General features: G+C 39.1%; 1 protein-coding gene and 1 long non-coding RNA gene across 3 annotated transcripts; both read right to left on the minus strand.

The window, feature by feature from the left end:
- Window positions 1–20,025: 20,025 nt before the first annotated feature.
- Window positions 20,026–104,550, minus strand: LOC114233064 (uncharacterized). Of its 2 annotated transcripts, none has more exons than XR_003619189.2 (3): window positions 104,474–104,550; window positions 73,354–73,418; window positions 20,026–20,156 (listed from the first exon to the last, which is right to left on the minus strand). It is a non-coding gene; the product is annotated as an uncharacterized LOC114233064 (long non-coding RNA). The 2 variants fall into 2 exon arrangements; XR_008555163.1 differs by lacking the exon at window positions 20,026–20,156 and adding an exon at window positions 60,300–60,383.
- LOC103289950 (tubulin alpha-1C chain) lies at window positions 84,176–85,725 on the minus strand. Its single transcript, XM_008145829.3, has one exon. The coding sequence runs from the start codon at window positions 85,632–85,634 to the stop codon at window positions 84,285–84,287; it is 1,350 nt and encodes a 449-aa protein (XP_008144051.2). The 5' UTR covers window positions 85,635–85,725; the 3' UTR covers window positions 84,176–84,284.
- Window positions 104,551–144,179: the final 39,629 nt, after the last annotated feature.

Below are 144,179 nucleotides of genomic sequence, written 5' to 3' on the forward strand. Positions count from 1 at the left end.
GGGCCACAGTCAGCCTGCAAAACTCAGCTCAAATTCTGCTGTTTCTATCCGTTTCATGGCCTGGATTTCAGGAGTGTGCATATCCTCCTCCATCTGTGGGGAACCACACAAGTGCTAATCTTTCCTTTTTCTGTCTATCACGGTGACTCAGGAGACGTGGACAGAGATGAGCACCACTGACCTTGATTTTACAGATGGAACAGAAGTTTCTGAAAGGAGCAGGACAGAGTCTGTGCCGCCATAAGGCTGACAATGAGGTGGGGAAAAAAGGGATAAGAGAAAAGCAAAACTCAGAAGTAGTTAATGGAAGAAAGCAGAGAATATGAGAACAAAACATGCAAGAGAAGAGTGAAAGTCAGGGCGTGAGGGCCTGAGGGTGGAATGAGTATGTGAAGAGTGTTGGAGAAGAAAAAGTCTGCTTCCCCCAGTCTCACTTTTGAAATACAGTTTTTTGTTTTTTTAATTTTTTAAAAATTGATTTCAGAGAGGAAGGGAGATGGAGAGAGAGATGGAAACATCAATGATGAGAGAGAATCATTGATTGGCTGCCTCCTGCATACCTGCCACTGAGGATGGAGCCCGCAACCCAGGCATGTACCCTTGACTGGAATTGAACCTAGGACCTTTCAGTCCACAGGTCGACGCTCTATCCACTGATCCAAACCAGCTAGGGCTCAAAATACAGTTTTAAGGATGCTGCCCAGAACTGTCTTTCTGCTTGGATGCTCCTTAGGCATCAAGGAAATAAACAATTAAGCCTGGCCTTGGCCACATCTTTTTTCTCCTAGCATTTGTATCCTCTTGCCATTCTCCAAACCTTTGATATTTTTCCTTAAGTGCATCACTCATTTTCTCTTTGCAGTGTCCTGTCCTTCCTCTAAATGCTGCTGAGTGCACCCCATCAAGCAGCGGTCCTGGATCAGCTAAGGCCAGGCAGCCACCGCTTTTCCAGTTGTGGGGAAACCATAAGGAAGTTCCTACAATGGCATTCCCAGCCTGCTACCCACAGCAATGATCTTTTCCTCTCCCTCTCACTTCCAAGCTTTCCTTTTAGTTTTGTATATGGAACTTACCTAACAGAAAGAATAGACTAGAGCTAACTTTGGGGCAAACTTACAGTGGCTAAACACTGTAATAACCACTTTACATATACCATTATATTTAATCCTCACTGGAATACTGTGAAATTTCTATAGCCCCAAGACATAGACTGACGTTGCCACTTCTTCATCTTCCTTTTACTCATTAGTGTCCTGCAAATTAGCTCTTGCCTCACTACTCCACAAAGTCTGGTCCCACAAAAATTTCTAATAACCTGCTATTTCATGACTCAAATAGAGATTGTTTAGTCCTTTTGTTAAATGACCAGTCTTTGAACACATCTTTCTTCCACCCCCAAATCCTTGTTACCTTTTTTCATTTGCTCTAATAAAACCTTGACATGCCTCCCTCATTCTATTAGATCATTGCTTTCTAGCTTTCATTCCCATTAATCTGAAAAACCTTTAGCACTAGGACTATGTGTTAGATTCTATGTTAGATATTGGTAATTCTAAAAACGACAGGTGTTATGTACTTATGCCATTCATTCAGTCACTCATCTACTCGCTCATTCATTTATTCCTTCATTAAATATTACTTACCAATGCCACTCCATTCCTGAGGAAACAGTGAGCATGTAATTTGGCTTACAGAGTCTGAAAACTAAAGCTATTGTCTTTTTCCCGGAGAGCTTACAGGATATTTTGGGAATAACTTCAACAGCAAAAATTGAACACATGTTTAGGAGGCTAAACACTGTAACAGCCACTTTACATATACCATTATATTTAATCCTCACTGGAATACTGAAATGCAGATTTTGTTTGGAGTCAACTGATACTCTGAGGTTAAACAGCATGCTCAAGTTCATGGCTAGTAAATGGCATTGCTAGATTTGGATCTCGCTCTGCTTGGTTCTAAAGTTCACTTTCTTTCCACATTAGGTCATATTTTCTTCTCCATTTAGTACCAGTGGTCATCTCCTTTGTAATGACTGCACTGTCCACCATTTGCAGATCACCCAGCTGTCTGTCTACTGAGCTATCTGAGGGAATAGCTGGGACACCACTGGGCCTGAGAGCCTGTCCACCTAGCTTTCAAATTTCAGTTTTCTCAGGTGTCTAGTGAGCTGCTGTTTATTTTTCTTCCCTTCTCAGTCATTTTGAGCCATTCAGCAGTTGCCTTTTCCATGAGGCTGCACAGAGAGAAGTTTGATTAGTTAAGCAAAGATGGACCTGGGAAATCCTAATTAGAGACAGTCCTGTGTTCACACAGGGCATGTAGGAGGAAAGGCACAGCTGAGAAAGTAAGGGCTGTGGGTGTGGCTGTGGCATCTGGGTGTGGGTCTTTGTGTCTGTGTGGGTGTCAGAATGCCAGCACATGTGCTGTCTGCAGCAGAAGGCATGTGTGGCTGGACTGGTTCTGGCTACCACTGGGCGTTTTCATTGTTTGCCTGTCCATGTGTTCGTAGGTGCACATGTGGCTTCTCTGTGGGTGTGCCAGTCGTGTCTGTGTACGGGTTTCTCTGTATGCATGTGGGAGGGCTGAAGGAAGGGCTAACTTATAAATCGCTTTTCCAGATATCCATCTAGGGCCCACGACTCAAAGTGAAAATGCCATCAGATGTGTAAATGAAATTGTTACTGATATCTTCACTAGGAGGCATGGAAGAGATGGACAATGGGAAAAATAACACCCCAATCCGTTGTATCCCTTTTTTCTTCTCTTTTCAGTCTTTAAAAGAGTTTCCTCCCCATCTCCACCTCATCCCTTACCAGTGCAGGTAAAGTATTTTTCACTGTGCTTGTGTATCATCAAATGGAATGATTGTTTCTGTCTCTAAACAGGAGGAGAGCTGTGTGATCTAGAGAAGACTGGCAGGAGAAATGTCCAGACAGAGAGCACAGGGAACCAATGCCTTCCCTGCCATGTTGAATCACCAGGTCAACTACATGCCAGGCACTGAGCTATACTACAGTCACACCCCTTCCCCAATGCCCCCAAGTGATAGGCTAACACCCTAGAGGAGATAAAATAACAGAATTATGGTAGAACATGAAACAAATCAATCAATGAAAGCAGCTATGTGAAGTGTGGAACATAAGTTCTATTTGTACTCTATCAAAGTAAAATTTGCAAAAGTTTTAGTCAAGATGAAAAATTTATGGGGAAAAAATACAGAGAAAAAAATCTATGCAAACTATCTAATGCAGAATTCCCTGTTAATACTCGAATCAGATTTTAACCCCTCTCTAAACAGTTTAGTCTCTGAATCGGCTGGTGACTCATAGCTGAAAACCAACAATTCTTTACTTTTACATTTCCATGGCTTTCAAATAACTAGAGGAGGTGTGTGTGTGTGTGTGTGTGTGTGTGTGTGTGTGTGTGTGTGTGTGTGAGAGAGAGAGAGAGAGAGGGGGGGGGGATTAAAAAGAGAAAAGGAGAGATAGAGGGAGGAACTGAACATGCTTGAGAGATACTGATAGACTTTTATTCTGTTCTAGAGTGACAGCAATACAATCGGGACAACAGTGAGATGCTTCCTCCCAAGTAGAAAGAGGGGAAATAAGGTTTGCCAACAGTGGGTGTAAGCCTGGAGACTGTAAATAAGTGTCTGAAGTGTTTGGGAACACACAAAACTCCAGTCAAGGTCACCTGGGTGTAATTTCAAGAAGGACATTCAAGAATATGATTTTAATTTAGTAACTGGAACTCAACTGTATTGCACTTTATGTGGAGAAAGAGTTGAGTGCACAGAAAATAGTCCAGTTTGGATAAACAGAAAAGGGAAGTGCAATTGGACAGACTAGAGACAGGGAGTCAGGAAACACAGACGCTCAGTCCCTATGGGGTGTTGTGGGCAATGATTCTTCACTCATGGCCCTGCCTCTAACATGAATAGGGAATTCTGCTGAAGATCACACAGTATTCCCATTTGTTTTCATTCTCTGTTCACTAAGTGGCATTTTCATTATGAACTGGTCTAATACTGAAAAGATGATGGTACCCTAGATGGGGAAATATCATTATTCTAGACCCTGGGAGGAATATCTCCCAAAATAAGTGGAGAAGGGGAAGTCTATTGCATTGATAAACCCACTCTCCTGTGAGATTATTCTGAGATAGGGTTCCCAGGACTGATGACAACAGAGGTACACTGACAAGGTGAGGGCCAGATTCAGAACTGTTTCCAGATTCCAGGACTCCTTCTAGTAACTACAATGAATACTTGATCTTTCTGAGTCATTATTTGGAAAACAATACGTTTAGAATGGGATAAAACATAATACATATTTCCAACCTTTCTCCTTCCCTGACATTAAAAACTTCCCTGACTCTAACTTGGCCAACTTCAAGCTGTTTCTTCCCCCGACTCTGCTACATTGTCCTGATTTGTTTGAATAGTTTTTGAGATTTTGTGATGAAGAATTAACAAGAATTGGGGGAGCTAGAGGAAAAAATAGTTATTTTGTAGAGATTTGAAAAGAGATTAGCTGTGGTCTGTGAGAGAAGTGAATTGAGATGAGAAATAAGAAGACTTGTATCATTTTCTTGAAGGATTGTGTATCACCTTTATGGAGTTTGAAGAAACACAAGTAAACTACTTGTTATTCTGAAATTGTTTTGTAATGCATTCTTTTAAATTCAACACCAGTAAAGATCAAAACAACTGGAAGTTTTAGGAATGTTACATATTAATTTTTTTGCTTATCATTCTAAATTATTTTTGCTAGAAGTTTGTTAATTGATATTTTGATTTTCAAGTCCAAGGGAACGCTCAATCATGAACTATTAACCCACTGTGTCCCATTGCTTAAGAAAGCACATGTTAAACCAGACTCTTCTCTAGAGCTCCATTCGTCATTTTCACATAGATATCCCTTCAGCATCTCAGACTCAAATGATCTCACCATTATCCTTTCTAAACCTTCTTCTCTTTTAGTGTTTCCTCTCTCAGGGAATGGTATAATTTGTTGCCCAGATTTCTAAACCAAACTCATGGAGTCTATATCTTGACCCTTTTCTCTCTGACATCAATCTCCTAATTCGCCTATTCTAATTCCTAAATATTTCTAAACTTTGCCTATTCATTTCCACCCCAGTGCCATGGCCTTGGATCAGACCACCATTATCTTTCACCTGGATAACTGAAATAGATTCCTCACTGGTTTCCCAGTCTCCAGGCCTTGCCTGACCATATCTCTACGTGAAAAACATGTCACATTTAGCTGTGTTCCTATTTGGATTATGCCTGTTCTCTATAGTTCTCCTTAAATATTAACCTTGATGTTTGCTATTTGCTTTGTATATATGTGTTTTACACTGATCATATTTTTAGGTTTTCTGAGTACTGCACTATAATATCTAATCTATTTTCCCCATCTTAAAAAACAGCAATAAATCAATGCTATTTACTGTTTGTTCATTTGTTTTTTCTCTCACACACAGACTTCCCTCAGGGAACTTTTGTCTGTCTGGACTGGTTTGACTATCATGTAGAGCATTCTTTTATGTCTTTGTACATTGGATACATAATTTGCTGTATCCCATGTCATAGTTTTTTTGTGGTTTATTCCTGCAAGTGACAGCCTATGAAAGAGTGAATGTGAGAGAGAATTTTGGAGACTTTTTTTCTGCCTTAAAATATATATATTCTGCCCTTATATTGATTGATAGTTTGACTGGTTATAAAGTTCTAGGCTGAATTCTTTACAGTAGCCAAGACATGTAAACAACCTAAGTGTGCATTGGTGGATGAGTGAATAATATACAATGGAATATAATTCAGCCTTAAAGGAAGAAAATCATGTCTTTTGTGACAACATGGATGGACACTGAGGTCGTTATGCTATGTGAAATAAATCAGACAAAAAAAGACAAATAGTGTAAGTTCTCACTTATATGTGGAGTCTCAAAAAGCTGAATTCATAGAAATAGAGAGTAGAATAGTGGTTACCAGGGACAGAGGGGTGGGGGAAATGAGAAGTTGTTGGTCAAAAAGTACAAATTCTCAGCTATAAGATGAATAAGTCCTGGGGATCTAATGTACAGCATGGAGACGATAATTAACAATACTGTATTACCTACTTGAAAGTTAAGAAAGTAGATCTTACATGTTATCAACACACACACACACACACACACGTGCACTCAAAAGGTAATTGAGTGAGGGGGTGGAGGTGTTAACTAACCTTATTGTGGTAATCATTTTGCAATGTATCAAACATGAAAAATAAATTAAATTCTAGGCTGAAAAACATTGGTCCTTGAACTTGAAGATGTTCTCTAGCATATGGTTTTATTGATAAAGAGTCTGCTTTTCTCCCTGGAGGCTCTTTTCCTGATCTTTATTAATATAAATTACATAATATTGTGTGAGTTTAAGGTGTACAAAGTGTTAACTTCATACACTTATATTCTGCAAAATGATCACCACCACAGCATTAGCTAACAAAGCCTCCAGGGTATAAACTCCCTGGAGGCTTTTATGACCTGTTATTTTTTATGTTTTAATTTTTCACAATGATTTTCCTAAATGTTGTGCTTTTCTCACTTTCATCACTTGACATTTGGTAGAATCATCCATTTTGAATGTGCCCTTCAGTTTGGAAAAAATTCTTGCCTTATTTTTCTAATTATTTCTCCTCTTTATCTAGTCTGTCTTCTCACAACTCCTATTAGTTGGATATTGGATCTTCTGGATTTATCTCATATGTCTCTTATCTTTCCCATGTTTTCCATTTCTTTCTTTTTTTTTTTAAATTCTGAGTTCCAGAAAACAAACTAGATGATAACTTCCTATCATTCTATTGAAGTTTTGTTATTTGATTTTTAACTCAATCCAAAACTCTGGAACATCCCATGTCAATGAAACTAAAGGCCCTGTTACAACCCCGGGCTTTTTACAAACTGCATTTTCTACTTGGCTCCTTCTCTCTTGGCTTTCTCTCTGATTTGCAGTCCAATGTTTCACCTTTGCTTTTGGCACAGGAAATTACTGAACGATATTTTGTAAGTTACAGTGTGGCATCTCTTTAGACCCCATAGGGACTTGGCACCCTGTGGACTTCTACAGCATTGCTACTATCAGGTACATTAGCTGTCAGCTGGTCAAAGCATGGAAAAATCCCCCATATTATTATTGCTACAGATTTTTCTGTTAGAGTGACTCCTTTTATAGATTGAAGAACCTTTTTGTAAATTAAATCACCTCTCCAAACTTTTCTTGTGCCATAGATATGAAATTTCATGAATCAGGTTTGGTGAAATGAGTGGGTACTTCTATTAAATGAAGTTGAACAGGCTGAAAGAGATTATGGTTTAAATACGGGTATGAGTTTCCATTGCAAATACAACAGTCCAATGCAAAAATATAAAATAAAAATGAGTGTCTACTGTGGGCAGCTAACAGCTTAGTGGGTGAGTTAATATATTCTTCATCCATGGATATAAGAACAGAAAATTTATTTAAAAACAGAATAAATCAAAGCCTGCTTAGAACCGAAAAGTTCTGGGAGGAGTTAATAAGACAAACTATCTGACCTTGGCTTTCCTAATCTTTAATTGTATGATTGATCTTGATGGAAAGAAAAAGCAGCAGAGAAACTGCCAGGAGCAGGCTCAAAGCTGCCAGTACCTAACACCATGAAGCATTGTCTTCATCCAAATCCAGAGCATTGCTTTGTACAAGGAAGAGCTTAAAAACATCTCAGGAAAAGATGTAAGAAAGTACTCTTATTTTTTAGCAAAAATGTGGTTACCATAGGCCACTACCGTCAGAAGCAGAGGACACCATGCTGGCTAACGGAAACCAGATGCTCTGGGAAAGGAAGCCATGGATAAATATGAATTATTCTCAACTGAATGACCTTCAATTATCTCCCTTATTGTTGAGCCCTGGTTCTCTGCCATAATCTTCCTTTGGGTACCTTGAGAATAACAAAGGGACTACATTATAGAGTGATTTATGGAGGACATGTACAAGGGTCATCTATGGTACATGAGAGAGAAAGGGAGGGAGACAGAGCTAGAGAGTGAGAGCGAGAGAGGGAAAGAGAGACTGGGAATTCACTCAAGATCAAAAATAAAAACACAGGAAATATAGTTATGTGAACAGAGACCTGGCTAAGAGCCAGGAGTCCTGGGTTCCAGTCTTTATTTTGGTACTGACTCATTGTGACATGTTGGGCCTATTCAAAATACATTTTTATGATCTAATCTCTTACGCTCATTATGACAAGATTCTCGCACCATTGCAAAATGGTGCTAGTCTTTGCAGATTTCCAGGAATACTGGAGACTTGGTAGTACGATAATGCCTTTTACTTCACACAAGCTCTATAATCTCAGGTTTCTTTCTTTCTTTCTTTTTTTTTAATCCTCACCCAAGGATATCTTTCCATTGATTGTCAGACAGAATGGAAGGAAGGGAGAGAGGGTGAGGAGAGAGAGAAAGAGAGAGAGAGAGAGAGAGAGAGAGAGAGAGAGAGAGAGAGAGAGAGAGAGAGAAGAAAGAGAAAATAGGGAGAGGGAGAGAAGAGGAAGAGGGGGAGGGGAAGGGGGAAGGAACATCAATGTGAGAGAGGCACATCAATTGGTTGCCTCCTGCATGTGCCCTGACCTGGTTGTGAACCCACAACCAAGGTACATGCCCTTGACCTGGAATTGAACCTGAGACCCTTAGGTCCATGTGCTGACACTCTAATTACATACAAAACTGGCCAGGGCTCCTTTTTATCATATGATATCCTTGCCCGTAGTTAAACATCTTGTAGATGCCAAACATCTTGTAGATGTCAAGTCTGAATAGTCATTTTCTTGTCCCCAAATGGAACTTGTTCTTAACCAACTTCCTTTACCAAACCAACTTATTCATCTCAATGATTTTATTTTGATAGATACTGCATGACTCTTTCAACCAGGGGGAGGTGATGATGTGGTGGAAGGATCTCTTCATAGTAAACAAACTATTTATGGAAAATATAATCTTTAAGAGAAGGTTCACTTGCAGACTCACTCAATCTCTTTCATTGGATTTTGATATTTTTTTTCTCAACAGTTTCACCACCCACAAGAACATCTCTACCTGTATATCTTACCAAACTCAGACTTCTCATTGACAAAGTTAAATTCATCTTGTTTCTTTTTCTTCAACCTCCCCGATTCTGTCTCCCTTTCTCTTTTCTTCTACTTTAAAACAATTTCTTTTTTCTTGATCTATTTCTCTTAATGATTCACTATTTTTCCAGAAACTCAGGTTTGGTAGGGTCTCCTCTTCTTATTAAGTTTACTGATTCTTATACAATAACTCTCAAGAAATCAAAGATTTACTTTAGGGACCTTGACTGAGGCCTAAGGCTAAGAGGTTCTCTGGGAAATGAATAACAAAGACCAGACCCCATCCACTTTCACCTTCTCAACAAATGTCTCTCCATAAATTTTCTCCTCTGTCTCCTAGATAGAAAAATTTCCCTTTGGATATTTTCTAAAAACAGGTAACATGCTATTATTTCATCCATCTTAAAAATTCCTGCCCTGGCTGGTTTGGCTCAGTGGATTGAGCATCAGCCTGTGGACTGAAGGGTCCTGGGTTCGATTCTGGTCAAGGGCACATGCCTGGGTTGCGGGCTTGATCCCCATTGGGGGACATGCAAGAAGCAGCTAATCAATGATTCTCTCTTATCATTGATGTTTCTATCTCTCTTTCCCTCTCCCTTCCTCTCTGAAATCAATAAAGATATATTTTTTAAAAAATTTCCCCCCTCCACCACCAGAAACAAAACAAAACGAAACAAATACAACTCAGTTTCCTAGGAATGCAATAACAAAATGCCACAGACTGGGTGGTTTAAACAACATAAATGTATTTTCTCACAATCCTGAAGTCTAGAAGTTCAAGAGTTAACAACTTTAAGAAGTTACTGGTTTGGTTTCCCCTGTGTCTCCTTGGCTTGCAGACCACTGTGTTCTCACATGTCTGCCCTCTGTGTTTGAGCACATCCTTGGTGTCTGTATGGTGTCTAGTCTCCTCTTCTATAAGGAAAACAGCCTCATTTTAATTTAATAACCTTTTTAAGGGACCTATATCCAAATATAGTCACATTGTTAGATGCTGAGGGTTAGGGCTTCAACATATGAATTTTGGGGAAACACAATTCAGTCCACACCATAAACCAACAATAAAATAACCCTGACAGTCTTTTTATCCTATTCCTCTCTCATGCTACCATCTCATTTTCTGCTACAGAAAAAACTTTAGAAAAACTTCTCAAAAGAGTTGTATATATTTGCTTTCTCTCTCCAGATTTTACCTCCCATTATCTCTTAACCCCACTCCATTCAGCTGTTTGCTTTCATCAGCCCACCAAAATTACTCTGGTCAGGGTCACTAACAATCTTGATGATAAATCCAGTGTTCATTCTCGGTGTTAGTGGGGACTTAGATTGTGTTTGCTCAACAGAAGAATGACTATGAAAATTTAACCACAGTGCAACCCAAACATAGTAAAATGGCCAATAGAGGCATAGCTCCATGTGATTCATTAGTGTCATATTGGCATTTAGATCTGTGTGACTAAAATAAAATATTTCTTATACAACAGCTTTGGCCAAAAGGCCAAGTTATTTCAGTTAAGCAAATGTATGAGAAGAAACCTCAACAAAAATAAGTTTTCCAAATATTCCTTGACATTAAATTCAAAACGTCACTTCAAACATGAGCTACAAATTCTACAAATAGAATATCTGAGGAGGCCCAAATGTTGTATCTGAATGATCTTTGAGACACGAAGCAACTTGAATGTTAGGTCCATTCTTTTCTGTTTGAAAAAGCACTTCCCATCTTTCCTCTCTCCTTCCTTCCCCTCCTCCTTTCCTTCTTTCCATCAATAAACATTTAATGAGGACCTCCTCTCTGTTAGATACTATGCCAGATACTTTCATATTAGTTTCTGTAAGTCCAGAAGTTTTTATTTGTTTGTTTTTCCTATGAAATATTCACTGTCAATGATGATGGACAAGAGCCCTGAGTCAAGTGCCATCCAATTGCTTTATGAAGCTCTTATATAAAAGCTCATTCTTGCCCCAGCCAGGGCACATACAAGAATCAACTAATGAATGCATAAATAAGTGGAACAACAAATCGATGTTTCTCTCTCATGCTTTCCTTTCTTCTCTTTCTCTAAAATCAATCAATCAATAATTTTAAAAAAGCCCACTCTTGAACCAGAGAGGTACTATTGTAAAGCTTTTCTAGGCCCGAGTACAGTGAGAATTCAAAAGAACATGATGATTTGAAGGACTGGAATAATTTGGCAATACTTGAGTTAAGGTATCCTGCAAAAACAATAAACATTATTCTACAGATGGTGGCACTAGAGGTTTTAAAAGCAAGAAAGTAATGTAGTTAGTTATATAAACTAGAAAGACCATTACTGAAGTATTGCTTCCCATTTAGAGAATGGAAAGGAGATAATGAAAGCCCACTGCCAGCCTACCAAGGAAATAGAAATGGGAAGGAAGCGTGAACCCTTGATAATACTGAAAAGTGGAGCTCACAACTTGAGAGGCAAACCAGAGGCCTCTGCTTCTCTCAATTACTCCTGACAACCGATGGAAAAAAGGCAAACCCTCACCTCCTGTGGTCACCACTGATACTCAACTGGGAATCTCACTCTCAGTAGCTACACATTTTCCTAATCATTCATCTTAACTTGACACTAGGTTCTATTGCCTTTCATGGGAAAGGTCTTGGGAGGCTGTAAACCTATGTGGTCGAGAAAAGAATGTGTTGCACTAAATGGGGAAGGAGAGGAGCCACAGAGCTCCAACTTTCATAGCTTGTCTGTCTGTTCAAACTGTGCTGCAATGTGCTCTTGAAATCATTGGGTGGGCCTTGTTTCCAAGGAAATAAAGAGGCCACAGAACCTCCCAAGTGAGTGAATGATTTCCAGATAGTCAAGTGTAGCAGCCTTCTGGCTTCATGAGCTGGATGTGCTTGGCGGTCTTTCCATGCGGCTGGCAAATATCCTGATGTTAGCAAAGCAAAAGGCAAATCTTTGGGGAGCTAAAGGACGTGTGCATATGCCAGTATTTTTGACAAATGCTCAGTTAATTGTATGGTATGATTCCTCTCCTGAGACACCAACTTTGAATCAAGAACTACCTCCTCCCACCATCCAGGACCCCAGGGGAAACCTCAGGATTACACACATTTGGGCCAAGCTTCCACCCCGCAGGAAATGGAAGATCAGCCCCTGGGGTTGAAAGAATGATGGAGGGCCTGGGAAAGCAGAGAAGTCTCCCGAGTGACAAAGAAGACAAACTGATACAAATAAAGCCAGTGAATTTATATGCCAATATGACAAACTCAGAATTTCTCATAAGGATAACAGCAAATGGTCATCAAAAGAGGATTGGGTAAATTGATGAAAAATTCGGATCATCCATAACTGGTAAATAATTTAGTATTTGGAAACCTTACCATTCCAGGATGGAATTCAATTTGGGATTCACTTACTGGAAATCGTGATGTATACCATGGGTTCCAAAACAAATCATGTGTGTGCTGAGGTGAAACAGAGATTTCAGCTGTGAAACCCATGACCTTTGTGACTGTTTTCTTCCAGCCCTTTTACAGTTTTCCCTATGTTTTTGCCTACATCTTTCTCTAGTTATGTTCTGCTTCTGCCATTTGTTCACCAAATATTTATTGTGCACTGTGCACAGTTTCAACTCATTCTGCTCTTGTTGAATTGAAAAGGTTTATAAGATGTATCCTCCCGAATGAATACTACTTGGATCAGAATCTAGCCTGTAACACAGCAGATGTTGGTTATTTGAATAATACACTAGAACGGTAAAGAGTTCCAGTTCAACTTTGACACTGCTCTAGAGATTGGCTTCAGTGGAAGATAATTGTGATTTATTTTTGTCAAAGGTTTGAATCAAGAGATTTATGCATTAGATATAAAACTTAACCACTCTATAAGATACTTACTTGTTATTTCCACTAAAGGTTGATTTTATGAACAATGACAACTATGACTTGCTAAACCAATTTTATAAAAAGAACTGCAATCTGAATAAGTTCCAATAAAAAACTAAAATGCTGAGTTGCTGATTTAAGGATTAGGTATCATTCTCTTGAAATCCAAAACTCCCAAAAGAAGAAAAACTTTCTTGAAAAATAATTGCATTTAAAAGGCACTGAAATCATAAAGGTGAGGAAGATATAAAGTTGGGTAATGAATTGTAAACATCTAGGAAAATCTGTAAATAAACTTCAAAAACTGTTAATGGAGTAAATGAAAATAAAAGAGAAGAAAGTAACAATAATAAGCAAAAAAAATGTGTCATCAACAAATAAATGAGTCATACAGGAATTAAAATTGGTGAATTCAGATTTTTAAAGTTGACCTAGACATTCAATGTAAGAGATGGAATAAAATGAAATAAAGGCAAGGAAAAGAGCCTCAGGGGAAGGAGAGAAAAGAGACTGATTTTTCTTTAATAAATGAATTTAAAAAGATAAAGAACTTATTTTGAACAATTATGTTGACTTCTGGGGGGGGGGGATGTGTTTTTTGTTTATTTTAATCAGGAGACAACTGGGTCTTTCAGAGATATTGACCAGAAAGGTTTGTTAAATAAAAGATATCACTGAAGCTCTGAATTTAGTACAAGGCTATATGCATATGGAGTATACTTTAAGAAGCAGTAGTAAAACATTCTGGAATGCTTTCTTTGAAAAAAAAAAAAAGTAAAAAGCCCTCAATGAAGCCTTTTTCAGACATGTGTCTTGGGCTTTTGTTGCTGAACTCTTCCATATTAACAAACCAAGTTGCTCTTCCTTTCATTCCTTTGGCCACAGGACAGATGCAATTCACCAAAGTCTCTACCACAGACATTCTCAGATGGTGCTAATAAAAAGAAGAAACCCAAACCAGAATTGGTGGTCCACATTGTGAGAGTTGCTAAATATCATCACAAAGCAATAATTATCTTGCTGCATTCTTAGTGGCTCAACATTCTGAAATGCAAATGTCAAGAGCATATATTCTGGAAGATGTTGCTAATGGGAGCTCATGTTTTGTGTTGGGTGGTCTCCTGTTGTGCCTGGTGGTCTTGTTTCTGCCTGCTCTGACAGCACTAATGGTTTCATGTAGTCCCCATCCTACACAGTATTCACTCGTCCCTCTTTAGTAATGCATGACAAGTCATAAAAAACAGACTACCCAGAAATGACACTGCAAGTATTCCAGACGTTTTGTCTCTTGGTGGTGACAGTTCCAAATCAAGTTGGCTCAGTGTTTAAGTAAAAGCATTTTTCTAAGAGGCAGCTCAAAATACAGCCTTGGATCTAGAAAATCAAACAGGGCTCTTCTTTCCTCTTCCATCATGGCTTGAAATAAATATTCAACTGTTGAACCTCAGCTAGAAACTTATAATTGATGATGCAGAATGAATCCAACTCTCTTTCCCAGATGCAAAGAACTCATCTGTTGGTTAGAGAGACTTCACTACTTTTTAATAAGCATAGGCAGACTCTTAGAGACTTTTGTCACACTCATTTAAGATTTATTTCTCAAGGTTCTACAAAGAGTAGCAAAGAAAGGTCATAGCTGCTCAGGATGTCAATATAACATCTGTTCAGAGTATCAAAGTCTTATATACCCCCAAATTAATCCAGGCAGCTATCCCAGTTTTAACTAGGATAAGAGGGTATTGGAACATTCTTCAGCATAAGCTGACCTGCAACTCTGTCCTTATTAGACCAAGAACGTAGTATCAATGAAATTTTGGGGTTGTCAATTGGATTGCGTTTGGAAAACCCAGTCCAGGTCCCCAAAAGCCACCCCTGCCAGAGTGATCTGCTAACTCCTTCAGCAGTTACTATCTTTACTTAAAAGAGAAATCTCAGCTGGCAAATTCCATTTATGAAAATTATTGAGCTTAATTATAGTGTGCTCTATAAAATCTTTGGTAAAAGTACTCTATAATTGTAAAGCCCATAACACACAATTTTTGAGGAACTAGTATTTTGTTAAGCTATTTTGTTAAATTAGACTTTTAATTTTTTTAGTACTTCTATATGGTGGTAAGTGATGGAAATAACTCTCTGTGTTGTATGGGAAAGGGCTAGTGACATGGCAGGACATTGTTTCAGAGTCAGTTTCTGGAACACACTTCTAATCCAAAATTCACAGCACTAGTAATTTATTCCTAAAGACACCCAAATTCTTAATGAAACAAAGATCTGAACTCCCTTGGCCAAGTCTATTCAAAGCCCTCCATTGAACCCTTCCTGCCTTTGTGGACTTCTCTCCACCAAGAACCCCTAGTTTCAGCCCTGGATTTGCATATCACCCTCCTGTCTCTCAAGTGCTTTTTCAGCATCTTCCTTCTGCCTTTCATCTACCTTGATTCCTCCCTGTCCCCTCTCCTCTACCTGCTACCACCCACACCTGCACTAGTCTCCCCCCAAAAAATTCCACTAGTTATTCATGTTCGGCCAAGTGTTACATCCTCTATAAAGAGTGCCCCAACCCACTTACAGTGTGATTCACCTCTTTTTTTGAAATCCCAAATTACTTTATAATCGGTGCCACTCCAGAGAAAAAAGTACTCTCTCATGTAGTGTAGTCCTTTGTGCACATTTTTCTTATTTCTTCCACCAGAATAGACATTCTCGGTGGCAAAGAACTGGACTTGTTTGTTCTTGAATTATCTACAGTACTTAGCACAATGCCTAGCACATTTTAAGTCCTCAGTAAATATTTGAAGAATGAACAGTCAGCTAATAGGGCATCACAAAACCTAATGACTTTCTTTCCTGAATAATAATGCTTAAAAAATGAAAATAATACAGCAGCTGACATTACTGAGGACTTACCATGTGCCAGGCAGGGCTATAAGTACATCTATTTATTGTCAGGGCAATCCTGTAACTTGGATGCTATTATCATTTTTATTGGGGACACTGAGGCAGAAAGCTTAGAAAATTTGCTCAAGTTACACAGAATGGTACATGAAAGGGTCAGGATTAAAACCCAGGCAATCTGTCTCCAGAGCCTTCGCTCTTAATTTCTTCACCAACTTCTTGCTCCTTTCAGCTCTGCCCTAAGTATTCCAAATAAATAAAGTCTCATGCGGGTACCTTGTTTCCCAGTTAATGAAAATATTCATGTCCTCTTTTGAAAAGACCACATGTGTTGCAGTTACCAGCAGTGAGTGAGACTTTGGCCATCCTCAAAGAGAGGCACGGTGTCTGCTTGATAAAAGCCATAATTTTCCTGACCTGTTCCGGGCCTGGCCCCCTCAGAGAAAATGCAGGCAGACACTTGGCAACTGGGCTCTCCCAGACTCTCAAGCACAGGGCTGTGTTAGTGTTGGCAGTGGGGGACGGTTTGCTTCCTCCCCGTTTCATGAACTGTCACATCAGCCTCTTTGATCCTCCCAGGGTCCTGAGTGTGCCAAAATCATTACTCCACGTTCTTGCTGTTTCAGATAATTGCCAGAGAAAACGCTACGGTCAGTAATGACCAAGGTAGGGAAATATTGCTCCCTACACGGTATACCGTTTATATATTGCATACTCAGAAAGGCTCCAGGGTGGAGGCACTGCTTATTTTTATTGTCCCAAAGCCATGAAAGGGAAAAAGGGAATGAGCAGAAATTGATACATCTGGAACAAGAGCCAGGCATGATTTACTCACATTTTTACCTGACCTGAAATTGCTTACTTAGAAAAAAGAAACATTATAAAGACTCAGGAAAATGTCATGAATCAGAGCCAGCATGATTTCACATTGGGGTTCCATAAAGAAACTGTCCAGGAAAATCAAATGAGCCAAAGGTAGTCCTGTCACCATGACCATCACCATAGCAACAGTTTCATAGTGCGCTTCGGTGTGATGGCCCTGCCTAGGAGACTCAAATATTCAGGCTTGCAAATGGATGACAACCTGCTGGCTTACTTGAGACTGTCCTTACTAGGGCAGAAGTGAGCATTGATTTGGGAAAGTTACAGGCAAGAGACTTTCACCTAAACACTTCTTTATTGCCTCAAAAATTGCTTTGAGCTAACCACATACTACGTCACTGAAACACACAACTACAGGAAGTTACAAGAGAAAAAAAATGTTGATTAAAGCCTTCCATTCTGCTTTCATGGTTCCCTTACCTCGTGTGTTCTTGGCACTTTATAAGCAATATGAGCACAGTTATGAAGCAATTAGATAATAAATGCTATTCTTATAGCTACCAGCTGGAAGAGACTTTAGAGACCATCAACTTTTTTTCTTCTTCAATTAACTAAACTCCAGGCTTTATTTGAATTTCATCCTTTTTCCCATTAAGGTCCTTTCTCTGTTCCAGGATTCAATCCAGGACAGCACATTACATTTAATTGTCATGTCTCCTCTGATTTGTGACTGTTTCTCAGACTTTCTTCTTTGTTTAGTGACCCTGTCAGTCCTTAGGAGTACTGGCAAGGGATCCTGTGGAATGTCCTTCAGTCTGACTTTGTCTGATGTCTTTCACATGAGTAGATTGGGGTTCTGGGTTTTGGGGAAGATAACCACAGGGGTGAAGTGCCCTTTTGATCACATTATATTGAGAGTTGATGACATTACTGTGATATTAACCTCCACCCCTTGGTTAATGTCCTGCTGCCAGGTTTCTCAGTATAAAGTTACTGTTTTCTTTTCCCCTGTTCTATTCTTTGGAAACAAGTCACTAAGCCTAGATCATTTTACAGGCGTGTCTTCAGGAAGGGCAGAGACAAGCTTCACATCTTGGAGGGGGGAGTATCTGCATGTATTATTTGGAATTCTTCTGGAAGAGAGACTTGACTTTTCTCCCCCATTTCAATTCAATTATTTATTTATACCAACATGTACTCATGTATACTTATTTTATATTTTGACTTGCAATCCAATACTATGTTATTTATTTTGTTGATGAACTTGCTCCAACTTCAGCCAGTGGGAGTTCCTTCAGGTAAGGGCTGCTGCATCCTTCTGACATGTTCCCCTCTGTTTGTTTGGTGAGCATGGCCTTTTGTGTACTGCAAGATTCTCCAGGCTCATCTTCTATTTCACCTGCCCTAGCTCTCGCATCAGGTATTTCTCCAAGGAACCCTGGTTCCTTTTGTTCAAGAATGGTGTTTAGAGGAGATCGAAGATGGCTGCCGACAGGAAGGCAGGCTGCAAGATAGTGTGTGAGTGAGAGAACAAAAGAAGAGTGTGTGGATGTACGGGGAGTGTCTATTTGTGAGTGAGGGACAGCTATATTCCAAGGGACTGTTGGGGACTGCTGGACCGGGCTCCCCTGACCGGGCAGCCTCCACTGCTGCTGAAATCTCTCCCGAAGTGACCGGCTCTGCCGCAGAGACTGCGCCATCTTGAAGGGGAGAGTGGCTGTGATCGGAAGCCTAGCCTTACCTTCGACCAGGAAGAATCGGATACCTGCTGGGACCTTACAACCACAATATCCAGGGACCAGCTGTGAATCCACGAACACCAGGGGAAAAAAAGGAGACATATGTACTACTATTTGTAATACTTTAAACAATAAAAAAAAGAATGGTGTTTAGAAACCAAGGAGACCATCAGTTTTTAACTCCTTCATTGGTCAAACAAGGATGCTGAGAGGCGAATGGGGAAATAAATTACTCAGGATGTGATGCTGAGGAAGTGGCAGGCAGGGATAAGAACCTGGCTCTGACTCCTTGTTCAGCACTACTAGTCTTTACTTTATTCCATTCAGTCTTTGTCATGTGCTTTCCCAGCTAACTGTGTGCTCCTGGAAGGTAGGAAGTATATTTCTTGTGCTTTGTGAAATCTCTATTGTGCCTTCTATAGTGTTGAACATAGATCACCAATAAATACAGCATCCTCATTCAGTCTCACTTTTCTCTGCTCAGGTCAGAACATCATTAACTCTCCCCTGGACTATTGAAATTTCCACGAATATCGTGGTTTTCTTCTTCTCTAATCCATCCTACTCACTGTTGCAAAATCAAAAATACAAAAGCAGCCCGGCAAGTGTGGCTCAGGGGTTAAGCATCAACCCATGAACCAGGAGGTCACAGTTTGATTCCCAGTCAGGGCACATGCCTGGGTTGTGGGCTCGATTCCCAGTAGAGGGTGTGCGGAAGGCAGATGATTGATGATTCTCTCTCATCATTGACGTTTCTATCTCCCTCTCCCTCTCTCTTCCTCTCTCTGAAATCAATAAAAACGTATTAAAAAAATAAAAAAGAATGCAAAAGCAGAGTTTTCATCATCTGTCACCCAATACCATTTTGTAGAATAAAACTAAACTCCACATTCTAAACTATTCTTTTTTTTCCATTTCTCTCAAATTTTGAAGTCTCCTAAGATCATCTAAGTGAATATTACTACATGATATGTTATACAGAAAAGAGGGACCTCTCAGATATAGTCTTTCTCAGCCTTCATCTTTTCATCACCAATTCCATCTCTATTCTCCACCAACTTTATATTTTTCTTTCCTGTTCCAGAATAAGGAACTACTTTTTCATAGGTTTTATCCAGTGCTCTTGAATCTGATTTTTCTGGAATAGTGCTCCACTCGTTATCATCTTTGAAACTTACATTTCTATTCTGTCATTTTTTGACTGGCTCATTGCATTCAACATTTTTATAGGCTGATTTCTTTTCCATCCTACAAAAACAAAACAAAACAAAACAAAACAAAAAAAACAAAACAAAACAAAAACCCTCAAAAATCTTCCCTTGCCCGTTCTTCTTCACGTCACAGGATTTCTCCTTTCATTCACTCTCATATTACTCAAAAGAAAAGATCTCCAATCACAGTTTCAACTTTCATATTACTATCGACTGGTTAGATTTATTCCACCTGGATTCAGATCCGCCACCGTGATCTGATCATCAACAGTATTCCTATATCTTGAATGATCTTTGTAAGATTTTTATTTACTTCACCAGGCATGGTCACAATAGAAAACAGCACAATAAAGGGTGTAATCCTAACAAAGGGAATTTTAGTGAAGTGAAATAACCCTGCGGGGAGGTTAAAGGAGCCAAAGGAGTGGTGAGGTGTCCAGGGATTAGCCACAGCAGAAAAGACCTGAAACAATAAGTGGAAAGAGGAGTGTTATCAGAAACAAACAAAACCTGGAGCAATCTGATACGAGCTGTGGCCTTAGTAGAGGAACACCAGCCTCTGCCAAAGCCACTGGCCAGCAGAAAGAAGAGGAGAAATTCCTTATTTGCCTCTATTCTTACCCTTTCATGTCCTGCTGATGTTTCCCATTAGTTAACGCAAATTTAACAAAGGGCAAGAAAGCCCAGAAAATGCAGTTTGTAGAGGTCAGTTTTCTAGGGAGTAGAGAGCAGGGCAGAGAAGGGTGGATAATGGATTTGGGGGTTGGAGAAGCAAACAGAATAAACAGCACAGTCACTTATTTGATTTAACATTTGGGAAGAATGTTAAATTTATTCTCACTTAAAGTGTTCCCACTCTCTGATCTGGTTTCTTTCAATAATGCATTCATTTAAAAGAATAATGTATACCTACTATCATGAGAGCACTGTGCTAGATACTGGAGATCCAGTGGTAGAGAGACAAGTACCATCCCTTCCTTCAGGAACCTTATGTTTATTTATTTATTTATTTATTTATTTATTTTTTTAAATTTCTTTATTGATTAAGGTGTCACATATTTGTCCTCATCCCCCCATTCCCATCCCACCCCTCTCCCCACGCATGCCCCAATCCCCTGTTGAACTTAACCGTTGGATAGGCTTATATGCATGCATACAGGTCCTTTGGTTGAACTCTCCCCCTCCCCCACCCTCCCCCTACCCTCTTCTATCCTCCCTCTGAGGCCCGATAGTCCGATCGATGCCTCCTTGCTTCTGGTTCTGTTCTTGTTCCTCAGTCTATGTTGTTCATCATTTCCTCTAGATGAACGAGATCAAATGTCACTAGATATATACTAATAAGAACTGAATGTGAGACGAGCAATAATATTTATGCTGACAGGCAAATGAATCAATCTGTAGCGAGCTTCCCCCTGGACCAACAGTTCTTTTGAGACCCAATTTCGATGTCCAGTAGTTCCTTATGTGTACATGTCAGCACTGACCCCTCAGCTCTGGATGGTGGACAAATGGTGGTAATGGAGGTCCGACTCCCTCTGGTTTGGTCTCGGCCGAACCCAGGGGCACGGCGTCACCTGGACTAAGGGGCTCGTGGCCTCACCCATACCCAAGGGGCGCGTGGTCTCACCCGGGCCTGGGACCCAGCCTCACCCGGATGGATCCAGGGGCGCACGGCCTCACCCGGACCCAGGATCTGGCTTCACCCGTACCCAGGGACGCTTGGCCTCTCCCCGACCCAGGGCCACTTGGGCTCACCCGGGCCTAGGTGCCGAGGCCTCATCCGGATCCAGGGACGCATGGTCTCACCCGGACCCAGGGACGCTTGGCCTCTCCCAGACCCAGGGGCACGTGGCCTCACCCGGGCCTAGAGGAACCTTATGTTTAGTCTACTGCACCAGCTGGTCTCTTAGCCTCCTCATTTGATGTTGGTGTTCCTCAAAATTCTCTCCTGGGGTTTCCCCTCTGTGGAACCCTTCTCATTCAGGGCTTTCGTTCTCACCTCTATTGCAAGGACTTCCCTATCTCTGTTCTAAACTCAGCCTCTGTGGCTTATTATTAAAGGACTCAAGGCCCTCAATATACTGACCTCAACCCTTTTACTCATCTTCTTTCTTTCTCTATGCTCCTCCCACCTAAAGGATCCAAGTCAAGGTTTTTATTTCATTGTGTTTTAATATAATCTGTTTTATTCCCTGATGCAGCTCAAGTGCCTATAATAGTATCTGACACATAATGGGCACCGAGGAAATATTAATTAAATAATGACTGCATTGCTTCCATGGAATCAGATTACTCTCTACTTCCCAAACATATGACCTTGCTTATTTCTCTGCCTCTTTGCCCACATAAATTTTCTTGCATCATCTCCACCATCTGTAATCAAATCTTCCTTCAAGACCCACCCAACTCAAATATTTCCTCTATGAGCCCTCTTAGATACTGCCTAATTAGAATGAATCCATTTTACCACTATTTTCTAAGCTTAGGTACTACAAGAAGGTAATACAAGTACGGCCATTATACCTTATTTATATTTCTGCTTCATCACTACTATATCATGCCATATATTCTAGTTAGATATATATGCTTTTTATCCAGCTTTATTGAGGTATAATTAACAAATAAAATTGTACATTTTAAAGGTGTACAGTATAATTTTTTATATACATTGTGAAATAATTACCATAATCAAGCTAATTAACATATCTATCACCTCACACGGTTATGATTTTTTAAAATGGTGAGAACACTTAGATCAACTCTTATAAGAAAATTTCATGTATACAATACGGTATTATTAACTATTGTCACCATGTTGTACACTAGATTTTCAGAACTTACTCATCCCACTGAACTTTTGTATCCTTTGACCAATATTTCTTATCTCCTCCCACAACAATGCTAGAGTTACCTAGGCTACTTATTCATTGCTATCCATCCCCCACCTCTCCACAGAGCCTGTCAAAGTGCTTTGTTAAATTTAAGAAGATAAGCATGAAGTCATAGCCCAAATATACAAATTAGCCTCTCCCAGTCATTTAAAATATTTAACATCTGTCCATATGCATTAGTAACGTGTGTAAAAATTCCAGGTGCTTCCTTGGCAGGAAAGTGAGGTGGTATTGCATCTTTCATTTGGTAGCCCCTGAGTCCCAGGAGGTATAGCTGAGAGGCCAACATCAGGTGGCACCAATGAAATGCACTTCAAGGCTCTGCTATTGACCAGCCCTCAATTAGAATGGCCTTCTGAATCTTTAACACTGATGTCATACAAGCCTATCTGTGTTCTGAAATTTACATGACCCAGCTTTAGTGAACTCAATTATGTTAATAGGGAGCCACATTGATCCAGTTCCATATCATTATGAAAACTGATTTTTGCAGAAAAAAATTATATGAAAATAGAGTAGATATATATAGAGATCCAGAATAAGTTTCTAATTTATAAGTATTGAGAATAATCATCTCAGTCTACATGGAGATAATGGAGGTTTGTTTGTAATGATTCAGCTATTCCCATTTTTCTTTTAAATCCTCACCCAAGGATATGTTTTTTTAAAATTCTTTATTGTTGAAAGTATTACATATGTCTCCTTTCCCCTCCACTGACCTCTCCCAGCCCGCTCCCTACCCTCAGCACAGGCCTTCGCCCCCCTACTGATTTTAGAGAGAAACGTTGATTGGTTGTGAACTATACCCACCCTGATGTGGGATCAAACTCACAACCTATGTATGTGCCCTGACTGGGATTGAACTCACAACCTTTTTGGTGTATGGGATGATGCTCCAACCAACTGAGCCACCTGGCTGGGGCTAGCTGGCCCTATTTTTAAATCTACTAATATTCATTATGCCCTATGAGTTAGGGATCAAGAGCCAAATCCAGATTGGACTCGAGCGAACCCAGTCTGGCTCCTTTCTTTATACCTCCACTAACATGTAGTGAGGATCGTGCTTCTTCTCTCTCTCTGGTTTTGATCTTGCCTCCTGATCTAGAGTGACTGTAAAGACTAGAGGCACACACAGAGCATGAGGAACATATATAAGCAGTTAACTCCTCTGAATTCTAGAATACAAAAATCCCCCACTTCTATCAGCTTGCAAAAAGTTAGAAATGAGAACTGTAGCCTCCCAAAGACAACTGAGAACTTCCCATTTAAAACTGAATGATGAGGAAACAAAGATAGTGTGATTTAACACTGGCCAGCTCTTTGCCAAACCCATTCACTTTTCTTCCTAGGCAGGCAGTTGGAGTAAGTTTTCCAGACTCCATTAAATCTATGTCTTATAACTGGCTCTCATCCAGTGGAATCTGAGTAGTAATGACATATACTACTTCACTATCTGGCCATAAAATTTCCTGTGCTTCAACCTCCATGATTTTTCCCTTGCACAGTGTGATGCAGATGGACATAGTAACTTGGAAGCCACATGCTGAAGATGGCAGACATGAGACTGGGAATTGGGGTACTTAACTTGAATCACAATTTGGATAAGAATTGGCTAGTGCTTAAGGATACCTCTTTTAGACTTTATGGGGTAATTCTATCACTTTTGGGGTTGTAGAAGGTAATGTTATCTAAAAAGAGGAAGAATCAAGGGATATGATAAGAAATAGAAGGGTTGAATAGGTGAAAAGTTTATAATACAGGGTGATATATATTGGATTTTATTCCACATTAGTTCACATAGTTGGAGTAGCTGCTTAGCTAAGTTCCTCCAGAAATAAAGACACCTTATTGGTAAAAAAGTATTAAGTTGATTTTTTTATTAATTTGCCTTAGGCTTGGTCACTCATGGTCAGGATGTGAGAAGGACAATTCAACAACATAAACACACATTCATGAGTCTCAGACTAAGCAGTGCAATTTGCATACATATGTAGGAAAGAAATATCTCTCTAAAGCAGTGGTTCTCAACCTTTCTAATGCCGCGACCCTTTAATACAGTTCCTCATGTTGTGGTGACCCCCAACCATAAAATTATTTTTGTTGCTACTTCATAACTGTAATTTTGCTACTGTTGTGAATCGTAATGTAAATATCTGTGTTTTCTGATGGTCTTAGGTTCTACAGCAGCAGTTCTCAACCTGTGGGTCGCGACAGCAGGTTGAGAACCACTAGCAGGGTCACCTAAGACCATCGGAAAACACAGATATTTACATTTCGATTCATTAACAGTAGCAAAATTACAGTTATGAAGTAGCAACGAAAATAATTTTATGGTTGGGGGTCACCACAACATGAGGAACTGTATTAAAGGGTCGCGGCATTAGAAAGGTTGAGAACCACTGCTCTACAGGGGTATTTCCAGAAATACATTGTTGTCTCCTTTTTCATTATTGTGAAAAGCAGTTTAACTGCTTTAGAGTCTCACTGATCCAAGTGTCTCTTTTCCAGGAAAGGTATTCACTCTTTGTTTGCTAAGTAAATTTTTTGAGGGAAAGCTATCCAGGGTCCAAGGGATGCACTACCTAAAACTTTATGTCAAGTCTCCACTTTCCAGGAGGCAAAACAATACTTAAAACTTCTAGATTTTCCCAGACTTTATACAAGAAGGAAATCAAAACATTTATGGTTGGATCTGAGATACATATTGTATTCTTTCAAGCTAACTTTTTTTTTGAGTGGTGAGATTGAACTTTGGACATGACACTCATATCATTATTCCCTTCACAAAGATATCCCAGAATTCACTATTGCAAAAAAACAACAACAACAACACAAAAAAAAAAACACACCAAAAAACTGGCAGAGAGATATTCTAATTGTACCAGAATATGTGAGATAAAAGTGGGACTTTATGAAGTATTTTGAGATGAATTCTACTGAAATCAATATCATCCATGAGATAAAATATAGAAATCAATATGAATTATTGGCCAAGAGTTTTGGTCTCACCTTCTGGAATAGTAGGTGCATATGCTGAGTTATGCTGAGTAGCCTGCCATGTACAATACTACTTTATAATTTTTCCAATATCAGAATCAGTTCCAGGCCACTGGACAAAGCTACAAGCCAAGGCTTTTATGTGAGCAATTCCTAAGAAGTGTGTTGTATGAAGCATAGCCAAGAAAATGTGGTGACCACTCTCTGCAGGATCAGCATACTGGGTGTACCAGTTAATAATGCGGATTTTTTCCAATAGATGGAGTTACACATATGTTGATATATAAGCGATTCGATATGTATGCTATTTTGTTGTATTGCTCCTTCAGATTACCACTTGTTCCGATTGATGGCACACGCACTTTCTGAGCAGCCCTTCAAAACATATGAAGAAGTGGAAAATTGGGTCTCTGAATGGTCTGCCTCAAAACAAGAAAAGTTCTATTGGGACAGTATCCACAAAATACCTGAAAGATGGGGGGAATGTGTAGCTAGCGATGGACATTACTTTGAATAAAGCACTTTTGATGTTTCTCTTGAAATTATCGTGTTTTCTTTGATTACAAAATCCGTATTAACCGGTTAATAATGCAGATTAACTATTAACCAGTTAATGATGTGGATTAACTATTAACCAGTTAATAATTTGGATTAACTGTTAACTGGTTAATAATGCGGATTAACTATTAACCGGTTAATAATAGAGAATTGACAAGAAGACTCTTTCACAAAGTGCAGTACCTCCCACAGGTCTCCCACCCTACTCCCAATCTGCATACAATGTTAACTGAGAAAAAATCAGGGGATATAAAGAGGGAAAGACCTGAGTCAATGAGTAAGGGAAAATATGAAGCAAGAAGAAAAAAGAGAAGACATAAAATGGAAAAGCAGTGAGGAAAATGAAGGACAATAAAAGAATAAAGACAAAGTTAAATTACTTGGTAGTGATACAGACTAGTAGGCAAAGGACCACCAACTGACTTTATTAATTTAAGAAACAAGCAAATCTTAGTCTTGTTAGCTTTGACCTTTAAGTTTTGGGGGTTTTGGTTTTTTTTTGTAGGTTTATGAGTAGGCTGAATCATGACAAATACCTAATTTAAAAGTGTTTTAGCTGCCAATCGCCTCTCTTGTGAGAATCGACTGCCAACTCAGCTCTAAAACAAATAAAAATACTTGGATGAATCCATTCAGCAACAGAAACACATATCTCTTTCTTTCTGGTACATTGGAGGCAAAATAAATTAGCTCTGTTAAGCAGAGAGAGCCATATAAACAGAGAAGCCTTATAAGAAAATGATTGGTTGGGGTCTCCACAGTCAAAGGCACAGAGGGGACTTGAGGTAGCAACTCTTGATTGAAAACATGGTTCAAGCATTGGGCCAAATGGGCTTTTTAGGGGTCACATGTCTTGGACACTATTCCACATCAAACATTTTATTTCTAGGACACGGTGACCAGAACCGTTTTTCATTTCAACCGTTATTAAAAACAAAACAAAACAAAACAAAACAAAACAAAACATGGCATACCCCTCTCCTGATCCCACGCTAGTGGCCCTCCTGGGAACAACTTACAAGATAAGACATCTTTGCAACAAAACATTGTTAACTCCCTCCTTTTGGTCACTTTATTCTTCCAACTTGGTAAGGCTCTTTCCAGGAGTGCAAAAGCCTTATTTATAAGGAAAGGCCTTGCCCCCATGCATAGCAAATACAAAGAGCAAAGTTATTCTAACTTGGAAGTCATTGCTCTCCTCTTCAATCTGCTTTCTTTCTGCCTGATTGTTGGCAGGCCAGTAAGGCTTAGAGTCTGTGCCATCGGAAGAAGGCGGTGTAGGGAGCCTGTGAGCTTTGACTATCTGAGAGAGATTTCTGGACAGGGAAACATGGATCCCTGGCTCCAAAGGATACGAATTTCCTGGCTGCCTTGGGAAAATGTCCCTATTTGTGTTGGGGGTGGCCCAGGGTAGGCTTTTATTGCAGACATCGAGATGTTGCCTTAGGCTTCAGTGCCTTCCCAGGCTTGTTACATGCCATTTACTCATTCCTTCATTCAGGAGGTATTTATGAAGCACTTCCTGACACAGAGCTAGGGGAAATGTGGGTTAAAGGCAGGCAGCATCCCAGGAGTTATCTTAGGAGATCAAAAGGTCAATGACTCTGACTTGAATTGTGCTACTGAGGCTAGTAACGTGGATATTAATTAGAATCAGGACGTTTGGGGTCTGTGTTCCAGATCTATTCTTTAATACGACCTTGTACACATTAACTTCTCTGAGTTTCAGATGTAGATAATAATTCTTACCTCTTAGGATTATTATGAGCCATAAATAAGATAAGGCTTTACTTTCCTAGCACATTGCCTGGCATATTGTACTGTTAATAGTATTTAATAGTCTCATACTAAGGCAGGTCTCTTCCTTTCTTTAGATCCATAAATTAAAATGAAGAAGCATGGTTATCATTTCAGGGGATAATTTCATATATAATAAATATCTCCAGAGACCCTTCTAGGTGATGGAGTAGGGCCCACAGTACCTTTGCCAAAAGGTCTCAATATTGGAGTGCCTGAAATGACTTATGTCCACTAAAAATCATTTTGTTCCCACTGCATTGCCAAGTGCTTTGTGAATACAAACTGATCCCAAGAGACACCGACGCCCATTATATCTGAGAGGAGCCCTCTGACTCCACCCAACCCATCTTGCCAAGTCCAAGACCTTCCCAGGCTAGCTAAGAGCTGAGCATTGCTGAACCTCTGAGTTGAAAAAGCTTTGCAAGTCATCAATCTCAGCCCTACTCTGTTGCATGAGCCAAACCACATAGCTAAGTAAGACACTTAGGTCAGCTGATAATATTTCCTCTGAAGTCTCATATGTATTTTTTTTCTTCAGGATTTCAAGTCTCCAGACTTTTTTGGAAGAGGCTAAGAGACTTTTTCAGGGCCACCTGTGAATTATCAACCAGTAAAATGAAAACACCAATGACTCTATCAAGGGCACCTTGCTGATGGGGGAGGCAGGGCATCCCTGAATTGGCTAGGGGTTCCTATGAGTGTCAACGATCATGGCTTTGACCATCTGGGCAGTTTATCACGTATGCCTCTGCTCTGCACGTACTCTTTGGAAATACATTTCTACATGCAGAGTGGTAAGTTCATGCAGAGTGGTAGCAAAAACAGACACAAAATAGTGCCAATAAGGGGTGAACAGAAGGCACTCGAAAACTGAAATGGAGGAGGAAGTGCCTTTTCAAATGGTAATAATAAGACTTATAACGATAAGCAGCTACACTGAGAAGTAAAGGGTTAAGCGGTGTTGTTCATTGTCACATGATGCTGGGAAAGACTGAGCAGGAACCTCTGGGATCGGGAGGAGGCACATCTTGCCTGCACATGTGGCCTCTACCACAAACACTTCAAAGTGCCTCCTCAGACCGACATAACATTCTGACGCCGACTGTAAATGCCCTTGACACGCAGAGTGGAAAATATCAAACACTCCACCAGTCCCCAAAATGCTGTGTCTCTGCACTGGGAAAGGCCTTAATGAGCCTGCAGGAGAGGAGGGAGGCTGGGGGGAGGACTCAGAGCCAGGGAGAGGGGAGAGGGTGTAACGGGTGGTTCTGATTTAAGGCTTGTACTGATACCCGCTGGCGTGTGCAACTGGGCTCAGACCGCTGTGAATCTAAATGCCCCAAGACCTTGCAGAACAGCCCTGAACATCAATTCCAGGCCTTGCTGAGTCAAGAGCCTACTGAGACTATTTCCCCTCACACATTCCAGAGCAGATGACTCCTAAGTGGAAGAATTTCCCGGCCCACACAGCTGTGATTTTTTTCTGCAAAGGAATCTCTGTGCCATTTTCTCCCACACAGTTCCTCTCCATTCTCTTGGAGGATAACTTGGGATTCTGGTTTCTCTTTAATAAACTTTCATGATGTCAAAAATTAGCAACCTGGAAGGTCTCTTTCATCCTATCAAGGGGCACCTACATTTCTTTGCACAGAGGGTCTTTCCCTGGGGATCTGTTGTTATCTATTCCCAATAAACCCTCTACATAATAGCTCAGTCAGTAGAATAGTCCAGACACTGTGGAAAAAAAGGTTCATCCCTCCTTAATATCCCATCTTCTCTAGGAACTATTATTGGACTCTTGTGCTGGGTTGCTTTGTTTGTTCATTTCAAAAAATTCATTCACTATTTTTGAGACACTGGAGTAAAGAAAATGTATAAAATGTTTCCTACCTTTTGAGGATATTACTGTACAATAGGAGTGTCAAGTAAAGGTTGCTGTTACCAATCCAATGTCAATAAGAATCCCCAATCTGAGGTTCATTAAAAGGAGAGACTATTCCGGTAAACAAACAGAAACTGGAACAGGCAGCCTTCTGAGGAAACTGAAAGTACACTCCCCCAAGACAAAGGGTTGACTGACTTATATAGGAAGAGTACTTGCCTTGGTCCCCAATTGGTTTATTTATATGCAAATGGGGACTCCAAATTCACACAGTTTGATTGGTCCAAATTGTACTCTCCTGATTAGTTGGCTTTTAGCATTCCGATTGGTCCTTAAGGATTCGGATTGGTCAGTATATAGGCAAATAAGGATATAGCTGTGCAGTTCCGATTGAACAGGGCAGTGATTCCAGGAACTCCTTTATAAGGGTGGGGTCAGCCAACAGGATCTCAGTGCACAGGCTGACAGCTCAGCCTGTGACTTTCCCTGAAATGCAGCCTGCATGAGAGGACTCTCTAAGCAATGGCTTCTAGACTCTGGTTATGATTTTGGGGCCCAATTAATAACCCAGAGGTCTCAGCAGATATATTCCTTCTAGGGATCAACAGAGGAAAGGGACACACCAAAAAATAATTACATATGAATGCATACAGTGGTATATAGAGACCTGTTACAAAGTGTGCAGAAACACAGAAGAACATGACTATGTCAGCTTTAAGCATTCAGAAGCCTTACATTTGGAGACTGTATTTAAGCCAGGCTTTGACAAAATGGGTGGGATTTCACCAGGCAAAGGAAACAGCCAGTACAGAGACATGGGAGAGAGCACATTGCAGTGAACTGGGGGGAAAGTTCAGTGTGGTTGGAACATGAGGGGCAACCATGGTAGAGAAGACTGGAAAGGCTCAGCATTAAGGGCTTGTGTGCCAAGCTAATGCCTACATTACAAAAACTAAAGGGTTTTATGTAGAGCTCTGATCCCACCATGTCTATATTTTAGAAGGGCATATGTAATGGGGGAGTGAAAGATAAACTGGACAGGGAAGAGACTGGAGTCTTTCCTGTGTGTGACATGCTCTGTCCATCTTAAGAACATCATCTGCTCATCAGATGAGGTATTTAATTTCTATTTCTTTCCAGGTTTGCTAAACTCTCTGGGTACTGCTGCCCCCAACTCCTCACAGGCTTAGCACTGAAAACACCAGTGCTCTCAAGGCATTCTTCTCCTGTCTTTGTCCTTGCTTTAGTCTCTCCAGATCATGTGTTCCAGGACAGGGCTTTGGGAAATCATCAAAATCACTGGGCCATTACAGATCTATAACCCAGAGGAAACATGGGGGGGGGGGGGGGTGAAGTCCGGGCCCTGGGAGAGAGCAAACACATTCCATAAAACACAGAGCAAATGCAAAATTTTAACCAGAAATATAGACTCACTTAAAATGCCTTCTGTTACTAAACCTGTATCAAACAGGCCCAAAGGGACCTGTCAGGAGTTTTCTTGCAAATTACATTACATGGTTATAGATGGTGTTTTGGGTGGTTAAAATTCTTCTAGCATTATAACATGAGAATATAAGATAAGCGAATAATAATAAAAAAAGGTAACTAAAATCTCCTGTGTTAAGTCCTAAAATTTTTACAGGTAAAATCTTCAGAGAATAAAGAGGAATTAACCCATGAGCAGGAGGGTTTTAGAAAGATAGAGGCAGTGGTCAGTGTTTTTGTGGGTTTTTTTTTGTTGTTGTTTCAAATTTTGTCACTGCTGAAGACAAAACCCCAAAATGAATGGATATGCCTAATGAAAACATTAGATTTTAATTATTTTAAAAATAATTAGTGGGAACTATTATAAAAATAATTATGTTTTGTTTCTCCCCTCACAGAAAGACTATAGATGGTTAAAGTCGTTGCTTTGTTTAGAATATTGGCTCCAGTTAAAAGTCTTTGGTTAAGACAGTTATTTAATACTAGAGGCCCGGTGCACGAAATTCGTGCATGGAGGGGGGTTGTCCCTCAGCCCAGCCTGTACCCTCTCCAATATGGGACCCCTCCGAGGCCGAGGCCGGCAGCCATTTGTGTTGGGGTTATAATTGAAACTTTGTTGCCTTAAGCGGGTGGGCCCGGCCAGGGTGTACGGAAAGCTTTGCTTCCCCTGAGCGGCAACCCTGGCCTGCTCTCTCAAGCTCCATTCTGCCGCCATTTGTTTGAATTTGTTTACCTTCTATAATTGAAACTTTGTAGCTTGAGTGGAGGCTTAGGCCTGGCAAGGGCAGGCGGAAAGCTTGGCTTCCTCTGTTACCTAGGAAACCTTGCTCTCTGGGCTGTAGCCATCTTGGTTTGGGTTAATTTGCATACTCGCTCTGATTGGATGGTGGGCGTGACTTGTGGGTGTGGCTTGTGGGTGTGTCAGAGGTATGGTCAATTTGCATATTTGTCTATTATTAGATAGGATTGGAAACTTGTATAGCCTGACTTGGATGCACTCTGATCTGTGCAGCTATCTTGCCATCTGCACCATTTACAGCCTGCTCTACCAATTACAAATACCAGGCAGTGCACTAAGACTTCTCTATGCATCATGTTGTATTATTCAATCTTACAGCAACCTGATGAGATAGATCTTACTATTAGGCCCAATTTACACATGAGGATAGTGAAGGCTCAGAGGGTTCAAGTTAACTGGAGTTCCCAATGAGAGCAGAAATGAGATTCCAATCCAGACCGGACTCACTAGACTATACAGCACACTGATATTTCTAAAGGACACTAAAAGCTGTTAGCTGAGCATGGAGTAGGGAAACGGGATTGGATTTGTTTTAATATAATCAAGTGTCCTGGGTGAATGAAGGACAGAGTCAGAGAGGTACCAAAACATTCGTCTCCCTTCTCCTTGGTATGGGCTCCCCTTTCCACCCTCTCGGGTACTACAGGAAGTAAGGCACTGCTACCCCTGAGCCTGAGGTTGAGTCTCAAAGAACAGGTCATGTTGCAGAACCAAACAAAATCACCAGCTCAGCAAGCTCTAGGTCTGAAAGCAATTATGCTGGGCCTAAAAATAAAGGGGCTGCAAGTAAAACAGAATTTAATAATGTGCATTTAACTTTTAACACCCCCCGCCCCCCACTGCTTTTACAAAATGCCTAGCTTACGTCTGTATAAATCCTGTTTCAGCGAGGGAGGTAGAGGATCCAGATTTTATTCCTCAAAGAAGCTGTTCCTGTCAGACAACTTCTCTGAGTTAATCACACAGACAGGCTGTCCTTGAGCACTTGGCTCCTTCCTCATCTCTTACTCTAAGTCTAAAGGTTCAGGTGGGCACAGAAACTCCTTCAGGCCAGCTTGCTTTCCACCACTGAGATGCAGAAGAGCCCGCACTGCTCTTCCATGCTCTCACCTGCCATTCCTGACAGTAGCAGAGGAGACATGAACTCACAAACTTCACATGACAACCATCCTTTAAAGGAACCCAAGCAAATGTCCTGCTTCCTCTAGTCCATTTGCTGAGAGGTTTCAACGACAGTAAGAAATAATGCTTAGTCTGCAAGAAAAGACTGAGGCAACCAGTGACCTGGTTCCCTATATTGTTGCAATAGAGATACGGAGAGCCCAGCAGGCCCATTGGAACGGCATGACATTGGTGTTTTAGGTTGGGACATATGAGGACATGATGACCTGGATGTCCTCAAGGCACCTCATCTTCCCTACAAATGGATTCCTTTGCCCACATGTTTATCAGCGAATGGTCCCACACCCAGGCACCCATGTTGGAATCCAGACTCTTCTTTCTACCTTATCTCTCAGTAAGCCTTGTGGTTCTCTGCCTGAATATCTCTTTTCTCTACCTTCTTTTTTTCACAACCATTGCCAACTGTCCACATCCTCTACAGTAATCTTGTCCTCCTCTGTCCATCCTCCACACTGCTGCCAGAGTGATGCTTGTAATCAAGGAATAATAATAATTATCATTATAGTTGACATTTTAATATGTGCTTACTGGGTGCCAGACACATGCTAATTGTTTTGTCTCTATTCTTTTACTTGCTTTAATAACACTGTGTCCCTGCTCCACAGTTTTTAACGATCCCCATTACCAACATGATAAAATTGCAACTCATTTCTACAGCGTCATGATTGAGCTCCTCCTCACTATGTTTCATCTCCTGCCACTGCTACCCTCTCACTCGCCCTACATCATAATGCATCCCTCACAGCTCCCTCAAAGCACTCCTATTTTTTTGCTTTCAGACACCCTGGCCCCTTCCTCTACATGCACCCCCCAATCACACACTTTTAACTTCTTGTACCTCATTAACTAGATTACTTGCTTACATGGGGTAGTTTCACGGTGACTCTTTCTTTTCCTAGCCCTAAACACATGCCCACCTTGAAGAACAGTAAGATAAGTATTCTACTAGATGCTAACATATACTAACAACATAATTTTATTGTCACAAATTATCAGTGCCCTTTGCAGAGTACAGACTCAACATTCAAACAGTTTATGTCAAAAGGAATACTTCAGATCAACCATTCCAAAACCCAAATCATGATTTTTGGTCAACAATCACCCATATTGAATGGGCCAACCTCAGAAAAGATAAAAGATAAAACATATAAAAGATAACACAGTCCCTCCTGTGACACATTTTGCAACCAGGTCATCTTGGGAACAAGGACTTCTGCATATTTTGTTCAATGCTTTCTTCCTAGTTTCTAGAACAGAGGCTGGCATATTTTAGGCACTCAAATCATAGTTAAAAATTTTATTGATACAAAGAGATAATTTTATGGCTACAGCTAAGCAATTGGACACGTACATTTAATTTTACCCCATGTTATATTTCTCATTTTCTATAATGATGAGAGTGTAAACATTTCTGAAAAGCCATTTAACTATATGTATCAGGAACTGATACATTCTCTTTGTGGCAGGGACTGCAAGCTGACTACCCAATATCCATTCTCCTCTTCTTTACTAACACAAATCCTTCATTATTGAGATGGAAATGTGTCCTGCTAAATTTCCCAGCTTTCTTTGAAACTGAGCGTGGCCATGATGGGGGCCTTATGTGAACTAATGATATAAATAACTTGTGTGTGTGTGTGTGTGTGTGTGTGTGTGTGTGTGTGTGTGTGTGTGAGGGATTTCCAGAATTGGGGTAGAACTGATGAAAAAATTTTTTTCAATTCTTCCTCCTTACTGAAGCCTAAAACTAAGACTAGATGGCTGGATCTTTTGCAACCACCTTGGCTCATTCCATCACAGAGTATTCATTACAGGATATTTGATGCTTACAGACTTTCTGGAAGGGCCAAGGAACCAAGCCTGAGGTTATTAGCTAAGTACAGTGCATCCAAGAGAAATAGTATTTGGGGATAGGCCTCTCTGCCACTGCCTTACTGCTTAGCACTTGACACATGTGACATACAGCTCATCCCAAAGAGCCCATGGCCTCCCTGCTCTTTAGAAGAGTCCATTTTTCTCTACTTGCCCACCACTTCCCCTTGCTCACTTCTGCCTCCAAACCTTGGAACTCAAATCCCCTTGGAAAACAGAACTATAAGGAGGTCTGGAAAATATCATTCTAGTTTCCATTTTTCAGCCTCTGAAGTATAGGAAGACACGTGAGGAGGGGACTGAGGGGTGTTGAGAGAACCAGTATGAAGTATTTGCAAGTCTGTCAACTCAGTTTTACCTGAGGTTCTTCATGTCAGAGCTGTCACTATTCAGAAATAGCAAGGACACTCAGTAGCGGAAATATATAGGAGGGTGTGTTTCATGCATGTGATACAATCATGAATATCGAGAAGTCCTCAAAAATACCAGTAAATACCATTCCATAACTCTGGGTAATCACAATTCCCTGACTGGCCTCCTGCTGTTACCCCTGTCCCCTTCATTCTCATCTCCACACAGTGATCAAAGTGAACCTATGAAAACTCAAAGCACATCACGTGTTCTGCCCCAAACTCCCCAGTGACAGATTTTCTCACCCAGAGAAAAGCCATAAACCCCCTCTCGGCCACTCTGCCCCTTTGTTCCTCCAGTGTACCCAGCACACTCCATCTCAGGCCTCACTCTGCTGCTGCCTTTGCCTGGGACACTCTTCCCCAGATACCTTTGTGGCCTCTTCCCAAATGTCTTCTTCCCAGTGAGATCTTCACTGGCTCCCCTACCCAAAACTGCATGTCTCCCCTGCACCCCCATTAACTTCCTCTCTTCCTCTTTATTTTCTCCTGAACACTTATTTACAATGTACCATACTTTCAACAAATTTATCTTGTTGATAGACTGTCTCTACTCCCTAAAAGGTAAGCCCAACGTAGGTGGAGGTTGTCACCTCCTCTCTTCACTGCTGTCTCCACAGAAACCAGAGCAGCACTTGGTGTGTGATAGGTGCTTTGTAAAGATCGAATGAATACATGAAAACAAAACAAAACAAAACAAAAAAAATACTGGTTGAATTAAAGAGCTATGAGATGGATGTAAGATTAAAAGAGAGATATAGGATATAATGAGATTTCTAATGAGACAGAAAAGGGAACTTTCTTTTTTTTCATTTTTTTATTAAGGTATTATATGTGTATATATCTTACCATTGCCCCCCCCCGCCCCCACTCCCATACATACCCTCACCCCCCAGAGTTTTGCATCCATTGGTTATGCTTATATGCATGCATACAAGTCCTTCGGTTGATCTCTTATCTCCCTCAACTCTCCCTAATCTTCCCGCTTTAATTTGACAGTCTGTTTGATGCTTTACTGTCTCTGTATCTATCTTTTTGTTCATCAGTTTATAATGTTCTTTATTATCCATAAATAAGTGAGATCATGTGGAATTTTTCTTTCATTGACTGGCTTATTTCACTTAGCATAATGTTCTCCAATTCCATCCAGGTTGCTGCAAATGATGAGAATTCCTTCTTTTTATGGCAGCATAGTATTCCATTGTGTAGATGTACCACAGTTTTCTGATCCAGTCATCTGCTGACGGGCACCTAGGCTGTTTCCAAATCTTAGCTATTGTAAATTGTGCTGCTATGAACATAGGGGTGCATGTATCTTTTCTGATTGGTGTTTCTAGTTTCTTCGGATATATTCCCAGGAGTGGGATTACTGGGTCAAATGGGAGTTCCGTTTTCAGTTTTTTGAGGAAACTCCATACTGTTCTCCACAGTGGCTGCACCAGTCTGCATTCCCACCAGGAGTGCACGAGTGTTCCTTTTTCTCCGCATCCTCGCCAACACTTGTCGTTTGTTGATGATAGCCATTCTGACAGGTGTGAGATGGTACCACATTGTCGTTTTGATTTGCATAAGGGAACTTTCTAAAGCCCCTTTTCTTCTGGGGCCCCCTTGAGGGCAGGACTGTTGAGGTGCCTTCTGCCTGCCACACCTCTGCAGAGTTGTGGCTGGGAAGGACACTGGCCCAGGAGCCATGACAGCAGCCTCCAGTCACATGAGTTTGCGGAAGCCCTTTCCACTCCTTTGGCCTCTGGTTTTACTGATGGAGAAATTTAGGCTTCCGTGGGCTCTGACTTTCTGAAGAGAAATGGACTGGCACTGAAGGAACAATTCTTTGATAAGAGATTTGAACTCTGTGGGGGAAACTCCAAAAGTACAGAATTTACATTTTTAGGGTATGAATTTTCCCCAGAAAGGCTTGTGGCAGCAGAAATACATCCACTTCCCCTACCCCACCCCCATGATGCAGGGCCACATCCACTAGGCTGTGGCCTTTGCAGGCTTATGTTAACACCCAAGCTTGTGAGGATGTCTGTGGTCTGCCTCTTTAGGACACCGTGCTCCATCTGCTGCAGCAATCTTGTGGTCCAGTCTTCATTTCTAGTCTAAATACACACATTTTCTCTGCCTATTTCTCATCAGGATCTTGAAGGAATCCAGGGACATTTTTCTTAAACCTGCCTAGAATTTGTTTTGGCAGGAGTTCTGAAGGTTGAAGTCTTGAAAGATTTGAGTTTTGTTAAATTATAGATATAATTTCAGCGAAGTTAAATAACTCAGGCAAAAATTGGACTGTCCTCCCATCACTTCTGCCCTTAAACTCTCCCTATCGTGCAAGGCTGACCTAGTGCTGTCTCACCCAGGAAGCTTTCTCTAGTTATCAGAGCTCAAAGGGTGTTCTCCTCTCCCTGAGGCTATGGGAACGGCTGAATCACAAATCTTGCAAAGTTCCCTAACTTTCCTGAGCCTCAGATATCTCAACTATAAAATGTGATAGTGAAAATAACAGAAGCGGACATTTATTAAGTGCTTACTGCCAAGTTAGATACTTAATATCCCTGTGGGCAAGGCCTTTTTTAAATGCCTTCTTTATATGTGAAGAAACTGAAGGTAAGATGAAATGATACTTTATCTGCACAGGGCGGTGGAGATTACATTTAAGAAACATATAGATTGTGGCATCCAGTGAGCACTTAATAAATGTAAGTTCCTTCTCCATCATTCCTATGAAACCAGCTTGGGAGTGCCATTCTCACGCCACTTACCATGTATTGTCTTATATTGTGATTGATGTAGAGGTTGTGAGATAGTACGTATAGGAAACAAGGGCTGGGCTATGGAGTGAGCCAGCCTGGGCTCCTGCCCTTAGACATGTTACTTAATGTTTAGGAACCTTGGTCTCTACAACTGCAAAATGGGAGTGATAATATTGTGAGGATTCATAGAACTGATATATAAACATAATCTAGCCTGATGTCTGGCATATAATAGCTATTATTGTTGTTTATCATTAATGATAAAATCTATATTCCTTTTTAATTTGATATTTCCTGAGGAATAAAACAGGCCTTTTCCATCTGTACTTGTTGTGGCTTCATCCCATGCCTTGTATGTTATAAACGTGCTTCTCAAAGTGCACTCAAAGGGCCACCGGCATTAGAATGTCCCAAAAGCTTGTTTAAAGAAAGATTCCTGGGCACCTCCCTAAACTAAGTGGTTCATGATCACTGGCTTGTGGCTCAGGATTTTTGTGTTTGAACAATCTGCTCAGGTAAGTCCCATTAACACTGATGTTCAAAGAGCACTCGATTAGGGGTAGCAAATATCTATGAATGACACAAACAAATGGATGAATGATTAAATCAATTTGCTGAATTATGCATTTTTTTTAAGTAATGAAAAGAACTGATAAGCATCATGCATAGCCCATGGACACAGACAATAGACAGGTGAAAAGCCTGGGATGGGGTGGGAGATGGGTGGAGGGGGACAAAGGGAGAAAAATGGGGGATAGCTGTAATACTCTGAACAATAAAATAAATTTTTAAAAAAGTAATGAAAAGAAAAACGTACCAATGGTGCTAAGGTTAAAAAGACTCTGGTCTTGGTTTTCAGCATAGAATTTTGGACAACTGCTCACTTGGCTTATTCCTGTGCCAAGCTCCTTCAGTCCATGTCCTTGAGTAGATAGGGTAGTTAATGATCAACAACAATAATAGCTATTATAGGCTCAGGTCTTCATTAGTCTCTGGAAATTTCCCGAGAACTCTTAGTCTTTGCCTGATTCATCAGTAAATAAACTTATGCACATTCTGGGTGCCTTCCCATTAAGAATCATCCCAAAACTCTATTGAAATGAGTGTGTTTTTTTCAAATATATTTTTATTGATTTCAGAGAGGAAGGGAGAGGGAGAGAGATGAAACATCAATGACGAGAGAGAATCACTGATCAGCTGCCTCCCACATGCTCCACACTGGGGATCGAGCCCGCAACCCAGCCATGTGCCCTGCCTGTGAATCAAACCTTGACCTCCTGGTTCATAGGTTGATGCTCAACCACTGAGCCATGCCAGCTGGGCGAAATGAGTTATTTTGATGCATCTGTAATAAAACAAATAACCTTCAAACTTCTAAAATACTTGAATAATTTTAATTGGGATATAAATCTTTTTGGCTTTAACATCTTAGCAAAGGAAAAAAAAATCCCGAGTCACATGAATCAAATCCATAGATATTTTGGATTTATTTTCATACCAACTAGTTTCTTTTCTAAGGACATTTCTTAAAGCCCCATTAAACCACAGATTATTTTTCTATAAAGATTCATCACACAAAGATTTCAGTAGAAATGCTACCCCTTTAAAAATAAAGGAGAGGGAAGATATAGTGTTGTGGTCAGCAGAATCACAAATTAAATTCACCCGATAGAGTTGGTTCTTCAGGTCTGAGGAATGTAAAATAACTCGTTTCTGGTGAATAATAATAATGATAATAAAAAATCCACAGAAAGAGAGACCAGTTCTACAACATGAAAAGAGAGGTTAGAGTTCCAAAGCTCCAGCTCCAGCATGAACGGCATGTCCAGGTTAAGAGTCGTACTCCCTGGGTAATTTCCTTACCAAATGTATAACACTGTACAAGGCAAAATGCAAGCTGTCAAGCCCAACAAAACCTAGTTTAATTTCTCCCACTGAAAAGGAAAACAATAACAACCTAAAACTGAATACCTTTTTCATTAGAAGTTTACTAGATTTTTAAATTTTTAGGCGAGGTGGGTAGCAAAAACTACACATTAAAATGGCTTTTTCCACGAGGTAGAAGTTGCAAATATGCTAAAAAACACACCAAAGTCTAAGGTTCTATAGGGTAAGTATAGTCTTAGCTCTAGCCTATTTCTTACCCTTTTCAGCCTCAATTTCTTCATCCCTAAAACTAGAAGCAGAATTGTGCCTTTTTCAACGGGGTGGATGTGAAAATTATAGCTCTTAGCACATTTTGCTGCATGCTGAAAGACGGTAATGGATGCTAGTAATTATAACTACACAAGCTTCAGCTTGGAGACAAAGATTTCTACCTTTATTGGAATGAATAACTGATCTTCGTGACCTCGATAAGAAGGAGATATTACGCTGTGTAGCCCTGGCAGGGGAACTAAAGCAAAAGTAGAAACTGCAGAACGTGGAAGCAAAGCCAATTTTTTGAGCAGCAGAGAGTTTGATGCACACTAGCTGGACACAACTTAAAGGAGATGGTACTTCTAGACATGCCTCATGTCATCAAGAAGCTTCTATGCCAACACATGATTGTCATGTATTTAGGCAACAGTGCCAAATATAACACCAGATTTCTCCAAGTTCTAGTTTTAGGAATATTGGCTATTTGTTAACTCCTTTTTCTCTGAGGAATACAGAACACTGAGTATTAAGTTTTATGTTTCCACAGATTACACTGCGATAATGAGGGAGTGGAAAATATTAATTTCTGGTTTCTGTTGGGTAGAAGGAGGCACAGGAGATAAAACTGCTTTAATAAACTCAGACCTTTGGAAGAGAACCTCTGTCTCTTAACACGGAACTTCAAATCAGTTCAGTAAAACTCCCTCTGCTTCATCTAGCCTTTGAGTGCACAGAGTTTTGCTTCCTTTGGTTTCATTTTCAAGAGTGATCGTTCATAAATTTGAACCAATCCCATGGTTTTTCCCATCACTGCCCTCTGGATATGGTTCAAGATATTTTTTCTTTCCACTGGATGTGAATGTGATGTAGGTGAGTCTCACGCTGGGTGAGAATAGAAAGCAGTGTGGTGAGTCATGAAGGCTCTAGGGAACCACACCTCTGGTTTTCCATTACAAGCAGATGAACCAAGGTGGGATCATATCTGAGATCTGAGGGACAAAAGCCCTGCATTCCAGGAAGCGGCCTCAACATCCAAGCGGGATGCATTGGGGTAGTCGGGAAAAACGTGAGGATCAGAGATGTCTGCATTGAAAGAAGCCCGTCCATGGAGAACATTTTAGGTGTGGCGAATGGGGGTGGGGAATTGACGTAAAGACCAGTCAGGATGAGAGAACTGAGCTAAAAGAATCTTCTAGAAGTTGGGAGTTCACTGACAACACATCCATTATTTTAAAACAACAACAAATAAAATCCATAACTAAATGATGACCCTATAACACTCAGGCTGAAAGTAAAGGAAGTAAGAGAAAAATATGCTTTTGGCTTCAGCTTTAGTCATCATGTTTCCTTTTCTCAGAAATAACAGATTTCTAGAAAAATATACCTTAGAGAAATGGTCAGAAATGCAGCAATGACTTGTATGCATGCATAACCAATGGACACAGACACCAGGGAGTGCAGTCAGGAGTGGGGGGGGAGAGGAGCGAGGCAATGTGGGGATAAGGACACATATGTAATACCTTAATCAATAAAAAATAAAAAAATAAAACAAAAGAAATGCAGCAAAGATTTCTGTTAGAAATGTTCATCAATGTTACTCATATCAGTAAAATAATGAAAGCAAATTGAATGTTAAACAATGGGAGAAATTTTAATAATTTAGAACCTTGATACAATGAAATATTAGATACAAGTTTCTAAAGAATGTTTTATAATGTAAAAATGTTCACAATATTGTATTTAAGTGAAAAAGTCATTAAACTATATATATGATATGGATATAATTATGTAAAATACAAAAGGACATTTAAAATTGCAAATACTAAATACAGCATAAAGGAAACAATGATACCCTATTTGTAGGTGATAAGCTTATGGGAAATTTTGTATTCTTCTTTGTTTAAATGTTTTATAAAAACACAACTAATATGTATCTTTTCAACACTTTGAAGAAATACTATTTGAAGAAAGATGATGTGACAGCCCACATAGAAAGATGGCCATTGTGCCTGGAAACTAATTTCCTTCTAAAAACTACTTGTGCTCACTATATCTTGGAGAACAATTCCAAATTAACCTTACGCAGCACCACCCCCATGGCTACCTTAGTTCAGGCTTACAGGAATTCAGCACAACTGCACCACTCAGCTGGCCTCAGGAATGCACATGTCTGAGCCATTTCCCTTCGGCCATGTGGGGAACATCACTGCCATATATCCACAGTTGTAAGCTGTCCAAGTCCTGTCATTTTCTGTGGGCAAAGGGCGGGAAGAGGCTACGTGACGGCATGCATAGAATCACATATTATGTCCTGTGCCATTACATTTTGCCAGCTTTCTTAAGGCACAAACCCTTCAACACATTGTTTATTTTTTTCCTCTCAAGAATTTGTCCAAAATTTGATGTGTGCAGAAAATGTCTTTTTAACCTCCCTTCCTTCAGCATTCTCCTCGGATATTCAAATATGTGGTAGGAAAAGAAAACTGATTTACATTACAGCTTTTTATACTCTGGATTGAATGCTCTCTAATTTTTGTTTATTTGACTTTGCAATGTTCTCCTCTTGGGAAATGAGCATGTGCACAAGCTGCAGGTAGGAATATGAACTGGTACAACATGTTGGGAGTCTTAACCACAAATAAGCACATATACACATATGTACATATAACTTTACCTACATATATTATATTCTTGAAAGTATATATACCCTTTAACTCCAACATGCCGCTTCTAAAAATTTATTCTAACTAATCAGCAATGCTTTATGAATAATAGTTTGTAATCAGATTACTATTTATAGTTGTGAAAAACTGGGAATAACCTAAATATTTAAAATTGGAGATTAGGTAAGTGAATAATATAGTCAAAAAATGGTAGGCTATTCAACTGTTAAAAATAAGAATATTTAAATACTTGAACATACTTAAGAAATTTTGGTAAGAATAAAGGCCAGGATATAGAACATTATAACATTAATTTATAAAAAAAGAAAAAAAGAAAAAGAAAAGGAGATTTTAAAAAAAGAACAAAAAAAGCCTATACAACATGTCAGCTACAGGGTCTCTGATGATATCTGTGTACCTTTTCACACCTTCCTGTATTCTCCAAACATTATATACTTAACATGCTATTTCTTTTATAACCAGACCAAAAAATATTTTAAAATTGTTTTACATTTAAATGCTAGTGTTGTCACCTGCAATTTGGTTTAAATAATAACACTGAACATCACGTGTCATTGGCACCTCTTGGCTAAGATTCCAAACCTCTGAGGGAAGGGAAGGAACCAGCATCTGCTGAGAAGTTACCATGTGCTGGGCATTTTCCCGAGCTTATCTTTTTTAATTCTTAAATGAACCACTGAGGTGGAGGAGGAACAGCCCCTCTTCAATCCCTCTCTGTACTGCAGTCTCTTTAAACCAGAGCCTCCACTTACTGCACTTTGCTGGACTGTAAGACCAGAGTGTGATATTTGTTTCTTAGGAATGCATCATTAATTCATCCAGAACATTTTCTCACATGGCTTTCCTCCAAAGTGACTGAAAACACCCCATATTCTTCAAAGTGATGATGATCAGTGGATAGCTGAGTCTGGGACTGAGAACTGTTCTGATGGTGGGATGTGGTTCTTTGAGGGCTTCTCAAGCAGCACCATGTGAGAAGGCCAAAGTCTGCTGGGAAGGGGCTAGTTCATGGGACAGAGAATAAGAGTCTAAGACAGCCATAACTTTCACCCAACCCAGCCTCGGGACATTTATCAATCAATCTATCTATCTATCAATCATCCATCTATCCATCCATCCATCATCTATCTATCTATCTATCTATCTATCTATCTATCTATCTATCTATCTATCTATCTATCTAGGCAGTGACCATGACGACCGAAAGGACTGATGGACCAATCAGACGCTCAAAGCAGGAGCTGCCCCCTGGTGGTCAGTGCGTGGCCCTCCCACAGCGGTAGCAGCGGCTCAGAGGGCGGGTCCACAGCCGCCCCCACCAGTGCACGAATCACAGCACTAAAAGCTGGTGGTTACTAAGCACCTTCCTTGTGGCGGGAGGAGGTCGTGTACTCTCCACAGAATCTCAGATAATCCCAGAACCCGCCTCACAGGGTTGATCTAAGGGTTTCTATTCATAGCTTTCAGAATGGAATGGGATGATCAGCTTTTAAGTAGTTGAGGGAAAACACACACTGCTCCTTTTTCATTCTCTTCCTCCCGCCTTCTTGCAAGAAAAGACCAACTGGCTCCCAAGACCCTGCCCTGAGCACTGTGCGGAGAGCTCGCCTGCCCTCAGCTCCAAGTGTCTGCCTTCCAAGGGCCTTTACACCTAACACCGCTGCCTGCGCATCTTAACCCATATCCCTGACTGAGCCCGCCCAGGCCGATGCCCAGGTGCTCGCAGAGCAGCAGGGAGCCAGCTGCCCTGTCCTACAGGACGTGCGTTAAGCCAGGAGAGGACAGGGATGCGGAGAGGAAACAGCCTCAGACAGAGAGGAGGTGCAGCTGTCAGAGGGCACGGGCACCATGAAAACATGGGAATGAAGCCACATAGGGGCTCCTCGAGGGAGGGGCAAAGGGAGGCCACTGAGGGAAACTGGACTGATGGAGGAGCGCCAGCCGGACGCCTGGAGAAGGGCATCAGGCAGAAGGCACAGCCTATGGAGGGGCAGCAGGAAGAGCAAGAGACTGAATGGAAGGGGCTCAAGGCTGGGTGAGGGGGCAGATCCTGCAGGGATCGAGGGCCCGTGAGAACCTGGCGTCCCCTGAGTGCAGGCGGAGGCACCGGGGCTGTAGGTGAGGACCCGCTGGCTTCTGTGTCAGGAGCAGACTGAGGGGGAAGAGGAAGCAGGGAGACAGCAGGAGGCAACAGCACCCTCCCCGAGGGTGATGCGGAGACAGTGGAAACTGTGGCAGTCGAGGTGGCGGCTTTGGGGTGTACTGGAGGGAAGCCAGAGCGTGAGGGACGATGTGGGGGGGGGGAGGGGGGAGGAGGCCCCATGCTCCGCTCGGCCCCTGGGAAGGCAGGGTCTCCGGCAGCTGCTGGCAGGGGGCTGTCTGTTTTGAGGGCCTGACTGTAAAACCCAGACCTTAGTTTGAGCTCCACACGAGGGACGTGGAATGAGGTCCAGGAGGCGGATCATTCCCAGCAGGCTGTCCTAATCCCTCCACGGCCCCCCCCCACCCCCACCCCCCAAGCTCTCTTCAGTGATGACAAGTACTTTTTGGAAACAAGCAAGTGGTTTTATTTTTGGTACAAAAAACAACAAAACAGAATGTACAGTATTATGGAAAGGAAACGTTGAAAACTAGGAAAATGAAGCCCCCTTTTGGACACACAGATCAGCTGTGCCTGGAACCGCGTCACGGGTGACACAAAAGGTCTCAGGGTCCAATGCAAAGGGCTTCCCCAGGTGGTCCGACTCCATGGCTAAGTGGTTGAAAGTAGACCTATGACGCAGGAGGTCAAGGTCTGACTCTCTGTCAGGGCACATGCCCAGGTTGTGGTCTTGATCCCTAGTGTGGGACATGCAGGAGGCAGTCAATCCATGATTCTCTCTCATCATTGATGTTTCTCTCTCTCTTTCCCTCTCCCTTCCTCTCTAAAATCAATGGAAGATATCCTATATAATAAAAGCCTAATATGTATATTGTCCCCTTGACCAGGAGTTCGACTGTTCGCTATGACGTGTGCTGACCACCAGGGGGCAGTGCAGAACATGGTGGGCGTCGGCAATGAGGCACTGGCAGCGGATGGCAGTGGAGGTGCTGCCGGCCCCAATGGGCTTCCAAGACCGCAGGGCCTGGTCGGGCTCATCATGGGTTCACGCAGGAGCCAGGCTGCAGAGGGTGGGTGGGAGAGAGCGCACTGCCCGCCCAGCTTCCGTGCGGTGCTGCTGGGTGACCCAGAGGCTCATGCTGCTCCCCGGCCTACAGTGTCTAGCCGCGCTTGCCACATCTCAGCATGGGGACTTGGGCGCCGTGACTTAGGCAGAGGGGGACAAGTAGGAGCCCAAGGGCCCAGAGGTCAGCTGGGACCTGCCCTTCCATGCCAGACACTCATGCTTCAATTGCCAGCCAGGCCTAGGGACTGTACCTGTGCATGAATTTCATGCACTGGGCCTCTAGTAAACATACATTTCTACAAAGAAACAGAAGCTCTCTTAGGGGAATTGTGTCCATTTTCCTTCCTTTTGGATCTAATCATTGTACCAAATTACTTGAGAAAATGCACCAAATTACAAGACAAACATGACTTTTCCTTTAATGAGTTAAATGGCCAGAAAGTTTATAAAATGGGAGGATTGATCGTTAATTCCACTTTCCCTAAGATCAGGAAATCTAATCTTTTAAATAGATTTGATAGTTTGGTTGTGGCTTTTCAAATCCGTTGCTCCTTTTCTAAGCTATTATTTATAAGGACAGGGAGAGTTGATTTTTATAAACTGCTTCTTCTGTAAATGAAAAATACCCTGATTTGTCCCTGAGACCGAGTTTAAAAAATAAAGTTTCATATAGATGTTGTTCTTCTCGTGACCACAGACGTGGTGGAGTTTAAGATTTAGGGAATGTGCACCTCATCTTCCCTAGAGTTTTGTTTCTTAGGAATGCATCATTAGTAGGTTTATGGAGAATGCTTCCAAAAACAATGTGGCTAAATAGTATCTTAGCTGCAGTTGGATGGGAATGTTAACGCCTTTACAATTATAGGGTGGAAAAGTAGAGCAAGCTTCTTTTGGGCAAGCAAGGCTCTTTGGTTTAGACAACTTCTAGAATTAAGTGACTTAGGGAAGGTCTGGAACTTCACTAAAGTGAACATGGAAGCCATCATTATAATTGACACCTGGGTTTGGAATCTAAAATCTGCAAGAGAAGAACATAATTACAGACCACAATAGGACAAGATATATTCCCTCTCTATATTGCTCTTCACCAAACACTTTTATCATTGCCAAAAGAGTATTATAAATCACTCCCTGATCATTCTTCATATGTTCCCCAGATTGTAGTATATTTTCCTGAGCCTCCACTTATTGCACTTTGCTGGACTGTAAGACCAGAGTGTGATATTAAAACCAGGCCCATCTTTTTCAGAGCCCTACTATTCATATTACTCAACCTCTGTGGTTGTGCTGGGTGCCAAATCTATGGCTGGGTCCTACAACCCCCATCAAAAGCTCCCTGGATCTTTAAGCAAAATAATATCCTTTGTTACCTCTGAGTGGTTCATGTACAACTTAGGGGAACCCTCAAGAAGTCCTCTCACCTTGCCTAGTTCTACCTACTTCAGAATCCACACAATCTAACACATGTAGTGGCTCTGTCACAGGAAGATCCCAAAGCTGAGTGGGACCAGGAATATGTGTTGTCCTGACAACTAAAGGGCGCTTTTACCGCTCAATACAAGCATTAAAGGGAAATGACTGTGGCTGAGACCACATGGATCATTAACTTTTTTTCTTTCTGAGGAAAACAATCACTAATTGTTAACTTCCCTCCAAGGTTAACTTGAATGACAGGCAGGAGGAACTTCTAAGGACAAAAGCACTTTTAGGTAGGAAGAAGGGAATGGTGAAGAAAAGAGGTAACATTTTAAAAAGTCTGTTGAGTTTTAAGTGGAGGCACAAAGGGAGGCGGGATCAAAGAGTTGCTTTCAGAAAATTGGTAATAATTATTATTGGTGATAATTTAAATACTTGATTGTCCCAACGTATTCAAAGAAGGCTGCGGTTTGGTTGTCTCTCCAGAAATTACAAAATATAAAACAAAGTTGGCAAGTTGCAAATGGACCTGACTTTGTAAAAGGAAGTAGTAGGATTTGAAATTTTAATAGAAGTCATGGAAATTATTTTGCAAAAATAACTTATTAGGGGAAGCAGAAGAAAATTTGACTGAAAAAGAACGGATATTACATGTGTTTTTCACAAAACAACATAAAAGGGAGCTTTAAGGATGCCTTCCAGAATGTAGTAATACCAATAATGTAGTAAGAAGTATCAGTAACATAATGCAAGGATTGGCCATGATGTGTGGAAGGAGGAAAATAAGTAAATAATTATTCATTGGACCGGATTCCACTGTAGGAGTGAGTAAGGAGGAGCCAAATGACAGTGTTTGCAGAGAGACCACCATGTTCTTGAAACCCCTTGCCTCCCCTAAAAACGATACTTGGGGAAAGATTCCAGCCAAGACTCAGTCAATCTACAGCTTTCATATCTGCCAAGAAGCTCTGAAAAGCATCTCTTGCCAAACTTTACACCCTTCACTTCCTGAACTTTCTGGAATTCCAGCCCTCCTTGGGAGAATGAGATGTTTATTTTCATTCCCCCCTGCCAGGTCCAGAGAAGTTTAGTACTGCTGAGGGCTAGTGCCAACAATACGATCTTGATATGGCATGTTAAGATCAAATATGGATCATTATGCTTGAGGATGCTAATTATATGATGCATTAACAAATCAGTAAAAATATTTACCACATACCCTCTATGTATAAGGCATAATAATAGAGGGATAGATGAATTTAAGATACAATTATAATAGAGGAATTTATAACAGTGTGGAGCAGACATTAGACATTAGCTATCGGTAGGTGCTGTTAATTTTTCATGGCAAGAAACATGAATGGCATGATCAATAAGAACCATCAAGTTCGAATAAAGGAGAGATACGTGACCAGGGACTAAAGTGATTACCACACCTTCAGGAAATAAGGAGACCTGAGGAAGGGAAAAACAAACACACATTCATTGATAACCTATCAGGCTCTTTACATTTGTTCTTTCATTTAATCCTCTCACCAAGTATTAAGGTAGGTATTATTCTTATTTTTATAAAAGACATGGAAGCCTAAAGATGCTGAGAAATTTGCCAAGATCACACTAGTAAACAGAAGAGTTAGAATTCGAACCCACATCCAACTGAGTTCACAATCTTATACTCTTCACTTCAATATGAAGGATGGCTGAATTTGAGAGGCTAAAGAGAGGCCAGAGAGCAACTTCCACAGTTTGGCTTGTACTTTCTAAATATGCACCTGCACAGAAGAGTTGAAATTAGTTCAGAGGCGAATAGCTCTCTTAGTGAAGTGGTGGGAGAGAAACATCATGGTCTAACAGACAGAGATAAATGCTACCATTGGGGTTTTAGTAAAATGTCTTAGGCTCTACAGCAGCGGTTGTCAACCTGTGGGCCGCTAGCAGGGTCGCCTAAGACCATCGGAAAACACAGATATTTACATTATGATTCATTAACAGTAGCAAAATTACAGTTATGAAGTAGCAACGAAAATAATTTTATGGTTGGGGGTCACCACAACATGAGGAACTGTATTAAAGGGTCTCGGCATTAAAAAGGTTGAGAACCACTGATCTATCCAAAGAGTCAGCAAGCTGGAGGATTTAGACACTAGCTCTGCCCAATCATTGGGTAGGAGCTGTGGCAGAAGGGATAGAATTGGGTAGTTAATTCCATGGTACTTCTGGCCTACCATGTACACAAGCAGAACCCCACCTGAGGGTTGGAAGAAATCCCCAAGGACAAGTCACACAGACACAGTTGAAGCTGGCTGTCTTGACTGATACTGGTGATGCCCCAGGGATATGAGTAAGGCACTGACAGCACCTGCCATGAACATTTGTATCTTTGGTGCAGGTTTTGTGATATTCTTTATTACTCCACCTCTTTTGATGTGTATGAGTATGTAAACCATTGTCTCTCAAACTTCAGAGTACATAAAAATTGCTTGGGAAGCTTGTTAACAAAGCAGATTCTGGGACCTCACCCACTGAAATTCTGACCCATTGTGCAGCGATGGAGTCCAGGAATTTGCATCATTAATAACTATTCCAGGTGATTCTGACACACATGGTCTGTGGATGACACAGTGAGAAAAAATTCTGGAATCTCCATGCCTTTCATGGAAAACTTTGATAAACAAGGACAGGCCATGTGATAAAATGAGAAGAGGAAGGTAATTGGATCAAGTCTTGAATATGATCGCTGGCTCCATTACTTATTGACTTTAGAAAAATTACATCATCTCTTTGTTTTAGTTTCTTTACCTATAAAATTTAGATTAAAACATTTACCTGGACTGTTTTCTATGACAGTTAAATAAGATAACATATAGAAGAGTCCAGAGCAGTATGTGACACATAGTAAGTGCTCATTGATAATTTTCTCTTTCTCTCTGTTTGTTTTTTTCCGCAGAAGACTGAAATCTGCTGACAAAGTGATGCCAGTGGCATTTGGTAGTTAATGCTGTTTGACAAATTGTACTTGACTAAAAGAAAACTTGATGATAAAATAATGCAAGCCTCTGCTCTAACTTTACCCCACACTTTTTCTGTGCACTTACAGATTGGGTTATTTTTGCCTTCCACTTATAGCCACATTACTTAATGATTGCCCTGGGGCTATAAACAGAAGTGTCCATGTGCCAAGAGACACATCAGGTTGATCTGGCTCCAGACCTGGCCCAAGAAGCTGAACTGCAGGCTCTCACCTTCAGATACTAACTTTCTATACTGAGAAGCTACTTGGAATTTTTTGGCTCTCTGTATTTCTAGGAAAGATATTTTAAAGTATATACTAAGGAAAAAAAAGGCAAGGTGCCAAGAAAAAGATTAGAGGCAAAATAGGCTGTGATTTTAGATGCAGAGAACAGACTGATGTTGGACAGAGGGGAGAGAGTTTGGGAAACTGGGGGGAAAAAAGTGAAGGAATTAAGAAGCAAAAATTTGTAATTACAAAATAGTCATGGGATTGTAAAAGTTCAGCATAGGGAATATAGTCAATAATATTGCAAAAATTATGTATGGTGCCAGGTGTGTACTGGACTTATCGAGGGATTGCTTTCTAAAGTAAATGATTGTCTAACCAGTATGCTGTACACCTGAAACTAATACAAAATAATATTGAATGTCAACCATAATTGAAAAATATAATTTAAAACATAATCCATTATATTAAAAAACAGACTATGATTTTGAATAGATTATACTCATTTATTGTTGTTATTGCATCATGGCCAAACTGATTGGCAATGAAAATAAATTTGGGGATTATAATGGAATTATCATAACATAGACCTCAAGAGATGAACATCAGAGCACAAAGAAAAATGCTTAGCACTCAGTAGATCCTCAAGTGTTCACTGAATTTAATGATATCATTCAAAGTCACTTTTATGTTTCTCCAAGATCTCTAGGATGTCACTCTCTGTGCTCATCTTTCTCTTAGTCCCCTAGTTTGGCTTAAGTGTTACCCAAATCTCTCTTGCCTCAATTTAAAATGACTTCTGCTTGCTCCTCAACAATATAGAGGAAAATGTATCAAAGAACAAAGCTTTATTAGCTGCTTTCAAGATTGGTTAGCTTAATCTCAAACAAAAGATGCCTAGGATAACAGTGAAGATTTTAAAAGAAAAATTTTCCTATAAATGTTGATCTCATTCAATCCTGATATTGTTCACAGAGGTCTTTTGCCACATATCAAAATGCTTCCCACAATATAGTGCATAGCACCTGTTTCTTCAAGCTTAGGTACCTGTGATATGCACTTTACTATCTTCACATCACCAAAGGAATAAACACTGCTGGATGCGAAGCTACAGCACAAGCCACATGGGAAACCATTCTTTTATGTCATTTCACTAACCTATATCTCCCAAAGCAGTCCCCTTCCCCATGCTTACACAGGAAAACCAGTGTGGTCTGGTGGTCTAGGGATGGGCTTGAGGGCCGAGACACCTGGTTCTAATCCAGGTTCTGCCTGACTCTTGCTTAGAAAACAAGATCAAGTCACAACTCTATACTCTCATTTTCTCTAATGCAAAATAATGGAGTTGGATGAAATGATCACTAAACTCTCCTTTATCCCTGGAAGTGATTTTTCTAAGAGAAAATCAAGATAACCAACAATAAATTCATCTGATTATAATTATTTGCAGGAGTTATGTCTTCTAAGTAGCTGGGAATACTGAATTAGCAAATGTAACCCATTGCTCTTAGGGGAAATACAAGGTTAGGTTCCTGTGAGCCTCTGAGCACATTTCCATCAACTGATGAAAACATAATTTTATGTGTGTTTCTATCTAAAGACACCTTAATATATATTTTGACTTATTAACATTGAGCTCACAGCCAACATTGTAACTCCTACCTGAATAAAACTTACCTAACATGCATATCCTATCCTATATAAGTCTAATATGCAAATTATCCCCTCGAATGGGAGTTCGACCGCTTGCTATGATGTGCACTGACCACCAGAGGGCAGCGCAGACATCGGTGACAGGGTGCTGGCAGTGGGCGGCAGTGGAGGCGCTGCTGGGCCTGATGAGCCCTGACAAGAGCAGGACTGCGGCTGGATGGTGGAGCAGGTGAGCGGGCAGGCCAAGGCAGGTGCAAGCAGGGCCCAATCGCCCCACCTATCACCCTGCAGAGGCAACCAGTGGTGGTGGCGGAGCCACCGCCCGGCTCCCAGGTGCTGAGGGAGCTGGGTGGGGGCCTGATGACTCAGGTGGAGGGGGGTACATGGGGGCCTCAGGGCCCAGGTGCTGCTCAGGGCTCAGAGGTCAGCTGGGACCTGCCCTTCCACGCCAGACGCTTGCACTTCGATTGCCAGCCAGGCCTAGGGACCGCACCCACGCATGAATTTCATGCACCTCTAGTTTTTCCATAATGTACATCACAGCTTTCTTGTGCTCAGGAACTCTAGACAGCATTTCAGCACTGTGCTTGGGGACCCTTTTAAGCAGATGAAGTCACCAACAAAAAGTACAAAATGCTAAAAACATGGCATCAGAAAGACAGTGGAAAAGACACATATTTATGGATAAGAGTTGAAACAAGGCAGAGTACCCACCACTTTTTCTGACCTCAGCTGGGAATGAGTGCACAGAGCTACTCAAGTTTTTTGCTGCTCTGTACATGTCTGTGAACGACTATGAAAGCACCACAGATATTTATTTCGAAGTTACAAAGAAATCTTAGCAAGTAGCCAAATTTGTAAAAACGGAATCCATGAATAATGAGAATCAACTGTATCTTAAAAATAAAAATAATTTTGTTATTTTATAGTCTCTTGCTTCTAAAAAAGCAGACTTTTTTCAAAACCTTAACTTACAGCTGTGTAGTAATCCCCTCAATTCCCCTGTGTTGGGTGAAATTACAACTCCATCTCACAGATGCTGAAATATGCAGATGAAGCAGCTTCGTAAACGTCACCAAACAATGTGACAAACGAGTCCGGAGAACTCAGGAGTGTGAAGCTACTTCTGTATCTGGCCCATTGGCCCAGTTACTGACAGAACAGAAGTCTTCCCCTCATTACCTGTCAGCTAAAGGGAACAATCTTGTTTTATGTGTGTTTCTATCTAAAGACACCTTAATATATATTGCTGACTTACTGAGCTCAGAGCCAACAACATGGTAACTCCTGCCTGAATGAAACTTACCTAACATGCATATTTTCCCATAATGTACATCACAGCCTTCTTGTTTCAGCACTGTGCTTGGGGACCGTTTAAGCAGATGAAATCACCAACAAAAAGTACAAAATGCTAAAAACATGGCATCAGAAAGACGGTGGAAAGGACACATAATTTACGGTATGAGAGTTGGTGCAAGTCTGCAAAGGCTCTGTGGTGCAAGTCTGCAAAGCATCCAGGACACACCTTCTGGAACTGTACCAAGTGATTATTGTGACCATCCCGTAAATTTTATCCTGGCAGAGATGACAGTGCTCGGGTCTTCAAGGAGTTTTGAGGATATCAGCTATTCATAAGTGGGTTCCAGAACAGAAGAACACAGAGGTACAGCATTGTTACTGTGGCTGATGGACATCACACCTTTTATTATACACTGATGATTAATATGGTATATAATATAGATTTAACTTCCTTCTCCACTTCCCAGGAAAGCATTTCTCAGAAAAATGAGAAGAACTTGGGATTTAGACATAGACCTGAATTTAAACGTTGGCTCGCTTGATTATGAGTTATGCTTCTTTTAATAGGTCATTTGATCCTTTGGAGAGTCAATTTCCTCATCTGTAATGTGCAGAAAGTTTTCACTTCACAGAGGTGGTATGAAGATTAAGTGCACCCTGTAAGTCACATGGTCTTTCCCTTCTGAGGGTCAACAGTTATCATTATGTTCTTTAACAGGTACATGTGAGGGTGCAGTATCTTGCTTCTTCAAATTTGTGGGCTTCTTTGCTGGGTCCTTCCCCTGGATGCCAGTGACAGTGGTGAGTAATCGTGTGCAAATGCAAGCTCTCCACCCAAAGTTGTAAGAGGCCAAAAACTCATTTCTTCAATGCACTTGAAAAGCTACAAGACATTAATGCATGTCTGTGTGCCAGAAGTTTAGAAATGAAAATTTCCACATTCCTCGTGCCTGGTCTCATTAATTCTCCCCACACCATTGGTGTTAAAGTTTTATAAATAAGCAAGACAGGATTGATTTGTTCCTTTTCAGCACACTAAAAGAAAACAGTCAAGAAAGCACTCCCATTATCATCCTCCCTACCTACCTCACCCCCACCAATCACATTACTCTTTAAAACTGGGCAAAAGCCTGTGTAGCTTTGCCCAATCAAGGAAAAGAGGGTTTCATTTAAGTCTGGTTTGTGCAAGCATGCCAAAATAATACAGCAGGCTTCATAAAGGGTTCAGTTTGATTCATCCCTGGCTAAAGTGAGACTCAAGATGTAGGAAGACCTGACTACAGTAGTATAAGATGTGTGGTGCCAAGCTGGACCTATATGGACGGAGCCTAGAGGAATGGAAGGAACACTGAGGGAAGAATTAGAACACCCAGGTGGCCTTCAAGGTGTCTTATACTGGAGTTTACAAACTTTTTCAGCAAAATACTGGAGATTCCAGGCAAGGCTTGCCTTTTGGATATGGATAAGGAAAGGAGCAAGTACCTTTAGCCAGATTAGATCTACTATTTTAAGTTATACATATCAGCCTCCCATATACAATCATTTTCACCCACTAATATACTCTAAAAGCCCTTCTGTTGTATGAATTCCCGCTATACTTCCCATCTGATTCATCTTCTTGCCTAAACAGTTCCAGTGACAGGGCTCCCAAGGCAGCCATCTTTGTACAGATGTTCACTAAATTTCCTTCTGGCTCTATTGATCTATATCAATGGATAAATGCCAGGAAATACAATGGTGCAAAGGCACAGACTGAAGGCATTTGTTTAACATGACATCATCTGTAGCATCCTATGCAGTTACTCTTCTGTCTATAGATAATAAGGGTAAAAACAATTTCAAATTTATTTTCTTCTACTATATTTTTTTTAAATGTGAAACTACATTCCCTGGTTGTTGTTTTTTTGACACAGGGTGTTGCTTTTTTCTCTTCAAGAGGGAAAACATTCACATCAGGATCAATTTAATTTTTTTCCCCTTTTAAATCATAAACAGTCCCGGTACAAGAAACAGTAGCTGTTATTGATTAAAAGTTCATTTGCCTTGCCTTCCTGATGATTGATACTTGGAGGGCAGGAGGAGTGTTGGATTTTGGCTGGGAGATTGGAAGTGGGACGATTTTGTCACATTACCTGTTCTTTATAAGAGTGTTAGTGTTGGAGAAAATTTAGGTTTGGGGAGAGAGCTTTCTTTGTCTGTAAATTTCAGTGGATGTTGGTCCAATTTTTTGTTTTGTTTTGTTTCTTACCATGCTGGGTTCACCAGCTTTTAGTACCTGTAGTGCACATGAGCTTGTGAGAGGCCCTCTAAGTGGGCTTTTAATGGTCTGTTGAATAAAGCAGCTACCAGTTCAGGAAATGCATGCATTTTATAGGTGCATATTTTCAAAGCTTCTATTTGTGAGTGACAGTTAAGAGGTGCCTTTGTATATGTTCTTCACAGACCCAGTACAGCAATAAAGATTGCCTCTGGAAAGATTAAAAAAGAAAGAAAGAGGTGTTCTTGTCCCATTTATACTTCTAATGTCAATAATTTTTGTGGTTTAAAAAGGCATCTTTCCTTTAGAAAAGTTATTTGAGCTCATCAGAAAATTCTAATTTCACAAGAATGTGGCAATGAGATTCACTGAATACATTTGTCAGTGATCTCTGTGGTCAAGGGATATTAAAGAATGGAGGGAGAATGATTAGCAGTTATAACAGAATTCTTAGTCTCCAGTTTTCCAATTTTAATGTGTTGTGAACATTATTTCCCTCTCAGTTTTTAACTGTAGCAAACATATACCATACACTAGAGATCCTTCAACTTGTCAGTTGGTAGAACATCTGGAAGTAATAGTGATCCTTTGTACAACACCATTTAATATCAACATATTAAATCTAAAATAACAGAATATATAATATGACACCAGACTTTATTAGATAGTAATAAAGGCAAATATCAGCACCAAATATTTAAAAAATGTGTTTGGAAACCTTAGAATTGAAAGATATCCCATTAAATTAAGTTTTCTAAAAAGTTGGAAAAACTGATATTATTCATATTTAATGGCACAACACCTTAACTAAAATAAAATTGTGGAAAAACAGTGTTCCATGGAAGCATGGTTTAAGAATCAGTATCATGAGCAAAGATGCATGAAAATTCTGAATGAATTTCTAGAGATCTTTTGTACTATAGGTAAGGCTTCAAAAAATTGATTTAAAGTCCACAGGAACCAAAGGGAAAAAGCAAATAAAGAAATACCATGAAATGTAAAATTTCAGTTTGCTACATAAAACACCATAAAAATATTAAAAGGCAAAAACAACAAATTGGAAAAAATATTTGCAACATAAATTAGAATGTAGGGTGACCCCCAAAATGTATACACACTTTGAATAATTATTAATTCCAATGTTTATTTCTTTTCAGATTTAACCCATTAGAATTAATCATTATTCAAAGCATGTATCCATTTTTTGGGGACAGCTTGTATATTAAATAACAAGAGTTTGTAAATTCAGTAAGTGAATAACTAATACCAGGGTAGAAAATTGTGGGCAAAAGAAAATGATAAGTAACTTACAAAAATAAAAACTACTTATTGGCAATAGAAAAAAATTATTCAACATAATTGCTAATAAAAATGCATACTAAGAAAGATAAAATGGCATGCATTTCCATCAATCTATGGATTTAGGGAAATGAACACAGTTATACACTGCTCTGTATGTCAGTATAATTTTCAGAAAAATAACTTGGGAAAATCTATCAAAACCTTTGACATTTTTAATACCTTTAATTTAATAAACAATTCCACTTCCAGACATGGGTTGCTATCTCTCATTCCCTGGCCTCCTTCTCATTTAAAGGCTTCGGTATGGCAGTCACTATATCACTATTTTATTCCATTGATTTTTTTTTTAAAGGGAGAGTGGAAGAGAGAGGGAAAGACAGAAAGAAAAATCGATGTGAGAGAAACACATCGATTGGTTGCCTCCTGCACAAGCCCTGACCAGTCTTGTCGCCTGAGGAGGAGCCTGCAACCAAGGTACATGCTCTTGACCAGAACTGAACTGGGGGCCCTTTGGTCCGCAGGCTGATGCTCTATCCTCTGAGCCAAACTGGCTAGGGTTGTATCAATATTTTAAATTGAGAAGTTAGAAACTGTCTCACTGTGTAAAGGACAGGTTAAGGAAGTTATGACACTCAATATCATACTAGAAGGTCTTAATTATTATGCTATAAATGGTTCCTTATTGATATCAATAGGTATTCATAATATTTAATGAGAAAAGCAAGTTTCAAAGATGTATGATTCTATTTCTGTAAATTATGTCTATAGAGGAGAGTGCTGGAAGTTTATAGATCAGGATGTCTATTGTCATTATATCTGGGTGGATGGAGTTATGTGTGTTTAATTTGTTTTTTAGTCTATACATATTTTTTTTCTGTAATGATTATGTGTCAGATTGAAAGAAAAAACAAGATTTATTTTTAAGTTCAGAGATCAAATGACATATCTAGCCTAAGACATGTTATTACTCCAACAATAATCTTTTTCTTCTAAAAATAATCTCTCTTATAGATTCTTCCTCTCTAGAATGCTTTTTACCCATTTTATTCATGGATCACCTCAGCTGGTGATGACTTTCATATTTCTCCAAGGGATCATATAGTTTATTCCTATGCAATAAACTCTCCCAATCACCAGTAATAAAATCAAACCATTCTAAATTAAGGTCTTTGGGAGGGAAAGGCCAAGTCAATGAATAACTTTGTATGATTTGAATACATTCCTAAAGAAATAAGTCAGACTCCTGACTTTCATCTTGGTCCCAGCCTCTGGAATAAGAATGTTAACTCAACCAAGTTAATGTTTAGGAAATTACAAAACAAAACAAAAAATTAAAATCCAGGATAAAAATACTCATTGATCCCATTTTTTAGCATCTATCCAAAGGAGATTAGATGTCCTAAATATATTTAAAATGAACATCAGGAACAAACTTGAAAGGAAAAAAGCAGAAGTAATGTATAGATTTTGAAACTGACGAGAGTCCAGGGGTTCATAGCTCAGCCCTGCATCTTGTACACTGTGAGATATAGAAAAAGCATTCAGTCCTTCTGAGGGGAGATAATACCATAGTAAAAATGGAAGGTTGTTATAAATACTAAATGAAATTAAATATATCGTGCACTAGACAATGAATAAATATCAGTTTCCTACATTCCCAGGAGCAGAGTAAGAGGGCAGAGGAGGAGAAAGCAGGAAATTCCACTCACCTCCAACCCCCATGTTCAGAACTTCAGGCATTGCCATAGCAGTCTGGTGGGGAAATGGATATATGATTGGGAGGATGGGATCTTTTAAAATAATTTTTAACATCCATCTGGGAATACTAGTAAGAACAAAGAAAATTCCACAATCATGTGGAGCAGTGACAACTGAGATCCTGTAGAGTCCAAGGAAACTTTGGGCCTGGGACACATAGGTCCCATTATTTTTGAGAATTTGCAGGTTCTCTCCCTGCCTTGCCTCCTCCTGGATCATGCTGAGGGATTTTAGGCATGCTGCTAATGCCTATCCCAGTTTTGCTGTTTGCCAAATGAGAAACAATACCTTCTTCTTTTTACTGAGTACAATGCTACGACAACACGTGATGGTTGATAAAAAGGTTTGAGCTCCAGAGAAAGTAACGCTTACATCCAAAGGGTCCTAGTTGTTGTCATTTGCAATGTCGTGAAGTTGTGAGTTTCACCTTGGAACTCTGAAGTTGGAGAAAAGGCCATCTCGCTGCCAGTTTAAGGGGGAAATGGTTTGGAGAAGATTTGAAGTTTTAAGAGCTCTTGCAGCATGGTGAATGGGGAGGAAGTTTGATGGAAACAAAAAAGTCCAGCTCATGACGTGTAGGGTGGGGGCTGGGGCTGGTGGTCAGAAAAATGGGAATGGACTGTGGTATGTACCTCGTACTGAGTGCGGTTTGAGAGAGTGGGTGTGAATTAGAAATATCATGAAAGTGAAACACATCCACCACAATGTCTGCTATTCTGGGTTGGAGTTTGAAATAGAAAAGTGTTTCTTTAGCATCAAAGCTTTGGCAGGGTGAGGTGGGCATGGGGATAGGTTCTAGTCTGGCCAGAGGCAAAAACTCCACATTTTCCTCAGGAGACATGTAGTCTGAGAAAATACATTTATTTTGGAGTACTTTCTGAAATTTATTGAGTAAAAATGGCTTTACTCCGAAACAGGGCAATCATAACCCCTGTTAATTCTCTCTCTCTCTCTCTCTCTCTCTCTCTCTCTCTCTCTCTCTCTCTCTCTCACACACACACACACACACACACACACACACACACACACACACAGAGAGACACACCAGTATTTACTCTTAGATACTTTAATGTCAGTTTTTTTGGGTGCTCACAGTGAATTAGAAAGAGTCCTTCTGAGGTCCATTTGGAATTCCTTGCCTGAACTCTCTGGAGGAAAGAAAGAGAAATGTCCCAGTGAACCAGTGAACCTCTGCACCTTCTTCTACCATAAGTCTGGCTAGTTTTATTTTAAGTAAAAATGGATGTGAAGGCCCTGGATGAATGGTTCAGTTGGCTGGAGTGTAGTCCCATACACCAAAAGGTTGCGGATTCGATTCCTGGTCAGGGCACACACCCAGGTTGTGAGTTCAATCCTGGGTTGGGGCACTTGCGGAAGGCAACCGTTGATGTTTCTCTCTCTCCCTCTAAAAAAAAATCACTTAAGAAGTCCTCAGGTGAGGATTTTTTTAAAAGGCAAGTGAAGTATGAAGTATCTCTGCATTCAGAGAAGGGGACTTGGACAGACATGAGCCACTGAGGCCTCATGCCTCACTGCACATCAGGGCAAAGGGAGTGCGGTCATCAACTCCACCACATGAAGAACAGCCCATTGGGAAGGGCAGCCTTGTAGTTTGGGCCAGATGTTCCCAGGAAATTAATTTTGAGATAAAGGCAAAGCAGATGACTGGCAAATGCTCATGTGATGGAAATTGAAAATGTCAGGGAACAGAACACAGGAAATAAGAGCTCCCTTTAGACGCGACTCTCTCAGCTGCATAAGAGGAGTAGGCACCATCGCATTTGTCTCAAGCCCACCACTCAGCCTGAGAGACTGAAATCCCAAAGGGAATTTACTCCCATTCCCTCTGCACTTCTTGAACTGGCAGTGGAGAAGGACTGCTCCTGAGTCCCTATCTCCCAGCCTTCTTTCCTCCCTAAAAATCGAAGAGTTTAGGAGGAGAAAGGCTTCCCTACCTAGTGCCACAGAAGGCAAATTCCTTGAGGCAGGGGTTAGACATGACTTACATTTGTATACCTTCTTCCCAGCAATGAGACTCCCATTTAGTAGGTACTGGATACATTTTTTCTGAATGCACAAACTGAGTAAAATGTGTGTTTGTTGGTGAGGAGGCATTAATGTTTTTAGAAGATAGCTATGGTCATCGCTATACAACACACAGGAATCAATGTTGTTGGAGCACCTCCTGTAGGTAAGGGTGCCCAGGCACAGGACTGTACATTTTATATGACCATCTCACTCACTCCTTCCACCAGTCCTATAAGATAGGTCATCAGAGCGACTTAGAAAATGGAGGCATATGGCAATTAGTCACATTTAGACTATTGGGGGTTAGTATTTGCATTGAGATCTGTCCACCCCCATACCATAATGATGGAGACTCTCATTGTGGCAACCTCTCAGACATGCTGTGCCATGCTTACAAGGTGTGAAGCTGGGAAACCCCCTTTATTTGATCACTTTAGGGAAGGATCCCCCAAACTCAAATTATTCCCACCTACTGGCTGGTAGACCAAATCTATTCAAGGTTCCTTCCTGGATCAGAATGGAGTAATGTAAAGATTACAAAGGTTTAATCTTCAGCTGTACTTCTAGCACTTCCTGGGACTGGATATGATCCTCTGTGAATCACGTTTGCCTTTCTGAGCTTCAGTTGGTTCAACTGTCAAACAGGAATGTGTAACATGACCTGTGTTTTCACCAGAGAATGGTCTTGACTAAAGGATTAAATTATATAAACTTGACAAAAAAATTTGAAATCTGCTAGATTGTTAAGGCCAGAGACATTGTAAACCCCAAACACCTAGGAAAGGGCTCAATAAGTTTACGAAATGGAAGGACTAATATAACTTCATATTCAAAATACAAAATTTCCATATTCTTAGGTTCAATTTAGACCAGCTGTCGCCAACCAGTGGTTTAAGGAAACCTTTGGAGCAGTGGTCGTCAACCGGTGGTCCGTGACCGCTGATTTAGACTGTAGCCACGATCAGTGGCCTCATCCTTTCCAATGGCCTGGGGCAATGGCAGTAACATAGAAGGCATTGGTAGTCTGGTATTCCCAAGGAGATGGTTTGAGATATATGGGGGCACCCAGCTTTATAAAAAAAAAACCCTAGAACCCAAGGTTGCTATGGAAATAGTAGACTGCCCACCTTTAAGGGCATGAGTGTGCTTGTACAATGAACATAACAATGATGATCCATGTTGACCAATGAAAAAAAGACACTCCGAATGTTCTAGACTGCCTAACATTCTCATAGTTCTTGAATGATACCAAGGAGGTAGGAGATTTCTTGTCCCATTGCTTCTTACCAACATTTCAAATGCCTGAATTTTTATTTTCTACCATCCTGATTTAAACAGATTAAATTTTATTTAGAACAAATGTATGTGCCATTTATTGCACCCTGGTGTTATAAACTAAAGTTCATATTTGTTAGAAAAGCACTATATAATTTCTGACCTAGGAATAGGTGACATAGTCCGTATAAAATGTGTGTAAATGATTTAAAAACTCATGAAGAAGCTTCTTTTTTTTAAAAAAAAAATGTTTTTACTGATTTCTGATAGAGGAAGGGAGAGGGAGAGAGAAACATCAATGATGAAAGAGAATCATCAATCAGCTTCCTCCTGCACACCCCCTACTGAGGATCGAGCCCACACCCGGGCATGTGCCCTGACTTGGAATTGAACAGTGACCTCCTGGTTCATATGTCGATGCTCAACCACTGAGCAACACCAGCTGGGCATGAAGAAGCTTATTAATAAACATGGCTATATGAACTTCTGATAGAGACCACTGCCATATATCAGTTGGAAGCTTCTTTAATTCCTGCTTATATTCACAGCATGGTTATTATTTTCTAAGTGCTTTATGTATATTAATTCACCTGAGCCATACAACGACCCCACAAGGTAGATGATACTATTACCATTTTACAGATCATGGAATGTGAATGATAAAGACAAGATAAGAATTTAGCAATTTTGACTCCTCAACTGTCAGTCTTTGAGAATGATCCAGAAAAGCTGTGTGTGTTTTCCCATAGACTAGCAGTTATTGATTGATTCAGAATGCAAAGCTCATATGACAGGTGTCTTGGTAAACAGGAAATGGATGGCAGAGCCTTCTAATAACTACGTAATTTTAAGAGGTAGATCAAGAAGACATAATTATTAGATGGGGTACAGATGGCTTTCCTCTCCTGTTTCCATGGCACACAGTGAGGAGAATACAGGCATCCCACTTGGGGGTCAGAAAACATTCCCTTGCATGTTTAACACTTAACACTCTCGTCTCCTGCTCATGGGAAACAGATAAACATGTCACAATAACTGAACAAGCACACTTGAGGTTCTGATCATCAGGTTCTCTTAAAGAGGTTATAAAAATAGAGAAAAGAAAAAAAGGTATAAGAACAAATAAAAACAAACATTATTTCGCTCTTGTTGCTACTGTCTCATCAGAGTTGAATCACTAAGTTACATGCAGATATTACCTCTGAAGACATGTGGAAGTATGAAAGGTCACCTTTATGATTCTGATAGTTGGTATACACAGCATCTGGGGTCAGGGATTCCACATCCTTTGTGGGTATAATGTCAAGATGTTTTTATTACACAGAACAAAATATCAACCACTCTCATTTCAAGGCTTGCCTACCATAAAATAGTTTCCAGTGAAATGAAGTAGTGTTACCCATCAAGTCATGTGATTTTTGGTTAGTGGATCCTTGTTTCTCCCACCCATTCTGCACACTTTTCTTCTTCTTTCCTTGATTGTTGCCAAAGTATCATAACCACCCTTCCCCAGTTCCTCAGTTTCTCTGCACACTCACTCCGTCAGTCTCATTTATTTCAGCCTCACTGGACCTAGGTATTTTGATTCCAACCACAGAGTGACTGACCTCCCGTCCTCCCATTTTCCTTCCATTGATGCCAGTGGTTTAAGCCAAATATTATGCAGCTCTAACCACTTAAAACGGAGGTACTAATTAAGACACAGGCAGCTATAACAATTGGATGCAAAGCTCCTGTTCTGAGAGTGACCAGCATCCTGAGCCCTGACAAACAGCCAGTCCAAACACACTGGAGACTAAATGGAGCTTTGGTGAAAGGGTGGATAGTTGTGTGTTGGTTCTCATGGACAGAGTCCATTTTTCATGTGCTGTCTCCAGAATATCCAAGAGGAATTATAGGAGAGGCCCTTCTACGTGCCAGGCACTAAATGCCAGATATAAGCGAGGAATAAGACAGGCAAGGTCTCTGCCTTTAACATGGTTTCAGTCCAGTTGGTGGAAACAGAAAACTGACAAATAAACAAGGTTACTTTGGGTCATAATAAGTGTTATGAATAAAAAGAAATGAATTAAACAGAGGAAATGCTAGAGAGTGATTGGCATGCTAGAAAGACCCTTTAAACTGGGTGTTTAGGAGAAGCCTATCAGGGTGGAAGGTGAAAGGAAATATGGCTAAGGCCTTTAAATAAGACAGAGCCAGTGACAAGAAGATCTGGGGAAGGAGAGGATTATAGAAAGGATTTATAGGGACTGGGAGCATTATGTGAGACAGTCTTAAGGCAGGACCTTCGACTCTGTATGTCCTAAAGAGAGGGAGGCTATGTGGTTGGAGCATCACTAAGAGGATAGAGAGCAGACAAAAGAGGAAGCCAAGAGAAGCCACATCATGTGGGACTGTAGGCCATGGTAAAGAGCTAAGATTTTATCCTAAATGCAATAAGAAGCTTTTGAACAGTTTGGCCACAAAAACATATTCTGCTTTCTTCAGTTCAATTCAGTATTCTATTCTTCTAAGTGTACATTTGACAATGATAGCTACATAAGGAATATCAAATCTTTGTCCAGTATGAAACTGAACTATAAGTATATATGACTGAACTATCCTATCTAATAAAGAGGGAATATGCTAATTGACCATCACACCCTCACAAAGATGGAGGTGCCCACAGCCAATAAGGAGGGGATATGCTAATTGACTGCCATGCCCTCAAAGATGGCAGCGCCCACAGCCACAAGATGGTGATACCCAGTCCCCTCAGGCCCGCCAGGGTGGCAGGTGCGCAGCACGGACTGGCCTCTTTGCGCGCCTACCTCTGGAGTCCCCCAGTCCCCTCATCCACCCAGGGCCAGTCCAAGGTTCAGGCAAGCCTCAGATGGCGGCTTCCCTGATGCCCAGGGCCGGCCTGAGGCACAGGCAAGCCTCAGATGGTGGTTGCACAGCCTCCCAGGGCCGGCCCGAGGCGCAGGCAAGCCTCGGATGGCGGCTGCCCAGTGAAGCCCAAGGTGCAGGCAAGCCTCGGATGGCAGCTGCCCAGGGCCGGTCCAAAGCACAGGCAAGCCGTTGATGATGGCTGCCAAGCCACCCAGGGCTGGCCCAAGGTGCAGACAAGCCTTGGACCGTGAGAGGGGGCAGGTCGGGCTGAGGGACCACTCCTATATAATAAAGATGTAATATGCAAATGGTCGTTACGCCATGTAGCGTAACGACCAACCGCGTAACGACCGGATCACAGATCAGCAGGAGGGTGGGGCAGCGAGCTACAAGCAGGTGGCGGAGAGCTACAGGAGGGGGCAGGGCAGCAAGCTATGAGTGGGGGAAGGGGGCAAGGGGAGCTACAGGAGGGTGGGGCAGCGGGCAGAGAGCTACTGGAGAGTGGCAGCGAGCTACTGGTGAGGTACTGGCACACAGATTTGTGCGCAGGGCTACTAGTAAGTAGATAAGACTGCAAATCATTCACTCATGGGTCTTTACATTAAGCTTTTTATGGCAAGAATTTGTTCTTTAATAGCTTCTTATAATAGACATTAATTCAAATGAATGGCTTCTGGAGATAAATTTTACCTTGGATAAGTTATCTAAGATGGGAAGTCTATACAGGATGTCTTGCTGAGAAACGGGGTAGGTGATATCTCTCTTGGTCAGATGTGATATCCAAATAAAACTTTATGGGAGAGAAATAAATCAAGATTCAACCTAAACTTCTCAGTGTTAATAAGAAACTGTGTGCTAAGCAAGACAATGGGCCTGCAGCTAAATACTGAGTAAAATCAGAAATTCAGGCCTGGAACTGATTTTTCCCCAAACATACATTAAACAGTTTCCACTACACAATTTCACAGGAATATTGGTAATCTGACATGTCCTTGGCATCTGGGTTCATGAATATTCAGGTAGGTAGAGTGCTGAATACTTTATTGAATGATGACATCTGGCACTCCTGGACTAAGTGATGCCTCTAGTCCTGGGAGAAATAGAATAGGATACTACTAAGAATACTGGCTTTTACATAGGGCTCACTTACTAATGAAAATATTCATCCTCTGTCAGTCCAACAAGTATTTCTTTTTTAAAAAAATACATATTTTATTGATTTTTTACAGAGAGGAAGGGAGAGGGATAGAGAGTTAGAAACATTGATGAGAGAGAAACATCGACTAGCTGCCTCCTGCACACTCCCTACTGGGTGTGTGCCCGCAACCAAGCCCTTGACCGGAATCGAACCTGGGACCCTTGAGTCCGCAGGCCGACGATCTATCCACTGAGCCAAACCGGTTAGGGCCAACAAGTATTTCCTAGGCAAGATGCAATACTACGTTCTAGAGATTTCATATTTACAACCTTGTACCTCATATTCACCAATTTTTTAGGAAGTTATGTTTCTCATCCCTAGGTACTATTCAAAATATTTCATCTTTCTGTGTATCTGAAAATTTTTATGACCTTATTTGATAAACTGCATAACACATGATTTAATAAGAATCTGAAACTCCAGGATCTAAGTGTTAAGTCAGCCTCAAGAAAATTTTTAGAAATGCATGGGCTACGGTAAACTATAGATCCCAGTTCAAGACTGTTTGGCCAAGGACCCTCAGGGATTATTAATGTGTGTGAAAATCTTTTATACTGCTTCTCTTTACATTTCCAAGACACAGCAAGTACAGCTGCAGATGATAGGAAAACACATTTACAGTTTTAAGCCCTTTTTTCTCATTCTAAACTACGTGTTCATGCTAGGTTGTTGGTGCCATAATGAATCTGTGCTTTAAAGCAGTAGTTCTCAACCTTTCTAATGCCGCGACCCTTTAATACAGTTCCTCATGTTGTGGTGACCCCCAACCATAAAATTATTTTCGTTGCTACTTCATAACTGTAATTTTGCTACTGTTATGAATCATAATGTAAATATCTGTGTTTTCCGATGGTCTTATGTGACCCTGCTAGCGGTTCTCAACCTGTGAGAACCAGGTTGAGAACCGCTGCTATAGAGCCTAAGACCATCGGAAAACACAGATATTTACATTACGATTCATAACAGTAGCAAAATTACAGTTATGAAGTAGCAACAAAAATAATTTTATGGTTGGGGGTCACCACAACATGAGGAACTGTATTAAAGCGTCGCGGCATTAGAAAGGGTGAGAACCACTGCTTTAAAGGGTAGGTTAGTATATATTTTCCCACTATTTGCGCCTTCCTGATCCCGAGGACATGAATTCTCTAGATTGATGTTTCATTTCTTCACCAGCAGCCCCCACCTCCACCTTGAATACAGGAGCCCCATCAGTTCAGGTCTTAATGATCATGGTACCTAGTATACATAAGTCTTTTCTCTAAAAATACCTAATCGTCCAGAACTGATAGTTTTCATGGAAAGTCCATTACTTTGTTACTTCTGGCAGGCACGAGTGTTTTTCTTTGGCTGGCCGGGCTCGTGGTGTTTCCAGCCGCACGGATAACTGGCGACCCTGCGGAGTTTCTTCTCTTAGGCCTGTCAAACTCTTGCCCGACACAGGTAAACTGGACATGATTATATAAACACACCAGGTCTTTCAGTGCTGCCTCTAAGTTGTCGTACCCTGCCAGAAAATCTCCCTAGCATGTCAGTGAGTGGTTAAAGCTTTCTGGGCCCAGCTCAGTACTTCACCACAAGATAAGATTTCTGCAGGCAGAACTTTGTCTTCAAGGTTTATGTTTTGCTTACAACTTCAGCTCCAAAGGCTTCAGGTCAGATCCCATTGCCATATATTTCCCCTTGCCATTCAGGGCTGGACAGTCCCCCTTTCTGAAAACCTGAGCCTGTTACTTTCCAGTTGTGTTTCTGCTCCTTGCACTTCTCAGCCTGAAGTGTGTTGATACTGATCCATATACCGGCTCTCTCTTCCAGAACACTTTGGAATAAAATTGTAAAGAGGGATCCACACTTTTTCATTCCACATCCCATGGTATTTGTGAGAGGGAGAGTGACTTAAATACTGCCAGAACACCCTTCCAGGCTTGCAGAGAACTGTCTCTGAGGAGCAGCCATGGGCTTTCCAAATTCTGCTAGAGCTGACTGACAAAGCATGGGAAAGTCAGAAATCTGCTCTGTAAATAGTCCTGTAGTAGCTGTTGTGCTTCTTCTAATGTCTATCATGCTAAGCAACCTGTTTAAAATACATCTTTGTTTTCCTCTAGGCTAAAACTCTCTTAAAGTAACCGTGACCACAGTTTTTGCTTGCTCTGTGCCTTAGTAGACTCTCAATGCATATTTGTTGAATTTAAATCCAGCTTCATTTAAACTCATCAGACTTAACTTGACCTTTTAACACAGCCTGATTAATTGATGGCCCTTCTCTTTAACATTTCTATTTTAGGGTACTATTTGTGTCTTTCAAGCCTGAAACTTCTAAAAATAGGAGACTGAAGAGTTCCATCCATAGCCAATGTGGTTGAAGTGTCTTAATTATAAGGTAAAAAAATGTACATCACCTCATCTGAAGCCCAAATTGAGACTTGGGTTTGGCTTTTCAGGATAAATTTGCCTTGTAAAAGATCACATAGAATAATGAAGAAAAGCTTCCATCTGTCCTTACTGAAAAGAAAACCTCTGGGCTTAATGAAACACAAGATGTCTCCCTTGCACGAGATATCATGCAGCTGGATAGAATTCTCTAATGTGTGGTTTTTTGTAGTTGTTTTTTTTAAAAGACAATTTCAGCCCTTGCCGTTTTTTGTTTTTTTTTTTAAGTATTTTAATTGATTTCAGAGAGAGGAAGGGAGAAAAGAGAGAGAGAGAAACAGCAATGATGAGAGAGAATCATTGATCGGCTGTCTCCTGCATGCCCCCTACTGGGGATTGAGCCCGAAACCAGGGCATGTGACTTTGACTGGAATCAAACCTGGGATCCTTCAGTCCGCAGACTGATGCTCTATCCATTGAGCCAAACCAGCTAGGGCGTGTGGTTGTTTTTGTTTGTTTGTTTGTTTGTTTTTTTTAAATTAAAAAAATGCCCTAGTCTTCTTCAAATCCCTGAAGCACCGGTAGCTGCCAATTTATTCAGAATCTGTAGGCATGTGATTAAACTCTGGTTTGATTGCCTTGGTCAGGTTGGAGAGAAGCAGACCCAGGCTTTGCTCTGCTAGGCATGTTTCTCTATTGGCCTATTCACTCTGTAAGGCCAATCACCTTGAAAATTACATTCGCGTTTCCCATGCTCACATTACCTTAGCTAATCAGTTTCTTAGCTACTTGGAATTTACATGGAATATTTATTAAATTCAATCACACCAATAGGCCCAGGATCCATGAACTTTAAATACATTTATAGTTGATGATCTAAGTTCTTCCCTGAGTGGAAAAGAAAGAGTTAAAAAGCTATCTTCTAGGAGTTTCCAGATTACAAAAATACAGATCTTGTCAGAAGTTCATGATATTCATTGACCAGGGCTCTGCCTGGCCTTGCATGAGATGAAGAACCTTAGAGAAAAGTGTTAGTCCTTGGTTACTAAAAAGTTGTGTGACTTTACACCTTTCTTTTGTTTGTTTTTGTCAAGACGAAGCATCAGCAGAGTAATTTTGGAGTTGATCAGATTTCTGATCCTATAGGATTTTTAGGTGTGCATTTGTACATATGATGCCAATGCTTTGTTAGTAAGAGATTCTTGACTATACCACTTGCTACTGGAAGTTTCTTCATGGGTAAGTGGACTGCTCGGGCAGGCAAATACTTATTTGAACCAGTTTGTTTATTCACAATAAGAGAAAGGTTTACTTTCTGAATATCTTTTATCTGTGGGCAACTTTCAAACACTTAAGATGACCTGTGAACATGTTTAACGTAACACCTTTCAACTTAAAAACTAAAAAAATCTGAGAACTTATTAATGGTGATGAAGCCCAAGTGAAGGTTTTAAAATAAGTAAATGAGGCATGAAATTATAAAATTGTACAAGTATTTTATAAGCAGACATATCATTACCTAAATACCATCCACCTACACATACTCCTCACAGGAGCTCCAGACTCTTGAGCAGGAATAGGAGAAGCTTTATACTATAGAAACACAACAGGAGCCTCAGCCTGAGAAGTGGTACAACAGAAGCAGAAAGGTATCACTTAGCAGGATGTCATATTCTGCCTTTTCCTTTCATTGGATAGCATGTAATTCTTCTTATGTTATTGTGGCCTCATCAACTAGATTATGTTGCATGTGAACAGGGATGACATGTAGTATCCCTTTTAAAGCAAAAAGTGAAATATAGTACCTCATGTAACAAATGCTAAAGCCAGGGATTTGAATTCTATCAATCTGTCTCAACTCCACCTTTATCTCTTCTCTCTCTTTCTTTCCCTGCACGCCAGCCCCATTCTCTGGGCTGACTCTAAACATGGTTGCTGCAGCTCTTAGGCTCACATCTCAGCTTTGAACAAGAATAGAATAGAATAGAATCAAATACTAATTTTTGTATATACAGTAAAAATGCAACACCACACTCAATTGTCCCCCTAATAGTGGTTGCATCTTGAAAGGCTTTAATTCATAGATGAAATGTCAATATGAAAATCTGGAGTATTTTAAAATATATACAATAGAGATTTTTTAGTTAACATAGTCAATTAAAATATGAACTTCAGAAATAATATAGTAATGAGACAAATGAAAATCTCATATACTTCAGGTAGAAATATATAGTTATGCAACCACTTTGGATAATAGGTTTCCTGTAAAATTAAACATACATCTACCATGAAATCCAACTTTTCCATCCTAGGTATTTCTCTAAGAGAAATAAAAGCATGAACTCAAAGAAATATGTGTATACCACTACTCACCGAAGTTTTATATGTAATAGCTCAAAACCAGCCTAAATGTCCATCAACAGGTGAATGGATAAACAAATTGTGGTATATTCATATAAGGGAATACTATTAAGCAATAAAAAGGAACGGAGTGTTTTTTTATTTCACCCACTACAATGTGGGTGACTCTCAAAATAATTATACTGAGTCAAGGAAGTCGAACAAAAAAGTATGATTCTACTTATTAGAAAGTATAGAAGGCAAATTAATCTAGAGTAACAGAAAGCAGATCAATGCTTACCAGGAGGAGATGGGGTAGAGAGGAGGAGGGAGAGATTATAAAGACCTGTACATTGGAAACTACAACACATTGTGAAGAGAAAGTTAAAAAGACAAATAAAATGGAGATATATACCATTTTCATGGATTAGAAGACTCAATATTAAGATGTTAATTCTTCTCTAATTAATCTATAGATTCAATGCAAAACCAGTCAAAATAGCTTTATTTTTGTAGAAATTGAACAGCTAATTTTAAAATTTATATGGAAAGACAAAGGATCTAAAATTGACCCTGATAAAATTTGAAACAGAAAAATCAAGTTGTAGGACATATACTACCTACTTTTAAGCCTGTAAAGCTATATTAATCCAGATAGAATGGTGTTGGCAAAAAGATAGAAATATAGATCAATGGGATAGAACTGACAGTTCAGCAATAGACAAATACATATTGGGTCAATGTTTTATGACAAAGTTGTTGAGGTATTTCAATGGGGAAAGGGTATTTTTATCAACAAATGGTGCTGGAGCAATTAGATATTCACAATGAAAAAGATTAAACTTGACCCTTATTTTCATCATGTAGAAAAATTAACTCAAAATGGGTTGTAGACCTAAATGTAAGTGCTAAAATTATAACCCCTCAGAAAGAACAATCAAGAAAAATCTTTGTAACCTTCAGCTAAAGATATCCTAGATTGAACAAAAAAAATCTGCAAATGATAAAAAATAATTGATACATTGAAGCCCAACAAAATTTAAAAGGCTAGCTCATTTAAAAACAGTATTTATAAAATGAAAAGAAAAATATTTCAAAAAAATGTATCTGACAAAGAACCTATATAATATACATAAAAATATTTACAACTCAATAATGAAAATACAAACATAAAAAAATAAGCAAAGTATTTTAGCAGACCTATCACCAAAGTATATATGAAGGTAACAAATAAACACAGAAAAAGATGCTCAAGGTTATTATTCATTAGGATAATGCAAATAAAACTACAATAAGATACGAATACATACCCAATAGAATGGCAAAAATTAAAAAAAAAAACTGACCATACCAAATGTTGGCAAGGATATGGAACAACTATAGCTCATATATATTGTTGATGGAAATGCAAAATTGTACAATCTCTCATGTATGTTTAACCATATAAATAAGATGCATATATTTACCAGATACCCCACAAATTTTACTCTTTGCTTTTACTCAAGAGAAATAAAAACATAACCCACCCAAAGACTTGTACTCAAATGTTTATAGAAGATTTATTTATAATAGCCCCAAGCTGGAAACAACCCAAATTTCCATCAACTAAAAGTATTTTTAATCAGGCCGAATGTTGAAAAGCAAACAAACAAGTTCAGTCCTGATTGGAAAGCCTACAATCCCATGTTTTTCTCTGAGTTTATAATCATAGCCAAATGTCTTAATTGTCAATTAAAAAGTTTTGATTTTTACTGAAATTTACAAGACTCTTCAAGGACCCATAAGTGCCACTCTTATACAGAGGAGGATAATGAGGCTGCCATCATGGGTTTTACTCTTCTCAGTAATTGCCATATACATACCATAATGCTAAAAGCAGTTTTAAGAACAACCTCCAAACAAATGCACTCTCCATTTAGTTTGTTACAACCAAGTTTTCCCAAGTTTCTATCTACATGTCTTTTCAAGTGGACACTCACTCCCTGGACTCTACAGAGAATCCCCAGCCTATTTGATAAGGTTTGAGTCACCAGTACCTCATGTCCTTGTTTGTGCACCACAGCTCAGCAGCATTTTCTGAATCATCTTGTTGAGAAGCCAACTAGAAGAAAACATGAGAACCAGTTAGGAAGCAAACTTTTCCTTTGATGTATGTTAGTATGAAAACCCAGTATCTGATATAGGCAGATTTCCATCTTCTCTCTCTCTCTCTCTCTCTCTCTCTCTCTCTCTCTCTCTCTCACACACACACACACACACACACACACTGCTTTTAATACAAAATTGTCACTTGAGCAAAAAACTTTCATCTTTAGCTGATCCAATGATGGGAAGCTGTTTGGCATGGATTTAATAAAAACCCTCGTATAAAACTAGCAGAGTGGCAGAGCTTCCATATAGAGTGTAACTTGAGCAGTTATCCTGATCCTTGAAGAGCTGTCCAGCTTTCCAGAAAGAGGCCAGTAAAAAGTGGGGAGGCGTAAGGCTAAGTTGGGAATGCTAAAGGGCAACCTTGTAAATAGGCCTTCAAATTTTACTTCGGATTTCAACTTTCACATACGCCCATTCAAGAAGGGGCTGTTCCGTGTCATAGTGAATTCTTGGGATATCCAGCACTGCTTTTTTCAAAAGAAGGTATTTGAACTACAAGAGGATGAAAACTAGTAACACATGAAAAAGCGATAGAGCAATTCAACTTAGTTTGTATTAACTAAATCCAAAAGAAGCACAAATAATTAAAGTCCTTGAATAATCCAAAATTTTCACTTCACAATTCATACCAGTTTCCATGTAGTCTTTTGTAAATGTTTTCTCTTTAAGTTCAAAAGTGTCCAGCAGAAGCAAGAAAAACATTAATTTCTTGGAAAACATACACACTTGGAAATTTGCTTTTGAACAACTGAATATTGGATCCATGTTCATAAAAGGGAAGCAAAAATGTCAACTAATCCACTTTGGGTTATTAGACCTAAATAGCAACACATAGCCCTTGCCCTTCTCTCTGTGCCCTACATTCATGCACTGGTAGGGTCCCTAGCGGCTGCCAGCTGAGGGCCAGGGCCTCCCTCCCTTCCTATCGGCTGGCCCCGCCCCCTGGTCAAACTCTCCAGAAGAACTCCAGGTGGAGGGGACAATTTGCATACTACGCTTTTATTATATAGGATTGCAGCTGTAATCTGTTTGGAAAAGTTTTTCCATTTAAATTGCTTTAAAATTCTATCTACAATCTTTTTAAAAGCCCTGACTATATTTAACAAGCTCTTTCTCCTCACCCCATGAAACTTAAACCATGTACGTTCCTATTCAATGAATCATCAATTACAATTTAAGTCATTCTAAATTTTTCTGAAATGATAACTAACATGATTATGAAGAATTAGTCTTGGCCAAGATAACACAGACTCCAAAATGTACGATCTCAGGCATATCTGTGTTCTGTTTGATTTCCTAAAGTCATAGGGAGCATTCCCAGGAACCCCCTGAGCTTTCTCAATAAAGACAGTAGTAATGAACCAAATCATCTGTGTACCCTGGGTCCGCATAAGTTTGGACTTGAGAGAATAATCTTTATGGATCTAATGTACCTCAAAGGTGTAAGCTGCTCTCTGTTTTTGATTGTCTATTTTATTTTGTTTTGTTTTAAACTGTGTATGCACAGCACATAAACCTAAAAGAGTTATCATCTCCTTGTTATTTTTCCCTTAACATTAGGATGAAATGTCTTATGGCTTATATGAAGAGGTGGGTATTATGAAAGCTGTGATACAGTTGTCTGTATGTTTCTTCAAACTATACTGCTTGACTAACACGTGGTGTGAAGCTACTCAACATATGATGAGATACTTTGAGATGGCCATATACGTCGGTTATTTCCAAATAGTCTAGTAGAGGTGAAAGTGTGAAGTTTCAGGGTAGCCTAATTTAAAGAACCATTTTATACTTGCCTTGCAGCTACCTGAGGAGAGTACAGTCTACCAGCTATCTTGCAACTGTACCTAGCATCCATTTGACCTTCTGTGTTCACAGAATTCTCCCATCCAATGTGTCTTTTGATAGGACTTGAGAGAAAGAGAGGGAGGATAAAAAGAAACTCTCTTCTTTCTTAGACATAAACTTGGGGCCAACTGGACTTGGAGCTTGCCATCTCATGGAATGTAAGAATGAAGCAACCACTTTAAAAATGTAAAACTGAAGTATGTAGCACAATTAATGTTTATTGGCACCTGTCAAGTCACTAGCTGGTTCTACCCTTGCCTTTTTTGGTTAGGAGAATCAAAAAATTAGATTCTACTCCCCGCTCTGCTTTTGTTGTTGTTGTTAAAGCCAAATTTAGTTATGTTTTCCATCATTGCACAAGAAGTAGCTGATACAGATGGAGAATAACTGAATTATCAAGATCCATTCCAAAATTGAAGTTCCCAATGTTCTGGGGATAATTACATTATAAATTGGGTGTGGTGTGTTTCACAACAAAATTGAAATCTGAAAAAACAAACAAACAAACAAAAAACAACACAGAACATCAATCAAATGTGAGGAGAAAAAAATTTAAACCTACAGTGCTCCATCATTGGAACTATTTTGTAAGATAAATGGAGGGAGGGAAGGAGGGAGGGAAAGAGGGAGGGAGGGAGGGAGGGAGAGATAGAGAGATAGATAGATAGATAGATAGATAGATAGATAGAGAGATAGATAGAGGCTTATGTAGAAGTGTTGGATGATGCTGACATTGCTGAGATATTGGTAGCCCTTGGAGAGATGGCTTATAAAGCATAAACTCTCCCTGCCTGAACAAAACATAGAGTATTGTCTTGAAGTCATTGGAATGGAGGGTATTGTGAATGTCCTCACTCATGTCTAACATGTTTTCCCTTTCTAGACTGTAAGGGCATACTCTAACAGTACAGTCTCTTAATAAGAGGTGCTAAGTATCACTTTGGTTGATAGATTGCTTTTAACATTTGTAGGTGCAGTGAAATTTAAAACTACACAGAGAAAATCTGTAGAAGGTGGTGACCTCTCAGGGATGGTGTTGAAATCTGGTTCATGATTAAAGCAGGGTGTGGTTAAGAGGGGCAGGGATGGAAAATTCTCTTTTGGCAACTTGGTAGAGATGTGAGGTTAAACTGTCAAAACAGCCGCAAAAATCTGTTGCCAGAAGAGAATAATAAAAACTCTAACAGCAGCTTTAAGCTGGGCCAGGGACTGTGTTCAGGGCTTTATGTGTGATCTCATTCAATTCTAAAAGCAATGTAGATTTCATGTTGCTCTGCACCTATTACAGATTAGGAGGTGAAAGCAAGGAGGTTAAATGATTTGTCCCAAGTGTCACAGACAACCAGTGGTGAAGGCTAGGTTTGAAACCAGGGCTGTCAAATCACTGCCTCATGCTCTTACTAACTCAGTTAGCTCATCACTGTTACCACTTCTCTAATCCGGAGCACATTCATAAACACCTCTCAGCTCCCCACATGAACAGAACTTTTTTCTTTTTTCTCTTCTCTCCCCGGGCCCTCTCCCCCTCCACCACTCCCACCCACCCTCACCCCCATGACTCTCAGGTCAAAATCCTTTGTTTGAAAATCAACATGCATGAAATATTGACTCAAAACAATAAAAACATTTTATTTTTTGAAATTTCCTTCTTCTCTGTCCCTTAGTCAGGATGATCAAAGCAATACAAAAAGTTTTTTTCACCTGCCTTTGTATTAAAGAAAAAAACTCCAATACCATCTAATTTTTTAAAATATATTTTATTGATTTTTTACAGAGAGGAAGGGAGAGGGATAGTTAGAAACATCGATGAGAGAGAAATATTGATCAGCTGCCTCCTGCACACCTCCTACTGGGGATATGCCTGCAACCAAGGTACATGCCCTTGACTATAATCAAACCTGGGACCCTTCAATCCACAGGCCGATGCTCTAGCCACTGAGCCAAACCAGTCAGGGCACATCTAATTTTTTAAAACATAAAATCTTAATGTTCTTTCCTAACTCTGTCAAGGAAAATTTTTTCAGCAGTGAATATTTCCAAAACCTCCAAAACTTAAAGAAGATAAAAAGAGGATGTGTCCTGGCTTAGCATGCATCTTTAGATGTGTTTGGAAATCACTGGTCTGTTGCTCAAAGTCTCCTGATACCATAACTGTTTAAGAATGATAGCTTTCTAGAAGCGAGTTATCCTCCTAGCTGCTGTGGGATGGGTTAAGTGCTGCTTGACCCTGGCTGAAGAATGACAAATGCATGTCTTCATGAAGGTCTCACACAGATACTTAGGGATCTATTTTTACCTTTAACAGGAACACATTCTTAGTGTAGGCAAATAATGATTAATACTGATTTATCAAGAGAGAAGTGAGCATCTTGGCCAATTGGAATCAATTTCATTACAATATTTTTCTGTTATTTGTTAATTTTTAAAGCATTTTTAAACACTGTGGTTCTGAGGGCATAAAAGGTTATCATTTCTCATAATTAAAAATTAATATCTAGCCCGGCCATTGTTGCTCAGTGGTTGAGCATCGACCTATGTCGGGGCACATGCCTGGGTTGTGGGCTTGATCACCAGTGTGGGGCGTGCAGGAGGCAGCTGATCAATAATTCTTTCTCATCATTGATTTTCTATCTCTCACTCCCTCTCCCTTTCTCTCTTAAATCAATAAAAATATTTAAAAGTTAATATCTCTTTCAAACATACTAAGTTTGAAAGAGATATAAACTTACTGTTGCCAGCTACTCAGTTATCACACCCAAGTAACTTATTTTCCCTTTCATACATCTTCTCATTTAGGCCAAGAAGTATTTTCTCAAAACTAGTATGTGCTTGAACATAAAACTTTTGGAAAGATAGCTTTCTCAAACATCCAAATATCCCAGGAGGAAAGTAAGTGGTAGCTTTTAAAAACCTGAACATGATGGTGGTTAGAAGGAACTTTGAGGAAGGGTAGCTCTGATATTGGGAAGCATAGAATGCACTTTTATTCTGGCCAGTGTGAAGAGAGAAGAGAGATGCCCCAGTATAGGATCCTCAGGCCAGCTAGGTGTCTAAAGAGAGCATGTAGCCTGCCTTTGAGAATCATGACCAGAAAACATGCCTTCTCCCAACTGGCCACAGCTGTTATGTTGGTAAGCTTTGTCATTCAATTGTGGTAACATTATATAAAGCAATAACTACCCAGAGAGCTGTCACCATGCCCTGCATGAAGGTAGTGAAAAATCTGGCACTGTTGCCATGGTAATCCTCCTCTCAAAACAATAAGAATCCTATCAGTATTGTTAAATAGTTGTAGACTGGGTGGTCTCTACCCTCTAGAGTTATTTTCATGTTTCCTTATAAAGCCTCCATCAAAACTTTTTAAAAGAGGTGTTAGATTTAAGATGGGAAATAGATAATAGATTAATCTCACTAATATGAAATTTGTACTTTGACACACACTTCACAAAATTCCATCTTCAAGTGAAAGATATAGCTGGAAGTATATGGTATAGAGCCGTGGTCGGCAAACTGCGGCTCGCGAGCCACATGCGGCTCTTTGGCCCCTTGAGTGTGGCTCTTCCACAAAATACCACGGCCTGGGCGAGTCTATTTTGAAGAAGTGGCGTTAGAAGAAGTTTAAGTTTAAAAAATTTGGCTCTCAAAAGAAATTTCAATTGTTGTACTGTTGATATTTGGCTCTGTTGACTAATGAGTTTGCCGACCACTGGTATAGAGGAGTCAAACCAAACCTGAAAATGTAAGTGCAGATAAAATAAAGAGTGAAGGTTTTTAGTTTCATCACTTCAATTGTCTTGAAAAATTAAAAAAGGAAAGGAGATACGTTGGAAATGACCAGCTTCACAATGGTAGATTATTTGATTCTAGAAAGCCTTTCAGATACTGAGAATAATAGTATCTGACCCATGGTACACACCCAAATGATTGCCTGTCTATCTGAAGTGAATCACCAACATTCATTCAACAAGTACATATTGTAGTATTGTTTACTGGTGGATCATTAATTACACTTCAAATAGGATTTCAAATAAAAAATCTGGACACATAAGTCATTAATTGAGGTTCTCTTTAGAGAAAGGTCTGATGTAAAAAGAAAAATTGGAAGTCCCATTATATGGCCTTAAACATATGGATACATGTTTCAGTCAATGCATGTAAGAGGGAAAGACCAAGAGAGAAATCTGCTGTAGAATTCTGTTCTTTGCATTCTATAATATTTCAGGAGCATAACCTTATCCAGGCTTGGTGAAAGACTGAATTGCCACCCTTTAGTGTGGACAGTTTTTAAGGGCTTAGAGAAGGGGCCTGAGCATGAGGATCTGTGATATGCCAAGGGGCAGTTAGCTGAGCTGAGTCCTTTGTAAATATGTATTTGGGCATGAAAAGTTTCTAATAGACACACAGGGCTGTTTGGAATAAAGAAGTAGGTGGGCATCCACCTAAAACTCAAAATAAGACCTCTTTCAAACTCCAAAAATATTTGGTTAAACATGCTAATAATGATTCTGGGTTTTGAGAATTGGGTCTGCTAGGCCATCAACAGTGAGTGAGTGTCCATGGGGTACAGTGTACTAGTGAGTTCAGGGTTCTATGAGGAGTTACAAGGAGAGCAAACAATCTAGTTCATGTCCCTTGAGAGCTTATGGCCTGATAGAAAAAGGATTACCACATAACTGCTTACAAGAAATGCTAAACTAGGGCAGGCTTTCAGCCAAACTGCTAAAACACATTCCCAAAGCTATGTGATCAGCATGCTTGTTGGCTATCCTTTCAAGGATCCCTCCCTGCCTGCTTTGTGTCTTACACCAAATCTCATGTGGCAAATCTCAGGAGCCATGTACTAGTACTCAAAACACCTCCCATAGGACATACCCATGTGCTCCCAGAGTGGGGCCAAAAGCTGAAGTGTTCTTTACTTGGTGTTTATGGTACCTCCCAAGCTGGTAGAAAAGTCATTATTGTGTTACCATTGAAAGGATATTCTAGCTGAAGAAAATCAAATGCAGTTGCTATTAACTTCCAACTGAGCCTAGAAACCAGTACAGCAGTGCTGATGGCTGTTCTTTCTAAGTACCAGGTATGTATTTGCAGATGACCACAGCCATGTCAGTGTCAGCTGGAATGGCAGAATTTCATCAATCGTGTTTTTTTTTTAGCATCCAATTTGTTTACTGGTTACTTTAGTCAACTTGGACTAAGGAAAATAGAGATGACAGTGACTGTGCAAAAAGGAACCTTGTGACTCACAGAACAAATATCAGAATCTTAAATTTGGGAGGGAAATAGTAATCATTTGAACCATTCTCTTATCTTCAAATGGGGCCATCCTTACACTACTGAGACTTTTCTCCTATCTATCTATCTATCTATCTATCTATCTATCATCTACCTATTTACACACATATATATCATTACATAATCTATATGTGTATATCTGTGTGTGTATATTCCATATATATACAATTATGGTACACAGTTACATTGGTGGCTCCCAATAAAGCATGCCCCCCTATGGTTTTCATGGCATTGTACAGACCCCACCCTCATTGACTTTGGGCCATTGAGACATAATCAAGCATTATGCAAACAGGTTTGATAAGCACTTGCATTCTAACACTTATCATCTTGGAAGTTTCTTACTGGAGCCCTGAGCCACAAGATAAAGCAGTCTATCCTGCCACAGAGACCCCGTAGAGGAAGATGTCTCATCAGCCCCAGCCCTAATAGGCATCCCATTGAGGGGCCCCACTTTGAGAGAAGAAGTAGTATTAAACCGTTCTGTCCTTGTCCAGCTAAGACTGGTCAATTCACAAAATCATAACAATAAAATAATGTTGTTTTAGGATACTAAGTTTGGATAAGTGGTGTGTTACACAGTAATAGATAAATATCCACGTGTAATGTCTGTGTGTATGACAACCATAGAAATTCCAGACTTCCCTCTTATATTTGTTTTTATTTGATTAATTATTGTATGTGTTTGGTAAGTAAAACAAAGTAAATTTTATATGTGTATTTTAACATTATATATATAAAAGCCAAATGACCAGAACAACCAGAATGACCGGTCACTATGACGTGCACTGCAGCCGGACAACTGGCCCAACAGGGGCCGGGCTGGCCGGCCAACCTCCCGCAGCCCCTCCCCCTAGTTGACCCCCAGCCGTGCACAAATTTGTGCACCGAGTCTCTAGTTAACAAATAATTGTAAAGCAAACACTACCCGTATCAAGAACTAGAACACTGATAGCACCCAAACCCACTCTGTATGCTCCTTCCTCATCATAACTACTCCATCAGTAACGATTATCTTCATTTTTGTGGCATTAATTGCTTAGGTTTTCCTTATAGTTTTGTCACTAATGTATACATTCTTAAATGTATGGTTCATTTTGCCTATTTTGAGTTTTCTATGAATGGAGTCTCTCTGATTGTATTATTTAATAACTCACTTAATTGGCTGAACAAGTATTTGTGATATTCATCCATGTTGGTGCATCCAGCTATAGTTCATTCATTCCCACTGCTGCGTAGCACTCCACTGGGTGAACTCACCAGAGTTTCTTTATCCACTCCACTCTAAATGGATGTTTGGATTTTTTCCTCTCTAGATTAGAAGTGCCCTCAAAGCTGGAACCTTGTCCTATATACTTTGGTGTACTCATGAAACCACACTTCCTTCCTAAGGGCTACTATAAAATCCAAGTACAGACAAAGCTATCTGCTTGTCGTCCTGGACACTATGGAGAGGTTACATTCTGAATCTTAGGGATTTCATTTGTAATCCACTAAGAATGACTAGCTTAAGGTCATAGTAAAAAGTTTAACTATTATACTTAAGTTGAAACTAAAAATAACCACAAGAGTCCAAACATGGTCTTAAGCAATCTCAAGATGGTTTAAGGAAAGCAAATATGGAATAGTCAAGTTATATTCCTGGGTGTATTGAGTGTGACTATGTAAAAATGTGTCCAGATGGGTATATTGTAGAAAATGTCCTGTTGATCACGTGCCTGATAATCCCTTGAGAGAGCTTTTTAAAATGCAGATCTCCGAGTCTGTTGAAGACCCACTGGATTATTTGAGACTTGGATCCCAAGGTTTCTATGAATGGAGCCACTGTGCAAATTTATTTTAATATTCCTAAATTATTCTATGAACATTGGAGTTTGAGAACAACTGCTCTACATATATAAAGTTTGGTATGTTCAAAGGAAATACTTCTCACTTTACATTTTAAGAAAGCAGTTACCTTAGGAAACAATATATTTTAATGCCGTTGCTGTTTCACAGTCCAATCATTTCTTGTGATTATGCCTTTGTGTTGCCAGAGCAGCCTCTAAAACATTCTCTGCTATTTACTCAGTGCTGCAAATCTGCACTTTTAAAGAGTGGATTTGAATATTAGCAATAGTCACAACCATTTAGAAGCATGTCTGGTGAATGAGGTAAATGACCAAGCAGGGTAACATGGTTTGGGATCCTAAATAGGATGTGACTGTGAAGCAAATTAAGTTAGTTTTTCTTGGGTGGCTCTCATAAAATACAAAGATGAGTAAGTCTGACAAAAGGTATGCACATTTTCATAATCACTGTATTTCTTTGTAAGGAAAATTGTTAAAATATTACATTTGGCTTGTATAAACAAATATTCAAAATGGTCTGTTTCTAGACACTCCTGAAAGTATAATTATGCCTTGCTATCATACCAGAAACATGTACACAAGGACATTAATTTAGCATGATGCCTCAAATTTCATCCATATTGATGACTTTCTAGCACAAGTTCCAGATCAAGTTCTACAATATGAAATAGAGCAAGAAGCCAGACTGGAAGAGGCCCATGAATACTGCTTTCTAGATTTTTGAATACTTTCACTTTGGTATTGCTGCTCAATCAGATGTAAATCCAATATCTTAAACATCTATTTATTTTGTCCTAATTTTTAAAAATATTTTTATTTTTATTAATTTCAGAGAGTAAGGTAGAGGGAGATAGAGAGATAGAAACATCAATGATGAGAAAGAATCATTGATCGGCTGCCTCCTGCATACCCCCTACTGGGGATCGAGCCCACAACCCAGGCATGTGCCCTTGACCAGAATCAAACCCGGGACGCTTCAGTGTGCAGGTCGATGCTCTATCCACTGAGCCAAACCTAATTTTTGTTTTAATCCCAGGTTCTGCCCTAGATTCTTGGTTTCTGAGTCCTGCTGCCTCCAATAAGCTCAGTTGTCTGAGCAACACATCACAGGCTCACATTCTCCTGGCACCAAGAACAGCAATGGTCAGCCATCAGCAAATCGGTATATGATTTCTTAGATTTATGGAATAAACACCATTGCAACTTTCAAGGACTTCTGAGTTCTAAACAAGTTCATAAAAACAATCTCAATGCTATAAAAACATCTTAAAACAGTTTTCCCCCACTAAATTTTCTTTTGAAAATCTTACTGAATGTCAAATTTTCTAAGCCATAGTTTTGTCATCTGTAAAATACATAAATAGTATAATCATGAGACTTTGAGGAGTTTTTGAAAGAAGCAAATGAAATAATTCCAGTAAAAACTTAGTGTGTAGCACACTAAATGCTCAAAAATGTTAGTGACTATTACTATTTCATGTAAAGCAAACACCACAGTACTTGGCATATGTGGTTAAATAAATGGTAGCTATTAATGTTGTCATTTAAAAAAATCTTATTGGTGAAATAGTCAGAAATATACTTTAATCAAAAATTTAATTGACTTGATGATCATACACAACCAGAGTAGACAGACACAATGCCAAATTCTTAGTTTTGGGACACTGCCTAATGTATATTTTATTCTAAATAAATATTATTATTTTTTTTTTTGACATTCAAAATGAAAACAACTTTATTGCAAAATTTAGGACACAATAGACTTGACAGAACAACAGAAATAAGACAATCCCAAGACATTGGAGTGTGACATCACAGCTGACAGGTTAGTATTCCTCACCCTCATCCTCTCCCTCAATACTATCTGCTCCAACCTCCTCATAATCCTTCTCCAGGGCAGCCATGTCCTCACGGGCCTCAGAAAACTCTCCCTCCTCCATGCCCTCACCTACGTACCAGTGGACAAAGGCACGCTTGGCATACATCAGGTCAAACTTGTGGTCCAGGCGAGCCCAGGCCTCAGCAATAGCTGTGGTGTTGCTCAGCATGCACACAGCTCGCTGCACTTTGGCCAGGTCTCCACCAGGGACCACAGTGGGAGGCTGGTAATTAATGCCAACTTTGAAGCCAGTGGGGCACCAGTCCACAAACTGGATGCTGCGCTTGGTCTTGATGGTGGCAATGGCAGCATTGACATCTTTGGGGACCACATCACCACGGTACAAAAGGCAGCAAGCCATGTATTTACCATGGCGAGGGTCACATTTCACCATCTGGTTGGCTGGCTCAAAGCACGCATTGGTGATTTCTGCTACAGTAAGCTGCTCATGGTAGGCTTTCTCAGCAGAGATGACAGGGGCGTATGTGGCCAGCGGGAAGTGGATGCGGGGATAGGGCACCAGGTTGGTCTGGAATTCAGTCAGATCAACATTCAGGGCCCCATCAAACCTGAGGGATGCAGTGATGGAGGACACAATCTGGCTAATAAGGCGGTTAAGGTTAGTGTAGGTTGGGCGCTCAATATCGAGGTTTCTACGACAGATGTCATAGATGGCCTCGTTGTCAACCATGAAGGCACAATCAGAGTGCTCCAGGGTGGTGTGGGTGGTGAGGATGGAGTTGTAGGGCTCAACTACAGCTGTGGAGACCTGGGGGGCTGAGTAAATGGAGAACTCCAGCTTGGACTTCTTGCCATAATCGACGGAGAGACGTTCCATCAGCAGAGAGGTGAACCCAGAACCAGTTCCCCCACCAAAGCTGTGGAAAACCAAGAAGCCCTGAAGGCCCGTGCACTGGTCAGCCAGTTTCCGAATTCGGTCCAGGACGAGGTCAATGATCTCCTTGCCAATGGTGTAGTGTCCACGGGCATAGTTATTGGCAGCATCTTCCTTGCCTGTGATCAGCTGCTCAGGGTGGAAGAGCTGGCGGTAGGTACCAGTGCGAACTTCATCAATGACTGTGGGTTCCAGGTCTACAAACACTGCCCTGGGCACATGCTTGCCAGCGCCTGTCTCACTGAAGAAGGTGTTGAAGGAGTCATCTCCCCCGCCAATGGTCTTGTCACTTGGCATCTGGCCATCAGGCTGGATGCCGTGTTCCAGGCAGTAGAGCTCCCAGCAGGCATTGCCGATCTGGACACCAGCCTGGCCAACATGGATGGAGATGCACTCACGCATAGCTGAGACTTGTAGGGCTCGGAGGGGCTGAAAAATGCGAGGGAACGGGAACAAGGACCTCCCACTGACAGATTACCAAGGAATCCGGGGGAGAAGTCTAAATAAATATTATTAAAAGCATGGATTTCTACATTGAGTTTGACTTTCTGGTTGGTATTTGTTGATATGTAAAAAAATGTCACTAAATGCTGAGATTTGCTAAGACCTTAGTCAAGTACTTTCCCATCAAGGGAAAAACAAATCAAGGAATTAAACTGAGGCCTTATGCATTTAAACAAATGTTTGCAAGAACTAAAAAATGCTTAGTTTACTCACAAATAGTAAACTTTCTGCACCTAGAGTGCAGAAAGATGACCCAGGCATCCTATATTCTCAGCCAGACCCACCTTTTTATTCTAACTTGAAGGTCAAAAATAGTTTAACCCTGGCCAGTGTTGCTTATTGGTTGGAGCATTGGCCCACCCACTGAAGGGTCTTGGGTTCGATTCCCAGTCAAGAGAACATACCTGGGTTGTGGGTTCGCTCCCCATCCCTGGTTGGGGCACGTGCAGGAGGTGGCCAGTTGATGTTAAAATGTGGTCTCTCTCACAACCATGTTTCTTTCTCTATCTCTCTCCCTCCCTTCCTCCTTCTTTCCTCCCTTCCACCCTCTCTAAAAAGCAATGGAAAAAGTATACTCAGGTGAAGATTAATAAAGAGAAAATAGTTTAGTAAATTTCTCAGTTCTGGTTTTTTATTATGTAAATACTGTGCCCTGTTGCACTTCTTAGCTCTTACCAGAGCAAGAAGAGAAAAAACAAAAAACACTACCAAAATATCATGAGATTGGTGGCTCTTGGGGATACTTCTTGTCAAGCAGGAAGTGCCAGAAATCTTGTAGAATGTCCAACACAAATTTTCTTTTGCAGACTGTAGAGGTTTGCATCTGGATACACATCTACATTTTCTGGGTGCTGGGCCAAACTGAAACGTTCAGTTTATCCATTGCTAATAAACATGTCAGCAGTTTCTTTGCTCTCACATCTGTTGTGAAAAATGTTATCTTTCCTGAAGTGTATTTATTTTGTCTTTAATACCAGCTTTCATGGATTACAAAATAGAGATATGCCTTCACTTAACAAATTCAACAGCATATGCTGGAAAGTGCCCCACAAGAGTGATGAGATAAATTAAAGATGTATATTATATCTTGGATCCTGAAAAGGAAATCAATCTAAAGAATAATGACGACTCTCAGGAAGGCCATACCAATGTAAACAACTTGCCTGTTAATCAAGTTCATCTAAAAATCTATTCGAGAAGCTCTATGCATCACAGAAATTCAACAAAAGGGTTTTAAAAATCTATTATCAGTTGTTTCATTATAAAGTCTGTCTTCAGTCAAGTTGATGACTTCCTTTCCCAAGGAAACTACCCCCATGTACTTGCTTCTCATTCTATATTCTCCAGAATACCTGCCCTGCCCACTTTACTGATGTTGGGTCTGTTAGAAGATCAAATGAGTTTTTGTTTATTAGGATGCTTTAGAAAAGAAAATGGTAAATGATTACCAATATGTTTCCCCTTTTCTGTTCTTTTATTTTATTTCATAGTCAAGAGTCCATTTTTAAGGACCATTACATGCTCATCAACTCCATCTCCTTGCCTGCGCTCACCAATACTCCCCTTCCTCGCAAAATATTTAATCAGTGGGAAAGGTTATCTCTCTCACACGGGTGAGGAACAGCATATTTAGAAATTGATTAGTATGTAGTTTAAAGAAGCCAAGTAGGAAAATTCTGACATTAAGTGTGTGGTCAGTGTGATTAGGGCTGTCAGAGGTGTAATGTGTCCTTTTCAGACTCTCCCTCTGAGGTTACGTATATTCCTAATACCATATATCACCCTCTGAAATCCAAAACTATCTTCTGCCCAATTGGGCAATGGCCAATTCCTGCTAAAGGCAAGGAAGGGATGGGGTGAAATTCCCCAATCTTGCCACTCTTTATCAGCACTACAAGATAAACCAGCAAACTGTGTACTCATATATGAAGTTCTTTCCTAAAGGGCTAGGTCAATATCGGGGGAGGGGAGGATGTAACAATAAATGGATAATGAATAGTTAATAAAAGAGAAAGCAAAGATGGAAATAGAGAGAATTTTAAAAAGCCAAATGGCTGTCTTGTAAAAGTTCAATAAAATTAATTCACTTTTGGCAATATTGGTCAAGGAAAAAAATAGAAGGTGCAAATAAATAATATTAAGAATAGAAAAGTGGACATATCTAGAGAAACATCTCATTTTAAAAAAGAAAAGAGAATATAGTTAAAACCTAAATGTCAATAAATTTCAGGAGCTAGGTGAGGCACACATTATTAGAAAAATATAACAATAAAAGTCACTTAGAAGAAATAAAAATCCAAAATAATCTTCTACTATTAAAGAAATTAAATCCATGGTTAAAATCGTCCCACAAATAAGGCACCAGGTAAAGACATTTTACAAATAAGTCTATCAAACATTCAAGAAACAGATAATTTCATGGGTGGAAAGAGATCAACCAAAGAACTTGTATGCGTGTCTGCATAACCCATGGACACAGACAATAGGGTGGTGAAGGCCTGGGGTGGAGGGACAGAAACGGGCTAGAAGGGGTCAATAGGAGGGGAAAGGGGGCATATGTAATACTTTCAACAATAGAGATTTATTTTTTTAAAAGAAAGGGACAATTTCAACCTTACACAAAATTTTATCAGAGGAAATAAAATGGAAAAAAAGCCCAAATTATTGCCTGAGGTGAGTTGTATCCAAGACATTCTTGAAGAACTTTGTCAAAAGGACTTATCTTACCAGACATTGATCCTTAATATAAAAGCTCTAATTATTAAGAAAGTGTGATATTGATGCAGGGATAAACATATAGCCAGTGGAATGAAGCAGAGAGACCAAAATAAATTCATCCAAATATGGAAAACTGAGTTGTCACTGCAGGTTAGGAAAGATCAGACTTTTTCTGTAAGATATTGATCTAGTTAGTTATTCATAAGAAAAAAGTTAAGATTCAATTTCATACTAAACACACACAAAAATGCATGTAGATTAAGAGAACAGTTTTATAATTTCAGGAAAAAATAGCAGAATATGTTTATGAATTCAGGTAAGAGAAGAATTTTTTTTAAAATCCTCACCATGGATATTTTTTTTTAATTGACTTTTTTTTAGAGAGAATGGAATGGAGGGAGGGAGGGGGGGGAGAAGGAGAGAGAGAAATATTGATGTGAGGTAGACACTTCGATTGGTTGCCTCCCACACACACCCCAACCTGCAACTTAGGTATATGCCCTTGACTGAGAATCCAACCCGAGACCCTTCAGTCTGTGGGCCAACACTCTATCCACTTAACAACACCAGCCAGGGCATGAAGAATATCTTAAACAAAGTGTAAAAAGTATATATTATAGAAAAAAAGGTGGATTTGACTAAATTAAAATTAGGAATCACCAAAAAAATAAACAGATGTAAAAAAATAACAACAACAGATCATTAGGAAAGTAAAAAGACAACTCACAAACCAGCAGAGGATATTTACAATACATTATTGACAAAAGCTTGAAATCTAGAATATGTAAAGAACTATAAATAAATTTAAAAAGGACAAACAATCCAATTTTTACAAGTGGCAAAATACAGCAACACCCATGTATCAGAGAAGAAAATAGGAACGGCCCATATGCCTATTTTAAAAGTGCTCAATTTCATTAGTACCTAGGGAAACGCATATTAACACCATAAATGAGAATATTTCACACAGGCACACACAAATTAGAAAAAAATGTTGGACAAATCCAAGTGTTAGTGACAATGTGGAGCAAATGAAGTATAATTTGGTACAACCATTTTAGGAAATAACTTGACATTATCAAATTGTGTTGAAGGTTCTTGTAGCCTATGATCTAGTAAATTTTCTCTTAATTTTATATCCTACAGAAACTCTTTAATAAATAATCCAAGAGATATGTATAAATGTGTTCCTAACAGCATTTTTTTGTAAAAGCAAATAACTGGAAATTACCCAAATATCTGTCATCAAAAGTAGGAAGGATGAGTACATGATGGTATGGTTATAAAATGGAATTCCTTACAGCAATGAAAATTAATTAAGCAACATGTGTTGATAAACATTAAAAATAGTGAGCCAGAAAAGCAAGTCACGGAAGTATAAACATGATACTGTGTTTGTGAATCTCAAAAAAGCAAAACTAAATATATGTTCAAGGTATAGGCAGAAGTGATAAAATTATAAAGAAAACAATGAATAACAAACATTTTGAACTAATCGGAAAACAGATGCAATCAGGAGGAGCCTATGGGGGCTTCAATGATATTGACAATATTCTACTTGTTAAGTTGATGGTGTACACACTAGTGTTCATGTAATTATTCTTCTTTAAAACTGCAGAGTCCATAAATTCAAGAGTTATAGGAATGAAGAAAGCTGACTGACATATATAATTTTGTAGCCATTTATTTCAAACATAATATAGAAAGTAAGAGAAGTAAAAAGCATCAAGAATTTAGGATGTATTAAAACAAAGAGGATAACATTTATCTCAGTTAAGGAGAGTTTAGCACAGTATTGTGCACAGGGACTGGATAAACAAAAACATGCCACTCGGAGACCAAGGGAAGTAAAGAGGTGACAATCAACGTGTCAAGATTATTTAGGCTTCTTGGAAAGCAATTTTGATGTGAAGCCAAAAAGGTATTGGATATGAAGCCAAGATATAAATATCTAAAGAGAGAGCTAAAGTGGATAACTGGACTTAGGAGGTAGAGTGAATGGGCAATGAGTAAGGGTGAAGTAAACAAAGCCTTAATTCTAGGAGAAATGGACATTAAAGGGAATTTGGGAACTCTGCCAGTGGGAAAGCTGCATCAGAACTCTGTTGCTCTTTAACAGTCCACCACAAACATTTCTATTCATAAGGGATCAGATTTTATGTTTATGTGGACTTGAAGTATATAAAATATGTTCTCAAGATGGCCTTTTATAGGGATGAGGTAAATGGACTAAAGAGTGATATGTGAGCTTCCACCTCCAGAAGTAAGATGATCCTTTGTAAGGTTTTAAAGGACAGCAGAGAGCCACTTGTTAGATGACCAAAGAAGAAAAAATGCCTAAATCACAGTCATAATATCTACATTTAATGTTTATTTTCAAATAACTATATAACTGGGCGTGAAGCTTGGCTAAGAGGATGAATACACATGTGGCCTTGGGAAGTCAGGCTTTTCTCAATGCTCCAATTTTCTCATCTGTAAAAAAGAGAGAGATGGGACATCTCTGCTTTCTTCATTTCCTAGTCCTAGCATTGCATAATGCTAAGACTCATAAATTCAGTGATTTAATTCTAATTGAGATTTCTTTGTTCAGACCATTTTATAGAAGCTAAAAGAGAAAAATGTTCACAAAGACTTTAACTTCCCCAAATTTTCCATCTCCTAGTTTGGCTTGGAGGGACCTGCTCTCTATGGGAGAGTCATATACTGGCAGCTCACTTGGCAATCACTTTCTTGCTTTGAAGTCCTGTCTACCGCCACACCATCACTGAGCACTGGACACTTTATTTCTAAAATATATTTGCGGAGCTGGAACACTACTGACTTAGCCTTCAGTGGCCCTTCATTTAGAAAGCCCGTTTCAAAGTTAAAGGCAGGAGAGGCCTTTTTGGTTTCAGTAGAGAATGCTTGAAAGTAAGGGTATCACTTTTTTTCCCCCTCTTTCATCACATGGAAGCTTTGTTTTTATGGCCTTCAAAAATGAAATAATTTTTATCTTAAAAGCAAATATTCTCCTGCTCTTAAAATGCTAGCATTTGAAAACCAATATATACTGGCAAATAACGTGGGAAATAGACATGCAGAACACTTAATAGTGATTGAATACATAAAGCATTTTTCTTCTGTTCTTATGTGACAGCTGGATGAGTTTCAACTTCCTGCTCATTGCACAGGCTCTAAGCTTCCAATTCTGGGATCTTTCCTTTTCTTCCTCCTCCCTGCCTCCCCATCCCCTTCTAGCCTCCTTTTTCCTCTTTGGGAAAACACAAATGGTTTTGATTACATAATAGCTGCAAACTTTATATCTCCCACTTCAATTCTTACACATCATAAACAGAAGAGTGAACTTCAGACTCCATTAAGGTAAAGGTTGGTCTGGATTTTTGGGAAGCCTTTCATGTTGGTATGGCTAAAAAAAAAAGTTTTTGTAGGAAAAAGGAATGCATTGGGGTTTGGCTAGAGAGCATGTCTTTAAGTCAACCATTCATCCTGAAGAGTGACAAGATCCCAATTCTAGTCAAGGCAAGAGGGAAGCATGGAGCCCAGGACCAGCACAGCCCCTGCAAGATTCATTCAACCCAACAGGAGTTTTAATATGTGAGCACCAATAAACATCAAAATGTTAGCAAAGATAGTCAGAGCCTGTATAAAAACACTGTGCAAGATGCACACCCTAGTGTATCTGCTTCTCTCTCCTCTAATCTGGAGTTTTCTTTTGCAGTTTCTTTTACAAATGAATTTCTACTATTGTCATTATACTCAGGCAAACAAATCAGAGATGAAAAGAGCAAGGCAGCACTTTTTATTCCACTATCTACAAATATTTATTGAACACATACTAAGTACAAGGCACTGTTCTAAATTCTTAGGCTACTTCAATGAACAAAACAGACAAGTTTCTCTATTGGAAGTGAGAAAGGCCTTTTTAAAAAGCAGTGTGAACAAGTATATTATACAGTCTTTCAGAAGGTGAGAAGTGTTGTGGAACAACAGAACAAGGAAGAGGTATATGGGAATGCTGGTTGGGGTGGAAAATTGTGATTTTAAACAGACTGGTCAGTGAGGCTTAAAAAAGGAACATGTGATCAGAGATGATTTTCAATCTTGGGAGAAAGGAAGCTAGTGATGTTTCCATATTTGAAAAAAACATTATTCTGGGTAATGACCTATTCTGCCAATTTCCTTGGTAAATTTTTATTCTGTTTGATAATGTGATTCTAAGTGATTATTTTTATACCTTACTTATTTTTATACCTTACTCTGAGATAAGAAAGGCAAACACACAGAAGAACAAGAAGATTTCAGATAGTGGTAAGGGTTTTGCAGGCATAAATAGGCTAATAGCAGTGGGTGAAGAGACAGACCTCAGATAGGGTGGGCAGGGCCATCATCTCTGACTTAGATTTGAGATCTAAATGAGAAGACTATGATGGACAGGAGAAGGGGTTTCTCAGCACAAAGAACAGGAGAAGATGCCATTGACTTGTTGTAAGAATAGTAGGAATGCCAGTATGACCATGGCAAGCAGAAGAGAGGCAAGAGATGATATCAGAAAAGCAGACACTGTTAAAAGTTGAATTGTGACCCCCCACCCTGACTCAAGAAGATGTTGAAGTCCTAACCTCCAGTGCCTGTATAGTACTGTGTTATCTGGAAATAGGATTTTTGCAGATGACCACATTAACATGAGATCATTAGTGTGGGCTTTAAACCAATATATCTGTGTCCTTATAGGAAGGGGAAATTTGGACATGGAGACAGACAAACAGGGAGAACTCCATGTGAAGATGAAGGCAGAGGTTAGGATAATGATATACAAGGCAAGGAACACCAAAGATTGCCAGAAAACCACACGAAGTTAGGAGAGGGACATGAACAGATTCTTCTTCGTAGCCATCAATAGTAGCCAACCCTGCTGACAACTTAATTTTAGACTTTTAGTCTCCAGAACTACTATTCTTACAACAAGTCAATGGCATCTTCTCCTGTTCTTTGTGCTGAGGCAATAAATTTCTGTTGGTTAAGCCATCCAGTTTGTGGTCCTTCATTACAGCTGCACTAGAAAACTAATACAGGCACGGACAGATGCCCTTGATGTTTAGATTTTAGTCTAGAGGAATGAGAAAATACTGAAAGGCTTTAAGCATGATTTGATTAACATCTTTGAAAAGATCATATTGATGTTGCCATCTGGCCATGGCACTACAACCACGGAGAGCTTGATGTTTTCCCCAAAAGCACTCAATAGAACTTTACACCATTAGAAAGCAACCATCACATATAGAGTAAGTTTTCTCAATTTTTGAGTGTTAACCTTGAGCATTCTTGATCTTTAAAAACACCTCTTTGGATAGACTTTTTTTTTAAAAAAGTATGAATATATATTTTAAGGCTGAAAGAAATTCCCTTTGCAGGAGAAGATGTTTGGAATGTGTGGGTTTATGTTTCTATCTTGTTTACTAGAAGAAATGTAGGCTGAGGCAAAGCTTTCATTTACTGACTGAGTGAACCTCATCAAAAAATGAAAATAAGCCTTTAATTCATGTATTTAAACATGTTTATAAACACATCTAGATGTGTACATATGACATACAAATATATGTATATATGCCCATGCATATGCATATTCATGAACAGTGTATTATTTTCATACTCTAGGCCCTTTCCTGGATACAATCCTAAATTTTGGATCTGTAAACAATGTTAACCATTTAGGTCTTGTAAGTCAGCACCCATTTTGATGACCACTGAAATGTTTAAGCCATCTGCTTTGTACAAATGTGGGTTCTCAGTGATAAAGATTAGGGGCGGAATGCGGTGGCCCTTAGTTAGCTAGTTCCTTAATATGTTCTGCTAGACTTTTTTTTCCTAAGGGTTTGATTACTTTATACTTTATAAATTTTTTGAACAAAATACAGTTTATGGACAATTCTGCAGAACAAATCACTGAATTTCTTCAATGATCACTTTTGTTTCATCTATACCTCCACCTCCTGCCATTCAGTTATTGTGAAAAAAAACTGAGACAACATTATCATTTCATACAAAATGTTTCAGTAAGTATCTCAAAAGATAAGAATCAGTTTAAAAATTCATAAGTGAAATAACACTTTTAAATCCAGGAAGGGCAAAAAAATAATAATCCTATCTAATAAAAGAGTAATATACAAATTGACCATACCTCTGCTACACCCACAAGCCATGCCCACCAGCCAATCAGTAGCGAGTATGCAAATTCACCCAACCAAGATGGCTGCAGCCACAGAGCAAGCAGGAGGCTTGGGTTTCCCCGGTAATGGAGGAAGCCAAGCTTTCCGCATACCCTGGCCGGCCTAGGCCTCTCCACTCAAGGCTACAAAGTTTCAATTATAGAAGATAAATAAATCCCAGATACCAGAGCCTCCGCTTGGGCTGCTGGGGGGCATGGCCAGCCTGCAAATCACCACAGGCCCTTAGCCCAGGCCACCCTACACCCCAAGGGATCCCCCACCCTGATCCGGGACACCCTTCAGGGCAAACCAGCTGGCCCCCACCCGTGCACCAGGCCTCTATTCTATCTAATAAAAGAATAATATGCAAATTGACCATCACTCCAACACACAAGATTGCTGCCCCGATATAGTCAAAGATGGCTGCTCCCATGTGGACACAAGATGGCCGCCACAAGATGGCCAGCAGGGGAGGACAGTGGGAGGGACCAGGCCTGCAAGGGAGGGCAGTTGTGGGTGATCAGGCCAGCAGGGGAGGGCAGTTGGGAGGGACCAGGCCTGCAAGGGAGGGCAGTTGGGGGTGATCAAGCCTGCAGGGGAGAGTTGTTAGGGGTGACCAGGCCTGCAGGGGAGGGCAGTTAGGGGCAAACAGGCTGGCAGGGGAGTGGTTAAGGGGTGATCAGGCTGGCAGGCAGAAGCGGTTAGGGGCAATCGGGAAGGCAGGCAGGCGCGCAGTTGGGAGCCAGCAATCCTGGAGTGAGAGGGACATCCAGGATCGGGCCTAAACGGGCAGTCAGACACTCCTCGAGGGGTCCCAGATTGGAGAGGGTGCACGCTGGGCTGAGGGACACACACCCCCTGTGCACGAATTTCGTGTACCGGGCCTCTAGTTATTTAATATAATCAAACTTCTAGTCAGTGTTGAGATTTTTCTGATTATTTTATCTTTTCTTTGTTTTCAGCTGGTGTGTCTGAATCAGAATTCAAACAAGGTTCACACATTTTTTAGTGGCTTTGTCTCCTGTATCTCTTTCAAACTTTGGGTTCCTTCTTATTCTCTTTCTTATTTTCCTTGCTATTTATTTCTTAAAGAAACTAGTTGATTTGTTCTGTATAATTGTCCATAAACTGGATTTTGTTTAAAATAATTACAAAGTATAAAGTAATCAAACCTTTAGGTTATTAAAACTGGGGGAAGAGGGTATGTGTTGAGTGGTGTTCAGTGTATTAGCCTCTCTAGTAAAACTTTTCATACTAAAAGGTTATTTTTTTAAAATACTGTACATCTTAATATAGTTCAAAGTTTTTGGAAAATAATTTAAAATGTTAAATTCTATAACCTAGTTTGCTGTGGGGCATTGTTATAAATATACCTCCAGCTAAAACTGAGATGGTATTATTCTTTATTTAGTACTTTATGTCTTGATAATTCCAAATGTATGCATCATTTCAATATATAACTTAGTGATGGTGTGCATTGCAATTATATTACATATTTAAATTATAACCTGTATCAGATGTCTATTGCTCCCTACCTGACATCTTTTCAGCCTCGCCTCAGATTCCAGCCCTGGGAACTTTCACTCACTTAAGCTGACAGCATCTCACCTCAAGTGTGACCTGCTTTTGCTTTTTTCCCTAGGGCTTCTCTGATACCTCAGCATGGGATGCCAGCATGATGCCACTTGGCCAGCCTAGGCCTCTCCACTGGGCAGCTGACCCTCAAAGAATGGCAAAGGAGAGACCATGTATAAACACTTCTGTCGGCCCCTGGATAGACAAATGTGAGAGCCACACTATGTGCCTCTCAAATAATCGTGGTGAGATCATGCCGTTTGCCCACAGAGGTGACCAACTTGAGAATATACCTTTGTTTTGATCTGTGCAGAGCAAGAACTCCAGAACTTTGCAAAGTATCTCCCTTGAGTATTCAGCAGAATACTGATTAGTACAGGCATGTAAGGAAACATTTTGAGCCAGGGGGAAAAATCTACCTGAAAAGTTTAGTGGTAATAGTACCTATTAATCACACAGGTCCAGGAAGAGTATCTGCTCTCATCACCCCTAGAAAATGTCATAATCACAATGAAGTAGGAAGAGTACTCAGAAGGGTCTTACCTCGGTTGTTGTGAATAATTAGTTCTAGATTAAATTCTCTGGTTCCATCTAAAAAATCTTAAATATGGCACCCAAAAAGATCAAACTGTTTCTAAGTAATTCAATTGTATTTCAGAAGAAAGCTCAAGAATATGTATAGGAATACAAAAATATCCAGTATCCCAAAATATAAAATTCAAAATGTCTGGTCCCCAGTAAAAAAATGCCAGGTATTCCAAGAAGCAGGAAAATACAATCCATAATGAGGAGAGAAAGCAATCTAATGAAATTGACACAGAACTGACACAGATGTTTGAATTAGCAGACAAGGATATAAAAATGGTTATTGGAACTGTATTCCATATGTTCAAAAGTTATGTAGAAGCACAAAAGATATTTTTAAAAATGAATCAAACTTCTAGTGATGAGAACAAAAATGTCTGAGATTAAAAAAAAATACACTGGATGGAATTACAAGCAGATAGCATCTTGCAGAAGGAAAGATACGTGAACTTGAAAATAAAGCAATAGAAACTGTCCAAGATAAATCATAGATAGAAAAAAGAATTTAAAAAATAAATAAAAGCATCAGTGGGTTGTGGGATACTTTCAATTAGTCTAACATAAGTGTATCTAAAAGAGATGTTGAGGAGGCAGAAAAAGCACTTAAAGAAATAATGGCCATTTTAAACCTTTGATGAAAACTATAAATCCAAAGATCCAACAAACTCAATTAATTCTAAGCACAAGATAAAGAACACAACACCCACAAAGTTCAATCATAATCTTTATGGGAATATTTTTACCACGAATTCAATGTCTTTATTAGATCTAGAGCTATTCAGATTATCTATTTTTTCTTAAGCAACCATTGGGAGTCTGTGTCTTTCAAGGAATTGGTCCATTTCACTTAAGTTGTTGATCTGGTGAATTTTACCAATCAGTAAAGGAAGAAATAATACCAATTCTGCACAAACTCTTTCAGAAAATTGAAAAGGAGAGAATACTTCCCAAATTATTATTTGGTTCCAGTATTACTCAAATACCAAACCAGAAAAAGACATTATAAGCAAAGAAAATGATAAACCAATTACATTTATGAGCAAAGATACAAAAATTCTAAACAATATTTTATCCAAACAAATGAAACAATACAAAAAAAGGGTAATATATCATTAACAAGTACAACTTGTTTCATGAATGCAGAGCTTGTTTAACATATAAAATCAATCAATGTAATTCACGATATTAAACCATAAAAGAAACCTATGATCATCTCAATAGATGCAGGAAAGGCACTTGACAAATCCATATCCAAAGGCACTGATCAAAACTCCCAGTAAACTAATAATAGAAGGAAAATTCCTCAACTTCATGAAGGGCATCTATGAAAGACCTGTAACTAACAGCATCCTTAATGGTAAAAAACTAAATGTCTTCCTCCTGAGTTTATAAATAAAACAAAAATGTTTGCTCTGCCACTCCTATTGAGCATTACATTATGGAGGTTCTAGCCAGTGAAATATAGTAAGAAAAGTAAATAAATGGCATTCAAATTAGAATGGAAGAAAAAAAAACGTATTCACAGACAACATGTTGTCTATGTAGACAATCCAATGGAATCTATGAAAAAGCTATTGGAACTAATAAGTGAGTTTTAGCAAGATTACAAGATAAAAGATCAATAAACAAAAATCAAATTTTACTTCTATGTATTGGAAACAAAAAATTAGAAATTAAATGTAAAAAACACATAATTCATAATAGCATAAAATATGAATTACTTAGGAATAAAACGGACAAAAGATTTACAAAACCTGTATATTAAAAAGTAAAAAATACTCCCATATATGCCCTCACCCCCCAGAGTTTTGCATCCATTGGTTATGCTTATATGCATGCATACAAGTCCTTTGATTGATCTCTTATCTCCCCCACCTCTCCCTAACTTTCCCCCTGTAATTTGACAGTCTGTTTGATGCTTTACTGTCTCTGTATCTATCTTTTTGTTCAAGTTTATAATGTTCTTTATTATCCATAAATGAGTGAGATCATGTGATGTTTTTCTTTCATTGACTATATGGGAGTGGGGTGGGGGGTGGCAATGGTAAAATATGTACACATATAATACCTTAATAAAAAAAATTGGAAAAAAAATAAAAATAAAAAAAATAAAAACTTAGGAAAAAAAAAAAGTAAAAAATATTGCTAAAAGAAATGAAAGAAGACCCAAATAAATGAAGAAATATATTGTGTTTGTAGGTAGAGATATCGAATACAGTTAAGATGTCAATTCTCCCCAAATTGGTCTATAGATTGAATAGATTCAGAATCCCATCAGACTTCTCTTTTAAAGAAAATGGCAGGTTGATTGTAAAATTCATATGGAATTGCAAAGAACATAAAATAATAAATTGATCTTTGGAAGAGAAGAATAAAGTCTTTATACCAAAAACTTGTTTTACAGCTAATTAATCATGACAGTGTGCTCATGACTGGCATAAAGATATAAAAACAGATCAATGGAAAAGAAAACAGTCCAGAAATAGATCCATGCATATATACACAACTGATTTTCTACAAAAATGCCAAGGCAATTCTGTGGAGAAAGGATACTATTCAACAACTGGTGCTGGAGCAACAGAATACCCAAATGCAAAGAATGCATATGGTCTACAGCTTTTACCCTATGCACAAACTAAAAAAAAGAATCATACACCTAAATATAAATCCTAAAACCATAGAGCTCTGATGAAAAACATTTCCTAGATAGGACACCATAAGCATAATCCATCACACAAACAAACAAAAAAAGATAAGTTGTACTTCATTAGCATTATTAGTTCTACTTGTTTTTTTTAAAATATATTTTTATCTTTATTGTTGAAAGTATTACAGATGTTCACTTTTCCCCCCATTGATCCCTTTTAGCCGGCACCTGCCCTCCAACCCCAGGCCCTTACCACACTATTGTCTGTTCTACTGAAGGACACTATTAAGGACATAAGACAAAGCCACAGATCAGGAGAATATATTTGCAAATTGTAAATCTCATAAAGAACTTATATCTGGAATCTAGAAAGTATACTTAAAACTAATAATAAGAAAACAACCTGATAAAATGAGCAAAAGATTTGAACAAACACTTCACTAAAATATACATATGGTAAATAAGCACAGGAAAAGATGCTCAGAATCCTTAGTTATTAGAGAAATGCAAATTGACATCATATCACTACATATGCATTAGAATGACCATATCAAGGATTGATGAGGGCATGGAGGACCTGGAATTGCTGGCAGATATGAAAACTATGGAAACATTTTAGAAGACAGTTTGGCATCTTGTTAAAAAGTTAAACACAAACCTACCATTTTCCAGCCATTCCACTCCTAGGTAGAAATGAAAGCATATAGGGTGGGGCAAAAGTGGGTTTACTATTGTGAGTACATACCATACAAATTTTATGCTTGTATTATTATTTATTAATTATTGCATTATTTTCCATGCAAACAACTGTAAATCTACTTTTGCCCCACCCCTGACTATACATAGAGACTTGTCCACAAATATTCATAGAAACTTTATTTGTAATAGTCAAAACTAAGAAACAACCTAAAATTCCATCAACAGGTGAATGGACAAACATATGCTTTAGCCACAAAATGGAATACTGCTCAGAAATATAAATGAATGAACTACTGATAAGTGCAACAATAAGAATGAATCTCAGATTAACTAAGCTGAGTGAATGAAGCCAGACAATAAGACAGCATGTGCTGTATACTTCTATTTATATAAAACTCCAGAAAATCCAAACTAATCTATAGTAATAGAAAAAGACCACTGGTTGTCAGGGGAAGGGGGAGAGGGAGGAGAAGGAGGGACTTCTGAGGGTGAGAGGACATTTGGTGGGTCACTGATATGCTTGATTAAACTCCCTTGATTATATCAGTGACATGCATTTATTCATAGGTCAAAACCCAAATTGTGCGGTACCATCTCACACCTGTCAGAATGGCTATCATCAACAAATCAACAAACGACAAGTGTTGGCGAGGATGCGGAGAAAAAGGAACACTCGTGCACTGCTGGTGGGAATGCAGACTGGTTCAGCCACTGTGGAGAACAGTATGGAGTTTCCTCAAAAAACTGAAAATGGAACTCCCATTTGACCCAGTAATCCCACTCCTGGGAATATATCCGAAGAAACTAGAAACACCAATCAGAAAGGATATATGCACCCCTATGTTCATAGCAGCACAATTTACAATAGCTAAGATTTGGAAACAGCCTAGGTGCCCGTCAGCAGATGACTGGATCAGAAAACGATGGTACATCTACACAATGGGATACTATGCTGCCATAAAAAAGAAGGAATTCTCATCATTTGCAGCAACCTGGATGGAATTGGAGAACATTATGCTAAGTGAAATAAGCCAGTCAATGAAAGAAAAATACCACATGATCTCACTCATTTATGGATAATACTGAACATTATAACTGATGAACAAAAAGATAGATACAGAGACAGTAAAGCATCAAACAGACTGTCAAATTACAGGGGGAAGGTTAGGGAGAGGTGGGGGAGATAAGAAATCAAACGAAGGACTTGTATGCATGCATATAAGCATAAGCAATGGACGCAAAACTCTGGGGGGTGAGGGCATGTATGGGTGTGGGGTGGGGGGGGGCAATGGTAAGATATGTACACATATAATACCTCAATAAAATAAAATAAAAAAGTAAAAAAAAAAAACAAATTTGTCCACTTTACATGTAGTTTATTGCTTGTCAGTTATATCTCAGTAAAGCTATTAAAACTATCACCAAACTCAATTCTGTTTACCTGTCTTTTTCATGGCCCCAAATTATCCTTAATTAAACTTTGCTTTCTGTTGCCTAATAGCTCTCAGCGAATTACTTTTTGTTTGAAATTCTAGAAAAGAATGACCCAGCTCACAAAGGCCTTAAGGATGTTGCCAGTGCCGCCTAACTATTAAGACTACTTCTATAGTTTAGTTTTTATGTTTCATTATTTTCATATCAGGCTAAGCAATGAATATAAATCAATCACTTTTAAATTATGGTGGGAATATATCTTTCCAAGAACTTAAGAGTCACCAACTTATATCAACTATGTGCCTGAAAGACAAGACACTTTGTACATATTAGTTTCATTCACTCATTTATTCAAAAAAGGGATAATTATTGAATCTCCAGTATATTCCAAGCACTGTGATAATTGAGTGCCTACTACCTACCAGGCACTGTGCTTAATACTTAGTCCTTAATAAAAATTCTTTCATACAGATATTTATTATTATCAATTTGCAGATTAGCAGAGTGAGAAACAAAGATGTTAAATACTTGCCTGATTTTACTAGTACTTATTTAGGATACAAAAAATTTTGGAAAGTAATTTTTTTCCTATACAAATATAAAATTAAAAATCCCTTCCTCCTAGTCATTGACAGGTTTTTCTCTGGTTTGGGGGAAAAGAGCACGTGACAGATACACACATGGACGTGGGCAGGGGCATGGGCGCGCGTGCGCCCGTGTACACACACGCACACACAGTTTTTGAAAGACCTTTGCAATATTTTTTTTAGTTGTGTCACTTCACTCCCAGGCACATTTTCATTCATTTTACACTGTCGTTTCAAGGCTGTTATAGCTTCAAACTCTGTCTTGTGAGGTGAGGTGCCCAAGAATATAGAGGAGATTGGTTAGCAAATGTCAATAATGTACTTCAAAGGGGCTGGGATATATAAATTGAAAATTGTTATTCTTCCTGTAATAGAAGAATTGGTTGAAATGTTGAATTTCCTCTAATGAAAGTTTTTAATACCTTTCATTGGTAAAATGGGTTACTGCCAAAGAAGTCTAAACAACCAGTGGTTTGGTAGATGGTAAGGGTTTCTGCAATAACACCTGAACAGCGGGAGGTGCAGGTAGTTTTCAAAGTAAAATAAGACTGAAAGCAAAGGGTCATGCACCTTGCAGTAAGGTGAGATATCAGTTATGCCCCATGGGCTGTTCAAAGAGGCACAGCAGATGTAAAGAAGGGGAAGCTGGAATGGAGCCACATAACACATGCCTTCATTTCATTCATGGAGCACAGAGCAGATGGCCCCTTACTTTGATGAATGATCAGAAGGGAAGCCCATGGATTCATAGAGAATAGGAGCATACAAAAGGCTTTTAGGGACCATGTGTCCAGGAGAGCTCCAGATGGGGTGGTTAGCTCCCTCTTCTCACTCTCAGATCAAAATCCAGCATAAAATCCTAAGGACGGGCCACGGATAGTATCAAATGGTAGATGGTATGGAATGAATGCCCTCCTCTTCATCAAGCTTCCATTCTTTTTGCTCTCTTTGTCCCAAACATTTCTTCTCTCCAAAAATACTTGCTTTCTGTATAATCTGAACCCAGCTGTCCTTCAGGACTCTGCTCAATTCCACATCTCTAGTTTTCTTAGCCCACAGTGATAATTTCCTCTTAATTCCCAAATTACTCAGTTTATATCAGCCATTGTTTCTTTAATGAATAATACATGTAGCATATGATATTCTTATTTATAGATAAACTTCTGGTTTTAACTAACTTGAAGTCTAAAAAGCCATTTTTTTATTCATTAAACTTCTGCTGAGCACAGTGCCTAGACTATTGGAGATGTAACTATATTCTTTGTGCCAATCAAGGTCGTAATAGAGATTTCTTGGCACTTTCAGTATTTAAAAAATCAGATCTTTAGCTCCTGAGAACAGATTGAAATTGAGAAACACTGCCCTCTGAGAAAAGCCATATGGAGAGCCTGGACTATTTGGAAATGATCAAAATATACTGTATATGTCAGGTATTTCATGTACAATTGGCAAGGACCCATACAAATAAGAGAGCATCTTTGGATGCGATGCTGAAAATAAATAGCCCCAAATTAGGGGCAACTGGCAGTTCTTGGCCCTCCTATTACTCTTGATAATGTTCTTTTGTTCATTAAGACTTTTTGGGTCGCTAGTGACAGAAATCAACTCTAACTGGCTTGTGCAATAAGAGAATTCTTTCATTCACAAAGTCTGGAGCATACTTAAGTCAGAGAACTGACAGAAGAGCCTCAGGGTCTTTAACCAGAACCAAAGTCACAGATTCCTCTGTCTCCACTTGACTTTATTCAGCAAGCATATTCTCTCCATATATTAATTAGCAACCTCAGATAAACACCATCCAGTCTTGGAAACCTCAGGGAATAGATTAGTCCCAGGAAAAGATTAAGACTAACATTTTTCAGATCATGTGCCCCCTTGAGACAATCACAGTAACCAGTGAGATGTAGACCTGGAATGCCCACCTGATAACCCTGTGGCCAGGGGACAATGTTTGTTACAGGAGAGGAGAAACAGAAAGCTTATTTTTCCAACAAAAATAATAACCTTTCACAGGCTGATACAGATGTGGCATTTATCAAATGTCTTTATCACAATGCCCTCTTTTCAGCTAGGCTGGGGACAGTGTATTGCTCCCTTTCAGATGTCACTGATGTTCTGGGGGATATCAAATTCCCCAAGATTCTGTGAGCAAAGTGAGTCTCTAGGTTACCTAGGAACCTCTAGAATACAAGTCTATTAAGGAAGAAGATTAAGTAATTCTGTTAGTGATGCCTGACAACAGTGGTTATCAGGATGGTTCCAGAAAGAAATATATTTCCTTACCTTGAAGCTGCTGGAAGTCCTATAGAGCTGACACACAGGTCACATGAAGAGTAGTAAGGGAACAAGTGTCAATGGAGGCATCATTCCTTTTGAACTGTCACACTGATGACATATCTGCTGAAGAATGTGTAAAGACAAATGAAAAGCAGTCTTATTTTTCTTAGTTCTCATTGCCTGAAAAAAAAATGTTTTTGCCACCATCACATTTAAAACAGTGATTTTCAACCACTGTGCAACAAGAATTTTTAAAACATGCAATACGTGACTATTTAGTCAGGGGCACTGACCTCCTTTCCCTTAGACTATCTAATAAAAAATGACAACAGCCAACACAACAATAGTTACCAGGTGTAAATGAATAAATTTTTTACCTTTTTTTTTGTCAGATTGGCAAAAAATTATATTCTTTGGTGTGCTGAATTTTAGTAATTAGTTTATGTATACCTTGAGATGAAAAGGGTTGAAAATTGCTGCATTAAAAGATAGCAAAAATTCTAGAGAAAGTATGAATAGCTTCAAATATATTAAGATAGTTCTTTTTATAAAATTTATTTTTGCAAAGATTAAAAAACCATGCCAAACTGATTGAAGACCCCTGTTGAGAACATTAAAACATTTATTGTGCAGCATTGTAATTTGTATCTGAAAAAATAAGCATTTAACCATGTTCATTTCTAAGCATATACAACTGTCACGGAAGAAACAATTAAGAAATTCTGTTTTGCATTCCATTGGAGGCTCACTTCTGTTTTGGAGAAGTACCCTAGCTATGGGGTATAGCCCCTCCACTGGCTGTTACTCTGCTTTTTTGCTTCTTAGATAGAAACCTCTAGCTCAAACTAAATCATTCCATCTTTAACCATGCTGCAAGCAAAAGTTTGTCAGCTGAGATAGTTTCCTAGCTGTTACACACATGTTCAAACGAAAAAAATAAAAAAATGAATTGTTATGATTCATTCTTATCTGAATGGGTCTCCTAAGAAAAGATTACTCTGAGCTTCTGCCTTCTTGCTTTGGGGCCTCCTTCCAGAGACTGATCTTCCTGACCCCCTTTATTCTCAGCAACCCAGAGCTTCCCACGATTTCTATTCAGAGGTTTCAACTTTGTTCGTTTCTAAGTAAGTTTAAAGTCTACCTACTACCTGAATCTTTTCCCTCCATGTCTGTGCACTGTGAGGCAGATGTAGTGTTAAATCATGACCCCATTTATCAAACAATGACCCCTCCTTGGGACTCCGTGGTGCTCTAAATCACAGTCAAAGACAAGCCTCATCTAAATGGCCACATTTTTGTTAATTAGTCAAGATTAAAGAAAGAAATGTCTGATTTAAGGAAAGTATTCATATCTAACAGCCTCAAGATTCAGAAGTAATGACTGAAAGCTAATTATAGAAAGTCTGAAAGGGGTTATAATCCTTAGGCTTCGATTTTTTAAATATATATTTTATTTTCTTACAGAGAGGAAGGGAGAGGGAAAGGGATAGTTAGAAACATCAATCAGCTGCCTCCTACACACTCCTTACTGGGGATGTGACCACAACCAAGGTACATGCCCTTGACCGGAATCGAACCTGGGACCCTTCAGTCCACAGGCCGACGCTCTATCCACTGAGCCAAACTGGTTAGGGCCGATTTTTTTTTTTTTTAAATCCTAAAATTCCATGGAGTGTTCTCCAAATTATTAAAAATCCCTTTTAAGGAAGTGAAACTCAATGAGCTATTTCTGTACTCTTTTCTCATTCCTTCACTGAAAAAAAAAAGTATTTTTCTCATTATGTAAATAAAACTCCCTCTGCAGTATTTTCTCCTTCCCTTTATTGAAATACTAGTGGCCCAGTGCAGGAAATTCGTGCATGGAGTGGGGGTTCCCTCAGCCCAGCCTGCACCCTCTCCAATCGGACATCCCTCTCACAATCTGGGACTGCTGGCTCCTAACCATTCACCTGCCTGCCTGCCTGATTGCTCCTAACCCCTCTGCCTGCCTGCCTGATTGCCCCAACTGCCCTCCTGCTGGCCTGATCTCGCCCCCAACAGCCCTCCCCTGCCAGCCTGATCTTGTCCCCAACTGCTCTGCCCTGCCGGCCTGGTCGCCCCAACTGCCCTCCCCTGCAGGCCTGATCTCACCCCCAACTGCCCTCTCCTGCCAGCCTCATCTCACCCCCAACTGCTCTCCCCTGCTGGCCAATTTGGTTCTGATTGGTCAGTTTCTATGCCAGTCAGCGTCAAAAGCTCCACCTCCTAGGCAGCCATTGGCTCCTCACAGTTCACCCAGATTTTGTTCTGATTGGTCAGTTTCTATGCCAGTCAGTGTCTCCGGGCCTATCTCCGTGCATGATCAGAAAGGCGGGGCTGATCAGTAGCCCCCACAGAGGCCTGGAGAGAAACAGAGGCGTGGCTGCTGGCGAAGCCCAGAGAGAAAGAGACAACGGCTGATCAACAGCTGCCACAGAGGCTGTTGATCAGACCCTGGCTCTCTCTTTGGGCCCCTCTCCGGGCCTGATCTGCAGCCCCCTTGGCAGTCAGTGCTGGGTTGCCACGCCTGCACCAGTGGCAGTCAGTGCTGCGTCACCATGGCAACCCAGCACTGACTGCAGGACTGACTTCCGGTTAGTTGAGCCTTCAGTCATTTTGGACGTTACGGACCCTGGGTGTTTATATATTAGGATACAGGAATCGTCAATGTACAACTTCATCCATATTCTCAAAGTAAACATGGTCATGTAATGAGGAACCAGATCCAAAACAAGCAATCATCCCAACCCTTAAAAACCCATTGTGCTTCTTTCCAGTAATTCTCTACCCTGGGAAACAACATTCTGCATTCTATCATATATATTTTGGCCCTTTTTGGAAATGCATAACCCTGAGCAATATATATTTTGTGTCTTTCTTCTTTCACTCAACATAATGTTGAGATTAACCCATGTAGTTTGATTATTGTCGTTGCTATTTAGTACTTTCTACATACAAAGAACACAATCTATTTGTCCATTCTGTTATTGATAGACATTTGTTTTTTGTTTTTTTCAGTTTTGGCTTGACTATACAGTTCTACTATATTTCTTCCTGCATTCTCATGCCTCTACCAGGATTATTTCTCTTCTGCATGAAGAACTCCCATTACAATTACCTTTCATGACGTTCTACTGATGATGAAGAATCTTGGTATTTAAATGTCTTTATTTAACCTGAACTTTGAAAGACAATATTACTAGATACAGAATTTGAGGTAGGAAATTCTTTTCATTCAGCTATTTGAATATGATTTCCATTATTTACCAGCTTCCATAATTTTAACTAAGAAGTCAGTTGCTTTCTTACAGTTTCTTTGAAATCAAAGTTCTTTTTAACTGACTTTAAGGTTTTTCTCCTTCTATTTGCTTTCAGTAGCTTTATTATGATTTTCATTCGTGTAATTTTCTTTATATTTTCCTACTTGGCATTCATAACACTTCTTAAATCTATGGCTGGATGTTTTACAGCAGTTTTGAAAAATTATCAGCCATTATCTCTTCAAATATTGCATCTGCCCCATTCTCTCTCCTAGAATTTGCACTTACATTGTCCTATGTTTGTTATCTCAGTACTTTCCTTTGTCTCGCTATATTTTATTCTGGATAATTTTTACTGATTTACCTTCCAATTCACTAACTATATCTTGTCTATGTCTAATCTGCTATTAAACCCATCTACTGATTTTTAAAAATCAATCATTGTATTTTTTTATTCTAGAATCCCAATTCAATTATTTTTACAGATTCACTTTCTGCTGGAACTTTTAACCTTGTCCTACATTTTCTTAAAATTTTTCATCATAGCTATTTAAAAGCCCATGTCTAGTAACTCTAATAAATGTTTTCTACAGGTCTCTTTCATCCCCCCTCCCCACCCCGAATGCTTTTTCACTTCACTTTTGATCATTTGGTCTTGCCTAATGGAAAGACTAATAATATTTTGTTAAATGCTAGTGTTAAAAATATAATATTTTTAAATAGTTTTAAGTTTTTGTTGAGGTTACCTTCCTGAACAGGGCATTTACTTTGCTTTGTAGGTCACTTTATTCTAATCTGTGGGACTAAACTGACTTTAGAGTTTGTTTCAGTCTCTGAGGGGCTGATTCTATTCATTCTTATTCCTAATTTGTAATCCTTTAGGGTGGGGGGTCCCAAATGAATGTCTGATTATTTAGCATATTCTTAACACCTTCACAAACTCCAATTCTAATTTTTGTTCCTTCAATTTCATAAAACTGCTAAAAGCTGCCCTCAGTTTCTCAATTTCTTGGCTCCTTTTAAAGTGGGAAATAGCTCGATGGGAAAAGCAGCTCCAAATGTTAGGTTCATCTCTTTGTTCTATTATTTTGAAGTTATTGGTGCCTTACACCTCTCCAATGCCATCACAATTATTTTTTTAATTTATCCAGATGTTAAGTTGCTATTGTAGGAGTGTTGGTCAGGTAGAAGCTATTCAGTCATAGCTGGAAGGGAAAGTTAATACTCCTCTAGAGATTATTATCTTAACATTGATCACATCTAGACTGACCTGAGCAATTTCTAATAGAGTGTTTAACTTATTAACATTAAGGAATGACAAGGTTCAAATTAATACTTAGAAATAATACTTAAGAAAGTAATTTAAAAGCAACACTAAATATGAGTTCTTATTCAGACTGCTAATGGGCACTTATTTTTAAATTTAAACTCTTTACATATTTCACTCTTAAATAATGTAATGATAAACATCTATGGATATATACCTTTATGTCATGATGTCCTGAGTAAACTTCTAAAGGCATATTTTCTTGGTCAAAGTTATGGACATTTTTAAAGCTCTGCCACATTTTAGCCTATTGTCTCTAGAAAGATTTGGCTATTACGTGGTAATAATTAAACTTAATTTTCTGTGTATCTAAAACTTTGTATTTTTTAATTTTAGAAGAGACAGGAAAATATTTTTATCCTGGAAAATACTTTTCCCTACCCATCCAGCTATAAATTTTTATAACGGAAATTTTTATTTTATTCTTCACACACAGCAAAAGATCTCTTTGAGCATTATTCAAAATATATCAAATTTCATCCATAAAAGGCCATTTATTCCTGGCAACATGTTTGAGTTTATAATATCAAAGAGGGGGTTCCCCAGAAATTCACTTTATAACTTTAAATGCTTCAATAATTGCTGAAGTACAGGGCTTGTGAGCAAAGACTAACAATCAGAAAAGTACTTAGAATTTTGCACATAGTTAGACATTTCCAACATATTTGTGTGACATGACAGTGTTCATGCTCTTCTGTTGCCACCCACTGGAAAGCTCCATTGGAGATGTTTAATACGGGTCAATATATGACTTGGTTCAGTTCACATGAAGTAGAAAAAACTTGGGTTCTGCACTTTGGAATGACAGGACCAAACATCGTGTGACTACCTCTTTAAAAGCTACAAGAATAGGGGGTGGCCTAAGGCACCTCAACCAGGGAGGCTGACTTCAAATTACCAGACACGTCTATTATGAAGTGCTGAAAGGGGAAAGAAAAACAAATAATAAAGTTACAAAACAAAGTTTATTTTATCAAAATTAAAACCGCTTCCTTCTCTGCACTTCAGAGTAACCTTGAGATGGAATAGGCTGAGGATTACATTGCTATAATCCCTTAGCAGTTAGTTCCACAGCAGGGGGTGCTGCTATAGACAAAATTATAGGGTTAGGAATGTTCACAATTCAGTAACCTGATTGGCTGGCTATTCCTCAGGGCTCTTGAATCAAATATTTATACATCTAAATGGGAGCAAAGAAAGGAAAATGGTTCATAAAGAGAGTCCCAGAGCATGTATTATTGAAATAACAGATGGAATATTATATTTTTGAAACATTCTTTCTATAAAGAAATCTTTTGAAGTGTGTTTTGGTAGGATAAGCTGAGCCAAGAGTGTTGGAGAGAGACAGAAAAAAAATGGTTTTATTTTCAAATGGTTGGTGTCAGCAGTGTACAAAGTTAGCACTTCCCCAAAACGGCACGTCTCAAATACACTGCGGGGCAACGTGTTTGCAAAGTCTCTGCTTTACATGGACGTCCCAGGGGAGGAATCATTCAGAAAACACTTGCTTGTCACTGCTCACTTTGTGCCTAGAGTCTCCCAGACCTTGACCTCTGAAATCTTTGCCGAGGGGGTATGGCCCCTCCCCTCTGATTTTTCATGTTTCCTAAACTGACTGAAACCTAAGCTAACATTCAGGGCATTGTCTCATAAAAGCTACTGGCCATCTATTAGCTGAGATTTTGGTAACAAGCAGATTAAGATTGTGTATTTTATGCCACATGGGCAATATTGCTGAGTCATCTAGTTGGGGTTTAAGAATAAAAATGGATCATGTAATATAAGGCAAAAAGCAGGAAAGTCAGGCAGAAGGCCAAATGAGAAATGTATCACATTTGCTTTATTTTCCTCTACGTGGGAGCCTGAATCCATGACAGAATCAATAGTTCAGAATGATTCTGTTGTCTTTCCAGGAAAAATACCCCATTACTAAGCAATCAGTTAAAGTGCTCCATGGCCAGTCCAACTTCTCCGTCATTTAGCTCTCAGGACATGGTTCAGGACATGCTAGTCTCAGCTGTGGACTGGATGTGCTATATGATGATGAGATTTATGCATGACAACTGGCAGTTACTCTGGCCAAGGAAAGAGAGAATTCACAGGAACACAATTATTTTGACTTTGTATGCAGGCATGCTCTCTATCCATGACGGGGATCTGAATGTAATTCCTGGTTAAGCTATTGTTATGAGGAACAAAAGAAAGAGTATCCTGGGACAAGGGGTAATGCTTATGATGTAATAAATAAAGGAAGTTCATTCCTGTTGAAGCCCAAGCTATTGGTATTTGCTGATCGGGTGATCCAGGTATTGATAAGAGTTTTAGGATTTGATTTTTTGTACAGGCCCTGAACATCAAACAACAGTCAGTTGGCAAAGGGTAAAAAGCCAGTAACCTATTGTTTCCGAAAAATCAGAGTGTACAATCAGATAGCAATCTCTGCCAAAAGAAAGAGGCTATAAGAGAAAAAGAGAAAGCAACTCATTTCCACCCACCTGTGGGGCCACGTCAGAGCAAAGTAAGAAAATGCTTGGGCAATGGCTCCTTGGGCGATGGCATCTGCTCAGGGAGTTGACTCAGAGAGTGTCAGAAGCTCAGGGCTCCAGCCGGCAGCAAAAAGGACTCTTGGCAGAGCTGCTTCCTGCACCTCTTTTGATCACAGGGCTCAGGCTTGGAAAGGTTTTCACCAGTCTTGTGGTTTCCTGGTCGTGCGTCAATAGATTCTGGCTGAAATACTTCACTTCCTTCGGGCCAGCCCCTCCACCAATGGCTCCTGGCTCCATGGTTCACTCTCTCCAGCTTTGAACTAGACTCCAAGGACACTGCTGGCTGCAGCAAGAACCTTGAATGAGAGGCCTACAGCTGGATGGGAGCCCTCCCCTCTTTGCAACGGGGATCCTAAGTGGGGGAAAAATAGGTTTAATGGAATCACACCGAAAGTCCTTTGAAGCATCGAAGCATAGAATATTACATGTGGTTCCCACACAATTTCTTTTAAAAGACAGTCTGCTATAGAATCACCTGGACAACTGGTTAAATTATAAAAGTTCCCAGTCCAGTCTCAGACCTTCTAAACCAGAATCTCTGAGTGGATACTGGGAGTCAGTGTTTTTAAGAATCTCCTTCACAATTCTGATACACAGTCACTGCCTAGTATTATAGACCCAATTTCATAAATTAGGAAACTCAGGCCCAGAAAAACAGGTCCTAACCACAGAATGTTCCTGTGTGCTTTGACCCCATGGATCTCTCTAAACAGGACACATTCTGCTACATAGGACCCTTTTTAAATTCTACCACTCTCAACTCAAGTAGTATTAGAGAAAAATGTGTAAATTCAGAACAGCTTTCAGTAAAGATAGCGCTTTTGTTCATCTGTTTTTGGTGAGGACCCTGGCAGTATGGACAATTCACATATACAAAAGAGGAATTTCTCAGACACGTTAGTGAGTGATAATTACATACATTCAAAAATTTCAGGGTTAATTCTAGAACAAGGTTTATGATGGATTATGTGGGGGGAGTGGTGTGGTGTAAGAAGGATTGAACAGAATTTCCCAATTAAAATGGATTAATTGTCCTCTTGAACTGGATGGCATTAGAAACACTAGATTCTGCAATGGATCAGAACCATCATAAGCTGAAAATAGCACCAGGAATACTAAATGCTTTTATCATTCAGATGTTTTACAGACCAGAGTTTAGATTGTGCAAATAGTCATAGACTATCTCAGAGAAGTCATAATCCCAGGTGATTAAGTACTTAGTGGTAAATGCATGGAAGAAAAAAAATTTTAGTAGAATAAAATTGTGGTTGCTAATAAGACTTTTGGAGTAAGACATACTATATGAATCAAAAGCCCAGCTCTACCATGACTAGCTGTGTGGCCTTGAGGAAGTTATTTAACTTGAGTTTTAATTTCCTCATCTATAAAATGAAGCCTGACAGGGCTCTTCGGAATATTAAAGCATGGTGGGGAGGAGGGAATTGGTGAGGGGGTGCTGAGGTTATTAAAGAAAACAAAAGGCAAAGAGAAAAATGCAGATGAACTAAGATGACCAAAGGAGAAGACATCTAGACTAATAAGACTAAAAGAGAAACACACTAAAAATATTTGTATGGTAATTAATCTAAATTCTCAAGCTAAGTTTTGTCACCCATCCCCAGAGTTCAGTGCCTATAGACAAACTCTACCTAACTCTAGGAGTATGTACAGACTGTTGAACATGGCTAGAATATATGCATTGGATCAGCTTCATGAAATTAAGGATTGATTTTTATCTGTTTTTTCTCCCCCACTCTCATGTTCAGTGGTTAGTTGTGAATGTAATGAATGCATTTGGTGGGATTAAATAAGGGCCCAAAGCCTTGATATTTCAATAAGGGAGGAGGCTGGTGAATACATAATGAATATAGAAATACCTCTGTGTCTTCTGGATGATGGCTCTACTGTGTGCAACTGTGATTTTGAAAGCCATGGTAATCAAGAGATGTGGAAAGTTTCCCTGTTATGTTACCAAAATGCCTTCAACTCTACATTGAAACCAATGTTCCTGGAGAACAATCGCCTAGAAAGAAGTTCTGATATTACAACACATTGCCAAATAAATAGAAGGTGATACTGTTAGTATCTCAAATTAGATGAAGACAAGAAAGCCAAAAGTTTGCCCTGAATGTTTTTAAAAATATTGCTACAATGTAATAGAGTCTTGCTGGATAGGTATTAACAATAGACAGAAATGTAATAAAATCCTTCTTGTATTATTAGAGTTAAAGTTTAAAGCCATTAAATTTTTTAAAAAGAAGGAAGGATGCAGGAGGTAAGGAGGGAGGAAGGGAGGAAAGAAGAGAGAGAGAGAAAGGGGGGAAAAGAAAGGAAGAAAAGAAGAGATGCAAGGAGGGAGAGAGGGAAGGAAGTAAAATCAACAAAGAGAGCATAGGATCATATACTTAAACCAAATTGTAAGTTAGCTGAAACCTGAATTATTTTCTAACTTATTTTCTCTTAAAATATTCTCAGTAAAACAAGTCAAGTTAGGGTCTATAAAATGAGTCACACTGTCACAAAGAACAAAAGTAGTTCCCAGCCGAAACCGGTTTGGCTCAGTGGATAGAGCGTCGGCCTGGGGACTGAAGGGTCCCAGGTTCGATTCCGGTCAAGGGCATGTACATTGGTTGCGGGCACATCCCCGGTGGGGGATGTGCAGGAGGCAGCTGATCGATGTTTCTCTCTCATCGATGTTTCTAACTCTCTATCCCTCTCTCTTCCTCTCTGTAAAAAATCAATAAAATATATTTTAAAAAAGTAGTTCCCACTTCACAGCTCTCTGCTGTGTACCCAGAGCCTTGATCAGTGGGAGTGGCACGCATGTTGGTTATGAGCTTAAGCTTGGGGTCAGAGAGATGACAATTTCTCTAATTCTGTGATTTCAAACAAGCTATCTATCCTGACTGAACTTGTTATTTTTATTTTTCTGCAAAAGGGAGTTAAGATTACACACCTCACAGGAGTTTTGTAAAGTTTGATCCAGAATTTGGTACACTCTTAGACTCAATAAATGATGACTACCATTTTTATCATCATCATCATTAATATTATTGAGATGTTGAAATATCTCAGGTTTGTGATTTAAAAATGTGTTGTATGATTTGGTCTGAAAAAATGGAGCTGGGTAATATATTCATTGCTAGGCCCCCTGAGAAAAAGATCTGAACACTCTTCCCCTGCAGCAGTTGGGATGGTTATATTTAGCTTTTATATAGCCTTATGCTTCACAAACTGCATGCAACTTTTGCTATCCTTTGCAATCGACCTTCTGGTTACACAGAATAAATTTTACCTTTGCTGATGGAGCAACGAGAGCAAAGAAAAATAAAATACTTGGCCTTGGATCATAAGATGAGCTGTAATTATCGTAATTCCCCAAATCCCAGTCCCGGGTTCAGCCAAACAAACTAGGGTTTCCATGAGGTTTAACAGTGAGTCAACCCTGGAGACATTTGGGACAATTTTAAATCCAAGAATACTTTGTGTTTCTTATTTTATACAAAAGAGTGAACTGAAACTGAGGAATAGGGAATGCAAGGCAGTGTTGTGAAGGAATTAAGGAGTCTTTTAGGTTCTGCTGTAAAAACAAAGTTGATTTGATTCATGAGCTATAGGAAGATTATTCTGCCAACAGAGAACTAAAGAGTGAGGTCAGTTTCAGAGAAAAATGATTAACATAGTCTGTGTGGTTACTAAGGTGGTTGCATGGAGACCTAAAAATTTTTAAATAAAATAAGAAATGCTAAATCCAGTTCTGAGAGGTTATAGAATAGACTAGAAAGAACACAGTGTAGGAATAAAGAGCCCTGGCTCTGTCCATTAGTAATTAAACTGCTTTATGGAAATCACATAAATTTTTAAAGTGAAGATCTCTAATTTAACCCTACAGAATGGTTATACGGACATAATAAAAGTGCCTTTTTAAAGAGTGTTTTTAAAACCTCTTCCACTCAAAAAAAAAAACCTGTTAAAAATGTAGCCCTAGTCCCATTCTTTTCTTACCCACAAATAGATATTTATTGGTCACTAGGTATTAAATATTATAACGGATTCAAAGACCTACCTACAAAACATGGATTTGATGCTTGGAAAATTGAGTTAGAGAGTAAAACATAAAAGGACAGAATTATATAAAAATAAATCAAAACATAACTTGATAAATTACTAAAAGATTTCTACAGAAGATTGCTATAGAAATCCATTCATGTTGATGAGAAACTGCTGAAAGCTGGCACAATTAAGGAAAGCAAAATAAAAGGAGGTTGGATTTGATATCAGACATGAAGGACGTAAATTGTTAAAATGGAAATGAGGGGGTCTTTATATTGTACTGAAGAGTTAGAAATTTACTTTACAGACACTGAAGAGTATCTAAAAATATTTTCATGGAAATGAATCTTTAGGAAAACTCATTCAGCAAATGTAGTTTGGAAGGAGAGTATAAGCAAAGAGACTAATAATACATTTGTGATAGTTCAAATATCAAATACAGTAATAATTTTTAGAATTAAAATGAAACAAAATTTGTGAGAGATCTTTTGAGATATTTCTTGAAAAAAAAATCTACACAATCTGACAATTGATTGGACGGAGAAAGTAAAGGTCAGTATAAAAATTAGGCATCAATGACTAGTTTTAAGCCTAAGTTTAGAAAAGCAGAGTACCATACATTGACCTGGGATGTCAAAGGAGAATGTTTTGGCAAATTTTCAGTATAGTACTTAGGACACAGTAATAATTCTAGAAATTAGTACTGGCGGGTATGCTCAAAGATGTCACAGAAAATCAAGGGTAGGCTAGAGAGAATCAGAGACCAGGAAACAAAAAGTTAGGGCCATATTTGGCAAATCCCAATAGTCTGTAAATATGTTATCTATCTTGCAGATAAGGCTTCATCCACAATGACATAAGCAGCATATCTTCACAAGTTGAGAAAAATGAATAGCACAGTTTGCTTAAATATTACCAAAACTCAGGTGCCATAATGTTGTTCAAAATGTATGTGAAATATGTCAATAAAATAACTTTTGTTAGAGCACATTTTAAGAATGATGACTTATAATCCTAATAACTGTTAAAAAAAATACCTTAGTAATTGTGGTAGGCAGAATAACATTTCCCCAAAGATGTCTAATCCTTGGAACCTATGATTGTGTTACCTTCATGGCAAAAGGACTTTGCAGAGGCAATAAATTTAAGAACCTTGAGATGGGGAGATTATCCTGGATTGTCAGTAGGTCCCGATATAATCACAGTGTCCTTTTTTGGTCAAGGGGGTGATGGTTAGGAGAATCAGAGTTAGAAATAGATTTGAAGATGTTATGCTTCTTACTTTGAAGACCAAGAAAGTGGATATGAGCCAAGGAATGCATGTGACCTCGAAAAGCTGTAAAGGCAAAGAAACACATTCTCCCCTAGAGCCTCTAAAAGGAATGCAGGCCTGTCAACACATTGATATTAGCCCAGTGAAATTCCTATTGAACTTCTGACCTACAAAATTGTAAGATAATAAATTTGTGCTTTTAAAGCCACTAAGTTAGTGATAACTTGTTACAGAAGCAATAGGAAACTCATACAATAATATTACATACATTTTCTGAGTGACACATGCTCATTATAGAAAATTTAGAAATTATTAAAAGATATGGAAGCAACCTAAGTGTCCACCAAAGGGTGAATGGATAAAGAAGTGGTGCATATATACAATGGAATATGACTCAGCCATAAAAAAGAATGAATCTTGCTATCCGAACAACATGGATGGACCTAGAGGATATTGTGCTGAGTGAAATAAGTCAAACAAAGGAAGACAAATGCCATATGATTTCACTTATATGTGGAATCTAAAAAACCAAAATAAATGAACAAGTAGAACAGAAACAGACTCATAGATACAGAGAACATATTGATGGTTGTCAGATGGGAGGGGGTTGGGAGAAAGGTGAAAAGGTGAAGGAATTAAGAACAAATTGGTAGTTATAGAATAGTCACAGAGATGTAAAGTACAGCATAGGGAATATAGTAAATAACCTATATATATAAAAGGCTAATATGCTAAGTGTCCCTACGACCATCTGACCAGTCGCTATGACACGCACTGACCACCAGGGGGCAGAGGTTCAATGCAGAAGTTGCCATGATGTGCACTGGTCATTTACAAAGAAACGGCACTGTAGACCTGGCGCTAACAAAGTAACACTCAGCTTCCCCTAAGTAGGACACAGGCCCCACCACCACCCCGGAGTGATAGCCCTCCAAATCAGAGCCAAAGCTGCAAGGACCCCATAGTGCAAAATGTGGCCAACAGCCCAGCCTGGAAACGGTCACTGTGGGTGCCAGGTAATAACATCATGTAGCAACACCTGGCTTCCTCTCCCTAGCATCTAGCCTCCTTGGAGTTTCTTCAGCCCAGGAATACAACTTGCTTTATAGCCAGGTGGGAACATTTTACACTTTAACCAAATGTCCTGTGAAGCGTTTTCCCGTGCCTCATCTCATTTGATCCTCACAGAAGTCCTGGAGTAGGTAAATAGGAGACGGAGACTTGGTGGAATCCTATTTTCTTTTCATTATCCAGAAAATGGAGATTTAGAAAGTTTAGAAACTTGACCTGACTGAAAAGAAGTAAGAAATGGTGGACCTTGACTGAGGATCCAAGATGGCGGCGTAGATAAACATCTGGGCTGCTGCCATCCACAACAATTTCCAAAACTACAACTAAAAGACAGAACGTCTATCACCCAGAACCACGGGAAAGCTGCCTGAGCGGAACCTCTACAACTAGACCGAAAGAGACGGGAGCAATCAGGGCACAAACGCTGAAAAACGGAGGTACAGGGGAGCGCGTGTGAGAAACGGGCTGGCGGCAGAGCCCAGCTGGAGGCAGGCGTTGCTTTCTTCAATCTGAAGAGAGATAAGCCCCAATCTCTCTGAAATCCAGTTTCTGGGGAGAGACTGAGCTGTCTGCCATTGGTCGGAGTGAGGGTGGTTTACTAGCAGAGCTGTGTGGAGGTAGAACTGTTGGCTGTGCTGGGGCGCGAGACGGCAGGGACACGGTCGGAGGCATGGTTGGAGGCGGCTCATTGCCAGTCATTGCTGTTTGCCACACCCTAGCCTAGTGATGCCCTGAGACTCCGCCCCACACAATCTACAAACACACCCAAGCTCCTAGCAGCAGCTTTTGCATATAAATGGCCTTCTCTATTGCAGTTTAAACTAGTAAACTTGCAACCTGGTACAGACAGCTCCAAGGCCTCCAAACTCCAAGCAGGGAGGAGAGGAGGGCAGTTCTCACTGTAGCTCCTGCAGGGTAGCCTCAGACAGCAAGTGAACTGCACCCCATTGGAGATCCAGAAGCCAATGCACCTAGTGGTCAGTGTGAGGCACCAGATTTCAACTCCTCACATCCATAAGTGACACATTCGAGAGGCGGACTCAGTGAGCACCAAAACCCCACTCAAACAAGCCCTGTACCACAAGTGTGTCTCCAGCACAGCAGTGCTTCCATTATAGACACAGCAGGTCCTCACAGCCAATTGGCCTGGAGGTCAATTCCTCCCAGTGTGCCAACAGCAATCAAGGCTTTTAACTACACTAAGACTTTCCACTCAGCCCACAAAGGGGTGTACCAAGAGCGACCACCTAGGGTGATTGGGGAAGCTGAGCTACTGGCCCCTATAGGTCACTGACCATACAAAGCCACTCCATCAACACAGGGAGGCAGCCAAAATGTGGAGACACCGAAGTATGTCACGAATAGAAGAGATGGAGGAAAGTAAACTACTGGATGACACAGTGTTCAGAAGCACATTTATAAAGTTACTGAAGAATCTTCTAAAGACCGCTGAGAAACTTGAAGAGACCTTCAAGGACCTTAATGAGAATACCAAAAAAAATGGAAAAGGACCAGTCAGAAATTATACATACACTGTCTGAAATAAAGAATATACAGAAACTCAACTGTAGATCACCGTACACAAAGTCAAACCAAAGATCTGGAATATGAGAAAGCAAAAAACACCCAACCAGAGGCAGAAAGAAAGAATACAAAAGTGTGAAGTTAGCGTAAGGAGCCTCTGGGACAACTTCAAGCATACCAACATCCGAATTTTTGGGGTGCCAGAAGAAGAGAGAGAGCAAGATACTGAAAACCTATTTGAAGAAATAATGACAGAAAACTTCCCCCACCTGGTGAAAGAAATAGACTTATAAGTTCAGGAAGCGCACAGAACCCCAAACAAGAGGAATCCAAAGAGGACACACCAACACATCATAATTAAAATGCCAAGGGCAAAAGATAAAGAGAGAATCTTGAAAGCAGCAAGAGAAAAACAGTTAGTTACCTACAAGGGAGTACCCATACGACTGTCAGCTGATTTCTCAACAGAAACTATGCAGGCCAGACGGGAGTGGCAAGAAATACTCAAAGTGATGAACAGCAAGAACCTACAACCAAGATTACTCTACCCAGCAAAGCTATCATTCAGAATTGATGGTCTGACGAAGAGCTTCACAGACAAGAAAAAGCTAAAGGAGTTCATCACCACCAAACCAGGATTACATGAAATGCTGAAGGGTATTCTTTAAGAAGAGGAAGAAGAAAAAAAAGGTAAAGGTAAAAATTATGAACAACAAAAAGACATCAAATACATACCAACCAACAAGTGAATCTAAAAATCAAGTGAATAAAAAATCCGAAGAACAGAATTGACTGGTGAATATAATAGAATCAGGGACATAGAAAGGGAGGGGATGGACAATTATCAGGGGGAAGGGGGCCTGAGGGGTGCAGAAAGAGATTGGAAAAAAATCTTACACCTATGGATGAAGACAGTGGCGGGGGGTAAGGGCATGGGGTGGGGTAGGAAATCAGGTGGAGGGGAGCTATGGGGGGGGGGGGGAGAAAGAGGAACACCTGTAATAATCTGAACAATAAAGATTTATTAAATAAATAAATAAATAAATAAATAAATAAATAAATAAAATGGTGGGCCTTGAAAATGACTTCAGGTTTTCTCACTGTTCAGAATATAGAGAAAGGGCAAATAGCAATATTAAAATATTTCTTCTAATTAATTTCCTTTCAATGTGCACAAATCCGTGCACTGGGCCACTAGTACTGTAATAACAATGAATGGTATCAAGATGGGTACTAAATTGATTGGGGTGATCACCTGGTAAGTTATATAGCATCTAATCACTGGGTTATACACCTGAAACTAACATAATATTGTATGTCAACTATAATTGAAAACTACAATATTTAAAGTCAAATACGTGCACATGCACACACACATGAACAATAGATCACCTGACATTTGAAGAAAGCCTCCAGTATAAAAGACAGAGCAATGTAGAGTAGAGGGGGTAGGAGGGATGGGAAGAAGCTCAGAAGAAATAAAAGGCCCTAACCAGTTTGGCTCAGTGGATAGAGTATCAGCCTGTGGACTGAAGGGTCCAGGGTTCAATTCTGGTCAAGGGCACATACCTTGGTTGCAGGCTTTTGGCTCTGGTCAGGGGCATGTGGGTGGCAACCAATCAATGTGTCTCTCTCACATCAGTGTTTCTCTCTGTCTCTCCCTCTCCCTTCCATGCTCTGGGAGGTAAAAATCAATGGAAAAAAATATCCTCAGGTGAGGATTAAAAAAAAAAAAAGAAATAAAAGCAAGAGAGCATCACAAGTAAATTTTATTTTAAAATTGTGTTCTAAAATCCTGATATAGAAGTTAAAATATCCATGAAACAAGAACAGGATGATATAAATAGGGAAAAATTAGAGAAAAGAAACACCTAGAAGGTTTAACATCTAATTAATGAATACATGTTTCACAGAAACAGAATAGAAAAAAATGGAGAGGATGTTTCATTGACTAATTTTTTTTTAAATATATTTTATGGATTTTTTTACAGAGAGGAAGAGAGAGGGATAGAGAGCTAGAAACATCGATGATAGAGAAACATCGATCAGCTGCCTCTTGCACAACCCCTACTGGGGATGTGCCCGCAACCAAGGTACATGCCCCTAGCCGGAATCGAACCTGGGACCCTTCAGTCCGCAGGCCGACGCTCTATCCACTGAGCCAAACCGGTTTCGGCTCATTGACTAATTTGGATAAAGTTTTTTTTTTGTTTTGTTTTGTTTTTATTGAGATTGCTCACCAAGTATCTAGTCAGTAAAAGAAAAAAGTGCCAAACCAAGGCACAGTATTGAAATATTTTAAAACACTGGGATAAAAAGACAGTACTAAAAGTTTGAAAAGCGGAAAAAGAAAAAAGGATCATGTAAGGATAAAAAATAAAAAGAACACATTTTTTTAAAAAAGCAAACTCTGAGAGAATTAAGATGAATCTCAATTAATCTAAATGACACACCAAACAGAATTCAACACCTTTTAAGAAAAAAACCGAAATGCACAAAATCATCTCTAATATCCCAATGTCCAGCAACCAATCGAACAAGTCTAGATTGGCAAAGAAGCTGGAAAATATGACTCATACCATTAGCCTGGGAAAATATCAAAATTCAAAATCTGAGGTACAGTTTCCACTGAATGCATATGGCTTTCACATTGTTGTAAAGTCCAAAAATAGTATGTCAAACCATTGTAAGTAGGAGACTATTTGTGAGTGTGTGTGTGTGTGTGTGTGTGTATACGTATATGTATGTACATACACACACACACACACACACACACATATATACATATATATGTATATATATGTATATATATACATTGTAATATAATGCTTACAATCCCATATAATAAAAGGCCAATATGCAAATCGACCCAACGGCGGACCAACCAGTAGCTGTGACGTGCACTTACCACCAGGGGGCAGATGTTCAATGCAGGAGCTGCCCCTGATGGTCAGTGTGCTCTCACAGGGGGAGCACCGCTCAGCCAGAAGCCCTGAGCTGGGCTCACGGCTGGCGAGCGCAGCGATGGTGGCGGGAGCCTCTCCCACCTCCAAGGCAGCGCTAAGGAGCGGTGAGCCCGACTTCTGGCTGGCTAGCTTAGTGGCCATGGTGGGAGCCTCTCCCGCCTCAGCTGCAGGCGGGCAGTAAGGAGCGAGGGGTCCCGGACTGCAAGAGCCCTGGACTGTGAGAGCCCCGCCGGACTGTGAGAGCAATGTCTGACTGCCAGCTTAGGTCTGATCCCCAGGGGAATTGGGCCTAAGCAGACTGCAAGAGGGTGCAGGCCCAGCTGAGGGATCCTCGACCCCCAGTGCACAAATCTCATGCACTGGGCCTCTAGTTATATAATAAAAAAAAATTTTTTTTTCAAAAATAGGTTAAAAATTTGAACAGACCTTTTTCAAAAGAAAATAAATAAATGGCTAATAAGCAGGAGTAAAGATATTCACAACATCAGTAATCAAGGAAACACAAATCAAATCCACAATAAAGCATCACTATACATGCATTTAAAATGGCAAAATTTTAAACTACCAATATTCTTTTCTCTTAATGAAATTCAATGGAAAATGTCATACATTGATGGTGGAAGTGTAAAACGGTACATCACTTTGGAAAAAGTTTGGCAATTTATATTAAAATTCACTTACCATTTAACCCAATGATTTAATTTCTAGGTATTTACCAATAAAAACTGAAAACATATGTCCACAAAAAGTCTTATATACATTTATACCAGCTTTATTGATAATGGCCACAAACTGGAAACAAACTAAAGATCCATTAACAGGTAATAAATAAACAAATTATAAATACTACTCACCCCCCAAAATAGAAGAGGAATGAATTACTGATACATGCAACAGCATGAAGTTTCAATAACATTATGTTGACTAAAGAAAACCAGAAACATATATAAAATCTAGACTCTGCACAACGGATCTATAGTGGCATAAAGCAGGTCAGTAGGGCTTGAGTCTGAGGAAAGGGAAGGAAAACTGACACAAATAGGCATAAGGGAACTTTTGGGGGTGATGGGACTATTCTATATCTTAATTTGGGTGGTTATATGGGCTTATATATTTATTTGCCAATACCTATTGTTAACTTAAAAATATGTGCAACTTATTCTATCTAGTTTATATTTAAATAACAATGATTTTAAAAGAAAAAGTTAAAACCATAAAAATATCTACCATATGTACTTACCACTCAATTTTGTTAAAATTACTTATAATTTTTCCAAAGTTTCTATGCACTATTTGGTACCATTTTCTCTAACTGTACCACTTAAAATCATCTTATCATGTCATCAATAATTATTTGTAGACATTAAATAGCTTAATGAGCTCTACTTTATTATCTTAATAAAAAATAAGAGTTTAGATTTTCAAGTTTTCATTTTTATCAATAATATCCCAATGATCATCTCTGCACTTAAAATTTTGTCCACATTTGTATAATTTCTTTGGGAAAGAGTTCTAGTAAACAGTATTAGGTTAGGTTAAAGGATAAAATAAAAAAATATTTATGTCACTCCTATTTTTCTGGAAATTGCCTTATAAGAACTCTACTTAAAAGCTTAGCCACCTTTACAAACCTGGCCTGTGATTCTTATTTCAAGATACATTTTGATTAATTAGCTTCTTAGGAATTGGGGCAAGACTTCAAGGAACGGTTAACAAAAGATAGCTGCAAAATGCCCATGGAAGGACATTTCTGTTGCTGCTAGACTCTTTGCTCTGTGGAGTCTTATAAAAAATACATCTAAAACATCAGTTGTAGGAACTGGAGTGGAGCTGAATTGTTCCATTGACTCCTTATGGTCACTCCCTTTATTTCTTCAAGTCTCTCTTGGATGTCTCTGTATCAGATAAGTCTTCCCTAGCCTCCCTTTGTAATTTAAAGACCCTCATCATCCTCAAAACACAAACACACACAGATTACTCCTTCTCTCCCCACTTAGCCCAACATACATTTTTTTCATTATACTTATAATCTGACATCTGCCACACACACCATCTTCACCCCCTGAGAGAAAGTAAGCTCCATGAGAGCAGGAATTTTGTTTTGTTCACTGGCATATCCCTATTACCTCAGAGTAGCCCTCAACTATTTGTTGAATGCAAGCTAGAATGATTGGGGATTGAGGAACTTGAAGTTGACAGAAAATCCTGGAGGCAAGAAAAAATAATGTGAGATTGGGTACTATGTTTCTGAAGAGAAAAACAAAACAAAACAAAACAAAACAAAACAAACAACTCTTGGAGGAAGAATCAAAGTGTCTACTGGAATGGTTATCAGTTAAGAGTTGTGTTTAAACTGTTTGCTCTAAGTTTATGACGAAAATTAAACACCTACCTCCCATTCCTCTACACAATCTTTAGTTAAATCTACAATGTATGAGTAGATATGGAAGGGAGGAGTAGGGAGAATATGAAATGGGCCAAGTTCTACAGCAAGTTTGACAAAAAAAAAAAAAAAAAATTCAAACAGTAAAGCACTTAAAGTAAATTTAAGAAAAGGCACTTCCTGAATCTTCAATTCTTAACCATAACGTTGTAAGCCACTCATGATTATGAGTACAATATTTTTAACTTACACACACTTAGGTATATTTATTATATTCTTCAGAATCACAGAAAAGACACTAGAATAAATAACCAAAGGCACTGAAGGTAAATGATGAGTTAACATCTTAAAATTCATGAACCATTCAGATAATAAGTCCATAAACTCTTGAAAGGTATAATGGAAACAGACTAAAGTCATGAATATTAAAGAGTATTCAACATGATCATATTTTCTATTTAAACTTTTCTATTAAAAGCTATTTAGTTCCTCCTTTATCCTGATTAGGTAAGTCTGAGAACACCACAAAATGAATATCTCCATGGGAAGGCATTTTCTCATTGGCATAATAATACATTTTACAGATTCCTCGATTATGGTAGTAATAAAAGGTCTAGATGTAGCTTATTAATATAAGATTTCTGTATGATGAAATCAATAGTTACCATATTTCCTTGATTCTAAGATGCCATTGACTGTCATATGCACCATTAATTTAACAACAACTATGAACACAAAAATAAATAAACAAACTTGCTAACTGTTCACACTGAACATGAGAAGCATTCCAACTATGGAAAAAGTCAATTAAGGGAAAATTTATCTTATCATTGAGGAAATACTGCATTTTGAAAATAGACGACTGAATTCAGCAAGTTCATTGCTTACTGGTTTTGAGACCTGTATCAAAACATTGGCTCTTTGTAACTCTCAGATGTCTGACTCTAAAAGGAAACCATTCTCTTCTTCCCTGTAAGATGGGGAAAGGAAAGAACTGAGGAAGTGACTAACAGATCAGATTTAAAGGATCATTCTAGCTCTAAGGCTGTGGTTCCATGTTTCTTTTTTTCTTGATTTTATTTTTCCCCCCATCACCATTTATCCCCCCATACCCTCTTCCACCTTCATCTCTCCCCCTTCCCCATCCCTCACCCCCAGTAATCACCACACTGTTGTCCATGCCCATGACTTTTTTCCATTTTTTTCCTTTTATCTTGATAATACAATTACTGAAAGGGAGAAGATCCTAATTTGATTAATTCATGCAAACCCTTGTGTTAATTTTCATTCTCATCTAAATCTTTATCACAGTTCTTAGAGCATTACTACCTTTGTAACCCCTGATTTTCAGAGGGCCCTTGAAGTTGTTGATTTTAGGAGTTGGTAAGTCATTCTTTCTTCATAAAATCTTCGACGACAAGCTCCAATAGCTAAAGTAGACACAGCTTCCAATGAACAGGACGGCAGCTCCGCTTCTAATAAGTTAATCCAATGGTTTTTGTCATGAGCAAAACAAGAAATCATGTTTTTAATCATACTAAAAGGTCTCTGCATTTTGTTAACATCTGGAGTTCAATCACTTCTGTGCTAAAAACCGGGGAATGCTTCAGCAGGGCATAAATCTTGCCCCCTCATTGTACATGCGATCCAGATGCTAGAGGAGAATTAACGTTCGTTTGTAACACATCTGGTGGCGGCAGCTTTGAGTAAAGTCTAATAGAAAGAGTGCGGAACTAACGTGGCATTACACCTTTCCTCGGGCCAGGGGTTCTAGACTGAAGGTAAAAGCCTGCAGGTGTCCCTTGGGGCTTAGCAATAAACTGCACTAATCAGCTCTGGCATTGTGTTAAGTGCAGGGTGTTTTGAATTTTCCACAGAAATTTCACAGTCCAGTAACTCTACATTCCAACTGTCTGCTTTTGACAACTCTTTAGATTTGCCACCATCTTGAAACACCAAACAAAGGAAAGGCCCAGAGTCACTGTCAAGGGTGGGCTAGCCCAAATGGTGGCAGATCAGTGGTGAGCAAATGACAAGACTGGCCTAATTGTAGAAATGAGAAGTGACTTAGAATCTGCCCTATAGGTAGTCTGGTGGAGTTGAAAGAGCTTTGAATTTGAATTGGAACATCTGAACTTAAGTCTCACCTCTGGTTTGTATGCAGAAGTCCAAAATTACCTGAGTTCCAGCTTCCAAATAACATGATGGCTTTTTGTAAAACAACCACAACAATAAAAGAAGCCCAATTTCTTAGAATAACATTTTAATTCACTTTCTAACATAGCCTTCCTTTCCAACCTCCTTTATACTCAACATACACTTGGATTTTAAACTACAACAAATATCTTGCTTTTTAAAAATGTGTTGCAGGCCTAGCTGGTTTGGCTCAGTGGTCAGAATGTCGGCCCACAAACTGAAGGGTCTCAGGTTCAATTCTGGTTAAGGGCACATACCTCGGTTGCAGGTTCGATCCCCAGAGGGAGGCAAATAATCATCATACATTGATGTTTCTCTCTGTGTCTCTCCCCCTCCTTTCCACTCTCTCTTTCTAAAAAATAATAAAATAAAATAAATAAAATAAAATAAAATAAAATAAAATAAAATAATGGAGAAATTATCCTTGGTTGAGGGGTAACAAAAATAAAATAAAATAAAAACCTGTTGCATACGTTTGTGCTTTGGAGCCTTTGTTCAGGCTCTTGCTCCTGGTTTTCATGCTTTGCTTCAGTTCATTTGCTGACCTATTATTTCCCACATAGCTCTACTAGTAAGTCTCCTACTCCATAAGGCACTGGTACATGTCTTCATTATTGCACTTTCCATGGTAATCAGATATTGCCCATTGTTCTTTGTGCCTATCTCCTTGGCTAGACTTTGATCCCACTTTATGAGAATCTGTGAGAGAAAAGGTGATGCCTATTGGAAGCATCTAATCAAGTCTAAGGGATACATAGCATGCTGTTACAGATGGCCTCCAATTTAATTACACTTCTATGAGAAAATTCTTTCTTTTTTAAATTTTTATTGTTGAAAGTATTACATATGTCCCCTTTAGAAAATTATTTCTGATAGGGCATGCAAATGCTACTGGACAACTGGAGGGTTTACATTAGGATGTAAAAGAACATCTAGGTAACTATAAATATGTCTTATGAGGGCATTGTGCTAAGATGCTCCCTCATGAGAGCATCTGAACAAAGATCAGAATCACATCTCTCCATTCAGCCTGGCTCTTGTGCTCATTGAGGATAAAATCTTCCACCTTATTCAAAGTACCATATTTTCCGGTGTACTTTTTAACCCAGGAAAATCTTCTCAAAAGTCGGGGGTCGTCTTATAGGGCGAGTATATCCCAAACTCTATATTTTAACTGGAAAAGTTGGGGGTCGTCTTATACGCCCAGTCGTCTTATACGCTGGAAAATACGGTATTCTTCTTTATTGTAAGTTGGTGCAGATTGTCTGATGGAATTTTATGAGTTAAATGTGCATATAATGTGACTGCACTAATCATGTGTTTTGAATTTGGTATTTGTAACTATAAACTAGAATGCCAAAAGAAGCAACTCTCCAGTTAGGACTTGAAAATTGCCACACCACCAAATAAAGCGTATAGAATAAGGGAAATAAGATATGAACACTGATAAATGTTTATAATCTCATTAAAAGAAAAATTTGGCTTAAAAAAGTAAGATTGACCAGGGTATTGATGTCTTAAAGACAGAGATTTCTAGCAGTGATAAGGTCCTGATAACTCCACTTTGTTTTGGATAGCATTATGTTTTCCCTAGTATTTTCATATATCTCGTTCATTCATTTATTTGTCTTCTCTGCCCACCTATGAAATAATGCCCAACAGTAAGCCTAGGGAAGAAGGAAAATCAAAGAATGACTATACTAATCTAAAAATAGCCAGACAGAATTCATCAGTTTTTAAATTAAAAAAAAAATTCTAAATAAGCTTATAAATGATTATTGTGGAAAACAGCTTAGATTGAACACGACACATTCAGTTCAGGTTTGATAGATAAATAACTAATAGTAGACATTTTTTTTATCTGTTTAAAAGAGATCTGAGGTTTTTTTAAAATAAATTATTCATTTCAACTCTTCTGAAACATGTATTTTAGGCATAACTCATATAAAACATTGAGTTGGGTTTTTCATTATGATTAAGCATTATTTTTTATTTTTTAAATGTTTTTATTGATTTTTAGAGAGAGAGGGAGGGAAAGAGATTGAGAGATAGAAACTTCGATGAGAGAAAAACATCAATAGGTTGCCTCCTGCATGCCCCCTACTGGGGATCAAGCCTACAACCTGGGCATGTGCCCTGACCAGGAATTGAACAGGTGACCTCTTGATTCCTGGGTCAATGCTCAAACACTGAGCCACACTGGCTGGGCAAGCATGATTTTTTAAAAAGGTAAGTTGCCCACTTATAATTATGGGAGCCAGTCTTGTTTGGTCTTAATTCTGTCAGTCATGTCATGTTTTCTGTCACAAATTTATACTACATGACCTATTTTCTTCCCTTTGTTCTCTGTTTATGTGTTCTTGATTTTTAAAACTCATAATAAAATGGGAATGATACATGTTATAATGCCAAGGAGTATATATCTCAATCATCATCTGACTTAATGTTATACTTTTACCAAATGTTTAAAAAATGGATAATTCCAATGATATTTAAACTGTTCCAGGAAAACTTTTCTACTAAGATCATGAATGAAACATAATTTTTTATTATCACTACTTTTATTTAACCCTGTCCTAAAGGTATTAGCCAACACAATTCAATAAGAAAAATAAACTAAGGTATAAAAAAAGGAAAGAAGCCCTAGCTGGTTTGGCCCAGTGGATAGAGCATCGGCCTGCGGACTGAAGGGTCCCAGGTTCGATTCTGGTCAAGGGCACATGCTTGGGTTGCGGGCTCAGTCCCCAATAGGAGGAGGCAGCTGATCAATGATTCTTTCTCATCATTGATGTTTCTATCTCTCCCTCTCCCTTCCTCTCTGAAATCAATAAAAATATATTTTAAAATAAATAAAAAAGGAAAGAAGCTAAAATTATCATAATTTGCAGATAACATGATTGTATATCTAGAAAAAGAACACGAGAATAAAAATTTTAAAAAGTATTCTAGCAATAAGAGAACTCTGCAAGGTACTTGGGTAAAATAATTAATGTATAATGACAGCCCCTATACATACAAACAATACCCAACTGGATGATCTACAGGAGAGAAGATCCCATTTACAAAAGCAATAACAACAACAAAACCTAGGAATACACTTAACCAGAAATAAATTAGATCAATATGAAGAAAATTTTAAAATTCTCTTGAGAACAAAATACACATTCATGTACATATACATCATACACATGCACACACGCACCCACACACACTTGAACATAAAGATAAGCATATAATGTACTTGGGAATGAATATACAAAAATATGTAAGAACTCAATTTTACCTCAGTTAATTTATAAATTTGATGTTTTTGTTTTAGAGGATAGGCTAATTGACTCTGAAGATCATCCAGAAAAATAAGCAAGTAAAAATAGTCAGAAAATTTCTGAAAAACTAAAGCAAGACAAGAAAACTATTTCTACCAGGTTTTGATACCTACTATAAATCTAATCAAAATGAAGATTTTGCTACTTACAAATGAATTAGACAGATAAGTCCATAAAAAAGAAAACACAGAAGTAGGTCCAAATATATACAGTAATATAGTAAAGATACAGGGAACATTTCAAAATGGCATTGAAAATATGGATTTTATAGTAATTTGTGATGAGAAAGTTAGGTAAACACCTGAAAAAGATTTGAATTCCTATCATGCACCAGAATAAATTGAAAATAGATAAAAGATTTAAGTGTAAAAAATGAAATCACAAAAGTAGAAGAAACTATGAAAAAAACTATATTCTTTCAAGTGAGAAAAGTTCTCTAAGAATAAATAAAATCCAGAAGCCCTATAAAATTTGTAAGTTGACTATATATAATTTTTTAAAAAATTTATATGGCAAGAATCATAATAATCAAAGTCAAAATCAAACAAAAATTGAGAGAAAATGTTTGCATAAGAAACAAAAAGCTAATTTCTTTAATATGTAAAGAATTTCTACTCATCAATAAGGAAAGAACCAACAATCCAGTAGCTTAATGAGTGGAGATTGTAAAGAAACAAAGCACAGAAAAGGAAATGATGCTTTAAATTTAATCTTCTACATTTAAAATGCTATTTTTAAATCTAGAAGAATGGCAAAATTCAGAAAGTACGGTAACTCTGCATTGGCCAGAGTTCAGGGAAAGAAACACCTCCACACACAGACCACGTGCACTGAAATCAATAAAACCTGTTTGCAGGGCATTCTGACCATACTTATCAAAACTACAAATACACATACCTTTAACCAGCAATTCCACATTTAGGACTATAGCCTACAGACTTATTCGCACATGTGGTAAAATGATATATAAACAAGATTATTTACTGCAACCTTGTTTGTAAAAGCAAAATATGGTAATCTTCTAAATATCCATCAATAGAGTACTGCTTATACAAATTATAGTGCATAGATAAAATTTTATATTATATAAATAAAGAAATAAGTTTTATGTACAGATATATGATGATCTCCAAAATATGTTGTTTTTTAAATCCTCACCAGTGAATAGGATATCTTTTTTACTGATTTGAGAGAGAGAGGAAGGGATAGAGAAACATTGAAGAGAAAAAGCAACATTGATCAGTTGCCACCAGTACACACCCAACCTGGATCAAACCCACAACCTAAGTATGTGCCCTGAATAGAATGGAACTGCCACGTTTTTTTGTTGCACGAAATGACATTCCGATGAACTGAGCCACCTGGCCAGGGCTCCAAGATATTTTTAAAAGAAAAAAAAGGATAGAGAATATCGTGTATAATATACAAATGTTTGAGTAAAAATTGGAAGGAAAAGATAAAATATATATCATAACCTTGATCTCTACAGCCTACATTTCAATAGCATTAGATTACTACTTATTATTCTCCAGAGCCATACTTCTGATTATTATATTCTTCCCTGTGCAGAATGTCCTTCTGCTATCATCATAATTAGCTAGTGAATGTTAATAATAGGAAGAGAGCAAAGGGAAGGCCAGACATTATGAGCATGGTCATCTGGGCAGCTTCACCAGGAAGCTACAGCTTCATACTCCCCAGGAAACCACCAGTCCTTTCCCTGTAGATCAGGGAGAAGGGATTGAACAAAGGGGAGATGGGCACATGTGCAGTAAAACTGAGGTATGTAGGAAAGGTGCTTGCCTGTCAGTCTAGCCTGAGAAAAAGATCATTGGCTAGGAGGGTGGGCCCCATCAAAGCCCAGCAAATCTTGGAAGGGTAAGACCCCAAGACAAAGAGTTTCCCCTTCCTTTTGCTCTCTCTTGCTTGCTCTTGCTTCCTTGTTCCAGTTCTCCTGTGTGCTAGTCTCCACAGCCATGTGACCTTAAGCAGCCCCGTAGCCCATGGCCAGGCAGAACCCACATGCAATGGACTGCACCTGGGAACACAAGCTAAGCTAGCAAGATGCTGGACTGGACTGAACTTTAATGTGGAGCAGAAATTCTGGGCAGTGGCCTTAATTCTAGTCCTGCTAAAGACAAGACCGGACTACTTCCATGGCTGGACGGCCAGAGATGGGACCTTGGAGGGAAACCCCTTAATTTTACAACATTAATAAATCTTCCCACGATACCCCATCCTCCCATGGGGGCCTCAGGAAATTCTTTTCCCTCTAGCACTCCAAGAACTCCACTTCCACCGATAGCACTTTGTCCTTATTTTTGCTTGTCAAAAGCCAACCTGTCTTTACATAGATCCTCCTGTATATTCTTTTTTCTTTTTTCAGCATTACCATCTGATTTCTAGTTTTTTCTAATAAAAGGTAGTAAAATCTATTAAGTCTACATAATACTGGAAGAAAAGGGGCAGGGAAAAAGGAACAGCTATTAAAAACAAGTCTGTCAGACACTTTAATGACCTTTGTCATTGAGCTGTACAAAAACCATATTAATTCAAATATTATTCCAGTCACAAATATTGAAACTAGCTTGACAAGATTAGAGACTGTTCGCAATGCCCCAAATCTAATAACTGGATGTGCAGAGGTTCAGACTCAAGTTTCCAAGATCCCAAAGTTTCCCTTGTTCCTCTATTATAGCTTTGTACTTAAAGGATCTCTGCCACTTTTCTTTAGAGCCCAAATATTTGAGGGCATCTAATTCAACACTCTTAATTTACAAATGAGAAAAAGAAAGCTGGGGAGGTTAAATGCTTTGCAAACTAGTTTTTTAGTGTCATTGGGATTAGTTGGAAGGTCTATAAAAGGACTAAGGATGTAAGGTCAACCTGGTACTTTACACTTTTATAGTAGAATTTAGTTTTAACAGGATAATTGATAGTCTTTAAAATTAAAATGTTGTCACATACCACATACTGAAGAGGTTCAGGAATAAAAAGCATAAACATCTGAGAATGAATGTCCATCTGTGAAAATTAATGTCCATCCATGACCTTTATAAGAATGTTTTAGTGTAATTAATTCTTTGCTAAGCATCTTTCTGTGCTAAACACAAAATGAGTTCTTGACATCTGATACAAAGTCCATGTGCCCGATGATAAAAATCCGGAGGTATCTGGTGCTTACTTGCCTCCTCCATCCAATATCTGGCTCCCATCCCACAGCCTCTACCACTCTGGCTCAGGAAGTAGGCAATTTCCTGCCCTGGCTGAGCCGGATATTAAGACCTCTTTGTTCCTTATCTCTGAGAAATAACACCTCTCTGTAATACTCCAAGTGGCCGGCTGACTCATAGTCATACCTACTATGTAAAGGACTAAAGGACCGTCTGTTGTTCTTTAACGTTAGTGTTGACGGAGGCCGAGTGAGTTGCACACATTCTAATTGTAAAATGCTGCGGGGCGTTATGTAGCACATGGGTTATTACGGTTTGTAGATTGTCTGACATGAGGATAAAGGAGATTTTTTAAAAGAACTATAAAGCTAAAGGATCTTGCTTTCTGCACCTCCCTGCTCCCCAACTCATCCACAAACAAACCCAACATTTTATGTCAATTTTCATCTTTGGAAGCATCCTCTCTCATATGCGACATCTTAAATGGACTCATTCATATTAGTACAGACTAAACTGAAACTTGAGACTGTGTAACATGAGCAATTTGACTATTCTCGTTGGAGGCAATACATACAGAGATAACAACTGCTGACAACTTCTTGGTACATCCAAATCTATAAAGACATATGACATATCGATCTGTACACATAGGCTGTGTTCTCTACTTAACTGATGGTTAATAACACCATCTGCACATCCACAGCTTGTCCAGTTTCCAGGCTTCTTCCATTTGGTGGAATGTTCTTAATACCCTATTCCTATTCAACACTTCAAAGCCCTTTCAAAACATTTCACTTTCCATGTAATGCATGCTCTACATTCCAGCTTGTTCCTTTTGGAGTGCTGCTATCAGGAAAAGCTAATAACAGTTCATTATGATAACCAAGCACTGAAAATAAAATTTCGAAGTAAAAATGTAGGGAGCACAATTTGCCCTCCTCCTTCACTAGCAGCATTAAAATAATAAAAAAGTTTTAGAGCTAAGAAATCTTAAAGCTTATTTAGCAGCATTTTAAGTAGTGGGATGAAAACGGTTCCAAAGGGAACTACACAGGGATGTTGACTGGGCCACCAGGAGAAGACCCAGACTAGATGGGCAGAACACTAAGAAACTGACAGGAGAAGACCCAGACTTCATGAGAAGATGACTAAGAAACGAAACACAAGATTAAATAAGAAGGGTTGAACAAATTTATAGACCTTGAAATTTCCCCTGCAATTTGTGGATCAATTTTCTACTTTCTTGGAAATTTAGACATTAAATCATATAGTTTAGGTTTGGAAAGAAATTCAGGACCTCAGGTTTTATATCTTTCCTTCATAACACTTAACTTGATTTAGTTATAATTTTTTATTTAGTTTAAAAATCTTTGCCATCCACTAGGTTATAATCTTTATAGCATCTGGCACAGTTGGCAGGCATATAGTAAGTACTCAAAAACTATCTGTTGAGGGAATGAGATCATCTAAATTAACTTCTACAGAAAGATAATATAGAAGATAGAGATGTTATCTTTTTTTATAGCTTCTTGAACAGTTGACTCTCTAACCATGGTCTCTATGAATATCCTCAGTGATGAAGCCTGGGCATCAGAAAGGCCTCCCATACCCTTGTCAGCCTGCCATTAGTGAGTAGGAGCCAACTTGTTTTAGAAGAAGGGGCATAGTTAATAGGATATTCTAGGTCAAAGAACATGAAAATATTGAATGCTTCTGATGTTTCTGGCAGTCACTAGGCTTTAGGTAAGATACAAGGAAATGAAATATATGAGGGCCTTTTTTCACTTTTCAAAAAGCCTTATGGAATTAGACATTACACATTTTCCATATAAAGTAACTGAGGTCAAACTTTGAATACTTTATTCAAGACAAAATAGAATTAAATAGACTTGAAATCAGGTCTGGCTTGGAAGCTCAGATTCTTCCTAACTTGCTATACTGCCTCTATTAAGAAGTATAAAACAGAAATGCTATCCTCAAATAAGCCACAATATAGCTGGAGACAGATTTGTAAACACCCATCTAATGTTTATCACAAGTATGTAGAATGCACTAAGCAAAAAGAAGAAAGCTATTAATTCAGCCTGGAGTTTGGAAATGTCAGGAAGGCTTCACCAGAGAAGGCTTCTGACCTGGGTCAGGAAGGTGATTGTAAAGTGGAATCAACTTGACTAATCAGAAAGTCTCCCAGAGTCCAAGAACTCAGTGCAGCCAGAAGACTTTCTCATGGGAGAGAGGGGACACACCCAAGTTAATATGTAATATCTTTAGTGGGGTTTTTGTAAGTATTTGTGTGCTTGATATGTAAGTACCCCCTTAAGTCCCTCTACCTATATGCAAATGTATGCACACACACCACTATCACCACTACCAACACCATCACCACTACCATTACCATCTCCATCACCACCACCACCACCACCCCTCCACCACCTCCACCTCCACCTCCACCACCTCCACCACCTTCACCACTTCCACTACCACCACCACCACTTTCACATACATCACCACAACCACATATATCACCTTGTCATGCCTGGACAGATTGCCTTCGTGCCCTTTCCACTACACTCACTGCCTCTGAGCATTAATAAACAAGGCACTCAGTTTATGTGATTATAAGAATATAACCAAAGGAATTTTAAATGCCAGACATGGTTAATTTAACTGACTTCAATGTTACAGACACTTCTATAAGCATAAAATTTAGGACAGGGGGTAAATACAGAGTAGGCAGCAGCAGAGAAATTTCCTGTACTTCTCAAGTTCTTAATAGAAATTGGCAAATGTTCTCCGCAATTTGCTTTTAATGTGGATGGAACTAGTCTCTCATGGAAACATACCTTCCTGTACATTTATTGCATGTAAAAAAAATGGGGACTGTGTCTGGCTATAAGCCACACAGACCACCTCATCCTCTTGCTTAGAGGGAATTTAAAATTCCAGTTTGTTCATCACACAGAAAACTATCCAACACTAACGGGCTAACAGCAAATCAAACTTGCTGGTATTATAGTATTCAAACAAAACAACAGGGGTGGAGATGTTCAGTAGTGGTTGATTTGTGATTATTTGCTTAGCTGTTAATAGATACTGTGAGAACAATGACCTTTGTGAGGAAGCACTGCTACTCCTGAACAATGCCCCTCTCACTCAGGAGACTTTGAGTCTCTGGCAGCAGAAACTAAATTTTAAATTTCTTATATCCAACACAAATCTATACAGCAGCCAATGAAGCAGGGAGTGACTGCACACCCAAGATGAACTGGATAGAACACCTACTTTATGGCTCGTGAATGATACTGAAGCTGAGGGTGGCATGTATCAGGGATTTGGGCACAATTCTACTACCAGGTTAAGAAAAATACTGAAAAATGATGGTGTGAAGTAATATTACTAGGTGTACCGGTTAATAATGCGGATTTTTTTCAATAGATGAAGTTACACATGTTGATATGCATGCGATTTTTTTCAATAGATGAAGTTACACATATGTTGATATATATGCGATTTGATATGTATGCTATTTTGTTGCATACATACATACAAACTTCAAAACTTCATATGTCAAATTTGTTGAAGGTGTTAAAATCATACATATTTTTACACTTAAAAATGTTGAATTTCGTGCCAAAAAAAGAGCATTTGTGGGAAGTTTTAATTCATTAACTTATTTTGAAGAAAAGTGCTGCTGAATACTTCGGGAAGCTTATGGTGAACATGCTCCATCTCAAGATACTTGTGAAAGCTGGTTTAAACGCTTTAAAAGTGATGTTTCGATGTGAAAGACAAAGAACGTCCAGGTCAACCAAAAAAGTTTGAAGACCAACAATTACAAGCATTATTGGATGAAGATGCGTGTCAAACTCAAAAACAACTTGCAGAAAGATTAAATGTTACCCAGCAAACAATTTCCGATCATTTACAAGCAATGGGAAAGATTTTAAAGGAAGGAAAATGGGTGCCACATCAACTGAATGAAAGACAAATGGAAAGCTGAAAAGTCATCAGTAAAATGTTGCTTCAACGGCAAGAAAGAAAGTCTTTTTTGCATCAAATTGTGACTGGCGATGAAAAGTGGATTTATTTTGAGAATCCCAAATGCACAAAATCATGGGTTGATCCAGGTCAACCATCAACATTGACTGCAAGGCCAAATCACTTCAGAAAGAAGACAATGCTCTGCGTTTGGTGGGGTCAGGAAGGTGTAGTGTATTATGAGCTTCTAAAACCAGTTGAAACTGTTAATACTGATCGCTACCAACAACAAATAATCAATTTGAACAATGCTTTGATCATGAAATAACCAGAATGTGCCAGAAGACACGGCAAAGTAATTTTGCTTCATGATGATGCACCATCACACACTTCAAAACCAGTTAAAGACACGTTAAAAGATCTTGCCTGGGAAGTATGAACCCACCCGCTGTATTCACCAGACCTTGCTCCTTCAGATTACCACTTGTTCTGATTGATGGCACACGCACTTTCTGAGCAGCATTTCAAAAGATACGAAGAAGTGGAAAATTGGATCTCTGACTGGTTTGCCTCAAAACAAGAAAAGTTCTATTGGGACGGTATCCACAAATTACCTGAGAGATGGGGAAATGTGTAGCTAGCAATGGACATTACTTTGAATAAAGTACTTTTTATGTTTCTCTTGAAATTATCGTGTTTTCTTTGATTACAAAATCCACTACTATTAACTGGTACACCCAGTAACAGCATGTGGGGAAAAGTCTAATTTGAAAGTGGACCTCAGTCTTGAACTTGATATGACTCAAATTCCCAGCGCTCTTTGGTTTATACAACCAGGTAGTCTTAATGAGGTCATGGAAGATGATGTGGAGTTTTTAGAGAGGAGTGCTGCTGTTCCTGAAGAGAATTCAGAGGACTTTTCAGAGTAAAGAGCTTTAACATGCTCAAAGGAGCTTCTTGAATGGGAATTACAGCAGTGAAGTTAAAGAAGATACCAAAAGCACTGACCTCTAAGAAAGTGAATGAGGAAGAAAGGGGAAAAGTGACATCTTTAGACAAACTCAGCTCTGTCCGGATTCACAGAAAGAGGCAGAGGAGTATTAACTCAGGAAGAGAAAGCTGAGGAAACTATGCCTCTAAGCAGTCTGGTCTTTCTTCCAGGTGGTGATATTTAACTTTCTTAGAGAAAATAATCTGGGAATGTTAGAACTAGAAAGAATATTATTGAAATCTTTTCAATTGCATCTGCCTCAATCCCATTATCATACAGCTGGGAAACTGAGGGTCCAGAGGTAGTGAATGACCCAAGGCTGCACAGCTAGTAACTGGCCAAGTACTAGAACTCATCTTTCAGACTCTGGGGTTCTCTGGTTTAGGATCAGAACACTCTGAATCTAGAACTTGTTCCTATACCAACTAACTATTGCATATGAAGCTATTCTGCGAGCTCTTTGCCCAGGTTTCTCTTCTTCCCTGTTTCATAGAATGATTAGAATAAAATGAAGATGTGGCATGTAGCATTAAAAAATAAATAATTCCAACCAGATGGTGTTTCCTAGGTTAGCAATGAGAATTAACTTTGTATCTTTCCCAGGTTCTAGCATAGATATTATGCAAATAATAATGAAATATTTCCATTTTAATAAACTCAAAAATAACCTGAGATTGTGTACAACAGGAAAGCCTACTTCCAAGAAGTCTATTATGTTTTCAAAACAATAAATGTACTCTTTGAGATAAAGCAATACTCCTCTGCAACATAGTCTTAGACCTAGTAAGAGTTTAGAGGTATAGAGCTGGTTGGGAAAAAAATTGATTACATTTCCAAACTTTGGAACTTGACAAATAATTTCTAATTACTATTAAACTTATTTTTATTTCCCTATTTTAGAAGAAAACCCTACTGAAACTAATCTTTCTACATTAGCAAACTAAATAAATTTTAAAAGATATTCAAGACCACTCAGACATTTGTTTAATAATTCAATGCAACTGACATCTACTTAAAAATATTATCAGCATTTATGAACCAACTCATTCATCAAATATTTCAGTCAAGTTATAATTCAATTAAAGGTTAGCATTTGAATTTTCTAAAAATAGAAGTACTCCACAGATACAACCTGACATTGTTTCATTCACTACCCATTTTATGTGGAAGAATACATACCAGATATCTGAATTCATAAAATGTTGGCCTTTAAAAATTTACCGTTTCTATTCATCTTTTTCTTAAATGTATTTGCTAACAAATTCTTTTGCATCTTCTCCAGATGACATTCATCATTCCACACATAAAAATGACACCCTCTCTGATTTCAGAAGTGGCAGTATTTCAATGGGCGTATTTTGTGAAATTTGACTAGCTTTCTGCCAGGTCTGCTGGGGAGGAAAAACTGATCCAAATTGGCACACTTGATTTTGCCTCCAGCTCTACAGCATAGCAATGTTTGTTATTGTCATTATCAGAAAGTTCCAGGACCAAATTCTATTGAGTGAAATGGGGCTGTTGCTAAGGAAATAAGATACCTAACAGAAATGAAGTTGATCCTCAAATTTGGTTTCCCTCACTGAAGAATTCCAGATAGCATATTTTAACATATGGAGCCTTCATTGCCATTAGGACTCTCTTGGGTTCTTAAATTCCTATAGATTAAAATCTTTCAATTTGCAGACACTAAAAAGTGTTCTCAGAGACATGGTTGCCATCCTCATATCTTGACAGAAATGCCATGGAAAGTTCTCACACAAGAAGTTTGGTGTGTCAAAATGTAGTCATTTGAGGTGGACTTTGCTATCTCAGGACAGGCAGCAATATTTTAATGTCCATTCATAGCTTCCTGCATTTTATTTTTATTTTCTTAAATATATTTTATTGATTTTTCACAGAGAGGAAGAGAGAGGGACAGAGAGCCATAAACATCGATGAGAGAGAAACATTCAGCTGCCTCCTGCACACCCCCCCACCGGGGATGCGCCCGCAAGCAAGGCACATGCCCTTGGCCGGAATCGAACCTGGGACCGTAAAAAAGTTCTACAAGCAAAAGAAAGAAAAAAAGAAAGAAAGAAAAGAAGGAAGGAAGGAAGGAAGGAAGAAAAGAAAAAAGAAAAGAAGGGAGGAAGGGAGGGAGAAAAGAAAAAAGAAAAGAAAAGAAAAGAAAAGAAAAGAAAAGAAAAGAAAAGAAAAAAGTAAAGAAAAGGAAAGAAAAGAAAGAAAGGACAGGATAAAAGACATCCATATACTTCAGCCTGAGCAAATTGAAGAAACTCAGAAAACAGAAAAGGACTGGAGTAATCATCCCTTCCCCTCTCCTCAACTATCCTGGTGTTCCCCGTTCCCAGGTAGGGCATAAAATAATTTCCAGAGAAACATGAGATTTTTCTTTATCAAAGAGGGGCAGAGGTTATAAAAAGGTTGAGAAAAACCTTTAGAAACCCACCAACTGGAGAACTATTTCAACCTCACTGAGGACAACATATTCTCCCCAAAAGGCATGCTTTAAGAAGGTGATGAATTAATAAAGCCTTTAATCTTCACGGTAGTAAATGGAGTCCAAAAAATTAGGTTATAAACACTGGAATACTAAACTGGTTCCATCAAAGATTATATAGTAGTGTTTGTGTCAGATCTTTGTTGTTATCATTTCTCTCAGAACAAGATCCTGGAATATTCAAGGACTCTTTTTTTTTTTACACAACTGCTTATCCTATATTCATTTAAAAAGGAAAATAAAAATATTACTCATAATTGTCAGTTTATGTGATTTAATGTTATTCTTTTTTTAAATTAAATTTATTGGAGTGACACTGGTTAGTAACATTGTTTCAGGGTACAATTCTGTAATACATTGTCTGTATATTGTACTATGTGCTCACCACCCAAAGTCCAGTCACCTTCCATCTCCATATATTTGACACCTTTTACCCTCTTCATCCTCCCCCTACCTCCCTTTCCCTCTGTTAACCACTATACTGTTGTCTGTATCTATGCGTCTGCTTGTTCATTTGTTGCTTTCCGTTTTATATCCCACATGAGAGAAATCACCTGGTTCTTGTCCTTTCCATCTGACTTTTTTCACTTAGCATGATCGTCTCAAAATCCATCCATGTTGTCACAAATGGCAGTATTTTATCCTTTCTTATGGCTGAGTGGTATTCCATTGTAAATGTGTACATCTTCTTTATCCAATCATCCATTGAAGTTGTTTGTCTTGACTACCGAGAATAATACTGCAATGAACACAGGGCTACATATATCTTTACAAAAAAATGTCTTCAAATTTTCCAGGTAGAAACCCAAAAGAGGGATTGCTGGGACGTAAGATAGCTCTATTCTTAATTTTTTGAGGAACATTCATACTGTCTTTCAAAGTGGTTGTACTAGTTTACAGTCCCACCAGCAGTGTATAAGCATTCCTTTTTCTCCACATCCTCTCCAACACTTATTTGTTTCGTTGGTAACAGTCATTCTGATAAGTGTGAGGTGGTATTTCATTGTGGTTTTGACTTGCATTTCCCTAATAGCTAGTGAAGTTGAGTATCTCTTCATATATCTATTGCCCATTTATGTTTTCTTGGGAAAAGTATCTGCTCGGGTCCTCTGCCCATTTTATAATTGAGTTACTTTGTTGATAAGTTATATGAATTCTTTATATTTTTTGGACATTAGCTACTTATCAAAGGTATCACTTGCAAATATTTTCTACCATTAGATTGGTTGCCTTTTGTTTTATTGATGGTTTCTTTTGCTGGGCAGAAACTTGTTAGTTTGATGTGGTCCCATTCATTTATTTTTTTATTTTACTTCCCTTTCCCTGGGGGTCAAGTTCACAAAAGCCTCTCTGAGACGAAGGTCCATAAGTTTTAATACCTGTTTTTGTGTATGTACTTTATTATTTCAGGTCTTAAAATATTTAAGTCTTTTTATCTATTTTGAGTTAATTTTTGTGTGTGATATCAAATAGCATTCTCGTTTCATTGTTTGTATGTGGCTATCCAATTTTCCCAACATGTTAGTCTTTTTAAAATGGCTTTTCGCTTAAGTGAGACTTGCATTGATATATCCATTTTTTCTATAAAAGCAAAATATTTTTGCTTATACAAAATAAGTTGCCTTCTGCTACTTCAGTACCTCCCATTCTATTTTTCTCTGCATTGAGATATCTGCTCAGTGTATTTTTAATCCTGTATCTTGAATGCAGTTCCTCATTAAGGTTAAACTTTTAATAAAAATATTTCATGCCAGTAGAAAAAAATCACCTCTCCTTTGGGCAATAATAACTAGTTCAAGATGATTTACACAGCTCTGAACAACTGTAGAAGTGGCAAGTTTGATATCTCATCTGCTGCCAAATTCCTAAATGTTCCAGGAAAGTTTATGTTATTAATGGCAGTTCATGATTATAAGCACACATTTATATTGTCAAAATTATCAGCTGATACTTCACTTTACATTAATAGAACCACTTCAGTGTTTACATTATAAAGGGAATGAACACGTTGGAGACAACTGAATGGTGCCAATACTATGCTGTAGGTGATTGTTAAGCACATTGTGACAAAGATTCAGGGTCTGGTTGATAATGCAGTTAGAATAAGGATGGGCTCAAGGTCAAGGTCAAGAGCTCAGAATCTCAAACAGCAGTGGAGGTATTGTTGAGTATGTAAGAAAAAGGCCTATGCAGCTAGTAAACATGTTACATCTCCCTGGGTGAGGGATACATAAAGACACCATTTACTGCCATTGACGTAGCCTCACTGTTTAAATGCCACGGCTGGGACTGGCTGACCTGTTGAACAGAGCTGCTATGCAGATAAAACACTGGACAAAACAATTGAGCTCATCCAGAGATGAGTTGAAATAAGGTCATAAAATCAGTCATGGAAAACAGTGCTTTTAGATCATCTGTAGCAACTGGGTCAATCTTCCCTTCATGCCCAGATGAGCAACTCCAAACTCTTTTGCTGTATGCAGATGTTTTATCCCAGTTGACAGTTTCAGACAGGTAAGGAAGACTTTGTAAATGCATAAGGTGGACTTAATTCCAGAGATCTTCATTGGCAGTGGGTCCCTGACATCAAACTCAGAAGTGCTCTTTGAAAACCGACTGTCTAACTGTGGGTACCCTGCATAAGCCATTGCATTTGTAATACTGACGACTGGTTGGTTATCTTTGTCATCTTACTGCCTTGCCAGCCAAGACAGGTTCACATGAGCCAATTTTCCAAGGGATGAAGAAAAGGAATAGACAATAAATAGTAGATGCCATTGGTGATTGGATACAAATTAAGGAAGAAATCATGACATGGAGGATTAATTTCAAAGGACCCACTATAGTTAGTTTGGTGAAGAAAACAAAATAAAAGTAGCATCTCCTAAGGCTTTAGTCCAGACTCAATTATTTGCTTAGGATAGTGAATTCAGGGAATCACTCTTAGGCTTAATGATAATTTCTAGATTTTCTTTGGAACCTAATGAATCATTTCTGACATATGAGTCTCCACATAATATAAAAAGGTATCCAACAATTTGGAATCAGAAAAACAAATAGTCTATATATTGGTTTTCTCAGAATCAATATGGAATGGATAAATTTAAGAGTATTTTCAGGATTTTGA

The sequence above is a fragment of the Eptesicus fuscus genome, chromosome 22 (genome assembly GCF_027574615.1).
Source record: "Eptesicus fuscus isolate TK198812 chromosome 22, DD_ASM_mEF_20220401, whole genome shotgun sequence".
In the NCBI taxonomy this organism is placed as follows: Eukaryota; Metazoa; Chordata; class Mammalia; order Chiroptera; family Vespertilionidae; genus Eptesicus; species Eptesicus fuscus.

Excerpts from the sequence above, each read along its gene's own strand:
- LOC103289950 (XM_008145829.3), bottom strand. The coding sequence starts at position 85,634 with ATGCGTGAGTGCATCTCCATCCATGTTGGCCAGGCTGGTGTCCAGATC.